Source organism: Pan troglodytes, chromosome 20 (assembly GCF_028858775.2).
Source record: "Pan troglodytes isolate AG18354 chromosome 20, NHGRI_mPanTro3-v2.0_pri, whole genome shotgun sequence".
NCBI lineage: Eukaryota > Metazoa > Chordata > Mammalia > Primates > Hominidae > Pan > Pan troglodytes.
Genome location: NC_072418.2, coordinates 17,382,240 through 17,487,061, shown reverse-complemented (window position 1 = coordinate 17,487,061; position 104,822 = coordinate 17,382,240). Strand labels below are relative to the sequence as shown.

The following is a 104,822-nucleotide window of genomic DNA, read 5'->3' as shown; positions in this document are numbered from 1 at the left end:
TTTGACCAAAAAGCCCCTCTACCAGGAGGTGGGACCCCAAGCAGGGTGCCTGGGCTTGGCATCCTAATCCGGGCCAGGAACTGACCCCAGCAGCCAGACAGGGGAGGGGGCTAAAGCTTGGGTTTTCCCACCTCCGGCTTCCCGCCGCTGCAGCACGTGGAGCCAGCGCCATCTGTGGGCCTCCAAGGGGAGGTACGTGCGACTGCCGGGGAAGTGGATGGTCGCCCCCGTTTCTCCCCGATCCGGGCGCCTCAGGCCCCCCAGGAGTTTCGGAAACGGCTCTCATCTCTTAAATTATCCTCCACATCCCACTTTTCCCAGTTGTCATTTCCCAGCTAGAACTCATCGTTCATGTATTATTTATGCACATTTATTGAGCAGCTACTGTGTGTATTGAGCAAACCTAGAGCATTGCTGTAGGTTTCGAGTACAGAGAAGAAACAGAACAGGCCTGGCTCGGGCCTGTAACCCCAGCCACTCAGGAGGCTGAGGCAGGAGGATCACTTGAGCCCAGGAGATGGAGGCTGCAGTGAGCCATGAAGGCAACACCACACTCCAGCCTGGGCAACAGAGCAAGACCCTGTCTCTAAAAGTAAGAAGAGGCCAGGTGCAGTGTCTCAGCCAGGCACGGTGGTCACGCCTGTAATCCCAGCACTTTGGGAGGCCGAGGCGGGTGGATCACCTGAGATCAGCAGTTCGGGACCAGCCTGGCCAACATGGTGAAACCCCCTCTGTACTAAAAATACAAAAATTAGCCAGGTGTGGTGGCAGGCGCCTGTAATCCCAGCTACTCAGGGGGCTGAGGCAGGAGAATTGCTTGAAAACGGGGGCGGCGGGGGGGGGGAGGGCGGGGGCAGAGGTTGAACCGAGATCGTGTCACTGCACTCCAGCCTGGGCGACAGAGCAAGACTCTGTCTCAAAAAACAAAATAATTAAAAGATTTTAAAAAATTCTGAGGGAAAGGTGTTCCAGGTGGCGAAAACAGCGCATGCAAAGGCCCTGAGGCTGGACTGGGCCTGGTATAGTGAGGAAGCTGGGGTGGCTGGAGCCAAGTGAATGAGGGGAAGAGAGCTGGAGGTGACAGGGCAAATCACACAGCCAAGCCTTGTGGGCCTTGGGGAAGACTGGATTTTACTGGGTGAGGTGGGAGCCATAGAGGGTGCTCAAGGAGAGGAAGAGCTTGGTCTGAACGGATTCAGATGCTCACAGGAAGAATAGACGGCCAGACCAACAAGACAGCTGTCACAGATACAGGAAGAGATATTATATCTCCCTGCGGTTGGTTTTGTTGCTTTTTCGCATGACTCATGGGGAGAGGAACCAGTGGGGCGAGGAGCTGGGAGGACAGGCCACCCCAGACTTCCCCTTCCCAGGAGTCGGGGAGCCCCCACCCCACCATGTCCCAGGACACACTCGGGCAGGGCTGCCAGGAGTGTTTGTGTTTCGCCCTCTCTAGATGGGTGGAGATGAGGTGTGGCTGGGGAGGTGGTGGGGTGGCCAGGAGGGAAGCTGGGTCCCGGAGAGGCAGGACCCGTGAAGGCATCGGTGAAGGGGGTGCCCCCTCTGAGAAGGCACAGGGGTCTTGCTGTCTCCTTTCTCTATTTGAGTATCAAAGGCCTGCTCAAGCCTGAAGCTAAAGGGAAGGTCAAGGGTGTGGGGGCGTCAGGCTGTGGGTGGCTGGGTTTAGTCACAGCTGTGACTGCACTGCCGGTAAGGACCCTGGAGGCTGGACGTCAGCCCTGCCAGGGTTGGGCAACATCCTGTTGGGGAAGTCTCTTCTAGTTATGGTTTTCGCTTTTCCAGCCCTACTCTGACCCTAGTGGGAGAATTACAGGCAGGGGAGCACAGGATGAACGCGCACGTTACCAGAAACAGAAATAATCCCCTTTAAATTTTCCCAAGAATAGGATATACACATGTAAAAAATAATAATAATAATGAAAGAACTTAGACCCTACGTCATAACCATACACAAAAAGTAACTATATGAGGCCAGGTACGGTGCTTCACGCCTGTAATCCCAGCACTTTGGGACGCCGAGGCGAGGGAATCACCTGAGATTAAGAGTTCGAGACCAGCCTGACCAGCATGGTGAAACCCTGTCTTTACTAAAAATACACACACACAAAAAAAAAATAGCCAGGGGTGGTGGCACACACCTGTAATCTCGGCTACTCGGGAGGCGAGGCAGGAGAGTAGCTTGAACTCAGGAGGTGGAGGTTGCAGTGAGCCAAGATCACGCCACTGCACTCCAGCCTGGGTGACAGAGAGATACTCCATCTCAAAAAAATAAAATTAAATTAAATTTAAAAATAAACATAAGTATCCATTTGAGTGTCTGCCTTCAGTTTTCTCAGGTGTATACCCAGGAGCAGAATGGCTGGATCACAGGGTCACTCTACAAGTAATTTTTTGAGGAGCCACAAACTGTTTTCTATGCCTGGAAAGAAGTGAAAGGGAGACCTCCATCCGAGGGACAGAGCCCTGGGGATGGGTTGATTCTCATCAATGCTTTCCCATCGCTTCTTTCTGGTACTGGCTGGGACCGTCAGTGCCATCCATGGCCCTATTTCTCGGGAACCCACAAGCCCACAACAGAAGAGGCCCAGAGGCATGAGGAGGGGTTGACCCGGGTGGGCACCCAGCATGAATAAGCCCCCTTCCTCCCCTGGCCTTCCCCACCCATCGAAAGTCAAGGGAAGGATTCTGAGACCCCCCGTCCTCACAGTGCCCCCCAGAAGCCTGACCCCATCCTTATCGGGACCTCGGCACCACCCCGCTCAGAAGACTTTGCAAAATGGGGAAGACACTGAGAGCTGCAAGAAGGTGATAAAAATGCCACCAAATGTCACACAGCGTTCCCAGCTCAGGGTTTCTTGTTGGCTGCCACCAGTTCCCCACCCCCACAGCCACCCCTGAGCTGTACCCCTCCCCCACCCTACTCTCTCCTTTGCTTCCTCTAATCGCTTCTCCTTAAAACCTTTACACATTTTAAAATTCTTTTTTAAACATTTGTATAGAGCCTCAGGTTTATATAATTCATGAAACAATGTAACTCTTGGGACCATCGGTCTATCCATGGTCAGCTTTATTTTACTTACTTATTTTCTGAGACAGAGTCTCACTCTGTGGCCCAGGCTGGAGTACAGTGGCAAGAGCTCACTGCAACCTTGAACTCCTGGGCTCAAGAGATCCTCCCACCTCAGCCCCGTGAGTAGCTGGGATTCCAGGCACACGCCATCACTCCTGGCTAATTTTTGCATTTTTTGGTAGAGATGGAGTTTTACCATGTTGCCCAGGCTGGTCTCGATCCCCTGGGCTCAAGGGATCCTCCCGCCTCGGCCTCCAAAAGTGCTGAGATCACAGGCATGAGCCACTCTGCCTGGCCGATTTTATCTTCCTTGATACAAACTCTTTTCAGAATTCTCTTTGTTTTTGCTTTGGTCTCTGATAAAATCACATGTGAATATAACCGCAAAACACCACATGCCTGCATTACATGGCGTTATGTTAAACAACCATCATTTTGGCTGGGCGCAGTGACTCATGCCCGTCTCTACTAAAAATACAAAAAAATTAGCCTGGCGTGGTGGTGTGCACCTGTAATCCCAGCCACTTGGGAGGCTGAGGCAGGAGAAAGGCTTGAACGCAGGGGGCGGAGGTTGCAGTGAGCTGAGATTGTGCCACTGCACTCCCACCTGGGCGACAGAGCAAGAGACTCTGTCTCAAGAAAACAAAACAAAACAGCCATCATTTTAGGAAACATTCATAGTACATAGTGGAAACTACTATGTGTATTGTTCACAATTTGCGGGAATAAAGAACTTTGCTTTGCAAAAAATATGTAAAATTAAAAAATAAAAGGGAAGGAAGGCATACCCATGAGCCTCCCTCATCACCAAGAACTGAGACATGACCTTGTTCCCATGTTCCCATCTTTACCTTGCTGATTACCACCACTCTGAATATTCTTTGCACCTTATTCCTTTGCTCAGTTACTTATTTTTTTATTTTATTTATTTTTGAGACAGGGTCTTGCTCTGCCACCCAGGCTGGAGTGCAGTGGTATGATCACAGCTCACTGCCACCTCGAATTCCTGGGCTCAAGCCATCCTCCCACTTCAGCCTCCTGAGTAGCTGGGACCACAGGTGCGAGTCACCATGCCTGGCGAATTTTTTATTTTTATTGTTGTAGAGATGGAGGTCTCATTATGTTGCGCAGGATGGTCTCGAACTCCTGGGCTCAAGCAATCCTCCCGTCTCCGCATCCCCAAGTAGCTGGGATTATGAGCATGAGCCACTGCGCCCAGCCCAGCCTTGTTTATTTTTATTTATTTATTTATACTTATGTATTTTTATTTTATTTTATTTTATTTTATTTTATTTTATTTTATTTTATTTAGACGGAGTCTCGCTCTTGTCTCCCACGCTGGAGTGCAGTGGCGCAATCTCAGCTCACTGCAACCTCTGCCTCCCGGGTTCAAGTGATTCTCTTGCTTCAGCCTCCCAAGTAGCTGGGATTACAGGCACCCACCACCACACCCGGCTAATTTTTGTACTTTTAGTACAGACGGGGTTTCACCATGTTGGCCAGGCTGGTCTTGAACTCCTGACCTCAGGTGATCCGCCCACCTCGGCCTCTCTGGGATTACAGGCATGAGCCACCGCGCCCGGCAGCCTTGATTATTTTTTAAAGTCTTCTTGCATATGTTTGTATCCTGAAACCAAATCTTTTATTATCTTTGTATCCCAGCTTTTTTGCAAGGTGGTTTTTTCCTATGGGGCTTTGGAGACTTTTTCAAGATTCTAGTATGGAATCTGCCATGCTGCAATTTAAGATTTTTTTCTCCTGACTTCACCCAGTTTTTAAATTTAAAAAAGGAGTGTGGCTAGGCATGGTGGCATGCACCTGTAACCCCAGCATTTTGGGAGGCTGAGGTGGGCCGATCACTTGAGGGTCAGGAGATCGAGACCAGCCTGGCCAACATGGTGAAACCCCGTCTCTACTAAAAAATTAGCTGGGCGTGGTGGTGTGTGCCTGTAATCCCAGCTTCTAGCGAGGCTGAGGCAGGAGAATTGCTTGAAGCCGGGAGGCGGAGGTTGCAGTGAGCAGAGATCTCGCCACTGCACTCTAGCATGGGTAACAGGGCAAGATTCCATCCCCCTCACACACACACACAAAAAAAGTGAAAAGTTAGCCAGGCATGGCAACATGTGCCTGTAGTCCCAGCTACTTGGTAGGCTGAGGCAGGAGGATCACATAAGCCCAGGAGGTGCAGGCTGCCTGAAGCCATAACTGTGCCACTGCCACTGTGCTCCAGCGTGGGCAACAGAGACCCTGTCTCTAAAATAATAATAATAAATTATACTAATATAATTAATAATACCATTATTATTATTGGTTGGATAATCTTGGGTTGCTTCTTTTTTTTTTTTTTTTTTTGAAACGGAGTCTGGCTCTATCGCCCAGGCTGGAGTGCAATAACGCGATCTCAGCTCACTGCAACCTACATCTCCTGGGCTCAAGCAATTCTCCTGCCTCAGCCTCCCAAGCAGCTGGGATTACAGGTAATCTTGGGTTACTTCTTAGCTGAGCAACCTGGGACCAGGGGCCCCAAACCCCCAGGTGCCAGTTCCCCTTTTGACAAATGAGGACCATGTTCGCGCCCCCCATCATTGCAGAGGTTGTCCAGAAGCTGCAAAATAGGTCAGCAGGACTGAGACTTCTGGACAAAGAGAAGGCGGAGAAACATAGGCAGACACCCCGGCAGGGACCAGATCAGCAAGGCTGAAGGAGGCTTCCTTTAGCTGGGCGGCAGCGGAGTGGAGTGGCAGGAGTACTACTAATTTGCATGGTTTACCATATGGGGCCCCACTCAGCACAGCCCACTCTGTGCTGGTGCTCTGCAGAAAACAAGAAAAAAGTCACTCAGGGAGCTGACAGCCTAATGTGGCTCGAGGGCAGATGGTTGCAAGGGAAGAAGGGAGATGGTGAGAAGTATTGGAGAGACTCAAGAAAGCAGCTTGGTGGCTCACGCCTGTAATCCCAGTGCTTTGGGAGGCTGAGGCACGTGGATCATTTGAGGACAGGAGTTCGAGACCAGCCTGGCCAACATGGTGAAACTCTGTCTCTACTAAAAATACAAAAAACTAGCTAGGCACGGTGGTTGCGTGCCTGTAATCCCAGCTACTTGGGAGGCTGAGGCAGAAGAATCACTTGAACCTGGGAGCTTGCACTGAGCCGAGATCAAGTCACTGCACTCCAGCAGCATAAGTGACAGAGTGAGACTTCATCTGAAAAAAAAGCCAAGAAGGGTTTCGGAGTGCTGAGGATGGGAGGAGTTTACATTTTGGATGAGGCGTGTAGGTCAAAAGATGTTTCAGCCAAAAATTGAAGAGAGAAGGGAGTGAACCCTGAGGTTATTCAGGGTAAGAGTGTTTCAGGGCCAGGCACAATGGCTCACGCCTGTAATCCCTGGACTTTGGGAGGCCGAGGCGGGTGGATCACAAGGTCAGGAGTTCAAGACCAGCCTGGCCAACATGGTGAAACCCTATCTCCACTAAAAATACAAAAATTATCTAGATGCGATGGCAGGTGCCTATAATCCCAGTTACTCGGGAGGCTGAGGCAGGAGAATTGCTTGAACCCGGGAGGCAGAGATTGCAGTGAGACGAGATGGCACCACTGCACTCCGGCCTGGGTGACAGAGCAAGAATTTGTCTCAGAAAAAAATAATAATAAATAATAATAATAATAATAAAATAAAAATTTAAAAGAATGTTTCAGGCCGGGCATTGTGGTTCACGCCTGTAATCCCAGCACTTTTGGGATGCCAAGGCAGGCAGATCACTTGAGGCCAGAAGTTCGAGACCAGCCTGACCAACATAGCGAAACTCCATCTCTACTAGAAATACAAAACTTAGCCAGGCGTGGTGGCTTGCACCTGTAATTCCAGATACTTGGGAGGCTGAGGCAGGAGAATCTCTTGAACCCAGGAGGCAGAGGTTGCTGTGAGCTGAGATCACATCACCACACTCCAGCCTGGGTGACAGAGCGAGACTCTGTCTCAAAATAAATAAATGAATGAACAAATAAATAAAATAAAATAAAAATACAAAAATTAGCCAGGTGTGGTGGTGGGCACCTGTAGTCCGAGCTACTCTGGAGGCTGAGGCAGGCGAATCGCTTGAACCCGGGAGGCGGAGGTTGCAGTGAGTCGAGATGGCGCCACTGCACTCCAACCTGGGCAACACCAGAGTCTGTCTCTAAAATACAGTAAAATAAAATTAAATTAAGAAGAGTCGATGATCACCATGAAGGGGTGTAGGGACAATCCCTGGCATCAGGGAGTGCCACTGCCTCCCTGAGATTCTGCAGACGCCAGCTGTCTGACCTGCCTGTCTGATCTGCAGAGAAGGGACGTTGAGTCCTGGGGTTCTAGCTGGAGTTTCTGGCTTTCTGAGAAAAAAAAGGCAAAATCCCTCCAGAGCTGGTCTGGCCCTCTCTCCTTCCAGCTTCTGCTGGTGTTCACTCCCCTCCTCCACAGCCCAGGCCACCCCCACAGGAGCCCGGGACAGGAAGGGGTAAATTCTAGGACTGTGGATGTTTGATTATTCCCAGGACAATAGTTCTCTGACTTCAGTCATTAGTGACTTTTTTCCCCATCGCTGCAATCTCCCCCTTTGAACAACTGAACTATATTTTCCTTAGCATTCATCACTTCTGCATCTTGAATTTACTCATGTAACAAGGAGACTTGATTTCGGCATCCTCACTGAAAAACCCTCCTCATTGCCCCAGATAGTAGGGAAACCTAAAAATAAATATAAATATAAGGAACACAAAACCAAGTCCTTGAATTCTGGCTGGATACAGACGCCTGCTAAGCCTCAGGGTCACGGAGGCGCTAAAGACATGTTAGTGCGCAGTGGAGACTTTCCCCTGGGCTCATCGCAGGGACTCCGGGGCTGGGCTGCCGGCCTGTGGATCTGAGTCTCAGCTGGGTGAGTCACTTGTGCCTCAGTTTCCTCCTCTGTCAAATGGGAATGACAACATCATTGCAGATGTTTTAAGGAGTAAATGAGTTAAAATAGATTAAAAAAAAAGCACTTAGGACCAGACCTGGTACAAATTAAGTGCTCCATAAATAATAGCATTTTCTTGGCAGGATAGCAAGATCTCGTCTCTACAAAAAAAAAAAAACACTTAAGGAGAAAACTAGCCAGGCGTGATGGTGCACAGCTGTAGTCCCAGCTCCTCAGGAGGCTGAGGCAGGAGGATCCCTTGAGCCCTGAAGTTTGAGGCTGCAGTGAGCTGTGATGGTGCCACTGCACTCCAGCCTGGGTGACAGAGTAAGATCTCTTAAAAATATATATAGCGTTTTAAAAAATGATTACGTACCTCAAGAGACAAGCTAATCATGATTTATCCAGAAAGGAAAGAACCCTCCTATCACATGATTCTCTGTTGATTAATGAAGTGCCCAGGGGCCTCTGAAATATAAGTTTCCCACAGGGGGAAACTGGCTTAGAAAGACCAGAAAGATCCGGGGGGTCTGCTCCGTGTGGTGAAGCTTCTCTTCTTGGCACCTGCCTGGCATCGGAAGAGGGCCCCTTCTCCCTCCCTGGGCTTTTATGTGGACACTGTAATGCCTCCGTTTTCTTTCTTTCTTTTTGTTTTTGACACAGGGTCTCACTCTATCACCCAAGCTGGAGTGCAGTGGCACCATCTTAGCTCACTGCAGCCTCAAACTCCCCAGCTCGGGTGACTCTTCCTGCCTCAGCCTCCTGAGTAGTAGTAGCTGGGACCACAGACGTCTGCCACCAAGCCCAGATAATTTTTTTCTTTTTGAAGAAACAGAGCTTTGCCATGTTGCCCAGGCTGGTCTCAAACTCCTGAGCTCAAGCGATCCTCCTGCCTCGGCCTCCCAGAGTGCTGGGATTACAGGTGTGGAGAAATAGGAACGCTTTTACACTGTTGGTGGGAATGTAAATTAGTTCAACCATTGTGGAAGATAGTGTGGTGATTCCTCAAGGATCCAGAACTAGAAATACCATTTGACTCAGCGATCCCATTGCTGGGTATATACCCAAAGGATTATAAATCATGCTACTATAAAGACATATGCACATGTATGTTTATTGCGGTACTATTCACAATAGCAAAGACCTGGAATCAACCCAAATGTCCATCAATGATAGACTGGATTAAGAAAATGTGGCACATATACACCAGGGAATACTATGCAGCTATAAAAAAGGATGAGTTCATGTCCTTTGCAGGGACAGGGATGAAGCTGAAAACCATCATTCTCAGCAAACTAACACAGAAACAGAAAACCAAACACCACATGTTCTCACTCATAGGTGGGAACTGAACAATGAGAACACTTGGACACAGGGCGGGAAACATCACACACCGGGGCCTGTCGGGGGGTGGGGGCCTGGGGGAGGGATTGCATTAGGAGAAATACCTAATGTAAATGACGAGTTGATAGGTGCAGCAAGCCAACATGGCACATGTATGCCTATGTATCAAACCTGCTCGTTGTGCACATGTACCCTAGAACTTAAAGTCTAAAAAATTTAATTAATTAATTAATTAATTAATTAAAAAAGAAAGAAAGAAACCGAGCTTCGCCATGTTGCCCAGGCTGGTCTCAAACTCCTGAGCTCAAGCGATCCTCCTGCCTCGCCCTCCCAGAGTGCTGGGATCACAGGCGTGAGCCTCTGTACCTGGCCTCAGTTTCCTAATCTGGAAAACAGCAGGGGAAGATACTGCCAGCTGGGACGCAGGCTCTGCCAACTCTGGCATGCCAAAGCTCTGGGCACAGGGCAAGCCCTACCAAAGTGGGAGCCCAGAGCTATTTCTGACAAGGCCCCTGCGTGCCTGCCCAGGGAAGAGCCAAGTGGCCCCAGGCGAGACCGCCCCGCCCAGCTGCCACACCTTCCCCTGCACAGCAGCCAGCCTGGAACACACAGAGGCCAGAGGGTTGGTCAGAGCCACATGGTGGAAACTCCAGCAGAGGGATTTTTAAAGCAGGTTGCACTTCATTCTTGCCGAGCGAGTACACGTGTGTGTGTGTGTGTGTGTGTGTGTGTGTGTGTGTGTGTGTGTGTGCAGCGCCCCTGGGTCTGTGTTTTTATTGTACTTTCCTGCTGGCTTCCAGCTGCACCGCCAGTTCCAGGGAGGGCCCTGGGCCAGCGGCTGTCCGTCCGCCCTCCTTTATAAAGTCCTGGCCTCGGGACAGCCCGCACAGCTGCCCAGCCTGTGGAGACGGGACAGCCCTGTCCCACTCACTCTTTCCCCTGCCGCTCCTGCCGGCAGCTCAGCTCGAACCATGGGAGGCCGCGTCTTTCTCGGTAAGTACTTTGGGGCCCCGCTGGGGGTGGTAGCGAGGAAGCTCCAGCGGGACCCCTTGGATGCGTCTGAGAAACGGGAGGCGCCGCTGGTGTCTGTGGGGCCGGCGATGGAGAAAGCCACATGGTCAAGCAGGCACTCACGGGCACACGGCGAGAGGGGCTGGTGGTGCTTGGGCACCCCCACACCCCGGCAGGAACTCCGGGGTGCTCTCGGAGCCTGCTACCCTGCCCGGAGGGATCCTCAAGCTTTCTACTGGAGCCAGTTTGGCATCTGCTCCCTAAGAGGGGAAACTGAGGCACGGGGGAAGGAAAGGGGCAAAAAGTGAGTGCTGGGACTTAATATAGCGCATAGAAAGACATGGGCGGGGAAAATAGAGGCCAGGACTTCTCCACTGCAGGGTACCCCCAGCTTCTCCCTTCTTTCTCTCTCTCTCTCTGTCTCTCTCCTTCTGTCTCTCTTTCAGTCTCTCTATCTCTCTAATCTCTGTTTTCTCTCTACCTCTGCCTCTTTGTCTCTCTCTCTGGTGAACAACAAGGAGATGCCTAGGTCCCCATCTCTAAAGCCCCTGGTGACCTGAGGAGGGTCCCCCAGGACATGCCTTGGAAAGGGGAACTCCCTGAGCGCTGGGAACCGCAGCTCCACATGCACCCCAACAGGCGGCCACAGCGTTTTCCTGTGGGAGGGGCGCCCGGGGTGAAATATCACCACTGGGTTTCAGGATGGGCCGCCAGGGCTGGCGGCGGTTGTGGTGTGTGTGCACCTGTGTCCCTGAGGAAGCATGCGGGTCCAGGGCATCTTAGAGCCTGGGGGATCCAGCACCATCATTTTTTTTTTTTTCCTGAGACGGAGCCTTGCTCTGTCGCCCAGGCTGGAGTGCAGTGGCACGATCTCAGCTTGCTGCAACCTCCGCCTCCTGGGTTCAAGCGATTCTCCTGCCTCAGTCTCCCAAGTAGTTGGGTAACAGGAGTCTGCCACCACGCCCAGCTAATGTTTTGTATTTTTAGTAGAGACGGGGTTTCACCGTATTGGGCAGGCTGGTCTCGAACTCCCGACCTCAGATGATCTGCCCACCTTGGCCTCCCAAAGTGCTGGGATTACAGGCCCGAGCCACCGTGCCTGACCATGCCTTCATTTTTATCTAAAGAAATGAAGATAGCAGTAAATGCTCAAGCACACCAGACACCCCCCAAGTCAGAAGAGCGGCAGCTGGAGCTGAGACCCCCACCAGGCTCATGGCCCTTTCCTACTCCTCAGTTCCTTAAACCCCACCCCCAAGCCAAGCTAGGGAGGCTGAGGCAGGAGGATTGCTTGAGGCCAGGAGTTCAAGATCAGCCTGGGCAACAGAGCAAGACTCTGTCTCTAAAATAACTTTTTAAATTATTTTTAATTTTTTTGGCCAGGCGTGATGGCTCATGCCTGTAATCCCAGCACTTTGAGAGGCCAAGGCGGGCAGATCACCTGAGGTTAGGAGTTCAAGACCAGCCTGGCCAACATGGTGAAACCCCATCTCTACTTAAGAAATACAAAAACTAGCTGGGCACGGTGGGTCATGCCTGTAGTCCCAGCCACTCAAGAGGCTGAGGCAGGAGAACCGCTTGAACCCAGGAGGTGGAGATTGCAGTGAGCCAAGATTGCACCACTGCATTCCAGCCTGGGCGACAAAGGGAGACTCCATCTCAAAAAAAAATAAATAATAAAAATAAATAAATCATTTTAAAATTTTTGAGCTGGGAGCCGTGGCTCACACCTGTAATCCTAGCACTTTGGGAGGCCAAGGCAGGCAGATCACCTGAGGTCAGGAGTTCGAGACCAGCCTGGCCAATATGGTGAAACCCCATCTCACTAAAAATACAAAAAATTAGCCAGGCACCGTGGTGGGTGCCTGTAGTCCCAGCTATTTGGGAGGTTGAGGCAGGAGAATTGCTTGAACCCAGGAGGTAGAGATTGCAATTAGCCGAGATCGCACCATTGCACTTCAGCCTGGGCGACAGAGCAAGACCCTGTCTCAAAAAGAAAGAAAGAAAGAAAATTTAAAATATGGCGGTACACCTGTGGTCCCAGCTACTCGGGAGGGTGAGGCAGGGGGATCGCTTGAGCCTAGGAATTGGAGGCTGCAGTGAGCTATAATCGCATCACTGCACCCCAGCCTGGGTGACCCAGAGAGACCCTGTGTCAAACAAAACAAAACAAAACCCACCCCCATGAGGACAGGGTGACAGACTCTTTGGCTTTGAGCATCTAAGTGGGACATGACATCTGCTCACTCTGAACGACCGTCAGGATCTGAGCCTGAGAGGGGTCAGCATCCTCCTCCCCCAAAATGCATCACCCTTATGCCTCCTTTCCCACCCTGGGATCCCCTCTGACCCCCTTTCCTTTCTCTGTTGCAGCATTCTGTGTCTGGCTGACTCTGCCGGGAGCTGAAACCCAGGACTCCAGGGGTGAGTCTGCTGGGAAGCAGAAAGCACAGTCCACAGCCAGAGCCAGGGGAGGGCCCTGGACCCCCGCCCAGCCCCCTTCAGCCCAGGGAAAGAGAGGGCTTGTGCACGGGAAACTCAGCGCCCTGCCCCATCTCCCCCAGTGCCCCCTTTTTGTGGATCCCCTTGCCCCTCACCTTCTGACCGTGCTCCCTGCTCTTGCAGGCTGTGCCCGGTGGTGCCCTCAGAACTCCTCGTGTGTCAATGCCACCGCCTGTCGCTGCAATCCAGGGTTCAGCTCTTTTTCTGAGATCATCACCACCCCCACGGAGACTTGTGATGGTACAGAGGCTTGAGGGCAGCGCAGGGGACATCCGCGATTATGAGGCATTGCCCAGCCAGTGGGGGACAGAGGTTGTTGTGAGGGGCCACAGCCTTTTACCTTCCAGACTATCATCATGGCCAGAGAAAAGAGAAAGAGGGCAGGTGTGGTGGCTCCCAGCACTTTGGGAGGCAGAGGCGGATGGATCATTTGAGGCCAGAAATTCAAGACCAGCCTGGGCAACATGGTGAGACCCTGTCTCTACAAAAAATACACAAAATAGCCGCGCATGGTGGCACACACCTGGAGTCCCAGCTACTAAGAAGACTGAGGCGGATGGATCATTTGAGGCCAGAAATTCAAGACCAGCCTGGGCAACATGGTGAGACCCTGTCTCTACAAAAAATATACAAAATAGCCGCGCATGGTGGCACACACCTGGAGTCCCAGCTACTCAGAAGACTGAGGCGGGAGGATTGTTTGAGCCCAGGAGTTTGAGGTTGCAGTGAGCTATGATTGCACCATTGCACTCTAGCCTGGGCAACAGAGTGAGATCCTGTCTCAGGAAAAAGAAAGAAACAAAGAAAGAGGCCAGGTGTGGTGGCTCATGCCTGTAATCCCAGCACTTTGGGAGGCCAAGGTGGGTGGATTACCTGAGGTCAGGAGTTCGAGACCAGCCTGGCCAACACGGTGAAACCCCATCTCTATACTAAAAACACAAAAAATTAGCCAGGTGTGGTGATGGTCCCCTGTAATCCCAGCTACTCAGGAGGCTGAGGCAGGAGAATCGCTTGAACCTGGGAGATGGAGGTTGCGGTGATCCGAGATCACACCATTGCACTCCAGCCTGGGAGACAAGAGCAAGACCCCATCCATCTCAAAAAAAAAAAAAAAAAAAAAGACAGAAAGAGAGAAGGAGAGAAAGAAAAGAGAAGAAAAGAAAAAGAGAGAGAGGGAGGGAGGGAAAGAAAGAGAAAAGGAAAGGAGGGAGGGAGGGAGGAAAGAAGGAAGGAAGGAAGGAAGGAATGGAGGAAAAAGGAAAAAATATGAAGGGGGAGAAGTAAGAAGTGAATAGGCATGGCTTCCTGGAGAGAGAGAAGCTGCATGCTCAGGAATCTGGAGTCTGTGCCTCAGTTTACCGTTAAGACTGGGAAGGGGGTACATTCTGGCCGTAGGTTTTTTTTCTCCCTTCTTTTTCTTTTTTTTTTTTTTTTGAGATGGAGTCTCACTGTGTTGCCCAGGCTGAGGAGTGCAGTGGCGCGATCTCGGCTCACCGCAACCTCCACCTCCCAGGTTCAAGCGATTCTTCTGCCTCAGCCTCCCGAGTAACTGGGATTACAGGCATGCACCACCATGCCCGGCTAGTTTTTGTATTTTTAGTAGAGATGGGGTTTTGCCATGTTGGCAGGCTGGTCTCGAACTCCTGACCTCAAGTGATCTGCCGGCCTCGGCCTCCCAAAGTGCTGGGATTACAGGTATGAGCCACTGCACCTGGCTGCCATGGGGTTTAAATTTCTACAAAAAGACTGGGGATGGGGATATGGCGCTTCCTGTCCATCCCCCACCTCAGCATTGTCCACTGTGTCCAAATCTAGGATGCCAGCCAGATAACTGAGATCAAGTGTGGTCTTCAGGAATGGCCTGCTCCAGCTGCAGCACAGCCTGTGCAGTGCAACTTGAGATCCTTTCCGAAAGATACTAAGCAGCAGGCCCCATGTTGGGGAGTCAGGACGGGGGTCTCTGCCCTGACGGAACTCACATCTTTGGGAGATGACCCCCTGTCCTGTTGTGTTCCAGACATCAACGAGTGTGCAACACCGTCGAAAGTGTCATGCGGAAGATTCTCGGACTGCTGGAACACAGAGGGGAGCTACGACTGCGTGTGCAGCCCAGGATATGAGCCTGTTTCTGGGGCAAAAACATTCAAGAATGAGAGCGAGAACACGTGTCAAGGTAAGAACCACCCCACATCCTCCATCACCACTGTCCATGAGGTTTGGGGTCACCAGAGCTGTTTCTGCAGCATCCAGGGAGCAGGTACCCAAGTATAGGTTCAGTTCCTGGAGTCTGAGATGAGACAGGTGTGCATGTACCTGTTTCGCCAGCCCAGAGAGGCAGCGTGGTGTGAAGGCCAAGGGAAAACTCTGGGAACAGCTACCTGGGCCCAAATCCTGGCTTTGCCACCTGTTACCTAAATGATATTACCAACATCACTACTGCTCTTAGAGCCTTGGTTTACCCATCTATAAAAGGAGGATGATAATAATGGTGCCTACTCGTATGCCTTCTAGGAGGACCAAGGAAAGAATAGGTGCTTCTAACAGAGCCCAGCACACAGCAGGTGCTACAGGCATCTTCATTCTTTAAACGTTATTATGCACTGTAATCCCAGCACTTTGGGAGGCCGAGGCGGATGGATCACGGAGTCAGGAGATCGAGACTATCCTGGCCAACATGGTGAAACCCTGTCTCTACTAAAAATATGAAAATTAACCTGGCGCGGTGGGTCATGCCTGTAAATCCCAGCACTTTGGGAGGCCAAGGCGGATGGATCACGGGGTCAGGAGATCGAGACTATCCTGGCCAACGTGGTGAAACCCTGTCTCTACTAAAAGTACGAAAATTAGCCGGGTGCAGTGGTGGGTGCCTGTAATCCCAGCTACTCAGGAGGCTGAGGCAGGAGAATCACTTGAACCCGGGAGTCGGAGGTTTCAGTGAGCGGAGATCGTGCCACTGCGCTCCACCCTGGTGACAGTGCAAGACTCCATCTAAAATAAATAAATAAATAAATAAGCAATGGATGCCTTTTAGGAGTTGTTCAGACAAGCTGGGCTCCTGTGGGGCCACACTCCTGGCTGGCACTCAGAAGAAATCTATTTCGACACAGCCTGCTTCATCCCTTGCCATGGTCTTATTCCACACTGCAGCTCCAGCCCAGGAGAAGCCAGGCCCCCATACATCACTCTGCTTTGCCTTCTTTCCAGTGGGAACTAGTTGGGTGCGGGAGGGAGCTTCAGACATCTGCAAGGCCAGATGGGAACCAGTAGCAGGTGGACAGAGAAGGGAGATTAACACAGAGTACACAGAGTGGGAAGGGAAGGTGAGCAAAGGCAGGAAATGAAGAAGCTGAGGCTGAGCCAAGGGTCCCAGGGGACATTAAGGGGGTTCAGCAGACCTGCCCTGCTGTAAAGAGAAAAGTGGCAGTGCTCCTGTTCCCAGCCCTGTCCCTCCTGTCCTCCCTGCAGTCAGTAGAGCCTCCCTGGTGGGAGGAAAGTGAGGACAGAGCAGAGGTGTACGTTCTGAGAGCACGCAGCTGCATAGAGCCCAGCAGGGGGGCTGGTTCACAGGGGTCCCCTGTGAACAGATGCTACATTGCATGCACATATCTTGACCAAAGGACAGAGCCTTCCTGTGAATTAGAAAAAGGACTCTCCTGGCCAGGCACAGTGGCTCACACCTGTAATCCCAGCACTTTGGGAGGCTGAGGCGGGTGGATCACCTGAGGTCAGGAGTTCAAGACCAGCCTGACAAACATAGTGAAACCCCATCTCTACTAAAAAATACAAAAGTTAGCCAGGCATAGTGGTGGGCACCTGTAATCCCAGCTACTCAGGAGGCTGAGGCAGGAGAATCACCTGAACCCAGAGGCAGAGGTTGCAGAGAGCCAGGATCTCACTATTGCACTCCAGCCTGGGTGACAGAGCAAGACTCTGTCTCAAAAAAAAAAAAAAAAAAGAAAAAGAAAAGAAAAGAAAGAAACAAAAAGAAAAAGAGAAACAGAAAAGCCTCTCCTCTCCAGGTAGACACAGCCCCATTTGGGGAATGGAGAGGTTTTCAGCCTCTGCTCACCCCCTTGGCTGGGCATCCATATGTAGTCAGCAACCTACACAACTGTACGTGGTGGTCATGGGTCCTTCTCAGTGAGAGCCTCTGTTTTAGTCCATGTTGTGTTGCTATAAAGGAATACATGAGGCTGGATCATGTATAAAGAAAAGAAGCTGATTTTGCTCATGGTTCTGCAGGCCATATAAGACACATGGCTCCAGCATCTGCTTCTGGTGAGGGCCTTAGGGAGCTTCCACTCTTGGCAGAAGGGAAAGGGGAAGCTGGCATCCCATGGCAAGAGGAAGGAAGCAAGAGAGAAGGGAGGAGATACCAGGCTTTTTCCAACAAGCAGTTTTTATGGGAACTAACAAGGTGAGAACTCACTCATGACCCAAGGACAGCACCGAGATGTTCACGAGGGATCTGCACTCAGGACACAAACACCTCCCACGAGGCTCCATCTCCAACACTGGGGATCACATTTCAATGTGAGATTTGGAGGGGACAAATATCCAAACTGTATCACCGCATGCACAGGTGGTGGTTGTAATTATTGAGGAGGTGTGTTGCCATGTTAGAAACAGGCCAGCACTGGCCGGGCGCAGTGGCTCATGCCTGTAATCCCAGCACTTTGGGAGGCCGAGGTGGGTGGATCACAAGGTCAGGAGATCAAGACCATCCTGGCTAACATGGTGAAACCCCGTCTCTACTACAAATACAAAAAAATTAGCTGGGCGTGGTGGCGGGTGCCTGTAGTCCCAGCTAATCAGAGACTGAGGCAGGAGAATGGCGTGAACCTGGGAGGCGGAGCTTGCAGTAAGCCGAGATGGCACCACTGCACTCCAGCCTGGGCAACAGAGCAAGACTCCGTCTCCAAAAAAAAGAAAAGAGAGAAGAGAAGAGAAGAGAGAAAAGAAAAGAGGCCAACACTGAAAGAGGAGGCTTAGTTGGTGGATAGGCAGAGACACAGATGAGCAGGAATGAAGTGGGAGAGGGCTCTCATGGACCCCATCCGCACAAAACAGCCTGCTAGTTCGGAGCAGGACCTGCCTCTTGAAGCCTCAGCTCAGGGAAGGGCTCCGTGGGGCCCTGTCTGCATCCCCCTCACCCCTCAGCATTCTTGGGTTTTTTTGTCTACCTGGTGTCACAGGCCTCATAGGCAGGAGACCTGGGGCCACTCCCTCAGCTCCTTGCCCCACTTACTTCAGGCATCACAGGGCCGTCCCAAACACCTTGTCACCTGTCGCTATCCAAACCTCAAGGTTCAGAACCCTCCACAGAGGGTCACTTCCAAAAGCTCAGAACATCCCCCTGCCCATCTGGCATCTTATTTGTTTGTTTTGTTTTGTTTTATTAGTAAAGATTGGGGGGGGGGTCTCACCATGTTGGCCAGGCTGGTCTCGAACTCTTGGCCTCAAGTGATCCGCCCGTCTCAGCCTCCCAAAGTGCTGGGATTGCAGGCGTGAGCCACCATGTCCGACCTGGTATCTTATTTGTACAAAACAAAAAGGGGGCTGGCACTCAGGATATTCGATGAGCTCACTGCGTGGTGCATTCCAGCGCAGTATCCATTCTCTCTGCTATCATCAGTGACTGCCAGGATGAGACAGTCTCCACACAGCTCTGCTCACCTGGAACTCTCTCTGATCCCCCAGCTCATCATGGCACCCTGTCCAGAAATGAAGGAGGAGGGAGATTTGAAGGCAGGGCCACTGTCCCCAGTCGAACCTGCCACTGGCCAACAACCCCACCTGGAGAAGATGCCTCGTGGAGCCCTGACCTCTTTTTCTGCCACTCAGTCTCTGTCCCTTTCACTGAGCGAGACTGCCCTGACCCTTCCTGATAGTTTTGGTCCACCTGAGTGCACTGGAGGATGTTGTGGCTAACGGTGGGCACAGTGACATGGACTCCCCAAACATACTTGGAGAGTTGAGTGAATGGAAGAGGCACTAGTGTGGACCCAATGGCAAGAGAGGTTAACATCAGGGCCATTGCTCCAAGCCTGATCCTCTCCCAGGAGGTCAACCCAGATCCCATGGGAGTGGAACCATTCAGAAATAGGTCTGTGTCCCTGGTGGAATGCCAAGAGATGAGACGACAGATACACCTCCATCTTTGCCCATCAGCATCTGTGCCCCTCTCCAGCCACTAAACCTTCACCCAGGGCCAGTCTTTCTCAGCTATGGATTCTCACTACATCCTGCCATTTCCAAGACACCTTCCTGAGGATCAAAAAAAGGCACCTTCACAGCCCTGGGGCAACCCAGCTGTATGTCGGTCCCCACTGTCCACCCTGGCCTGGGACCCACTGTCCAGGCAGCCCTGGCCTATGCAGCACCAGACTCATGCTCCCCTGGGGACTGGCTCAGGGGCCAGTCTTGGTCCATGTGCCTGGAGCTGGGCTGTCAGAGCTAGTGTGGATGGGAGAGCACCATCCTGCTAGGGCCACCGGGATTCTGATAACTCAGCCAGTGAGCAGCTGTCCTGGGGAAATCAAGCCCACCAGAAGCAGATGCTGGAGCCATGCATCTTACACAGCCTGCAGAACCATGAGCCAAATAAACTTCTTTTCTTGCAACACAAAATGGACTAAACCAGAGGGTTCTCACTGAGAAGGACCCATGACCACCATGTACAGTTGCATAGGCTGCTGACTGCATATGGATGCCCAGCCAAGAGGGTGAGCAGAAGCTGAAAACCTGCCTACTCGCCATTCCTCAAATATGACTGTGACTACTTGAAGAGGAGAGGCCTTTTTCTAATTCACAGGAAGGCTCTGTCCTTTGGCCCAGGACTGCCACTGGGAACCAAGACAGGTCCTACCTGGGCAAGCAGCATGCCCCCTGCACTTGGTCCCAAGAAAATCCCACCCTGACCTTTGTCCTGAATCCTCAGGCTGGGACACAGGTGGCTGGGACATCCCTGCCCCAGCTGGGAGCTGCCCAGGGAGGCAGGGGAGATGGGGAGGACTCAGATGCTTCCAGCCACATCTGAACAACAGAAGGCCTGGGCCACCATGCTCACCATGGGACACCTCTGTGTGGATTAGAAAAGGGAGGAGATGGCCAGGCGTGGTGGCTCATGCCTGCAATCCCAGCACTTTGGGAGGCCGAGGTGGGCTGATCACGAGGTCAGGAGATCAAGACCATCCTGGCTAACACGGTGAAACCCCGTCTAATACTAAAAATACAAAAAATTAGCCGGGCATGGTGGCGGGCACCTGTAGTCCCACCTATTCGGGAGGCTGAGGCAGGAGAATGGCGTGAACCCGGGAGGCGGAGGTTGCAGTGAGTTGAGATCAGGCAATTGCACTCCAGCCTGGGCGACAGAGCAAGACTCTGTCTCAAAAGAAAAAAGAAAGAAAGAAAAGAAAAGGGAGCAGACAGTGGTGCCTTCCAGATGCTTCCATGCCAGGAAACATGGCGGACCCTCAGCCCCGAAAGCTGCTCACAGGTACGGGCATCCTTCACCCTCTCCTTCCTCTTGCAGATGTGGACGAATGTCAGCAGAACCCAAGGCTCTGTAAAAGCTACGGCACCTGCGTCAACACCCTCGGCAGCTACTCGTGCCAGTGCCTGCCTGGCTTCAAGCTCAAACCTGAGGACCCGAAGCTCTGCACAGGTAGAGGCCCCAGGAAGACGCTGTGAGGCTGGATGGGAGCTGGGGATGGAGCTGAGTCAGGTCCTGCAAAGCAGCCGAGGAGGAGGGAGAAGATCCACAGGTTCCCACAAGGTCAAAGACCTGCTAAGCCCCTGCCTAAGGATTCACCTCCCAGGAAGGTCTCGCCACACGGCAGGGAGGCGGCAGGGCCTTCAGGGCTTGGAGTGCCCTTGTGGGCCCCCAGACCTCACCCCTTCCTCATCTGTCACGTGCGAGTGGAAGAAGGTGTCACTTCCAGTTCTAAGAAGGGGAACCTCCACCATAGTGAGGGAGGGAGCAGGAGAGAGATTTTAGTCAGAAAGTCCAGCTCCCATGACTCAGTTTCCCTTTTGGTTTCACCTCCTATAAACTGGGGACCATGGTCCCTGCTGTGCCCATCTGGTAGGAAGACCATCATAAGATGCTTTGAAGGTGAAGTTGAAGGTCACCAAGTGGTGGCACGTGCAATAATAGTCTTCTGTCTGAGGCAATGAAAAGATAGCGGAGTGGGTGCAGTGAGTGGAGGGCAGGCCCGTGCTGGTCAGGGACAGGGTTTGACCCTCTGGCTTTGTCCTCAGATGTGAATGAATGCACCTCCGGACAAAACCCGTGCCACAGCTCCACCCACTGCCTCAACAACGTGGGCAGCTATCAGTGCCGCTGCCGCCCGGGCTGGCAACCGATTCCGGGGTCCCCCAATGGACCAAACAATACCGTCTGTGAAGGTCGAGAGCTCAGATCCCACGTTCCCAGAGACCCACAAACATCTGATCACATGTTCAACGGCGCCCACACAAACCAAGCAGAATGAGCGCTGGAGGCACCCGGCTGTGCCAGGCGTTCATTCTTCTGAGGCTAGATGAGAGAAGAGCAGGGGTCCTCCGGAAGGAGCTGGGGTACTGAGGGGGGAGGCTCAGGGGGACCCCAGGCAACAGCTGATGACTCACTGGGAGGAAGGCGTTTCACCATATTCATAACCTGCTCATCTGCACGGGGCCCACCTGCTGTGCCCAGGCCTCTCCACGCTTACATAACCCAGTGTCCACCTCTCCAAGGGGGGCACTAATGCCGGGAGGAACGAGCTGGGGGCACAGACAGGAGACAGGACCCTCTCCAGGCTGGGACAGGGCCTGACCCCCTTCTTCCTGTCCTCAGATGTGGACGAGTGCAGCTCCGGGCAGCATCAGTGTGACAGCTCCACCGTCTGCTTCAACACCGTGGGTTCATACAGCTGCCGCTGCCGCCCAGGCTGGAAGCCCAGACACGGAATCCCGAATAACCAAAAGGACACTGTCTGTGAAGGTATGACCTGGCCCTAGAAGCTCCCCAACTCCCAACACCCACACTGACACGCTCCCGCCTAATGAGCCGCTTGTCTTGTTCCCTACAGATATGACTTTCTCCACCTGGACCCCGCCCCCTGGAGTCCACAGCCAGGTGAGTGACCCCCACAGGGACGAGGCGGCAGGAACTCCATCCACACAGCACTGCATCCGTCTCCTTGTTCTAAACTTCCCACCCACCGTCCAGGCTCTCCGACCCCCACATCTCCTCTCTCTGCAGACGCTTTCCCGATTCTTTGACAAAGTCCAGGAACTGGGCAGAGACTACAAGCCAGGCTTGGCCAATAACATCATCCAGGTAAGGACAGGACCCAGGGCAAGGGGGCGGGGCAGGAAGGTGCCTGCATCCCACAGAGGCCTGGGGCAGTTTGGGTCTGGGAGGGGACAGGACCCAATGCAGTGGGTGCTGGTCTGACTCCCAGCATCTTTCAGGGCTGGTGGAAGCTATTGGACACCCAAGTGCACTTAATATCTTTCCTCTTGCTTTCCCTGGACTTTGGGTTTAGGTCAGCATTGATATTGCACAGAAGTGTTGGCCTCTGAGGGGCCATAACCAGAGTCAAGGATCACCTAGGGAATCCCATCCAATGTCATTTTTTTTTTTTTTTAGACGGAGTCTCACTCTGTCGCCAGTCCAGAGTTTAGTGGCCCGATCTCAGCTCACTGCAATCTCTGCCTCTCGGGTTCAAGCGATTCTCCTCCCTCAGCCCCCTGAGTAGCTAGGATTACAGGCACACGCCACCACGCCCGGCTAATTTTTGTATTTTTAGTAGAGACAGGGTTTCCCCATGTTGGCCAGGATGGTCTCGATCTCCTGACCTTGTGACCCACCCGCATCGGCCTCCCAAAGTGCTGGAATTAGAGGCGTGAGCCACCGCGCCCAGCCGCCAATGCCATCTTCATCCCCCAGATAGACAGTCTCTAGGATCTGTTCCCTGGGGCTGAGCGGTTGGAGTCTTCATGCGGGCCCTCTGGCCCATGGCTCACTAGGTCTGTGTCCACATCCCTCCAGAGCATCTTACAGGCGCTGGATGAGCTGCTGGAGGCCCCTGGGGACCTGGAGACCCTGCCCCGCTTACAGCAGCACTGTGTGGCCAGTCACCTGCTGGATGGCCTAGAGGATGTCCTCAGAGGCCTGAGCAAGAACCTTTCCAATGGGCTGTTGAACTTCAGTTATCCTGCAGGCACAGGTAGGTCCCTGGGTCTGCCCCAGACTCCAGCTCTGCATGTTTTCTGTCTCCTCCCTTTCCCAGTCCCACCAGAGCCAAGTGACCACACCTGTATATCAGTGTTACTCTCATCGACAAACTAAAATAAGAGATTAAAAAGAAATACATACCAGTCTGGATAAGATGGCAATACTCAATCTCTACAAAAAAAAAAAATCTTTTAAATTAGACAGATGTGATGGCACAACTGTGGTCCAAGCTAGTTGGGAGGCTGAGGTGAAAGGATCGCTTGAGCCCAGGAGGTTGAGTCTGCAGTGAACTATGATTGCATCACTGTACTCCAGCCTGGTTCACAGGGCAAGACCCCATCTCAAAAAAGAGAAGATGAAGAGGAGGAGGAGGAAGAAGAAGAAGAGAAGGAGGAGGAGGTGAAGAGGAGGAGGAGGATAAACAGGAAGAAAAAGGAGGAAGAGGGCAGGAGGGGGAGGACAGGAGGAGGAGGACAGGAGGAGAGGAGGGGAGGAGGAAGAGGAGGAAAGAGGATGGGAGGAGGAGGACAAGAGGAAGAGGACGGGAGGAGGAGGACAGGATGGGGAGGAGAGGAGGAGGAGAGAAGGAGGAGGAGAGAAGAAGGAGGAGAGGAGGAGGAGAAGGAGGAGGAGAAGGAGGAGAGGAGGAGGAGTGGAGGAGGAAGAGGGAAGGAGAAGAGGACGGGGAGGAGACAAGAAGGAGGAGAGGAGGAAAAGAAGAGGAGGAGGAGAGGAGGAGGAGGGGGGAGGAGGAGAGAAGGAGGAAGAGAGGAGGAGGAGAGGAGGAAGAGGGAAGGAGGAGGGTAGGAGGAGGAGACAAGGAGGAGGAGAGGAGGAGGCAGAGGAGAGGAGAAGGAGGAGAGGATGAGGAAAAGAGGAGAGGAGGAGGAGAGGAGAAGGAGAGGAGGAGGAGATGGGAGGAGGAGAAGGGGAGGAGGAGAGGGGGAGGAGAGGAGGAGGAGAGGAGGAGGAGATGGGAGTAGGAGGGGGGAGGAGGAGAGGGGAAGGAGGAGGGGGAAGGAGGAGAGCAGGAGATGGAGTGGAGGAGGAGGAGAGGAAGAGGAGGAGAGCAAGAGGAGGAGAGGAGGAGAAGGAGAGGAGGAGGAGAGGGGGAGAGGAGGAGGAGGGGGAGAAGGAGAGGGGGAGGAGGGGAGGGGGAGGAGGAGAGGGGGAGGAGGAGAGGGGGAGGAGGAGAGGGGGAGGAGGAGAGGGGGAGGAGGAGAGGGGGAGGAGGAGAGGGGGAGGAGGAGGAGAGGAGGACGAGAGGAGCAGGAAGAGGAGAGGAGAAGGAGAGGAAGAGGAGAGGAGGAGAGAAGGAAGAGAGGAGGAGGAGAGGAAAAGAAGAGGAGGAGGAGAGGAGGAAGAGAGGAGGAGGAGAGGAAGAGGAGAGGAGGAGGAGAAGAGGAGGAGGAAGGGGAGGAGAGGAGGAGGGGGAGGAGAGGAGGAGGGGGAGGAGAGGAGGAGGAGGGGCAGGAGAGGAAGAGGAGAGGAGGAGGAGAGGAGGAGGAGGAGAGAAGGAGGAGGAGAGGAGGAGGAGAGGAGCAGGAAGAGGAGAGAAGGAGGAGGAGAGGAGGACGAGAGGAGCAGGATGAGGAGAGGAGAAGGAGAGGAAGAGGAGAGGAGGAGAGGAGGAAGAGAGGAGGAGGAGAGGAAGAAGAGAGGAGGAGGAGAAGAGGAGGAGGAGGGGCAGGAGAGGAGGAGGAGAGGAGGAGGAGAGGAGGAGGAGGAGAGGAGGAGGAAGAAGAGAAGAGGAGGAGAGGAAGAGGAGAGGAGGAGGACAGGTGGAGGAGGAGGAGAGGAGTAGATGAGGAGGAGAAGAGGAGGAGGAGAAGAGGAGAGGAGGAGGAGAGGAGGAGGGGGAGAGGAGGAGAGGAGGAGGTGGAGAGGAGCAGGAGGAGGGGAGGAGAGGAGGAAAAGGAGGGGAGGAGGAAGAGGGGAGGAGGAGGGTAGGATGAGCAGGGAGGAGGAGGAGAGGAGGAGGAGGAGAAGAGGATGAGTGGAGGGGGAGAGGAGGAGGAGAAGTGGAGGGGAGGAGGAGGAGAGGAGGATGAGAGGAGGAGCAGGAGGAGGAGAAGAGGAGGAGGAGGAGAGTAGGAGGAGGAGCAGAGGAGGAGGAGGAGAGGAGGAGGTGAGGAGGAAGAGAGGAGAAGGAGAGGAGGAGAGGGGGAGGAGAAGAGGAGAAGGAGATGAGGAAGAGGAGAGGAGGAGGAAGAGAGGAGAAAGAGGAGAGGAAGAGGAGGAGAGGAGGTGGAGAGGAGGAGGAGGAGAGGAGGAGGAGAGGAGGAGGAGAGGAGGAGGAAGAGAGGAGAAAGAGGAGAGGAAGAGGAGGAGAGGAGGTGGAGAGGAGGAGGAGAGGAGGAGGAGGGGGAGGAGAGGAGGAGGGGGAGGAGAGGAGGGGGAGGAGAGGAGGAGGAGAGGAGGAGGAGAGGAGGAGGAGTGGAGGAGGAGGAGATGAGGAGGATGAGGAGAGGAAGAGGAGAGGAGGAGGAGGACAGGTGGAGGAGGAGAGGAGTAGGTGGAGGATGAGGAAGAGAAGGAGAGGAGGAGAAGGAGGAGGACAGGAGGAGGAGGAGGAGGACAGGAGAAGGAGCTGAGGAGGAGGAGGAGAGGAGAATGAGGAGGAGGAGAGGAGGAGAAGGAGAGGAGGAGAAGGAGGAGGAGAGGAGGAGAAGGAGGAGGAGAGGAGGAGGAGCTGAGGAGGAGGAGAGGAGGAGGAGCTGAGGAGGAGGAGAGGAGAAGGAGGAGGAGAGGAGGAGAAGGAGGAGGAGAGGAGGAGGGTGAGAGGAGGAGGAGAGAAGGAGGAGAAGAGGAGGAGATGAGAGGAGGAGACAGAGAGGAGGAGGAGAGGACAAGGAGAGCAGGAGAGGAGGAGAAGTAGGAGAGGAGGAGGAGAGGAGGAGAAGAGGAGGAAGAGGAGCAGAAAAGAAGGAGGAGAGGAGGAGGAGATGAAGAGGAGGTGGACAAGAGGAGGAGGAGGGGATAAGGAGGAGGAGGAGAGGAGTAGAAGGGGAGGAGAAGAGGAGGAGGGTGAGAGGAGGAGGAGAGAAGGAGGAGAGGAGGAGGAGGGAAGGAGGAGAGGAGGAGGAGATGAGGAGAGGAGAAGGCGGAGAGGAGGAGGAGATGAGGAGAGGAGAAGGCGGAGAGGAGGAGGAGAGGACGAGGAGAGGAAAAGAGGAGGAGACAAGGAGGAGAGGAGGAGAGGAGGAGGTGGAGAGGAGGAGGAGAGGACGAGGAGAGGAGGAGAGGAGGAGGCGTATGAGAGGAGGAGGAGAGGAGGAAGAGGAGCAGAAGAGGAGGAGGAGAGGAGGAGGTGGTGGACAAGAGGAGGAGGAGGAGAGGAGGAGGAGACGAGAAAGAGCGGAGGAGAGGAGGAGAGGAGGAGGAGCACAGGAGGAGGAGGAGAGGAGTAGAGGAAGAAGGAAGAATAGAAAGAAGGAAAGGAAAGGAAAAAGAAATGCATAAATAACATGCATTTTCATTGTAATATGAATTATCAGCAGTAAATAATTATGATGAAGAATTTAAAATAACAAAATAGAAATCACTTCAAAAGAGAACAATTTATTTAATTTGGAATACTATAAATTAATATCATTTGATCTCTAAGTATGATTTCTTTCTTGTTTGTTTTTGTGTGTTTGTTTTGTTTTGTTTTGTTTTGTTTGAGACAGAGTCTCACTCTGTCGCCCAGGCTGGAGTGCAGTGGCGTGATCTCGGCTCACTGCAAGCTCCGCCTCCTGGGTTGACAGCATTCTCCTGTCTCAGCCTCCCGAGTAGCTGGGACTACAGGTGCCCGCCACCACGCCCAGCTAATTTTTTGTATTTTTAGTAGAGACGGGGTTGCACCGTGTTAGCCAGGATGGTCTCTCGATCTCCTGACCTTGTGCGTAATCCACTTGCCTCGGCTTCCCAAAGTGCTGGGATTACAGGCGTGAGCCACCACGCCCGGCCTGCATAATAATTTTTAAAGCATGAAAATGCATATAGCATTAATTTTATTAAGATAAAATTCACATAACATCAAGTTCACCACTTTAAAGTGTCTGTTTCACGTGGGGCGTGCCTGTAATGCCAGGCGCTCACACCTGTAATCCTAGCACTTTGGGAGGCTGAAATGGGTGGATCACTTGAGGTCAGGAGTTCAAATCCAGCCTGGCCAACATAGTGAAATCCCATCTCTACTGAAAATACAAAAATTAGACAGGCATGGTGGCGCACACCTGTAATCCTAGCTACTCAAGAGGCTGAGGCAGGAGAATCACTTGAGCTTGGGAGGCAGAGGTTGCAGTGAGCCAAGTTTGCACCACTGCACTCCAGCCTACGTGAGACAGAGTGCCACTCCATCTCAAACAAAAAAATTAAAATTAAAAATAAAATAAGAAAAAATTTTAAAAGTGTGTGTTTCAGTACAATCTAGTATATTCAGAAATTTATACAACCATCACCTCTATTTCTAAAACGCTTGCATCAGCCCAAAAGTGAACGAACACTGCACATGGTAAGCAACCACTCCTCATTCTTCCCTTCCTCCAACCCCTGGCAGCCACTAATCTGCTTTCTGTTTCCATGGATTTTCCTAATCAGGATATCTCACATAAATGGAATCATACAATATGTGACCATCTAGTCTAGCTCCTTTCACCTAGCATAATGGTTTTGAGGTTCATGCATGCCGTAGCATTTATCAATATTTCATTCTTTTTCAAGGTTGAATACTATTCTATTGTATGAATACATCGCTTTTTTTTTTTTATCCATCCACCCATTGATGGACATTTGGGTTGTTTCCACCTTTTGGCTGTTGACATGAAGAGTCAAAACTCTGTAAAATATTTGAAGAGATTTATTGTGAGCTAAATATGAATGTATGACTGACCATGGCCCGTGACACAGCCCTCAGGAGCCCCTGAGAACATATGCCCAAGTGAAGTGGTGTTGTTGTCTGGGGTAATACCCAAGGTTCATTGTCTCATGCCAAGAAAATTAAGGACACGGACACACACCAGGAGTGAGTTTATGAGTGGAGGTTTAATAGGCAAAAGAAAGAGAAAGGAGAACAACTCTCTCTCTTGTGAGAGAAAGGAATGCCCAAATGGGACTTCCCACCCATGCCAGAGGGCACCGAATTTTATAGACAGGCTTGAGGAGACAGTGTCTAATTTACGTAGGGCCCAAAGATTGGTTGGACCAGGTGTGACGTTTACATAAGGTGCAGGGAAGCTGGCTGCCCCACCCTAATCTTATTATGCAAATGGAGTCTTTGCCAGCTCCTTACTGTATACGTGGTTGGCAAAGAGATGGGAAGATGGAGCCGCCATTTTCAACATGCCTAGTCCCAGGTGGCCTTTTCCTACTGGCACAGCTGCCAGCATTCATCTGTGCAGGCTTCCAGCTTGCTTGCCTATGTCTGCAGCTCGATTTTACAGGCTGCTCTTTGTTAGAAAAAAAAAAAAATGATACAGGGGCTGATTTTCATTAAAAGGAAAGACTTACCCAGGACTTCCTTACCCACACTCTCTGCCTAAATAATTCCTTTTTAACTTCTATATCACAAGGTAGTCATGGCATAGCTTGTTGTTGTTGTTCTTGTTGTTGTTTTCTGTTGGAGACAGAGTCTCGCTCTGTCAACCAGGCTGGAGTGCAGTGGTGCGATCTTGGCTCACTGTAGACTCCACCTCCCGGGTTCAAGCGATTCTCCTGCCTCAGCCTCCCAAGTAGCTGGGACTACAGGCGCCCGCCACCACGCCTGGCTAATTATTTTGTGTGTTTTCAGTAGAGACAGGGTTTCACCATGTTAACCAGGATGGTCTTGATGTCCTGACCTCGTGATCCGCCTGCCTCGGCCTCCCAAAGTGCTGGGATTACAGGCGTGAGACACCACGCCTGGCCCCACAGCTTGGTTTTCTACATTTTAGGGGGACATGAGACATCAATCAAATATGTTTAAGCTACACATTGGTTCAGTCCAGAAATGCAGGACAATTTGAAGTGGAGATGTGGGGCGGGTGCTTCCAGATTATAGGTAGATTTAAGCTTTTCTGATTGGCAGTTGGTTGAAGGAGTTATTATCCATAGAAAAGAATGTCTGGAATACGATAAGGGGCTGTAAAGGCTGAAGTTGTATCATCCAGATGAACTCTTCAGGTATCAGGCTTCAGAGAGAATAGATGGTAAATGTTTCTTATTAAGCTTCAGGTCTGTGTTGATGTTAAATGCTGGTCAGCTTTTCCTCAACTCCAAAAGGGAGGAGGGCATAACGACACATGTCAGACCCCCCACTTCCCACTATAGCCTGAACTAGTCTTTCCAGTTAAATTTAGAGTGCCCTAGCCAAAAAGGAAGTCCATTCAGATGGTTTTGAGGGGGGCGGGAGAGGACTTCGAATTTTTGTTTTTGTTTAGATGGCTGGTGTGAATAGTGCTCTTATGAATATTAGTGGACACATTTTGTGTTGAATAACTGTCTTCAGTTCTTTGGGGTATATACTAAGGAGTGGAATTGCTGGGTGATATGGTAATTCTATGTTCAGCTTTTGGAGGAACCACCAAACTTTTTCCAAAGCAGCTGCATCATTCTAATTCCCCACCAGAAACATACGCGGGTTATCCTCTCCACACCTTCAGCAAAACTTGTTACTTCCGTTTTCTTTTGTTCTGTTTTTAATTGCTTTTATTGATACATAAATCTTACATATTTATGGGTACATGTGATACTTTGTTGCTTGCCTAGAATGTGTAACGATCAAGTCAGGGTATCTCAGGTATCCACCACTTTGAGTACTTATCATTTGTATGTGTTGGGAACAATTGAAGTCCTCTTTTGTAACTACTTTGAAATACATCATACAGTCTTGTTAATTATAGTCACTCTGCTCTGCTGTCAGACAATAGAACTTGGGCCGGGCACGGTGGCTCGCGCCTGTAATCCCAGCACTTTGGGAGGCCGAGGTGGGAGGATCACGAGGTCAGGAGATCGACACCATCCTGGCTAACACGGTGAAACCCCATCTCTACTAAAAATACAAAAAATTAGCCAGGCGTGGTGGCGGGTGCCTGTAGTCCCAGCTACTCGGGAGGCTGAGGCAGGAGAATGGCGTGAACCTGGGAGGCGAAGCTTGCAGTGAGCCAAGATGGTGCCACTGCACTCCAGCCTGGGTGACAGAGTGAGACTCCGTCTCAAAAAAAAAAAAAAAAAAAAAATCTGCTTAATAAGCGGAGAGGTGGCTGGCTTGGTGGCTCTCACCCGTAATCCTAGCACTTTGGGAGGTCAAGGCAGGTAGATCACCTGACATCAGGAGTTTGAGACCAGCCTGGCCAATATGGTGAAACCGTGTCTACTAAAAATACAAAAATTAGCTGGGCTTAGTGACATGTGCCTGTAATCCCAGCTACCTGGGAAGCTGAGGCAGGAGATTCGCTGGAACCCAGGAGGCAGAGGCTGCAGTGAGCTGAGATCGTGCCACTGCACTCCAGCCTGGGTGACAGAGTGAGACTCCGTCTAAAAAAAAAAAAAAAAAAAAAAAAAAAAAATATATATATATATATATATATATATATATATATATATATATATATATAAAACATACTTTTTTCTAACTGTATGTCTCTACGTGTTAACTCACCTCTCTTCATCCCAATGATACAGGAGTGTAAAAGAAATTATTTAGGCAGTTAGCAAGGGTCAGAGAGTCCTCAGTAAGGTTTCCCTTTTAATAAAAACCAGCCCCCAAATCATTTCTTTTCTAATAACGAGCAGCCTGAAAATTCGAGCTGCAGACATAGAAAAGCAAGCTGGAAGCTTGCACGGGTGAATGCCGGCAGCTGTGCCAATAGGAAAAGGTTACCTGGGGGCCCGGCATGTTCAACGTGGGGGCTCCCTCTTCCTTTATCTTTGTCAACCACGTGTACAGTACAGAAGCAGGCAACGTGGAGCCAGCCAGGTAGAGAATCCATTTGCATAATAAAAGATTAGGCTGGGGCAGCCAGCTTCTTCATGCTGTATGTAAATGGCTCACCTGTTCAGACCAATCTTTAAGCCTTATGTAAATCGGACACCGCCTACGCAAGCTCATCTATAAAACTTCGTGCATTTCACCACGCAACCGGAAGACCCACTTGGGAGCCCCTGTCTCTCTGCAGGAGAGGGAGTTATTCTCTTTTTCTTTTTCTTTTTCTTTTTTTTGAGACGGAGTCGTGCTGTGTCCCCCAGACTGCAGTGCAGGGGCGCGATCTCGGCTCACTGCAAGCTCCGCCTCCCGGGGTCACGCCATTCTCCTGCCTCAGCGTCCCGAGTAGCTGGGACTACAGGCGCCCACCACCATGCCCAGCTAATTTTTTTGTATTTTTAGTAGAGACGGGGTTTCACCATGTTATCCAGGTTGGTCTCGATCTCGTGACCTCGTGATCCTCCCTCCTCAGCCTCCCAAAGTGCTGGGATTACAGGCGTGAGCCACTGCGCCCAGCCAGAGCTATTCTTTTTTTCTTTCGCCTATTAAATCTCCACTCTTAAACTAACTTCTTATGTGTCCACATCCTCAATTTCCCTGGTGTGAAACAGTGAAACTTGGGTATTTACACCACTTCACTAGTGAGATGATACCTCATTGTGGTTTTGATTTGCCCTTCCCTAATAACTAATGATGTTTAACATCTTTTCATGTGTTTGCTCACCATTTGCATGTCATTTTTGGAGAAATGTCTATTCAAATCCTTTGCCTATTTTTAATTGTGCTGTTTGTCTTTTGGTTGTCCAGTTGTAAGCATTCTTTAAACATTCTGATAGTAGATCATCTGAGATGAATGATTTGCAAAATATTTTCTCCCATTCTGTAGATTGTCTTTTCATTTTCTTGTCTTTTCACTTTAATGAATAGAAGTTTTAAATTTTGAAGACATTTATTTTATCTAATTTTTCTTTTGTTGCATGTGCAATTGGTGTCATATTTAAGAATTCATTGACAGGGGGTGGTGGCTCACGCCTGTAATCCCAGCACTTTGGAAGGCCAATGCGGGCGGATCACCTGAGGTCAGGAGTTTGAGACCAGCCTGGCCAACAAGGCGAAACCCTGTCCTTACTAAAAATAAAAATAAAAATAATTAACCAGGTGTGTTGGCACATGACTGTAATCCTAGCTATTCAGGAAGCTGAGGCAGGAGAATTGCTTGAACCTGGGACACGGAGGTTGCAGTGAGCTGAGATTGTGCCACTACACTCCAGCCTGGATGACAGAGCAAGACTCCGTCTCAAAAATAAAAATAAAAAAAGAATTCATTACCGCATCCAAGACCAGGAAGATTTACCCCTGTTTCCTCCTAAGTGTTCTAGTTTTAGCTTCTAAGCTTAGGTCACTGGCTTATTTTGAGTTAATTTTTGTTTGTTGTGTGAGGTAGGGTTAAAACTTCCTTATTTTCATGTTACTATCCAGTAATCCCAGCACTATTTGTTGAAGAGATTATTCTTTCCCCCATTGAATAGTCTTGGCACCCCTTGTTGAGAATCAACTGACCATAAGATGGATGGGTTTATTCCTGGACTCTCAATTCTATTCTGTTATGTCCTTATGCCAGTATTACTGTCAGTTTGTAGTAAGTTTTGGAATCAGGAAGTGTGAATTCGCCAACCTTCTTGTTCTTCTTCAAGATTGTTTTTGGGTATTTGGATTCCTTACAACACCATATGAATTTTAAGATGAACTTTTCTTATTCTGCAAAGTAATAATAGGCTAAAATATTGATAGGGATTGCATTGAGTCTCTAGACCACTTTGGGGGAGTATTGTTATCTTAACAATAGAAAGTTTTCCAATCCATGAACATAGGCTGTCTTTCCATTTAGAGAGGGCCTTTTATTTCTTTCAAACACTTTTGTAGGCCAGAAGCAGTGGCTCACGCCCAATATTGTCAGAGGCCACCAAGGTGGGAGAATTGCTTGAGCCCAGGAGTTCAAGCCCAGCCTTGGAAACATACTGGAACACGATCTCCACAAAAAATTTAAAAATTAGCTGGGTGTGGTAGTGAGCACCTGTAGTGCCAGCTACTTGGGAGGCTGAGGTGGAAGGATTGGTTGAGCCCAGGAGACTGCAGTGAGCTATGATCATGCCACTGCACTCTAGCCTGACCAACAGGTGAGAATTTGTCTCAAAAAAAAAAAAATACTCAAAAAACTTTCCTATAAGTCTTGAGTCTCCTTCGTAAAATGTATTCCTAATATTTTTGCTGAAAATTTTTGCATCTATGTCCATAAGAAATATTGGTCTATAATTTTATTTTCTTGTGATGTCTTCATCTGGTTTTGTTATCAGAGCAATATTAGCCTCATAAAATTACTTAGTGTTTCCTCCTCTTCCATATTTTTAGAAAGGTAAAAGATTCATGTTCATTCTTGCTTAAGCTATTGGTAGAACTCACCAGTGAAGTCATCTGGTCTGGGCTGTTAGTTTTGAGAGGTTTTGATTACTGATTTAATCTGTTATAGGTCTGTTCAGATCTTCTATTTCTTCTTGAGTTGGTTTCAGTGGTTTGTGTGTCACTAGGAATGTGTCCATTTCATCTAGGTTACCTACTTTGTAGATACACAGTTGCTCACACTATTCTCTTCTGATATTTTGTAACTTCAGACTATATATGTATATAGTATATATATTAAGTCATAGTATATCAACCACTACAGGCACAATTCCTAACCTAACTCCCCTTATATAATTCCCACAACTCATAGAATTGTCCCTGGAGGTGCAGAAGCAAGTAGACAGGAGTGTCACCTTGAGACAGAATCAGGCAGTGATGCAGCTGGACTGGAATCAGGCACAGAAATCTGGTGACCCAGGTAATGGCTGAGATGGGGAGGTGGTCAGTGAAGCTTCATGGTGGGAAAAGATGCCCAAGAATGTGAAAAATAAGAGATTAAAAGATTAAAGGGAAGTGTGGGATGTTTGGAGTGGGGCTGTAAGAGGAGAGTCCAGCTGAGGAGGAACGGACCTTGTTGGGGACCCCGAGATATTAACCGTGGCCTTGTCCTGCAGGATGTGATACACATAGAACTAAAGATTGAAGGAAAGTGTGGGAGGGGTGAAGCCAAAGGAAGGTAGCCCATCTGAGTAGAAAGTTCTGTGCAGGGCAGAGGAACTCTGGTGTGGACCCAGAGATTCAACCTACTCCAAGATTCAACCTTGGCCTCGCCCTGCAGGCCCTTCTGTGGTGGGCCTTGTCTCCATTCCAGGGATGGGCAAGTTGCTGGCTGAGGCCCCCCTGGTCCTGGAACCTGAGAAGCAGGTGCTTCTGCATGAGACACACCAGGGCTTGCTGCAGGACGGCTCCCCTATCCTGCTCTCAGATGTGATCTCTGCCTTTCTGAGCAACAACGACACCCAAAACCTCAGCTCCCCAGTTACCTTCACCTTCTCCCACCGTGTGAGTGCTGGTGGAGTTGGTGGGTGGGTGAATAGTCTGAGTCCAGGCATAGCCTTGCTGCTCAGCTCAGCCCTGGGGCTCAGGGGTCTCTGTTACGGGTACATTATCTCCCCAGGAAAGTCAGTCCTTCCCAAGCCGGCTTTGGGTAAGCATTTCTGAGCATCTGACCCACCAGCTCACACCTGTGTTCTTTTTTTTATTGAGACAGAGTCTCGCTGTGTCAGCCAGGCTGGAGTGCAGTGGCATGATCTCAGCTCACTGCAGTCTCCGCCTCCCAGGTTCGAGCGATTCTCCTGCCTCAGCCTCCCTAATAGCTGGGACTACAGGTGTGTGCTACCACGTCCAGCTAATTTTTGTGGGTTTTTTTGTTTTTTTTTTTTTTTAGTAGAGATGGGGTTTCACCATGTTGGCCAGGCTGGTCTCAAACTCCTGACCTCAAGTGATCCACCTGCTTCAGCCTCCCAAAGTGCTGGGATTACAGGCGTGAGCCACCATGCCCAGCCCACACCTGTGTTCTGTTCCTGCAGTCAGTGATCTCGAGACAGAAGGTGCTCTGTGTCTTCTGGGAGCATGGCCAGAATGGATGTGGTCACTGGGCCACCACAGGCTGCAGCACAATAGGCACCAGAGACACCAGCACCATCTGCCGTTGCACCCACCTGAGCAGCTTTGCCGTCCTCATGGCCCACTACGATGTGCAGGTGAGACCCTTAGGAGGGGATGCACTCTGCATTTATTGCCGTGTAACAAATCCCCAGAGACATAGCAGCCTTTTAAAACAATATATGCATTATCTCACAGCTCTGGGTCAGCAAGCTGGCATAGCAAGATGGCTTTTCTGCTCAGGGTCTTACAAGACTGAAATCATCATGTCACCCCACCCCCAGGGCTGCCATTTCATCTGAGACTTGAGGTCCTTCTCCAAGCTCCCTGGTTGCTGGCAGAATTCAGTTTCTTGTAATTGTAGGACTGAAGTCTCACTTTCTTAGCTGTCAGGAAGGCATCACATTCAGTTCCTAGAGGCCACTCACATCCCTTCTCACATGACCCTCTGGCAAACTTCTAGCATTCCTATCTGGAGGACAAGGAAAAAAATTTCCTCACGCAGAATCCCTCTTAAGCTTTGTATTAGTCGGGGTTCTCTAGAGAGACAGAACTAATGGAATAGATAGATACACAGATAGATAGATAGATAGATAGATAGATAGATAGATAGATAGATAAATTTCTGCCTGCTTATATTCTAGCCACGCTGGCAGCTGATTAGACGGTGCCCACCCAGATTAAGAGTGGATCTGCCTTTCCCAGTCCACTGACTCAAATGTTAATTTCCTTTGGCAACACCCTGACAGACACACCCAGGATCAATACTTTGTATCCTTCAATCCAATCAAGTTGATACCCAGTATTAACCGTCACAAGTTTTGAATCTGATTCTCCAGGAAGAGCCCAGATCTTGTAAAGACTCATCTGATTAGGTCTGGCCCACCCAGGGTAAACTCTGCCTTTTTTTTTTTTTTTTTTAGACAGCGTCTCTGTCACCCAGGCTGGAGTGCAGTGGCACAGTCATAGCTCACTGCAGCCTTGACCTTCTGGGTTCAAGGGATCCTCCTGCCTCAGCCTCCTGAGTAGCTGGGACTACAGGCATGCACCACCATGCCCGGCTAATTTTTGTATTTTTACTAGAGATGGGGTTTCACCAAGTTGGCCAGGCTGGTCTTGAACTCCTTACCTCAAGTAATCCACCCGCCTCGGCCTCCCAAAGTGCTAGTATTACAGGCGGGAACCACCACACCTCGCCCACCTGACTTTCTTATCTCATCACTTAGAGTAGATCCAAGGGACATCATCATCATATCCTGCGGGAGAAAGGGCCAAACCACCCTTTTGTTTTCCATGACAGGAACATCTTATCAATATCCTCCCGGGTAGCAAGCCATACCGCCCAGCCCCTCCCGCCCAGACCTGTAATTACCCCAGCCTGTAAGCGGCAGTGGGTTCTGGCACGAAGCTAGCTCCCCCCTCCACAGGTCTCGTGCTGGACATAAACCTGCATTGCTGTAGAGCTGCCAACTCTCTGTCTTTCTTTAACCCTCACTTTCCCTTCAAAACCTAACGGGCCCACACCTGGAATCTCTGTGCTTTGGGAGGCTGAAACGGGAGGATCACTTGAGCCCAGGAATTCGAGACCAGCCTGTGCAACACAGAAAGACCCTGTCTCTACAAAAATTAAAAAAAAAAAAATTAGGACGGGTGTGGTGGCTCACGACTGTAATCCCAGCACTTTGGGAGGCTGAGGCGGGTGGATCACGAGATCAGGAGTTCAAGACCAGCCTGGCCAACATGGTGTGACTCTGTCTCTACTAAAAATACAAAAATTAGCCTGGCGTGGAGGCACGTGCCTGTAATCCCAACTACTTGGGAGGCTGAGACACGAGAATCGCTTGAACCGAGGAGACAGAGGCTGCAGTGAGCAGAGATCGCACCACTGCACTCCAGCCTGGGCGACAGAGCAAGACTGTCAAAAAAAAAAAATTAGCAGGGCATGGTGCCATACATGACTATAATGCACACCCGTTGTCACCTACATGACTACGCCTGTATTCCCAGCCACCCATGAGGCTCGGGTGACACCTTCGCAAATTAAATTAAATTGGTGACATCTTCACAAATTTACCTGGCTCCCTCATTCTTGAATTTGCTATGCCAAAGTAAAAATTTTAAATGGTGGTGGGGTCATTACCCCAGAGCAGGAAAGCATCACTGTGAACTCTTCTTTTCCGGGTCCCAGGAGGAGGATCCCGTGCTGACTGTCATCACCTACATGGGGCTGAGCGTCTCTCTGCTGTGCCTCCTCCTGGCGGCCCTCACTTTTCTCCTGTGTAAAGCCATCCAGAACACCAGCACCTCACTGCATCTGCAGCTCTCGCTCTGCCTCTTCCTGGCCCACCTCCTCTTCCTCGTGGCAATTGATCAAACCGGACACAAGGTATTGACAGCGGTGTTCCAGAGGGCTCCCTTCCTTGACGCAGGACACGCTGGCTCATGGAATGATGCGGCATTTGATTCCTTAATATAATAGCCCGGCTGGGCGTGGTGGCTCATGCCTGTAGTCCCAGCACTTTGGGAGACTGAGGTGGGCGGATCACCTCAGGTCGGGAGTTTGAGACCAGCCTGACCAACATGGAGAAACCCCGTCTCTACTAAAAATACAAAATTAGCCAGGCATGGTGGCGCATACCTGTAATCCCAGTTACTCAGGAGGCTGAAGCAAGAGAATCTCTTGAACCCAGGAGGTGGAGGTTGTGGTAAGCCGAGATCGCACCATTGCACGCCAGCCTGGGCAACAAGAGTGAAATTCCGTCTCAAAATATATATATATATATGTGTGTGTGTGTGTGTGTGTGTGTGTATACGTATATATACACGTATATATATATATATAGGCCCTTGAGTCCTGGGGAATATTAGAAGAGAACACCACCAATTTCCCATTGCCTGACTCAACTACACAGCAAATATTCTCTATAATGCCATCAAATATCTCAGAATTCTCCCCAACAACATGGTACAGGAGAAGCCACGGGCCACACTCAAATCTGACCGCCGCTCTGGGCGTCTTTTACTTCTCCGCCAGGTGCTGTGCTCCATCATCGCCGGTACCTTGCACTATCTCTACCTGGCCGCCTTCACCTGGATGCTGCTGGAGGCCCTGTACCTCTTCCTCACTGCACGGAACCTGACGGTGGTCAACTACTCAAGCATCAACAGATTCATGAAGAAGCTCATGTTCCCTGTGGGCTACGGAGTCCCAGCTGTGACAGTGGCCATTTCTGCAGCCTCCAGGCCTCACCTTTATGGAACACCTTCCCGGTTAGTGCAAATTCTCACAATCCTTATATCTTCTCCGGCATAACCATGGCCATTGCTAGAACCTAGATAGCATTTTTATGACACCTGCTTTTAATTAGATCAGTAGGGATTTTAGGCTCTATTGGTTGGATTACACTGCAGCTCCTTATTCTTAGCTATTGAGTTTATTTCAATTACATTTCAAGCTAGGCATTGTAGAAGAGGGTTTTCAGAAATTTTCTGAATGAAATAAAGGGCAAGTCTTTGGAAAGCATGAATAGGACAAAGACACTATGTGATAATCCCTAGGGCATCTTTCTGCTAGAAGATTATAATAATTAAGGAGGGTCAGGCTCAGTGGCTCACACCTGGAATCCCTGTGCTTTGGGAGGCTGACACAGGAGGATCACTTGAGCCCAGGATCTTGAGACCAGCCTGGGCAACACAGCAAGACCCCTTCTTTACAAAATTTAAAAAATTAGCAGGGCCTACTGGCACACACCTGTAGTCCTAGCTACTCAGGAGGCTGAGGTGGGAGGATCGCTTGAGCCCAGGAGTTCGAGGTTGCAGTGAGCTATGATTGCACCACTGCACTCCAGCCTGAGCAACAGAGAGAGACCTTGTCTCTAAAAAATAATAATAATAGTTAGGGATAATGCATTTAAATCTCTCTCACTGAAATAGTAAGAATGAAATCAAAGTGCTCAAGACAGCATTTTTTAAAAATCTAAACTACTTTATCTAAATCTTTTAGGATGCTCCAATTTTTCATTTGAAAAAGTAGACCTGATTTGAATAACTAAAATAATTGATATTGTCATAGTTAAGATTTATGAGATGCTTACTTTGTGCCAGGTACTTTTCTAGCTAGTTTGTTTGTTTGTTTGCCAATCGCACTGGTTGAAACCTCCAGGACACTGTTTACTAGAACAGCAGACAATTTTGTCTTGCTCCTGAACTTAGGGAGAAAGCATTGACTCTATCCTCATTAATGTATGATGTTAGCTGAGGATTTTTCATAGATACCCTTTTTCAGGTTAAAGAAATTCTTTTCTATTCCTCATGTGTTCGGTATTTTGATGAAGAAAGAGTGTTTGATTTTGTCAAATGCTTTTCCAAAGCATATAATTTTTAATTATATGGGGTAAAAATTATATGATCACATAATTATATAATCATATAATTATATAATTATATTAGATTATTTTATATGTAATTTTTATATAAATATATATCTGTGTAATTTATATATTAATATTATATAACTATAAATAATTATATAACATAACTATAATTATATAACTATAAATAATTATATAACTATAAATAATTATATAACTATAAATAATTATATAACTATAAATAATTATATAACTATAAATAATTATATAACTATAAATAATTATATTACATAACTATAAATAATTATATAACTATAAATAATTATATTACATAACTATAAATAACTATATAACTATAAATAATTATATTACATAACTATAAATAATTATATAACTATAAATAATTATATTACATAACTATAAATAATTATATAACTATAAATAATTATATTACATAACTATAAATAATTATATAACTATAAATAATTATATTACATAACTATAAATAATTATATAACTATAAATAATTATATTACATAACTATAAATAATTATATAACTATAAATAATTATATTACATAACTATAAATAATTATATAACTATAAATAATTGTATTACATAACTATAAATAATTATATAACTAAATAATTATATTACATAACTATAAATAATTATATTACTATAAATAATTATATTACTATAAATAATTATATTACTATAAATAATTATATTACTATAAATAATTATATTACATAACTATAAATAATTATATTACATAACTATAAAGAATTATATTACATAACTATAAAGAATTATATTACATAACTATAAAGAATTATATTACATAACTAAATAATTATATTACATAACTATAAATAATTATATTACATAACTATAAATATTATATTACATAACTATAAATAATTATATTACATAACTATAAATAATTATATTACATAACTATAAATAATATGATCACATTAAATTGTATAATCATATATTATCATATCATTATAATTATATTATATATGTATATATCATATATAATTATATATAATTATATAAGCATAATTATATGCTTCCTTAATTCTTTATTTTATTAATACACATATTAATAGAATAAAGGATTAAAATTATATGATCACATTATAATTATATGGTTATATAATTATATGGTTATATATGATTAATTATTTACCTTTGAGTCCTGGGGAATATTATATGGTTATATATGGCTAATTATATGGTTATATAATTATAATGTGATCTTATAATTACATGATTACATAATTATATAACTATAATGTGATCATATAACTTTAATCCTTTATTCTATTAATATGTGTATTACATTGATGGATGATTAGATGTTAAACTAGCCTAACATTCCTGGGATAATTACCACCTGGTCAGGGTATATAATCCTTTTAATATGTTGCAGGACTTGGTCGGCTAGTATTTTTTTGAGGATTTTTGCATTCATTTTCATAAGGGATTTTGGTCTGCAGTTTTCTTTTCTTATGATGTCTATTTCTGGGTTTGGTGTCAGAGTAATACTGGCCTCGTAGAAGATTTGGAAAGTGCTTCCTCTTTTTCCGTTTTTGGTTTTGTGAACTATTAACACTAATCCTCCAAAAGTTAACCATAAAGCTACCATATGACCCAGGTATATACCCAAAACAAATGAAAACGATGTCCACAAAAAAACTTGTACATGATGCAGCCATAAAGAATAACGAGATGGTGCGGTGGCTCACGCCTGGAATCCCAGCACTTTGGGAGGCCGAGGCGAGCAGATCACAAGGTCAAGAGATTGAGACCATCCTGGCCAACATGGTGAAACCCCGTCTCTACTAAAAATACAAAAGTTAGCTGGGCGTGGTGGTGGGTGCCTGTAATCCCAGCTACTTGGGAGGCTGAGGCACAAGAATCGCTTGAACCTGGGAGGTGGAGTTTGCAGTGAGCCAAGATGGCTCCATTGCACTCCAGCCTGGCCACAGAGCGAGACTCCATCTCAAAAAAATAAAATAAAATAAAATAACAAGATCATGTCCTTTGCAGCAATATGGATGGAGCTGGAGGCCATTATCCTAAGTGAATTAATGCAGGAACAGAAAAATCAAATACCGCATGTTCTCACTTATAAGTAGGAGCTAAACATTGGGTACCCATGGACACAAACAAGGAAACTTCAGACACCGAAGCCTACTTGAGGGTGGAGAGTGGGAGGAGGGCGAGGATAAATAAACAGCCTATAGAGTACTGTGCTGATGACCTGGGTGACGAAATAATCTGTACACCAAACCGCCGCAACATGCATTTTACCTACATAACAAACCTACAAAATGTACCTCTGAACCTAAAATAAACGTTTAGAAAATTGTTGTACATGAATGCTCATAGAAGCAGTATTTAGAATAGTCAAAAATTGGAAACAATGCCTATCACTGATGAATGAATGAACAAAACGTAATATATCCACAATGAAATGTTATTCAGCCATAAAAAGGAACACTAAGAGACCATTCAGTCATTATTTATTTATTTAGAAACACTCTGTCACCCAGGCTGGAGTGCAGTGGTGCCATCTTGGCTCACTGCAACCTCTGCTCTCTGCTTCCTGGGTTCAAGCAATTCTCATGCCTCAGCCTCCCGAGTAGCTGAGATTACAGGCATGCGCCACCACACGCAGCTCATTTTTTGTGTGTTTTTAGCAGAGAAAGGATTTCACCACATTGGGCAAGCTGGTCTCAAACTCCTGATCTCAAATGATCCACCTGCCTCGGCTCCCAAAGTGCTGGGATTACAGGTGTGAACCACTGCACCTGGCCTCATTCAGCCATTTTAAAATGCTGCAATATAGGTCTTGCTCTGTTGCCCAGGCTGGAGTGCAGTAGTGCAATCACAGCTCACTGCAGTCTCAACCTCCTGGACTCAAGCGATCCTCCCACCTCAGTCTCCCAAGTAACTGGGAATACAGGTGTGAGCCACCACACCCAGCTATTTTTTTATTTTTTGTAGAAACGGGGTCTTGCTATGTTGCTCAGGCTGGTCTCAAGCTCTTGGTCTCAAGCAATCCTCCCACCTCGGCCTCCCAAAGTCCTGGTGTGAGCCACTGTGCCTGGCACAACCTTCCATTTTTGTTTCATTGTTTGAATGTGTCTGATTGTGTGTATCTTCCTTGAGTTGAAATTTTGGGGATCTAAGACCGTGTTCATTTTCTTCACCACTGTATCTTCAGAGCCAACCACAGACCCTATCACTAAAGAAACACTCAATATTGTTGACGTAGGAAGGAAGTGAGGAAGTGGTGAGGAGGGATGGAATAGATTTACATAACTGTCCCATATCTCCAAAAACTGATGCATTTTTTTTAATCTCTCTTTTTTCAGCTGCTGGCTCCAACCAGAAAAGGGATTTATATGGGGCTTCCTTGGACCTGTCTGCGCCATCTTCTCTGTGAGTGACATCATCTGAGCATCCTCGCTGCCCCGCTGAGGGTCATTAGAAAAACAAGATAATAAAGATGGTGACAAGAGCAGGAATGTCCCCTGGGTTGTCATGGGTTGGGTTAGGTTTCCTAAGACCACTCTTGAATCTTCAAACTCAACACTGTTACTCAATATTTAAGAAAAAGACTTACGTGTATAATTCATATTAGACAGGCTAGGATGAAGAGATAATGGGCTTCAGGCCCGGTGTGGTGGCTCACGCCTGTAATCCCAGCACTTTGGGAGGCCGAGGCAGGCAGATCACTTGAGGTCAGGAGTTCAAGACCAGCCTGGCCAACATGGTGAAACCCTGTCTCTACTAAAAATACAAAAATTAGCCAGGCGTGGTGGTGGGTGCCTGTACTCGGGAGGCTGAGACAGGAGAATCGCTCGAACCCGGGAGGCAGAGGTGGCAGTGAGCTGAGATTGCACCGCCACACTCCAGCCTGGGCAACAGAGCAAGACCCGGTCTGAAAAAAAAAAAAAAAAAAGAGATAACGGGTTTCAAAATCTATTCAACAAATCTTCTGTGGTTTTCTGAAGATGAATTTAGTTCTCTTTCTGGTGACTCTCTGGATTTTGAAAAACAGACTCTCCTCCCTCAATAGTGAAGTGTCCACCCTCCGGAACACAAGGTAAGATGGAGAAGGGGGTGATAACCACACAGACATGTATGGTTCCCAAGAGCCAAGCCATGTGCCTCAGCAGCCACTGAGGTCCCTTCTCAGGGTCTTTTGAAGGGACCCAGAAAAAACAGACGCAGCCATCCTTCTATGGCAGCCATCACAGATTCAGTGGTATCCTGTTGAGACCCCATGCAACATGTTTTGTCCATGTCTAATCTCAGTCTGTGAATCCCAGAGCAACAGGAAGAATCTTCATTGACCGGTAAATGGTATATATACAAAATAGGATACGATTCGATCACAAAACAGAATGAAACCATGTCATTTGCAGCAACATGGATGAAACTGGAGGTCACTCTCTTAAGTGAAATAAGCCAGGCACAAAAAGACAAATACCACAGGTTGTCACTTACATAGAGAGGAGCCGAAGAAGCTGATCTTGTGGAGGCAGAAAGTAGAATGATAAAAGTTAGCCGGGCATGGTGGCAGGCACCTGTAGTCCCAGCTACTCGGGAGGCTGAGGCAGGAGAACCGCTTGAACCCAGGAGGCGGAGGTTGTGGTGAGCCGAGATCACACCACTGCACTCCAGCCTGGGCAATAGAGTGAGACTCTGCCTCAAAAACTAAAAATAAAAATAAAGTAGAATGATCGATTCCAGAGTCTGGAAAGGGTATGTGAGTGGGCAAGGCGATGAAGAGAGGTTGGTTAATGGGTACAACATACAGTCAGATAGAAGGAATAAGTTATAATGTTGGATGGCAGAGTAGGGTGACTCTAGTTCACGATATGTTGTATATTTCAAAATAGCTAGAGGGGAGAATTTGAAGTGTTCCCAACACATACAAATGGTAGACACGCGAAGTGACGGATACCCCAAATACTCTGACTTAATCATGACACACTCTATGCATGTTAACAAAATATCACATATGTCCCCACAAAGATGTACAAACATTACGAATCAATGAACTAAAAGGTTAAAAACTTCTTTGGACTTTTGTCAGCAGTCCTATAACAAAAGCACAAAGAAGGCCGGGCATGGTGGCTCATGCCTGTAATCCCAGCACTTTGGGAAGCTGAGGGGCGGGGGCAGATCACAAGGTCAGGAGTTCGGGACCAGCCTGGCCAAAGAGACCAGCCTGACCAACGTGGTGAAACCCCATCTCTACTAAAAATACAAAAATTAGCTGGGCGTGGTGGCGGGTGCCTGTAATCCCAGCTACTCCGGAGGCTGAGGCAGGAGAATTGTTTGAACCTGAGAGGCAGAGGTTGCAGTGAGCCGAGATTGCGCCACTGCACTCCAGTCTAGGTGACAGAGCAAGACTCCAACTCAAAAAAAATGCAAAGAACACGTACATTTTCATGCCTGTTCCCACAGCCCAGCCTGCACCTTCATACCGTACCCTCAGTTCAGGCTCCTCATCACTTCTCATGCAATCCTCCCTCTGGGAAAATCCTAATCAACATTAAATCCTTTACGGGGGCCGGGCATGGTGGCTCACACCTGTAATCCTAACACTTTGGGAGGCCGAGGTAGGCGGATCACTTGAGGTCATGAGTTCAAGACCAGCCTGGCCAACATGGTGAAACCCCATCTCTACTAAAAATACAAAAATTAGCCAGGAATGGTGGTAGGCATCTATAATCCCAGCTACTCAGGAGGCTGAGGTGGGAGAATCACTTCACCTGGGAGGCGGAGGTTGCAGTGAGCCGAGATCACGCCACTGCACTCCAGCCTGGGTGACAGAGCGAGATTCCATCTCAAAAAAATAAATAAATAAAAATAAAAATAATTCCTCTACAGGGTTTAAGCAGTTTGTTGTTCCAGGCACCCTTGTGCAAAATTAATGAACTTTCTTCTAGATTCCTATCATTATCCTTTCCAAATTTTGTATGTCATGCCTGGTTGTATTGGTGATTTGAAGAGACTGTGTAGTTCATGAACACAGAAATCTCTTTGCATATTCAAAAATAATCCTTTTTTTTTTTGAGATGGAGTCTCGCTCTGTCACTCCCAGGCTGGAGTGCAGTGGCTCTATCTTGACTCACTGCAACCTCCGCCTCCTGAGTTCAAGCAATTCTACTGCCCTAGCCTCCTGAGTAGCTGGGATTACAGGCGCCCCCCCACCACGCCTGGCTAATTTTTGTATTTTTTTAGTAGAGACCAGGTTTCACCATGTTGGTCGGGCTGGTCTCAAACTCCTGACCTCAGGTGATCCACCTGCCTTGGCCCCCCAAAGTGCTGGGATTACAGGCATGAGCCACCGTGGCCAACCCCAGGTGGCATTTCTACTGTGGGCTATAGTTGACAGTAAAGATCTAAGCTGACCACAGCCCAGTCTGAGAAATCATCTATAGGGGAGGGCAGGGGACTCCATGGGCACAGATGAAATATCCTTGATTCTCTTTCTCTGGGTGCATCACCAGCCTCCTTTCTTACTCAATCCAGGATGCTGGCATTTAAAGCGACAGCTCAGCTGTTCATCCTGGGCTGCACGTGGTGTCTGGGCATCTTGCAGGTGGGTCCGGCTGCCCGGGTCATGGCCTACCTCTTCACCATCATCAACAGCCTACAGGGTGTCTTCATCTTCCTGGTGTACTGCCTCCTCAGCCAGCAGGTACCACTGCCCAGCTCCCACCCAGGACTCTTCCTGTCCTCACTGGTCTCTGTGAGCTGACCCAGTACACGCTTTGCCTCTGCAGGTCCGGGAGCAATATGGGAAATGGTCCAAAGGGATCAGGAAATTGCAAACTGAGTCTGAGATGCACACACTCTCCAGCAGTGCTAAGGCTGACACCTCCAAACCCAGCACGGTAAGATCACACATTGCTCCAGAGCACTTCACTAACCGACCCACCTGAGGAGCATGTGCCTATCACACAAGGAAACCTGGGAATACAGCAGGCAATGCCCTAGAAAGGCTCGCATCTGAGTACGCCTTGACTCATTAACCATTAGCAATGATCTCAGTTTAAATGTTTTTTTTTTAAATCAGTCATAGCCTGTCATCCCAGCATCACTGTCATCCCAGCATTTGGGAGGCCTGGGCAAGAGGATCACCTGAGGCCAGGAGTGCAAGATGACCCTGGGCAACATAGCAAGATCCCATCTCTACAAAAAAATAAAAATAAAAATTAGCCAGACATGGTGGCATGCACCTGTAGTCCCAGCTACTCCTCGGGAGGCTGAGGTGGGAGAATCACTTGAGCCCAGTAGGTTGAGGCTGTAGTGAGCCATGATCATGCCACTGCACTCCAGCCCAGGCAACAGAGTGAGACCTTATCCCAAAAATTTAAAAAAAAAAAAAAAAAACCCTGGCTCTTACTCCTTAGGGAACTGTGTTTAGTTTGACTCTCACACACAAACACTCCTATTGGACACCTACTGTGTGCCATGCAGTGATGCACATTCTACCTAGAAGCATTTACCCTATCCCTTTCCTCTACATACAAGTCTATCTCACAGTCACTTGGCACCACCACCCAATAAGGCAAGCATGGGAGGAAATGCTGTACATATTTATGAATTAAACAGAAATAAGTGTTAACTGGGATTTAGGCTTTCTTAACAAGTCTGCCTCTACCAACTACCACTTAGTAGTGGGTAGTGGGCAGTGCCTCTACTCAGCACCCTCTACCCACTGCAAAACTCAGAAAGAAAAGCAGTAATGGGGCCAGCGATGGTGGCTCATGCCTGTAATCCCAGCACTTTAGGAGGCTGAGGCAGGACAACTGCTTGAGGCCAAGAGTTCAAGACTAGCCTGAGCAACCCAGTAACACCTCGTCCCTATAAAGCATTTAAAAATTAGCTGAGGGTGGTGGTGTGCATCTGTAGTCCCAGCAACTCAGGAAGCTGAGTTGAGAGGATCACTTGAGCCCAGGAGTTTGAGGCTGCAGTGAGCTATGATTGTGCCACTGCACTTCAGCCTGGATGACAGCAAGACCTTTTCTCTAAAAAATAATACAAATAATAAAATTAAATAAATAAAGTTTTAAAAACACACTGGGCAACCTGGGAATCAGCGGGTGATGCCCTAAGAGGGTTCACATTTGAGCGACTCCTTGACTCATTAACCATTAGCAATGATCTCAGTTTAAATGCTTTTTTATAAATCAGCCAGGAACAGTGGTTCAAGCTTGTAATGCCAGCACTTTGGGAGGCCAAAGCAGGAAGATCACTTGAGCCCAGGACAACTTGGGGAGCACTTGAAGTCATATTATCCTATGCCTCAATGGCATGGGATAATTCATGACACTGGTGACTAATAACCAACATTTATTAATGTAGACATACAAAGTTCTCTTGTGTTTTTCTCACCTCTTCTTCCATCTTCTCCAGATTGTATGTGTAATTCTAACCCCATTTCACTGATGAGCAAAGTAAGACTACTTGGATTTGTGTGAAATGTACAGAGTCTCGGCCAGGCGCAGTGACTCATGCCTGTAATCCCAGCACTTTGGGAGGCCGAGGCAGGCGGATCACAAAGTCAGGAGATCGAGACCACCCTGGCTAACACGGTGAAACCCCGTCTCTACTAAAAATACAAAAAAAAAAAAAAATTAGCCAGGCGTGGTGGTGGGTGACTGTAGTCCCAGCTACTCGGGAGGCTGAGGCAGGAGAATCGTGTGAACCCAGGAGGCAGAGCTGGCAGTGAGCCGAGATCGCGCCAATGCACTCCAGCCTGGGCAACAGAACGAGACTCCGTCTCAAAAAAAAAAAAAAAGAAAAGAAAAGAAATGTACAGAGTCTCTTCAGCCAGTGAGATTTAGGCCTCTTGAGTCTTGCTTCACATTTAAAGAGCCCATTCAGGGCCAGGCACCGTGGCTCATACCTATAATCTCAGCACTTCAGGAGGCCAAGGCAAGCAAATCACCTGATGCCAGGAGTTCGAGACCAGCCTGGCCAACATGGCAAAACTCCATCTTTACTAAAAATACATAAATTAGCCAGGCGTGGTGGTGCACACCTGTAATCCCAGCTACTCAGGAGGCTGAGGCACAAGAATTGCTTGAGCCGGGGAGGTAAAAGTTGTGGTGAGCCAAGATTGCCCCATGCCACTGTACTCCACCCTGGGCAACACAGCAATACTCTGCCAAAAAAAAAAAAAAAACAGCCTATTCAGCCTGGGCAATGTAACAAGACCCCATCTCTATAAAAAAGTTTTAAAAATTCGCTGGGCGTGGTGGCACATACCTGTAGTCCCAGATACTTGGGAGGCGAGAGTATCGCTTGAGCCCAGGAGTTGGAGACCAACCTGGGCAACATGGCAAAATTCCATCTCTACACAAAATATAAAAATTAGCTGGGCATGGTGGTGCATGCCTATAATCCCACTTGCTTGGGAGACTGAGGCAGGAGGATCACTTGAGCCCAGGAGTTGAAGGCACAGTGAGCTACGATTGTGCCACTGCACTCCAGCCTGGGTGACAGAGCAAGACCCCTTGTGTAAAGTGAATAAATAAATAATAAATTTTTTAAAGTCTTGAAAAGAAGCCCACCATACTGCCAGGCACTCTTTCCGCATTTGCATTTCTCTCATTACCTTTTTCTTTCTTTCTTTCTTTCTTTTTTTTTTTTTTTTTTTTGAGACGGGGTTTCGCTCTTGTTACCCAGGCTGGAGTGCAATGGTGCTATCTCGGCTCACCGCAACCTCCGCCTCCTGGGTTAAAGCGATTCCCCTGCCTCCACCTCCCAAGTAGCTGGGATTACAGGCATGTGCCACCAAGCCTGGCTAATTTTGTATTTTTAGTAGAGATGGGATTTCTCCATGTTGGTCAGGTTGGTCTCAAATTCCCGATCTCAAGGGATCTGCCCGCCTCAGCCTCCCAAAGTACTGGGATTACAGGCGTGAGCCACTGCGCCTGGCCTCATTACCTTTTTCATCCAACCTGCACAATCCCTGTTTCCAACACAGGATCTTCTATTTCCTTTTCTGTTCTCACTAAATGCCCTCACCACCTATGTCACACACACACACACACAAATCCAAGTCATCATGATGACACATTGTAAACTCCATACTCTCAATCATACAACCAAACATGAGCATCTGCCTTCCACATTCCCATATTGTTGACTGTCCATCCTGTCTTTTTTTTTTTTTTAAGACAAGAGTCTCACTCGCTCTGTCACCCAGGCTGGAGTGCAGTGACACCATCTGGGCTCACTGCAAACTCTGCCTCCAGGGTTCAAGTGATTCTTGTGCCTCAGCCTCCAGAGTAGCTAGGATTATAGGCGCCAGCCACCATGCCCAGCTAATTTTTGTATTTTTAGTAGAGACAGGGTTTCACCATGTTGGCCAGGCTGGTCTTGAACTCCTGGCCTCAAGCCATCTGCCCGCCTTGGCCTCCCAAAGTGCTGGGATTACAGACGTGAGCCACTGCGCCCAGCCCATCCCTGTCTTTGACTCTCCTACATCCTTCATACTTTATAAAGACCTTGATGATTACATTGGGTTCACCAAGACAATCCAGGGCAATTTTCCCGTCTCAAGATCCTTTTCATAACCATATCTACAAAGTCTCTTTTTCCATGTCAGGTAGCATTTACAGGTTCTGGGGATTAGGGATGTGAACCTCTTTGGGGGGTCATTATTCTGTCTCTCATACCCATATAGTTTGGGTTTACCTATTGTAGAATCATCAAAACCTGCCTCATATTGTAGGTATTTGCATAAATATTTATCACCCTTTCACCCCACACAGCCACTAGAAATGATATATACACGTTGAAGGAAGGAAACATGTACTTTTGTGTAGGGAATTAGAGTTAGGTCATCAGATAGCCAACAAAGGCTTCTGAAATTTAAGGTGTGTGATCAGATACTTCTGCCAACTACTGACAAAGGACCAAGAAAATCCATTGCATTACTTAATGTCATTTTATCTTCTACTGTTTCCTAAAACTTGGTATCTCTGGTGTTTGAAAATGTATGTGCCTTGGCTGGACACGCTGGCTCACGCCTGTAATCCCAACACTTTGGGAGGCCAAGGCGGGCAGAGCACTTGAGGTCAGGAGTTCGAGACCAGCCTGGCCAACATGGCAAGACCCCCACCTCTACTAAAAATACAAAAACCAGCCAGGCATGGTGGTGGACGCCTGTAATTCCAGCTACTTGGGAAGCTGAGGCACAAGAATCACTTGAACCCAGGAGGCAGAGGTTGTAGTAAAGCCAAGATCGAGCCACTGCACCCCAGCGTGGGTGACAGAATGAGACTATGTCTCAAAAAAAAAAGAAAAGAAAAGAAAAGAAAATGTGTGTGTCTTGTTCTTATTCTGCAGTCCATGGCTTTCTGCAGTCTTGTTTCATAAAAACAAAATGTCTTGTGATCACTACTGAATAATCTCCTGAAGCACAATATTTATTAATCTCTTGAGCACATATTAATTATGCATTAAATACTAACTATATAAGCAAGTGAAGCTGACCATCTCGAACCATAGAAATTACACTGAGTTTCCTATGAACCTAGGAATAAATAACTCATATTGGAGATGGAAAAGATATGGAAAAAAGGAATTCAGGCTGGGCGCAGTGGCTAACGCTTGTAATCCCAGTACTTTGGGAGGCCGAGGCGGGCAGATCACTTCAGCTCAGGACTTCAATTTTGCCTGGGTAACATGGCAAAATTCTGTTTCTACAAAAAATATAAAAATTAGCCAGGCATGGTGGTGCATGCCTGTAGTCCCAGCTACCGGAAGGCTAAGATTGGAGGATTGCTTGAGCCCAGGAGGTCAAGTCTCCAGTGAGCTATGATCCCATCACTGCACTCCAGCCTGGGCAACAAAGCAAGACCCCTGTCTCAGGGGGAAAAAAAAGGAATTCAGTGCTTCTTCTTTTAAATCTTATGTGATTAACAATAGATAACACTTCTAACATTTCATTAATTTCCCACCTGGCTTCTTTTATGACTCCACATTTAAAGCAACATTACACAAACCCTGGAGCTCCGAGGTCAAGACATACATTTGGAAACAGATAGATCTTTTTAAATGTTTTTTAATTGATCCATAATAGACATACATAGTTTCTAGGTACATGTGATCATTTGCTACACTCATATAAGCAAATCAGGGTAACTAAGATATCTATCACCTTAAATACTTATCTTTTCTTTGTACTAATAACATTCAAATTATTCTCTTCTAGCTATTTTGAAATGTATGGTAGATTAATGTTAACTATAATCACTCTACTTCAGATACAACTTTTTTTTTTTTTTTTGAGAGGGAGTTTTACTCTGTCGCCCAGACTGGAGTGCAGTGGCACCATCTTGGCTCACTGCAACCCCCGCCTCCCAGGTTCAAGCGATTCTCCTGCCTCAGCCTCCCGAGTAGCCGGGACTACAGGCGCCTGCCACCAAGCCCAGCTAATTTATTATTATTATTACTACTGTATTCTAGTAGAGACAGGGTTTCACCATGTTGGCCGGGCTGGTCTCAAACTCCTGACCTCAAGTGATCTGCCCGCCTCAGCCTCCCAAAGTGCTGGGATTACAGGTGTGAGTCACCACGCCTGGCCCAGATAGATACTTTACTGCAACACATTTACTTCCTCTTAACTTTGGTAACTTGGGGTTTAGGAGGCATACAAAGATGGTGCTTCTGAGAAAGAACAGGATGGAGCAAAATGAAAGCTGATATGGCCTTTTGATGTTGCCCTGACAAATACATATGGTAAGAAAACCTTATGATTAAAGACTTCTTGGCCAGACATGGTGGCTCACACCTAGAATTCCAGCATTTTTGGGAGGTTGAGATGGGAGGATCACTTGAGCCCAGAAGTTCAACAGCAGCTTGGGCTATACAGTGAGACCCTATCTCTACAAAAAATTAAAATTAAAAAATGAGACAGGCGTGGTGGCACATGCCTGTAGTTGCAGCTACTTGGGAGGCTGAGGCAGGAGGATCACTTGAACCTGGGAGTTGGAGGTTGCAGTGAGCAGAGATGGTGCCACTGCACTCCAGACTGGGTGACAGAGCAAGGCCCTGTCTCTAAAAAGAAAAAAAAAAAAAGACTTCTTAAATTTCTTTTTTTTAATAAATTTTATTGTGTATACACACAATTGAGGTTTAACCTATGAAGTTATGGGGTACATATAGATAATAAAATGGTTATCTATATGTGAAGCAAATTAATATATCTATCATCTCACATAGTTACTTATTTTTGTGGCACAAGCAGCTATAATCTACTTATTTAACTAATTTCTTATTTCTTTTTCAAAATGGAAATTATAGGTTTTCTTTCTATAGTCTTATATATATTTCTAAATATATATATTTCTAAATATATAGATATTAAATATATATTTCTAAATATATAGATATTAAATATGTATTTCTAAATATCTATATATTTCTAAATATCTATATATTTCTAAATATCTATATTTCTAAATATCTATATTTCTAAATATCTATATTTCTAAATATCTATATATTTCTAAATATCTATATGTTTCTAAATATCTATATTTCTAAATATCTATATATTTCTAAATATATATATTTCTAAATATCTATATATTTCTAAATATCTATATATTTCTAAATATCTATATACTTCTAAATATATCTATGTTTCTAAATATATTTAGAAATATATATATATTTCAGGCCAGCTCAGTGGCTCACACCTGTAATCCCAGCACTTTGGGAGGCCGAGGCAGGCAGATCACCTGAGGTCAGGAGTTCAAGGCCAGCCTGGCCAACGTGGTGAAACCCTGTCTCTACTAAAAATACAAAATTAGCCGGGTGTGGTGACGCATGCCTGTAATCCTGGCTACTCGGGAGGCTGAGGCAGGAGAATCGCTTGAACCTGGGAGGCGGGGGTTACAGTGAGTCGAGGCTGCGCCATTGCACTCCAGCCCAGGCAACAAGAGTGAAACTCTGTCTCAACAACAAAATACATACATACATATATATATATATATATATATATATATATATATATATATATATATTTCAGGTTAACTAGAAAAATCTTCTGAATAAGATCTTCCCTCTGCCCGTGGAAAATCTGAACAATCTTTGAGCCATCTAGAGGGGAAAGAAAAGACTTTGTTCTGTGTGTTTCAAGAAATTCACCATGTCAGCACTATGCAGGATGTTATGGAAGGCATGCTTGGCATTCAATTCCTGAAGAAACGAGAAATCTTCCATGCCCTGCAATGTGCTCATCAAACTCTCAGCATATGGATGGCCAGCTGTGGCCCATATCTTGGTCACTCTGAAGCACAATATTTATGAAGCTATAGAACGTTAAGACCTCTTTCACAGCCTCTCCTTCCTACAAAGACTCCTCCAAATCTTAAAATGAAGCAGGAGAACGAGCCTAAGCGGACTTTTATACCAACAACATCTGAAATGACTAGAATGTTCACACCACGATCTGGATTTCTTAATTTTTGTTGTTGTTGTTGTTGTACTCTAGTTCTACGGGTTTGATTATTTAGTCATGTGAAAAATATTGGTTACTCACACATAGATCAAGAGAGACACGGCTCCTGCCTTCATGGAGCTTTTAGGGGAAAATGAAGTGGCTCTTGCAGCTAGAGTTGACTCAGAAGCTGAAATTCCTAGAAATCAGGTTTCTACTGCTAGGCAATTGAAGTATAAACTATTTTATAAACACTGTCTTCTTTCATCTTCACACCAACATGCAGAAAAGTTTCTAATCTCAGATCAGGGATGTGCAACAAATTCCATTTCAAAGGAATGACCTGCAAAACTCCTAAATATTCCAAGCAAATGCCCTTAACCCTGTCTGTTATCTGCTTTCCTTGAACAGAAATTCTACATGACCATAAAACCTCGAAGATGGGTATGGCACAGTTCATGCCCTGTAATCCTAGCACTTTGGGAGGGTGAGGCAGGAGGATGGCTCAAGCCCAGGAGTTTGAGACCAGCGTGGGCAACAGAGTGAGAACCATCTCTACCCAAAAAAAAAATTAAAAATTAGCCAAGCATGGTGATGATATAGGAGTTAAGGAGAAATCATTTAGGCAAATAGCAAGGGTAGGAAGTCCTCAGTAAGGTTTTCCATTTAATGAAAAGCAGCCCCCAAAATCACTTTCTTTTCTAACAAAAAACAGCCTGTAAAATCGAGCTGCAGACATAGACAAGCAAGCTGGAAGCTTCCACGGGTGAATGCTGGCAGCTGTGCCAATAGGAAAAAGCTACCTAGACTAGGCATGTCCAAAATGGCGGCTCCAAGTTCCCTTCTCTTTGCCAGCCATGTGTACAGTAAAAAGCAGGCAACATAGTGTCAGCCAAAGCTCATTTGCATAATAAGATTAGGGTGGGGTGGCCAGCTTACATAGGGGTAGGCCCTAGGTAAATCAGACACCGCCTTCTCAAGCCTGTCTATAAAATCTGGTACACTATGACGAGGGTCAGATTTCCCATTCAGACGCCCCTCTCCCATGCAAGAGAAAGAGCTGTTTTCCTTTCTCTTTCTTTTGCCTATTAAACCTCTGCTCCTGGCCAGGCACAGTGGCTCACACCTATAATCCCAGCACTTTGGGAGGCTGAGGTGGTCAGATCACCTAAGGTCAGGAGTTCAAGACCAGCCTGGTCAACATGGTGAAATCTTGTCTCTAGTAAAAATACAAAAATATATGAAATCTCACATAGATGATAATATTAAGTTCCAAAAGCAACTCAACCTGGTAGATCTTAATTTTTTTTGAGGCAGGGTCTTGCTTTGTCACCCATGCTGGAGTACAATGGCACAAACACTGCTCACTGCAGCCTTGACCTCCCAAGGCCTAAGCAATCCTCCTGCCTCAGTCCCCCTCCAAGTAGCTGAAACTACAGGTGTGTACCACCACACCTGGCTAATTTTTGTATTTTTTGTAGAGACGTGGGTCTCACTATGCTGCCCAGGCTCAGTTCTTAATCTCCTGAGCTCAGGCGATCCGCAGGCCTCCGCCTCCCTAAGTGCAGGGATTACAGGCTTGAGCCACTGCACCTAGCCTCTATTTGTTTTACAAAAGAGAAATTGAGATCCTGAATATTAAGTGACTTGCCTGAGGCCATCCCACTAACAGGAGCCAGGGTTAGGATTCAAACCCCATCCAACTGGTCCCAGAGCTGGAGCTTCTTGCACTGCCCTACACTACCTACCATCTCCATCCTCTGGGCACCTTTTTATAAGAACCAAAACATTACAGAGCATTGCTTTGTCAACTCAGCTGGGAACATTTCCCAGTGTAACTCACATTTTTCACTGCTCTGTGCCTGTCTGTATAAGCTCAATGAGTATTGATTTAGGGGCTTTGGAGAACTTTGAATGCTACCCCCCAAGTAACCATTGTTGGCAACCTGGTACCTCTACTTTTAGCCATTTCTCCTTCTCTATAAATAGTGCAGAAGTAACCCACTTGGTAACAGGCATCCTTGCCAAGCCTCCACCACTAGGTCAGTGTAAGAATTAAAGAAAGAGGAAAGAAACACGAAAAGTGGCTTGATGGTTAAGACAGGTTTATTTTAGAGAAAACACACCTGAGAGGGGCTGCTGGCCGAATTAGGTTAGAGTCTTTTCTACAGACTAAGAGTGTTTAAGGATTTAGGGTGGGAGAGTTTCTTAGAGGCTTGGACTGCTTCTGTGTTTTTTTGTTGTGCTTATATGGGAGGGAGAGTGGTGTGTTTGCTTTTATACATTTTTCTGCAGCTGTAGGCATACCCCCCAAGTCTGCTTTTAGCTTCCCTATTTTAGTGCACCTGGAGGGAAAGGAATGTGCTTATTAAGGCCCACTGTTTTACTGGGGCCCATTGTATGAGGGTGAAGTTTGGCAGTTACCCAAGAGACTTTTCCTTCACCTTCCTCTGTGCCCGAGCTGTTTTATCTGCATTTTACTGTCTGCTTTTTTTGGCTGCTTATAGTTTTTAAAAAAGTAATTTCCTTAAATCCAGAAGGCTAAAAATGAAGCTGAAACTTAAAGTGGCGGTGTTTGTCCAAAATAACGGGGCTCCTGCTCTGCCAGTCAGTACCCTCAAGTCACTCCTGATCCTCAACCTCCATGCCTAAGGCTGGTTCAAGAGACCACATAATATCTGCCTTTTATTACATACATGATGGGTGCAAGGGATTCTGCATGCCCTTTGCTTGATATAGACTGCTAAGGTGAGATGGGGAATATCAGAGTCAGCTGCTGCTTGAGGAAGCAGAACACACAGCTGGAGGCTTGGAACATGTGGGTCCCTATGAGTGTAGAGCCCATATCCCCATAGAGTCTACCTAGAGCAGGGGTCGCCAAACGTTTTCTTAAAGAGCCTGATAGTGTATATGTTAGGCTTTGTGAGCCAGGTATTTACAGCAACTCAGTTCTACCACTGTGGTATGAAAACAGCTATAGACAATCATAAATGAATGATCATGGTTATGTTTTAATAAAACTTTACAGACACTGAACTTGAACTTCCATTGTGATATGAAAACAGCTATAGACAATCATAAATGAATGATCGTGGCTATGTTTTAATAAAACTTTATGGACACTGAGCTTGAACTTCATATATCAGTCATGTGACACAAAATATCATTCTTCTTTTTATTTGTTTTCACCCATTTGAAAAATGTAAAAACTATTCTTAGCTGTACAGAAACAGATGGTGGGCCAGATTTGACCCACTGCCCATAGTTTCCAGACCATGATGTTCAGGTTCATGGAAGCACTTCACTCTACACTAATTTATTCATCCATTCATCACATATGTGATGAGCACATACAGACACACCTCAGAGATATTGCAGGCTCCACTCCAGATCACCACAATAATGTGAATATTGCAATAAAGCAAGTCATACACATTTTTTGGTTTCCCAGTGTGCATAAAAGTATGCTTACCCTATACCGTAATGTGTGCAATAGCATTATGTCTTTTTTTTAATGTACATACTTTAATTTAAAAATAGTTTATTCCTAAAAAATGCTCAAGCAGGGACACAAAGTGAGCACATGCTGTTGGGAAAATGGCACCAGCAGACTTGCTCGACACAGGGCTGCCATAAACATTCAATTTGTAAAAAATGCAATATCTGTGAAGGGCAATGAAATGAGGTATTCCTATACTCTCGTGCAAGGCATAATGCTAAATTGAGAGAAACTAAAACATATAAGACAGACATGATCCTATATCCAGGAATACTGATTATTTGTAAGATGGAAAACGAGGAGAAAGGAAAGGTGCAGTGCAATGGACTCTGTGGTCTGGGGGACACGCAGCCCCTCTAAGGACATGGCAGAAGTGAAACACAGACAAGGTTGGAGAAGGTAGGTCAGAGGAAACTCTAGGGTCAGCTGATGGCAGCATCCATTTGCCCCCATATCTTCACCTTTTTAAATTTATTAAGTCCATTCTCTTTATTTATGACGGAAATAATGTTAATTTGCTCATGGGTTGTGTTTGAATATTAAGTAAGAAAATAAAGATTAAACTCTGGTATGTAGTAAGAAACCCAAAGACAAACAAGAGTTAAGGGGCAAGTAGGCAGCAGAGTTTCCCATCTCATTTCTCCAGAATTATATCATCCAGTTAGAAACATGAAATACAGCTTTAAGGTAGAGTTTGGCTTCTCAGCTGGATTTTAAGTACAAGACCACGCCCACCAAAGACAGCAGACAAAGGAGCTAGGGTACACGTTTGAAGAACCCTCTCCCTCCAGCTCTCCACCGTGGGGGTCCACTGTGAGCAGTTTCCCTGGCTGTTTTCCCCCTTTCTGCATCTAACAGTCATTGCACGGCTGGGGAAACAAAGACCCCCCCCAGGCCTTAGTCTCCTTGCGGGGAACCTACAATCCGGAAGCCAGAAGTATGTGACTAAGCTCCCGGAAGCCGGAAGTTAAGGAGCCCGGATGTCACGGAACTGGAAGTTTGAAAGTCCAGGGCCACTGACCTGCAAGCTTCAGAATCTGCAGATTTGGAGTCTTCAAGCCCCAGCAGTGATCCTTTGATATCCAGAGGTTGGATTCTAGCGATCTGAACATGCAAGAGAGTACTGGATATGGAAATTCTTCCAAATTAGTTGGGTGGCTGAAAAGGGAATTATAAGGAGGAAGAATGAGGGAAAGAGAAGAGAAATTGAATGAATAAAGGGGCCAATCCTTGGGGGGGAGGGGGCAGGAGGGGCGGTGCTTGAGACCAGGGCAGCATGTAAGGGACTGCCTATGAATGTCCTAAATATCTGCTATTTAGGGCATTCCGGGATGGGAGTTTGAAAGACTGATGGTGGTGTGTTTTCCAGCAACATGGATGCAGCTGGAACCATCATCCTAAGTGAATTAACTTATAAAACCAAATACCGCATGTTCTCACCTATAAGAGAGAGCTAAATATTGGGTACACGTGAACATAAAGATGGGAACATTAGACAATGGGGACTACTAGATGGAGGAGGGAGGGAGGAGGGCAAGGGTTGAAAAACTACCTATCAGGTACTATGCTCACTAACTGGATTCATTTGTACCCCAAACCTCAGTATCATGCAATATACTCTTGTAGCAAACCTAAACGTGTACCCTCAGAATCTAAAATAAAAGTTGAAATAAAAAAAATCACCGTTGATAGACATTTGGGTTGTTCCCAGTTTGGGTTATTACAAACTGCTTTGCTAGCTTTAACTTTTTTTAAAATAATAAACTCTTAAATTTACAGTGCAAGAAATACAGAAAGAGAGAGAAAGACAAAGAAAAAGAAAGGAGATAGAGAAAGGAAAAGCAAAGAAAGAAAAAGAAAAAAGTGAAAGAAAGAGAGGAAGGGAGGAAGGAAGGGAGGGAAGGAGGAAGGGAAGAAAGAAAAAAGGAAGATGGAAGAAAAAGAAGGAAGGAAGGAAAGAAGGAAGGAAGGAGGACAGACTGATGGTGGGATAAGAGGGAAGGGGCTGGGAAGAACTAAGTGGAACATTCTGAAAATGAAGACGGTGGCCGGGCGTGGTAGCTCACACCTGTAATCCCAGCACTTTGGGAGACTGAGGTGGGCAGATCACCTAAGGTCAGGAGTTCAAGAACAGCCTGGCCAACATGGTGAAACCCCGTCTCTACTAAAAATACAAAAATTAGCTGGCTGTGGTGGCATGCGCCTGTAATCCTAGCTACTTGGGAGGCTGAGGCAGGAGAATCACTTGAATCTGGGAGGCAGAGTTTGCAGTGAGCCAAGATCGCATCATTGCACTCCAGCCTGGGCGACAAGAGTGAACCTCCGTCTCAAAAAAAAAAAAAAAAAGAAAAGAAAAAAAATGAAAAAAGAAAATGAAGATGAGAAGATTGGAGATATCGTGAAGAGGCCTGAGAGGTATTGGTTGACATTGGAAGAGACTGACATTGAGAGGAGGCACTGGGTGCTGTGGAGAGCCTGGGGAGAAGGTTGGAGCAACAGGGAGTTGGGGAGCGACTGCATCAGGTATAACTTGGAGTTATAAAATGAGGAGACCAAGTTGAATAGGGCATGAATGGGAGAGACTAGGAAGGATAGAGGATACAGGGAGGCTGGTGCAGCAATGGAGGGTGGACTTGGAGAGCTTGTAGGGATTTAGGGTGGTGGGCTGAATATGAATAGGTATGAGGTGAAGCAGGAACAAGATGGGAGGGAGTGAGAATTGGGCAGGTATAGGGGCCTGAGGGAAATGTGGAGAGCAGGCTGGACTGTGAGAACTCAAAGTACACTGGAGATTACAGACTCAGCCATCTGGTATGGAAAGAAGGTTCTCAGGTAGCTTGAACCATGAGTACAAAGTGGGGGATGGGGAGAACTGTGAGAAACTGGAATGTGTTGTTGTGAAAGAGGGCAATGGAGTATGAGGGTTGGGGAAAAATAAGAAGGAGTGAGGATGTAAGGAGGAATGGCAGTAACTTTCATGTCAATGGAGAATGAGTGTGGAGTGTTGGGGGAAGACAGGGGAAGGCCTCATAGGGCTGAATATCTGGAAGGGCCCAGAGTTAGAAAGAACCCAAATGTGCATTGATGGATGAATGAATAAATTAAATGCGGTCCATCCATACAATGGAATATTACTCAGCCTTAAAAGAAAGGAAGTTTTGTCACATATTATAACAGGGAAAACCTTGACGAAATTATGCTAACAGAAATAAACTTGTCACAAAAAGACAAATACTGTGTAATTTCACTTCTGTGAGGTATCTAAAGTAGTCAACTTCATAGAAACAAAGAAGAATGGTGGTTACCAAAGGCTGGAGCTAGAAGGAAACAGAAGTTGTTGTTTAATGGGTATAGACTTCAGGGTGTCCAATTTTTTGGCTTGCCTGGGCCACATTAGAAGAATAGTAATTGTCTGGGCCACACATAAAATACACTAACACTAACGATAGTTGATAAGCTAAAAAATAAAAACTCTTAATGTTTTAAGAAAGTTTACAAATTTGTGTTGGGTCACATTCAAAGCCATCCTGGGCCACACGCAGGTTGGAAAAGCTTGGTATAGAGTTTCAGTTTTCAAGAAGAAAACTTTGGGAGATCACAACAACATAAATATACTTAACACTACTGACGTTTACACTTAAAAATGGTTAAGATGGTAAATTTCATTGTATGTGGTTTTTTTTAACCACAATTAAAAATAAGTTTTTAAAAAGTTAAAGAAAGAAAGCTTTGCCTACTAATTTCAATATTTGGGTCATATTTGAAAAAGCAGTAGCTTAAAATTCAAGTGACTGTATCAGTCACTCTTGATTGCCTCTATTGATGGATATGCAGGAAATCTTCAAGGGTTTTTTTTGTTTTTTGTTTTTTGTTTTTTTGAGATGGAGTCTTGCTCTGTCGCCCAGGCTGGAGTGCAGTGGCATGAACTCGGCTCACTGTAAGCTCCGCCTCCCGGGTTCACACCATTCTCCTGCCTCAGCCTCCCTAGTAGCTGGGATTACAGGTGCCCACCATCACATCTGGCTAATTTTTTGTATTTTTAGTAGAGACGGGGTTTCACCGTGTTAGCCAGGATGATCTCGATCTCATGACCTCATGATCTGCCCACCTCGGCCTCCCAAAGTGCTGGGATTACAGGCATGAACCACTGCGCCTGGCCGAAATCTTCAAGATTTTTTTTAACTGTAGAGTACCTCTGTTCAAGAAAAGTAGAAATGCACCGTGGAAAGGGCATATGATTAGAAGGCCTGGAAATTGTGAATGCCATTCCTTTGAGATGGAACTTGGCGCACATTCCCGTTTGGGGTTTCAAAATTTTTCTCTATATCAGCATGAAGGAAAAAGAAGATGGCATATTGTAGAGTGTGTTTTATAAATTCTACAGTAGCAATATAACCATAATGTTGATTTACAGGGTTCCTTGGGCCTCTGTGCTAACTCTAGCCGGAATAAATATTGTATTTGTCTCATAAGCTCCATAAAGAGTTATTTTGATCTTTGCTCTAGACATAGTGAGTAAACATATTTTTAAGAAGTGGGTAAGTAAACCCATGGAAATAGAGAACAAAGTGATTAAGAAACTCAGACCATAGTGTGAACATCCCAGTCTTTTTGGATGTTGTTGCTATCCTTTGAGGCTGGTTGTTCTCCTTACAGATTTCCAGCATCCAGAAAAGTCTTTGAAGGAAGGAGAAGCTGTAGAAAAAAGCTTAAACCAAGGTGACCAAGGACTTGGACCAAGAGTTTGCTGCAGGGCACAGAAAAATTCCAGATTCTGCAAGAGTTGTGCATCACATATGTCTTCAATGACTTTCTTCAAATTTCTGATATGATGAATTTTTTGTAACACACAACAAACATGAAGAAGAGTCTTATTCTCTTCATGGCTCAAAGGACGTCAGCTCAGATTTTTCTATGAAACAAATTAGTATCTTTCTAATTCTTCTGGTAGAAAAATTAATTTTAAATGATACATAAAATTGCAGAAAGATAGCTTACAAGTCCCTTCTAAGAAAGGAAATAAGAAAACAAGATTTAAACAAAAAAAAAAAAGAAAGAAAGCAGGACTTTCCATTTCTCCCTTAAAAGCTCTTGTTATTGAAATCATCTTGCTAGCTGGATTTGCCTGTCATTTGCAACAACATGCATGAAACTGGGGGTCATTATGCTAAGTGAAATAAGCCGTGCACAGAAAGACAAAACATCACATGTTCTCACTTATTTATGAGATCTAAAAATCAAGACAAATGACCTCATGGACATAGAAAGTAGAAGGATGGATACTAGCGGCTGGGAAGGGTAGTGAGGGCTGTGGGGAGGTGGGGATGGTTAACAGGTACAAGAAATAGAAAAAATGAATAAGACCTACTATTTGATCACACGATAAGGTGACTATTGTCAATAAATTAATTGTACATTTAAACATAATATAAAGGGTGTAATTGGATTGTTTGTAACTCAAAGGATAAATGCTTGAGGGGATGGATACTCCATTCCCCATTATATACTTAATTCACATTGCGTGCCTGTATCAAAACATCTCATGTACCCCATAAATATATACACCTACTCTGCACCCACAAAAATTAAAAATAACAAAGAAAAAATAAAATAAAATTATAAGTCTCAATTCAGATGACATGTTTCACTGGATTGGTTTTTCTCAGAACTCTTACCTATGTTTATTTAACTCCCAAGCTAAAGAAGATAAGGGCACTTAAGTGTGTCACAGAGCTTATCTCTCTGTTGTAAAATGTACATCCTGTTTCCTCTGCTTCAAGGTTTGTGAAACACTGCTTTACAGAATTGTAAATAACCATAAAACAGAGTTACTGGGCAGGGCGCGGTGGCTCACTCCTGTAATCCCAACACTTTGGGAGACCGAGGCGGGTGGATCACCTGGGGTCGGGAGTTTGAGACCAGCCTGACCAACATGGAGAAACCCCTTCTCTACTAAAAATACAAAAAAAAAAAAAAAAATTAGCCAGGCATGGTGGCACATGCCTGTAATCTCAGCTACTCAGGAGGCTGAGGCAGGAGAGTCGCTTGAACCTGGCAGGCAGAGGTTGCGGTGAGCCGAGATCGCGCCATTGCACTCCAGCCTGGGTGACAGAGTGAGACACCATCTCAAAAAAATAAATAAATAAATAAACAAACAGAGTTACTAAGAAAATTACTGACAGTTTTTTTAGGTGTTTAAGACAATGGTTCTCAACTGTGAGCAATTTAACCCCCACGGGACTTTTGGCAGTGTCTGGGGATGTTGTTGTTGTTGTTAGGACAGTTAGAGTAGGCAGACAGCTAGACATGAGCAGGAGGGGGAGCTCCTGAGGAAACGGAAATGTGGAAAGTCTCACACCCCAGGGACCACCCAAAACTTGCATGCTAGATATAAGCAGAGAGGAGCAGAAATACCTAAGCAGAGAGGATTTCCCCTTAAGATGCCCAGTAATCACTCACTCTGCAGTTAACCTGTCAGAATCTAGCTACGTGTTGATAGGAGGACAAAGGAGAAAATCTTTTAACCGCTATTTGATAGATGTAACTGCTATATGACCTTCCTCGGGTGGTAGCAATGAGCAATGCAGCCATTAGGTAGGATTCCTATATAGCACCGGGCCACACGTGTGCACCAACTAATGCTAAGGGAAGGCCCCATAAACCTGGGTGGGAATGAGGCAGGACAAGGCAGAGACTTAAAGCAGAAGTGGGAAAACTAAGCAAAGAAAAAGGCAGAGACTTAAGACAAAGGAGGGAACTTCAAGGAAGAGCCCAAGATTGTAAAAAACCTAAGGCAGAACTCGGGCTACTGCTGGCTCATTCCCTTCAGCGGCCCGCTCTGCCTCATCATTGCAGGATGTAATGTCCCTTTAAATGACTCTCTGCTGGCCGAGGGAGGTGGCTCATGCCTGTAATCCCAGCACTTTCGGAGGCCGAGGCGGGCGGAACACCTGAGGTCAGGAGTTCAAGACCAGCCTGACCAACATGGTGAAACCCCATCTCTACTAAAAATACAAAAATTAACCAGGCATGGTCACGGGCACCTGTAATCCCAGCTACTCAGGAGGCTGAGGCAGAAGAATCACTTGAACCTGGGAGGCAGAGGTTGCAGTGAGCAGAGGTTGTGCCATTGTACTCCAGCCTGGGTGACAGAGCGAGACTCCATCTCAAAAAATAAAAAATAAAAATAACTCTCTTCTCTCTATTTTCCTTCAATAAATTCTCTTTTTGGCTAAAGTAGTCATTTTAGCCAAAATCTTTCTCTCAAGACAACAAAGAACTGAGGATTTCTGCCCTTCCCAGTATACAACTAGCAGGGATCCCACTGGCATTTTTCTTTGGACAGATAAAATTGGATGTATTTATCAAGAGCAACATGATGTTTAATGGATGTATACATTGGGGAATAACAAGATCTAGCAAATTAATATATGCCTCATCTCATATAGTTATTATTTGGTGGTGAGAACAATTTACATCCACTCTCTTAGCATTTTTTAAGAATATAATTTATTATTAACTATAGTCACCATGCTCTACAATTGATCTCCTGAACTTCTTCCTCCTGTCTAACTGAAATTTGTATCCCACCGGGCGCAGTGGTTCACACCATAATCCCAGCACTTTGGGAGGCTGGGGTGGGCAGATCGCTTCAGCCCAAGAGTTCAAGCCCAGCCTGGGCAAAATGGAGAAACCCTAACTCTACAAAAAATATTAGCCAGGCATGGTGGTGCATGCCTGTGGTCCCAGCTACTCTGGAGGCTGAGGAGGAAGGATCACTTGAGCCCAGTAGTTTGAGGCTGCAGTGAGCTGTGACCACACCACTGCACTCCAACCTGAACGACAATTAGACCCTGTCTCAAAAAACAAAAAAAACGTGTATCGTTTGACCAACATCTCCCCAACCCAAGCTACTGGCATTTAGTTAATAGTCCAGGGATGCTGCTAAACAGTCTTCAGTGCATAGGGCAGTTCCTACAGCAAAGAATTATCTGGCCAATAAGGTCACAGTTGAGAAACCCTGACTGTAGGATGCAATGAATCTCTCAGTTTCTCTTCAAAGGTTCAGTCTGTTAACTTCCTTGTCTCTATGCCTCCCTGCCCCAAGTTACTGTAAACAGCCTTCCCGTCGGCACTAATCTATAACTCACATCTGTTCCCTCGGTCACGCATTCTGCACCCATTCCACCCCTCAAAACCACACACATACCCTTCAAAACTGCACGTCCCACCATTGTAACTCACATCCCCTTCCCCCTTCCTTATTTGGGAGAAATATTCGCAAGTAGCCAATCGGGTCAGCTTACATTGTGCTGACTCCAGCCCATGGGGGAAGGACATGGAGGCAGGGATTGCGTTAAGGATATAAAACCCCCCTGGCCTCCTTTGTTCTCTGTGCTCTTGGATCTTGATTGACGTGAGTGGCACCCTTCTGCAGAAGTAAACTGCCTTGCTGAGAGAACTTTTGCCTCAGTGCTGGTTTCACTTTGCAGCACCCAGCATTTATTGCTAGAGCATTTTTATATTCAACATGACCTAAGGTGTAAAGGGATTCACATGGAAGTTTTTGCCATTTTCTTCATCCTTTCCATTGTCATCATAGGTCACTCATTCCCAGGTCTAGAGAAAGTTTGATGCATTAACTGTTGTTCGAGATGAGTGGCTTCACCTGCTCATCTTTCTATTGAATACATTTATAAGTGATGTGCTTCAAGAAATTCTTCAAAGCTAAACATAAGACAAAGTTTCTACATATCCTAGCAAGATAACATGACCATTTAAAAACTGATATGAAGCTACAGAAGAGACCTCAGGGATGAGAGGAGAAGACCACCCCCACAATTTCAGCCAGACCTCAGAGAAACAGACTGTCATCACACCCTAGCATAAGAAGAGACACTAAGCAGCGAGGTTTCTGTCTTCAGCCTGTAGATGGAAAAAATATTCGAAGAATTATCTCATGCCTTTACCAAGTCTCCGCTCAAATTTTGCAGCTTGAGTATTCTGAAAAAAAATTTTTTTTTTTTGAGACGGAGTCTCGCTCTGTCGCCCAGGCTAGAGCGCAGTGGCACAATCTTGGCTCACTGCAAGCTCCGCTTCCCAGGCTCACGCCATTCTCCTGCCTCAGCCTCCCGAGTAGTTGGGACTACAGGCGCCCACCACCACACCCGGCTAATTTTCAGTAGAGATGGGGTTTCACCGTGTTAGCCAGGATGGTCTTGATCTCCTGACCTCGTGATCCACCTGTCTCAGCCTCCCAAAGTGCTGGGATTACAGGCGTGAGCCACCGCACCTGGCCAAATATATTTTTAAGTACTGGAAGTTTTTATAAACTCTGAATTCCAAGGTAAGATAGCTCAGTTTACTTTATAAAGGTGTACCTGCATGCATGTATACATAAGCCATTGATTTTCCACCATTGTGGGCAAGAGGGTATAAGGTGAGACTTAACATTAAATGGGATTAAAGGAAATGATTAGGATACTGGGACTGTTAAGTTTGTAAATCACTGCCTCAGATATTTGGTTATATTTAACTAATAGGTACATGATATAGTTTGGATGTTTGTCCCCTCCAAATCTCACACTGAAATGTAATCCCCAGTGCTGGAGGTGGGGCCTGGTGGGAGGTGTTGGATCATGGGGGCAAATCGCTCATGAATGGTTTAGTAATCCCTTTGCTGTAAGTCAGTTCTTGCTCTGGTAGTTCACACCAGATCAGGTTGTTTAAAAGAGTATGGAACGTCTCTACTCTGTCTCTTGCTCCTGGTCTCACTATGTGATGTGCCTGCTCCCGCTTTGCTTTCTGCTGTGATTACAAGCTTCCTGAGGCCCTCACCAGAAGCCGAGCAGATGTTGGTACCATGTTTGTGCAGCCTGCAAAACAGTGAGCCAATTAAACCTCTTTTCTTGGGCTGGGCTTGGTGGCTCATGCCTGTAATCCCAGCACTTTGGGAGGCCAAGGCAGGCGGATCACAAGGTCAGGAGATCGAGACCATCCTGGCTAGCACAGTGAAACCCTGTCTCTACTAAAAATACAAAAAAATTAGCCAGGCGTGGTGGCGGACACCTGTAGTCCCAGCTGCTCAGGAGGCTGAGGTGAGAGAATGGTGTGAACCCAGGAGGCGGAGCTTGTAGTGAGCCGAGATTGCGCCACTGCACTGTCTGGGCAACAAAGCAAGACTCCATCTCAAAAAAAAAAAAAAAAAAAAAAAAAAAAAAAGCCTCTTTTCTTTATAAATTACCCAGCCTCAGGTATTCCTTTATAGCAATGCAAGAACAGGCTAATACAGAAAATTTCTGAAAATGTGAAAGCAGCTTTGGAACTGTGTAACGGGCAGAAGTTGGAAGAGTTTGGAGGGCTCAGAAGGAAGAAGGAATATGAGAGAAAGTTTGGAACTTCCTGGAGACTGGTTAAAGGGTTGTGACCAAAATACTGATAGAGATATGGACAGTGAAGGTCAGGCTGAGGAGGTCTCAGATGAGGAACTTACTGGGAACTGGAGCAAAGGTCAGCCTTGTTATTCCCTGGCAAAGGACCTGGCAGCATTGTGTCTATGTCCTAAGGCTTTCTGGAAGTTTGAACTTAATAGTAATGACTTAGAGAGTGTCTGGTGGGAGAAATTTCTAAGCAGCAAAGTGTTCAAGGAGAGGCACGGCTGCTTCTAACAGCTTACAGTCAGTTGTGGGAGAAAAGGAATTAAAGTTGAACATTATATTTAAAAAGGGAAGCAGAGCATAAAAACTTGGAAAATTCTCAACCTGGCCATGTGGTAAAGAAGGAAAGAGCATTTTCAGGGGAAGAATTTAAGAGGGCTGCAGAACAACCACTTGCTAAAGAGACTAACATGACTAAAAGGGAGCCAAGTGCTAAGATCCAAGACAAAAGGAAAAAGGCTTTGAAAGCATTTCGGGGATCTTCCAGGCCACCTCTCCCATCACAAACCCAGAAACCTAGGAGAAAAGAATGATTTAGCGGGCCAGTTCCAGGGCCCCGCTGCCCTGTGCAGCCTTTGAACACTGTTCTCCACGTTCCAGCCACTCCAGGCTCCAGCCTTGGCTCAAAGGGGCCCAGGTATAGCTTGGGTTGCAGCTCTGCAGGTTGCAAGCTGTAAGCTTTGGTGGTTCCAGGTAGTATTAAGCCTGCAGATGCTCAGATTGCAAGCATGAAGGAGGCTTAGTGGCTTCCACCTAGATTTCAAAGGATGTATGGAAAAGCCACGGTGCCCAGGAAGAAGACTGACATTGTGGCATAGCTCCCACAGAGGAACTCTATTAGGATTGGATTCCCCCGTACCCCCACAAGAATCCCTACCAGGGCACTGCCTAGTGGAGCTGGAGGGCCACCTCCCTCCAGACCCCAGAATGGTAGATTCACTGGCAGCTTGTGCCCTCTGCCTGAAAATCCTGCAGGCACTCAACTCCAACCCATAAGAGCAGCCATGGGGGTTGCACCCTGCAAAGCCACAGGGCTGGAGCTGCCCAAGGCCTTGAGATCCCATATCTTGCACTAGTGTGTCTTGGACGCAGGACATGGAGTCAAAGGAGATTTTGGAGCTTTAAGATTTAATGAATGCTCTTCTGGGTTTACAACTTGCATGAGGCCTGTTGCCTTTTTCTTTTGGCCTGTGTCTCCCTTTTGAAATGAGAATGTTTAACCAGTGCCCATACCACCACTTTCTCTTGGAAGTAAATAACATGTCTTTGATTTCACAGGCTCACGGGGAAGGAATTCATCTTCAGATGAGACTTTTGACTTGGGACTTGGGACTTTTGATTGAGTTGATGGTGGAACAACTTATGACTTTGGGGAGGTATTTAGAAGGGATGATTGTATTTTGCAATTTGAGAAGGTATTGAGATTTAAGGGGCAGGGGCAGAATAATATAGTTTAGATGTTTGTCTCCTCCAAATCTCTTGTTGAAATGTAATCCCCAATATTGGAGATGGGGACTGGTGGGACGTATTCGGATCATGGGGGCAAATCCCTCATGAATGGCTTAGCATCATCCCCATGGTGCTGTCAGTTCTCACTCTAGTAGTTCATGCGAGATCTGGTTGTTTAAAAGAGCATGCAATCTCCCCTCCCTGCTCGCTCCCATTCTCATCATGTGATGTGCCTGCTCCTGCTTCACTTTTTGTCATGATTGTGAGCTTCCTGAGGCCCTCGCCAGAAGCTGAGCAGAGGCTGGTGCCATGCTTGTAGAGCCTGCAGAACCGTGAGCCCGTTAAACCTCTTTTCTTTATAAATTACCCAGTCTCAGGTATTCCTTTTTAGTAATGCAAAAACAGACTAACACAGCACATCTCTCCCTAAAAGTGCTTGGTATTTGCCTACATTTATGAAGAACATAGCATTAAATACAGCACCAAATAGGTGCTCAATATTTTCATGGAAAGAATTAATGCACATGTGTAAGAATCAAGCAGCACAGTCATCTAATGAGGAATAGCCAAATTTTTAAACAAAGTTTTTCTTTTTGAGACAAAATTTCACTCTTGTTGCCCAGGCTGGAGTGCAATGGCATGATGTTGGCTCACCGCAACCTCCACCTCCTGGGTTCAAGCAATTCTCCTGCCTCAGCCTCCAGAGTAGCTGGGATTACAGGCTCCCGCCACCACACCCAACTAATTTTTGTATTTTTAGTAGAGATGGGGCTTCACCATGTTGGCCAGACTGGTCTCGAGCCCCTGACCTCAGGTGATCCACCCGCCTCGGCCTCCCAAAGTGCCGGGATTACAGGTGTGAGCCACTGCGCCCGGCTTAAACAAACTTTTTAATGGAGAAAATGTCATCCAATAAATCAACCAAGTGTGACCCAGCCTCGTGTGAGCCATCCTAGAACATCACCCACTGTGGACCAGGTTGCCAGTGTTATAAGCATGTGCTCCCCAAGTGAATCAGTAAGAGAAGTTATCTGGGGAAGAGCAATGTATGATCTTACTGTGCTAGGTTTGAAGGCATCAGGCACAGCCCTTCTAGAGCGTGTGTATTTCTCAGACCTAGCTCTTCTCATTCTGATCTTTTTGAACCATTTCTTGTTTTGTCCCCAGACCTGCTAGAGGCAAAGCATCTTCTGGGTCAGCTCATTAAGATAGGCAAGGACAAGAAGAGTCTTGAGTGGGACCTAGACAGTGGCACCTGTTGACTGAAAAGGCAGTACACCAAAAGATGAAGACACCCTGCAGGGTGTTGATGATGGTGAAGAGATAGGCAACAGCATAGCAACTGGGCCCACCTGCAGAATGCCCAAACACCAGGTGCAGCCCAAGATGAACAGCTGATCTGTCACCTTGAATGTCAGCATCCTGGATTGGATGAGAAAAGAGGCCCATAATATACCCATAATAACAAAGGCTATTTCATCTCCATCCCATGGATATCTCTGCCCTCTCCTGTTGGTGATTTCTCAGACTGAGTTTTGATCAACCTAGATCTTTACTGTTGATAATTCCCCACAAAAGAAATGCCATTTGGATCCAGGAAAGCATTTTAACTTGGACCAAGGAGAGTAGTGACACTTCATAATATGGGTTTCAAAAGAAGTGTGATGATCAACACAAAAAAACAGTTGCATTTCTATGCACTAACAATGAACAACCCAAAGAGGAAATTGAGAAAACAAATCCATTTACAATAGCATTAAAAACAATAAAATACTTTGGAATTAACTTAACCAATGAGATGAAGAACCTGTACACTGAAAGCTAAAAAGCATTGCTGAAAGAACTTAAAAGAGACACAAATAGACATACTATGTTCATGGGCTGAATGACTTAATATTTTTGCAGAAACAGAAAAATATCCATCCTAAAACTCATATGAAATCTCAAGAATACCAAACCAAGAAGTCAAAACCATCTTGAAAAAGAACAGAGTTGGAGGTCTCACACCACACTTATTTCAAAATTTGTTGTAAAACTACAGTAATCAACACAATACGGTAATGGCATAAAGATAAGACATATAGACCAATGGAATCGAGGAGGGAGCCCAGAAATAAAACCTCACATTTATAGTCAAATGAATTTTGACAAGGGTGCCAAGACCATTCAATGGGGAAAGGACAGTCTTCAACAAATGGTGCTGGGAAAACTGGATATGCACATGCAAAAGAATGAAGTTGGACTCTTTTCTTACTCCATATATAAAAATTAACTTGGCTGGGCATGGTGGCTCACACCTGTAATCCCAGCACTTTGGGAGGCTAAGGCAGGCAGATCACAAGGTCAGGAGATCAAGACCATCCTGGCTAACATGGTGAAACACCATCTCTACTAAAAATACAAAAAAATTAGCCAGGCATGGTGGCATGCGCCTGTAGTCCCAGCTACTCAGGAGGCTGAGGCAGGAGAATCACTTGAACCAGGGAGGCGGAGGTTGCGGTAAGCCAAGATTGCGCCATTGCACTCCAGCCTGGGCAACACAGCAAGACTCCGTCTCAAAAAAACAAAAACGAACAAACAAACAAACAAAAATTAACTCATAATACATCAAAGACCTAAATGCAAGAGCTGAAACAATAAGACTCTTAGAAGAAAACATAGGGGGTAAGCCTCACGACATTAGATTTGCAATGATTTTTTGGATATGACATCTAAAGAAAACAAAAAAATCTATAAGTTGGACTACACCAAAATCTTAGACTTCTGCATATCAAAGGATACAATTAATAAAGTAAAAAGGTAACCCCTAGAATGGGAGAAAATATTTGCAAATCATATATCTGATAAGGGGTTAATATTCAGAATATATAAAGAACTTCCACAACTCAACAACAACAAAAAACTAATTTAAAAATGGTCAAAGGACTTAGACATTTTTCCACAGATGACATACAAATGGTCACAACTAAGAAGGAAAAGCCCAACGTGTGTTCTTCCAGCCTCTGCTTCTGTCATGTTTGTCAACATTCCATTGGCCAAAGAAAGTCACATGACCAAGCTCGTCTTCAAGGTTTGGAGAAATAAACTCCACCTCTTGATAGGAGGAGCTGCAAAGTCACATGGAAAAGACATATACATAGAGGGATAGAAGAAGTCATTGTGGCAACCGTCTACCACCGCATCATTACTTATCAAGAATATGCAAATTAAACCTAAGAAACTGCTGCATACCCACTAATGTTGCTCAAATTAATTTGCGTGACAGTACCACATGTTGCCAAGGATGTGAAGCAATGAAACTTTCATTCATTGATGTACAAATTGAGGTGTAAATGGTTTCAACCACATTGAAAAACTGTCCGGCAAGATCTACTAAAGCTAAAGATAGGTCTCCTCCAAAATCCAGTAATTCCATTCCTACATTTATACTCAAGAGAAATGAATACCTATGTCCACACTATGACTTAACAAGAACATTCACAGCAGCTTTATTCATAACAATAAAACCTGCAGGATTATTCACAATAGCCAAGATATGGAATCAACCTAACTGTCCATCGGTGGATGAATGGATAAAGAAAATGTGGTATATCTACACAATGGAATACTATTCAGCCTTGATGAGGAAGGAAATTCTGTCATTTGTGATAACATGGATGAACCTGGAGGACAGAACTCAAATGTTTGTAAACAGAATAGAATTTTTAAATTGTGGTATATTCAGACTATGGACTATTACACAGCAATTAAAAAGCATAAACTACTGATAATACAACATAGATAAATCTCAATAACACTATATTAAGTGAAGAAAACAGACACAAGAGGGCTGTTTATGGTTCCATTTACATGAACAGGAAAAACAAATCTATGGTGATAGACGTCAGAATAGTGATAACCTTTGAGGATGAGGTGGGGCCCAAGGGAAATTTCTGGGATGATAAAATATTTTGATGGAGACTGTGGTGGGTATAGACATATACAAAATTCACCAAGGTGTACCCTAAGATTTATTAACGTTTATGTAAGTTATACCTAGGAGAACTTTAAAACCAAAAAAAAAAAAAAAAAGAACAACTAAAAATGGAGACTAGTCCCCTGGGTCTGCCACTGTAGAGAGAGTCAGGCCTGTCACATGCCACCCAGATGACTTTGATAGCCCACCTTAACTTGCTGGGCCTCAGCTTCCTCATCTGGGAATTGGGGATAACAGTACATACCTCAAAGTGTCAGTGTGAGGACTAAATTAAAAGATGCAAAGCTTCAGGTAGTGGCTACTATCTATTAATAGTAAACTCTAAATAAGTATTTACTATCATTACAATGAATGGTTGAATGTTCAGTAATAGGGAAAAGGATGATCACTTTATAAGAATAAAAGTAACAATTTGTTGGAAATGTAAAAAATGTCAGTATCTATATTTAATTTCATTGCTTCAAAACATATATATGTGTGTATATACATAAATTTAAAAACTGACAGAATGACAAAGATTTTTCAGCAATACATAATCATGGTGGGAGAGTTTAACATACCTCTCTCAATAAATGCTAGATCACAGATCAACATTTATAAATGTGTAGATGGTTTTTAAACACATTTGCTTGATCTAGCAGACATTTGTAGAATACAATACATTGATTTCAACCATCCATGAAGCATTTATAAAAATTGACATATACTAAGTGCATCAGTTAGGAATTATATTCAGGTGAAATAAACCTCCCACCAAAAACAAAAACAAACAAAAGAAAATTGTACCAGTAAGAAGTGCATATTTTTCATGTATGGGACATCCAGAAATAAATAGTCCAGGGCTGCTGCAATCACATAAATATGCCAATTCTATTAAATCTATCCTAAATATTTTTTAGATTACAGAAGCAAGATGGTTATGACTTCCGGCCACCCTCTTCTTAGCTTGCGGCTTTTACCCTTATGGTCACAGGAGGGCTCCTCTAGCTCTAGAAATCATGTCTACTTGTCCAAAAGGCAAGAAGTGGAGAGATGTGGCTACATGAAACCATCCCTGAACACAACATCTTCCCCAGAGTCACATCCAGTGACTTCTCATATTCATACTAGCCAGGACCGGAGGAAATGGCCTGCCCTTGCTTGCAAGAAGGGCTGGGAGATGGAAGCTTTTTATTATTATTATTATTTTTGAGACAGAGTTTCACTCTGTTGCCCAGGCTGGAGTGCAGTGGCGCAATCTCAGCTCACTGCAACCTCTGCCTCCTGGGTTCAAACAATTCTCCTGCCTCAGCCTCCCAAGTAGCTGGGATTACAGGTGCATGCCACCAAACCTGGCTAATTTTTGTATTTTTAGTAGAGAGGGGATTTCACCATGTTGGCCAGGCTGATCTCGAACTCCTGACCTCAGGTGATCCCCCAGCCTCAGCCTCCCAAAGTGCTGGGATTAGAGGCATGAGCCACCGTGCCCAGCCGGGAGATGGAAGCTTTTTAATAGTGCATACTGCCAATCTGAACAGAAAACCCAGGTTCTTTTCTAAGGAGGAAGGGGCAATTTGGGTTGGCAGCTAGAAGAATAAGCCACACCAGACCTAATAGCAAATCTCAGCAAATACCTATGACTCAGTAACAAAGAGGCCACATACTCTTCTCACCATGTAATTAAATTAGAAACCAACAACAAAAAGGCAACTAAGAAATAGCCATATAACATGCAGGAACCTTCCAGAGAGATAGAAACATTCTATATCTGGAATGGGGTGGTGGTTACATGCATGTATGCGTCTGTCAAACTCATCCAACTGTACACTTCAGATGTATGCATTTCACTATAAGTCATTATACCTCTATGAAAATATATCCACATATTAGTTTTGAAAAATCTAATTCCAAATAATAGATGGGTCAAAGAATAAACGATAATGGAGGTTAAGACAATACTTACAATTAAACCAAAATGAAAATATTATACATTGAAACACAGGATGCAGCTAAAGGAGTATTACGAGGGAAAGTCATAGCCCCATGTGTTTATATTTTTACAAAATGGAAGTTAATTAGCAAGGGGCCCACAGTATGGATGAGACATGGATAAAGGCAGGCTGCCATTCCTAATGTTCTCTCTTCCCACATGGGTTCTTTTGTGTACAGTGAGTGAGGAGCTGTGCCTGAAGGCTTTCTCACACTGATTACATTGATAGGGTCTCCCAGCACTGTGTGTTCTCACATGTACAATAAGATGTGAAGACTGACCAAAGGCTCGCCCGCATTCCTGGCATGCATAGGGCTTCTTGCCACTGTGAGTCCTTGCATGTTTCCTGAGGGATGAGGGCTCACTGAAGGCTCGCCCACATTCCTGGCACACATAGGGCTTCTCTCCAGTGTGAGTTCGCATGTGACTCTTCAGGGTTGAAAGACGACTCAAGACCTGACCACAAGTCCCGCACTCATACAGTTTCTCCCCTGTGTGTATCCTCTTGTGCACATTCAGATGAGTGCTCGTCCGGAAGGGCTTGCCACACTGGTTGCATTCATATGGTTTCTCTCTGGTATGGGTTCGCAGATGTGTCTTCAGTGAAGAGTGTTCCCTGAAGGCCTTCCCACACTGGCTGCATTCAAAGGGCTTCTCTCCAGTGTGAGTTCTCACGTGGCTCCTGAGGGATGATGGCTGATTGAAGGCTTTCCCACAATCTTTACACTCATAGGGCTTCTCTCCTGTGTGGTTTCTCTGGTGCAAAATCAGGTTAAAGTTCCTCGTGAAGGTTTTCCCACACTGACTACATTCAAATGGCTTCTCTCCGGTATGGGTTCTCATGTGTCGCCGGAGATTTGAGGAATATTTGAAGGCTTGCCCACATTCTTGACAGTCAAAGCACTTCTCTGCAGTATGAGTCTTCTCGTGCCTGATAAGGTCAGAGCTGTATCTGAAGGATTTTTCACATTTGTTACATGCATAGGATTTATCCCCACTACGGATTTTCTCGGGCACAATTAGGTGGGCACTCTGGAAGAAGGAATTTCTAATCTCTTGACATTCATAGGACGCCTCTCCAGCATGAATTCTCTGGTACTGGAAAAGTGGTTCGATGCTGTTAAAAGGTTTCTCAAGTTCATTATATTTATAGAGTTTTTCTCCAGGCTGAGGTTGCTCCTGTCGATGAAGGAAAATGTGAAGACCAAAGGCCTTATTAGATTCACAGATATTCTCCCCTATGTGAAATGAATGTAAGAAAAAGACAGTTCTATATCTGATACTTTTACCATTTATGGAGTCCATACCATTTCTATCCAGAGTTCCTTCAAGTGGAATAGGGTGGATACTCTGTTGCAAAGAGCTATCTTTTCATTATTTTCATGCGGCTTCTTAGATGCAGAATTTTTCCAATTTGTGTAAGGCTAAATTAAGTCTTAAACACTTTGTATGTGTCATATCTGTGAAAATGCTTACTTGTACGAACATGATCTACATTTAGTTTTCCACCAATTCGTGACATTCACGGACTCTCTCCCAAGAAACTGCTTCCTTCTGGGTAAACACTTCTTGCCTCGAATCGCTCTTGGCTCTTGGGCTGCTTTTCTAACTTACGGTTAACCCCAGACTCATCCTACTATAGAGAACCATGAATAATCCCTGGTGAGCCTTACCCCTTTCACATCAATGGACAGGATCTCTGTAAAAGTATCTTGGCTAGGAATTGCCTCTTGGGGTTGACATTGAGGTTCTGAAATGAATTAGGGAAGAAAAAGTTAAGCACACAGAGAAAGAAACTGTGGGATCAAGGTCACCTCAAAAGTAGGCAAGGCACATGTGGACTTTTTTTTCCAAATACTGGTCCTATGTATGGGAAGAAATTGCAATGAGAAGGAATGCATCTAAAAGTTAAGGAAAATTTTAAGGTGTGTGGCTAGATGAGAAGTTATGTAATCAGAGGAACATGGGAAGGAAATAGTAGGTAACTTACCAAAAAAGGATTCTACGAAGATTGTGACTAATGTTGAGGAAAAATATTAGCAAGAATGTACAGTGGGGAGGAAATGGATAAAATATACACATGGAAATATTAAATATGAAGAGAAAGTAGGACAGATCTTTCTAGGAGATGAATGCAAAGTTTTAGAGATTAAAAAGGAAAGGGAAAAAGGAAAGAAGGTGGCATTTAATAAGGGAGCTCAACCAAACAGGCTTCTCAGTCAAAGGTATGAATAGGTTGCCCTGATAGACAGTTTCCAAACTGGACACTCCCCTTACTGACCAGAGCTGATGCTCACCTGATCTGCCTGGGCTCACCTGCACAGGTGTCTGAGAGGACGCCCCTGTCAGTGGTCCACTGCTCTCCTCTTTCTTCCAAATAAGACAACGCATTGGGTTTGCACAGTTGATCAGCTGCTCATGAGAAAAACACACATGTTGTGCAAGGACTGTGCCATGCCCTGACACCAGGGCCGATATTCTCAAGTCTTTAGGGGCTCTAGAGATGGGAGTGGCAAAATGCATGTGCCTAAATTCTGATGGCCACAGCCAAACTCTTCCACTGAGCAACTAAATACAAGTTCCCTCACTAGGTCTCAGAGGACACTGAGGCTCTCCGGTCTACAAAACCAAGGGCCTAGCTAAGGAATACATTTGAGAAGCCCAAAAGCTTTTAGTCACAGAAAGACAGGGCAGTAAAAAGATCTTCATTCCATAGAAAGGCCAGTAAGTAGACTGGAAGCTCATGAAGGTGGGAATTATCTGTTTTTTCACCTCTAGGTTTCCCAGACTTGCACAATTTCTAGAGCTTATGGTTGGTACATAAATGTGATGAAAAGGCAAAGCCTTGGCCAGGCACAGTGGCTCATGTCTGCAATCCCAGCACATTGTGGGGCTGAGGCAGGTGGATCACTTGAGCCCAGAAGTTCAAGACCAGTCTGGGAAACATGGCAAAACTCCATCTCTACAAAAAAATACAAAAATTAGCCAGGTGTGATGATGCACCCTGTGGTCCCAGCTACTCGGGAGGCTGGGGTGGGAGGATCACCTGAGCCCAGGAAGCGGAGGTTGCAGTGAGCCAAGGTCACGCCATCACACTCCAGCCTAGGCAACAGAGCAAGACTCTGTCTCAAAAAAAAAAAAAAAAAGGAAAGAAAAGATGAAGCTGCCTTACCCACAGAGGCCAGGTTCCTGTAGTTCTCCAGCATCACATCTCTATACAGGCTCCTCTGAGTAGAGTCCAGAAACACCCATTCTTCTGGGGTGAACACCACAGCCACATCTGCAAAGGTGACTGGTTCCTAAAACACACATCCATCCCGGCTCAGCCAGGGACCACCCCCACCAGTACGCCAGAGGATGCTGGAGGCTGGCAGGCCTGGGGAAGGGAAACCCCAGGCAGAGGACTTTCAGACAGGGTTCTGAGATCCCGCAGAATCTGGCCCTTAGCTCAGGACTCTGAACTAGAACTCCTCTCTCTACTCTCCACTCCTTAAGAACAGCAAGAGGCAATAACTAATGTTGCAAGTCCTCGACCTCTGGACAGGACTTATCTATTGACAAGGAGCCAGGAAGCTCTTGCAGATTTGTCCCCCTTCTAGCTCCAGGGTCTAGCAGACCTGAGCATGGTACAGGCAAGAGGGAACTATCTGGAAAATGACTCAACTCTTTGTTCAGTGAGACCATGAAGACCACAAAATGAGGACGGCTGACATCCTTGCTTTGTTTTCCCTCCTGGTGCTCAGCAGCCTGGGGAGGGTCTGAATGAGGTGGTGGGATCATGGCCCACGCTCCCTTGCTGACACCCACTGCAAGAGGCCCAGTCCCTGAAAGCATGGAGTCCAACCCCATGAGATGATCCAGACAGGTCACAGGAAGAAGGCAAGTCCAGCCTTTGGGCACAGCAGTGTTCTTTTAGAACAAGAAGTTCTTACCTACCTGTGAACAGGCGGTTGGCAGCCCAGGAGCCATAGCTTCTTCCTCCACTTTGTCCTCCTGAAGCCAGGCAGGGTCACGTGCAGGCACAGCTAGGGGAGAAGGGAAGAGGCATGAGGGTTGGTGCCTGGCCTACTGGGCACACTCACAGGCCCCAAGGCTGCCCACCCTGGCTGTGAGTGATCACATGTGTACACACACACATGCACACACAGGGACACACACATGCAGACACATATCTGCAAGCTCTTGCACACGCATGCCTGCAATCACATGCACACACGTACACAGACATGTACACATATACACACAAACACAGTTACATACCACATGCACCTGTTCATATATATAACATATACACACAGACCAGCACACAGAGACATATAGACGTGCACACACACACACACACACACGCACGCCTTCATTCCATATCCCAAGAGCCATAGACTCCATAATTCACCAGGAGACTCCAAAGCTCCTGCAGCCCCCACCACTGTCCCGACTCAGCTTTGGGACAGCTTTTCCTCCTCGGCTGCCTGGCCCCTTCCTCTGCCCCCCTACACTGCAGGGCTAGTGGTGCTCCAGGACTTACCACAAATCAAGGGCAGATAAACCACAACCAACCTGCAAGTCTGCCTTAAAAAGAAACTTCCTTCCCACCTGCCTTCAAATCAACACCACTCCTCGCTCTGCACCAGGCATCCTCCTTCTGGCCTATGACAGACAAGCAAGCAACTCCCAGATCATCCCTCGTCCCCTGCATCCTCACCTCTCCCTCCCGATGGGACCTTTCCCCTCACTTTTTTTAAACCTGACCCACACCCAATCCCTGACCCAACATGTGTTTTCTGCAGCTGCCGTAACAAAGTATCACAAACTGAGTGGCTTAAAACCACACAAATGTATCCTCTCGCAGTTTTAGAGACGAGGAGTCCAAAATTAAGCTCAGCAGGGCCACGCCTCCTCTGACGCTCTGAGAAGAGTCTTCCTTGCCCCTCCCTGGCTTCTGGTGGCGGCCATCGACACTTGGGGCTCCTTGGCTTGTGGATGCATCACTCCAATGTCTGTCTCCACCGTCGCACGGTCCCCTCCCTGCGTGTCTGTCTTCACGTGGCGTCTTCCTCTTCTCATAAGGACACAGTCATGTTGGATTGGGGCCCAACCTTGTGACCTCCTAACTTGGTTACAGCTGCAAAGACCCTATTTCCAATAAGGCCACATTCACAGGGTTAGGACTTCAGCATGTCTTTTTGGAGGGGCACAATTCAAGCCATAACACCCCACTTTTCCCTTGGGCTACCTCTATCTCTTCATTCCCTATTGTGGGCTATCTACCCTCTGTGCCCACTTCCTCCCCTCCCACTTGCTTCCCATCTCCACCATTCCAAGAGCTGGCACCACCCTGGAATCACCAGTGACCTCCATCCGTGCTGAGAAATCCCACTGATGTGTGCTCATCATCCAATCTCTCCTGGGTTTGTTGTTGTTGTTTTGAGCCAGAGTCTTGCTCTGTCACCCAGGCTGGAGTGCAGTGGCACAATCACAGCTCACTGCAGCCTCAAACTCCTGGGCCCAAGTGATCCTCCCACTTCAGCCTCCCAAGCAGCTGAGACTACATGTGTGCGCCACCACACTCTGTTAATTTTTTTTTATTTTTTTAGAGATGGGGGTCTCACTATGTTGCCCAGGCTAGCCTTGAATTCCTAGCTTCAAGCGATCCTCCCACCTCAGACCCCTGAGTAGCCAGGATTATAGCTGCAAGCCACTACACCTAGCCAATCCCTCCTTCTTGTAGCCCACCCAGCCTGTGATCAGTGATCACAACCCCAGCCTCCTCTTTTTCCTGTAAGAGCTTCTTCTCCAACATGTTGCTGGCGTCCACAGGTTGCAGGCCCTCCTCTTCGTGTCTCCCTCAATTCTCTCTGCCTTGGTGTGCAACCTCACCCATTCTCTGGGTGTCAATTCCCAAATCTTCATGATGAAGCCCAAATCTCCAGGCTGACTCTCACATCTGAACACCAGACCATGTATCCAACCATTGGCTCAAATCTTCCTGCCCATCTAAGGGAACAGGAATAGAAGGTACCCAAAATGAGGTCCAGAGGTCAGAGCTTCCAACCATAGAGGATTTGTTCCAGGCCTGGAAACCTCATAGCATTTGCCCTGATGGGTTTTAAACCTGCTCAGGACCCATGACCCCTTTTTCTCCTTTTGAAATGGGAATGTCTATCCTTTGCTTGCCCCATCACCGTATTTTGGAAGCAGATCACTTGCTTTCTGATTTCTCACAGGTTCGCAGATGGAGAGGAATTTTGCCCCACAATGGACCACACTCTGAGTCTCCCTCATACCTGCTGTAGATGACTGACATGAAGAGTTGTGGGATTCTCATCAGATGAGATGAAACTTTGAGTTGATGGTGCTTAGATGAGATTTTGCACTTAGAGTTGACGCTGGAATGGATTAAAACTTTGGGACCACGTGAGTGTATTTTGCATGTGGAAAGGACATGAATTTGGGGGGACTAGAGAATAGACTGCTATGGTTTGAACTGTGAACCCCCCAAAAAAGAGAAGTCCTAACCCCCAGTACTTCAAAATGTGACCTTATTTGGAAATAGGATTGTTGCAGATGTAAGGAGTTGAGACAACACGAGAATAGGGTAGGCCCTTAATCCAATATGATGGTTCTCCTAACAGAAGAGACAGAGACAGATACACAGAGGTGACACGGCCATGAGGCAACATAAGCAGAGACAGGAGGGCTGCATCCACAAGCCAAGGAGCACCAAGGGCTGCAGGCCACTGTTAGAAAGCAGGTGGCAGGATCCTCCCCCCGAGCCATCAGAGGGAGCACGGCCCTGTTGACACCTTAATTTCGGACTTTTGGTATCCTAAATTGTGAAAGAGAAATTTCTGTTACAAAAAACACTAGGCCAGGCACAGTGGCTCACACCTGTAATCCCAGCACTTTGGGAGGCAGAGGCCAGCGTTATCATTTGAGGTCAGGAGTTTGAGACCAGCCTGGACAACATGATGAAACCCCGTCTCTACTAAAAATACAAAAATTAGCTGGGCGTGGTGGCACACTGTAGTCCCAGCCACTCGGGAGGCTGAGGCACAAGAATCACGTGAACCTAGGAGACGGAGTTTGCAGTGAGCCAAGATTGCACCACTGCACTCCAGCCTGGGCAACGGAGCAAGACTATGTCTTAAAAAAAAAAACACTCATCACCATCCTCCCAAAGCCTGCTCTCCCTAACCATGTCCTCGATCTCAGGAAGTGCTGTCCCTGTCTTTGATCAGAAATCTCACCCCTCTCTGACACTCCACAGATCCCAGCAACTAATCAGAATAAGTAGTGATGACGTCTCTACATGGCGGTACTCACCCCCAAGCCCCTCTCCCACCCATTCCCGCTACAGCCAACACCTACATAGAGCCTTTTCTTTTTGGATCCACTGAAATGTTGCCCTCAGAGTGCCCCATCCTGAGGTCTCCTCCCCTGTAGAAAGAGCCCCTTCTCTCCTTTTCTCTGATAGGACCCCTTCCCTTTCTTCGCAGCCCTTACCCATCTGTAACCAGCTATGTATTGCTGCCATGAGTGTTTCTTTTCTGTCATCCTCACTGGATCGGAAGCTTTGTAAGAATAAGCCTGGGTGCCTTTCACCATCCTGTCCCCGATACCTTACTTGGCACAAAAATGCTCCATGTCATTGGTAAATGAATACACAACCACCAAATCAACTCAACCTCCTCAATATAAATGTTTTATATGCATTATTACTATAATTTTTTTGAGACAGGGTCTTGCTCTCTCACCCAGGCTGGACTAGCTCACTGCAGCCTTCAATTCCTGGGCTCAAGTGATTCTCCCTCCTCAGCCTCCTGAGTAGCGAGACCACAGGTGCACACAACCATGCCTGGCTAATTTTCTTATTTTGTAGAGATGGGGTCTCGCTATGTTGCCCAGGCTGGTCTCCAACTCCTGGCCTCAAGAAGTCCTCCCACCTCAGCCTCCCAAAGTGCTGGCCTCTATGTGTTTTAAATCATTCCTCACTTCCCTACTGTGCAGAAAGGCGTTAACCCAGGAGGCCTGGATGGGCTCCTTAACGAGATGTGTTTGCAAGGTTGGCCCTTGGGTGGAGTCTGGGAACTGGGATTTCAGGAAGGTTCCCGCCCCCCTAACTGATAAGAGAAACTCGCTCCACTTAAACTGCTTGTACAAACCATGCGGTTTATGTTGAACACCTGCTTTCCTTCTGAAAGTCTGGAATTTAGGGACTGTTTCCTCCAAAACTCACACCAAAACGTTAATCCCCAGGGTCGGAGGCAGGACTTGGGGGCAGATCCCTCAAGAATTGATTAACGCTGTCCCTCAGAGAGAAGGAGTACTCTTCTACTACTTTCCAAGGAAGCTGGTTGTTAAAAAGAGCCTGGCACCTTTCCCCCTTCCCTTCCCTTCCCTCCCCCACTGCCCCCGCTCCTGCTTCCTCCCTCACCATGTGATCTCCGCACACTGGCTTCCCTTCCCCTTCTGACCTAAGTGGAAGCAGCCTGAGGCCCTCGCCAGGAGCAGATGTTGGTGCCATGCTTCTTGTACAGCCCACAGAACCATGAGTCAGATACACTTCTTTTATTTACTTTTATTTATTTTTTTATTTTTTAAGAAGGAAATCTCACTCTGTCGCCCAGGCTGGAGTGCAGTGGCGCAATCTTGGCTCACTGCAACCTCCGCCTTCCAGGTTCAAGCAATTCTCCTGCCTCAACCTCCCAAGTAGCTGGGATTACAGACACACCACCATGCTCGGCTAATTTTTACATTTTTAGTAGAGACAGGGTTTCGCCATGTTGGCCAGGCTGGTCTCGAACTCCCGGCCTCAAGTGATCTACCCACCTTGGCCTCCCAAAGTGCTGGGATTACAGGCATGAGCCACCACACCTGGCACCCCCTTTGCTGATTCTGCTTCATATCCACTTCTGGTAATAAATCACAGCCACGAGTACCACATCTCCTGTGAGTCCTCCTAGTGGATCATCAAGCCTGGGGTGGTCTTGGGGGAACCCAGCACACCTCCTCCACACTCAACCCCCAAGTCTAGACCAGCACCATTCCACTCCTAATGGCCTCCACCTACCACTGCTTTCCTCCCTGAGCCCACGCTCCTCACAGGTGCTGGGGGGTGCGGTTCTGTTAAAACCACAGGGGCATTGCACCACTCACCTAAACACGTCACTGGCTCCCAGCGGGCTTAGAACATGGGCCAAGTTTCTTTTCCTGCACTTCCAAGCCCTGAACAATCTGGAACCTGCTTCTTCTTCAGTCAGCTCACACCACTCTCTCTCCACTTCTCCCGGCTGCCTTCACACCATCTTCCATGGGCCCTGGATGCAACCAGTTCTCTGCTCCGTGGGGAATTTTATCAATGTTGTTCCTAAGCCTGATATCCTCTCTCTGAACCTCCTAACAGCCCAACAGCTGACCAAGCTAAATGTTATAGTATTTATCATGGTCTAGGTCAGGGTTTGACCCCCAGGGGACATTTGGCAATGTCTGGTGTTGAGCTGTCGAGCTATCATTCCAAAATACCATGCGCTAGGTGACTTAACAGAAATTTGCTGCTAACAGTTCTGGATGCTGGAAGTTTGAGATCAGGATGCCAGCATGGTTGGTTCCTGGTGAGGGCTCCCTTCCTGGCTTGCAGATGGCTGCCTTCTGGCTGTGTCCTCACATGGGCGAGAGAGCTCTGATGTCTCTTCCTCTTCTTGTAAGGGCATGAGTTCTGTTGGTCAGGGCTTCACCCTTTTGACCTTATTTAACCTTTATCACCTCCTTAGAGGTCCCATTTCCAATGGCACCTTCGGGGGAGACATTAGGGCTTCAACCTGAACTTGGAGAAGGGGAGCACAATTCAGTCTGCAGCATCTAGAGACATTTTAGCTTTTCATGACTAGGGGGTATGTGGCTGTTATGAGCTGAATTGTATTACCCCAAAAATTCGTATCTTGAAGTCTTAACCCCTGGTAACCATATTTGAACATAGAGTCTTTAGAGGTAATTAAATTAAAATGATGTCAGTAGGGCGGGCCCTAGCCCAATATGACTGGTGTACTCACAAGATGTATTAGTCTGCTTTGCACTGCTATAAAGAACTACCTGAGACTGGGGAATTTATAAAGAAAAGAGGTTAAATTGGCTCCTGGTTCCACAGGTTGTACAGGATGCATGGCTGGGGAGGACTCGGGAAACTTACAATCATGGCGGAAGGCAAAGGGGAAGCAGGCACGTGCTACATGGCTGGAGCAGGAGGAAGAGAGTGAAGGGGGAGGTGCTACACACTTTTAAACAAGCAGATCTCGTGAGAACTCACTCACTATCAAGAGAACAGCAAGGGGGAAGTCCACCCCCATGATCCAGTCACCTCCCACCAAGCCCTTCCTCCAACACTGGAGATTACAATTGGACATGAGATTTAGGCAGGGACACAAATCCAAACCCTATCACAAGAAGACGACATTTGGACACAGACATGTACAGAGGGAAGATGATGTGAAGATATAGAGAGAAGATGGCCATCTACACACCAAGGAGAGGCTTCAAAAGGAACCAACACTGCCAACACCTTGCTCTCGAGCTTGCGGCCTCCAGAACAGTGAGACAATGTATTTTTGCTGTTTAATCCACCTAGCTGGTGGAACTTTGATATGGCAGCCCTAGCAAACTCATAGAGGAAAAGTGCTCGTAGCATCTATCAAGGCCAGGGATGCTGCTCAGCATCCTATAATGCACAGGACAGCCCACAGCTGAGAGTGAACAGGCCCATTATCAGCAGTGCTGCAGTTGAGAAACCCTGGCCTAAGCTTAAATATCCATCCTTTCCCAGAACTCTCCCCTGTCCCCTGAGATGAAGTCCTTGTATAACACACTTCCACTGGACTCTGTTATTCATTTCTAACTCTGACCACCCAGCTGACCGTGAGCTCCATGGAGGAGGGGTCAGTGTTTTCTTTGTGACTGTTTCCTGGTCCCCATCTCACCACCGGATGACAGTGGTGGTGTTACCAGCTTCAAGAAGTAACAAAATAGGTCAGGCACAGTGGCTCACACCTGTGGTCCCAGCACTTTGGGAGGCCGAGGTGGGCGGATCACCTGAAGTCAAGAGTTCGAGACCAGCTTGGCCAACATGGTGAAACCCCATCTTTACTAAAAATACAAAAATTAGCTGGGCATGGTAGCGCACCCCTGTAATCCCAGCTACTCGGGAGGCTGAGGCAGGAAAATCGCTTGAACCCGGGAGGTGGAGGTTGCAGTGAGCCAAGATCGTGCCACTGCACTCCAGCCCGGGTGACAGAGTGAGATGCTGTCTCAATTTAAAAAAAAAAAAAGAAGAAGTAACAAAATAGAGCCTGGCCCACAAGACTTAGCAAAAATATACTGAAGAGCAACACAAGACTTAGATCTAAGAATTGTTCCCTGTCAAGAAGAAAACAGAGATTCCAGACACAGAGTGGATGGCACTTTTAAGAAACAAAGTTTATTATTCTTCCTAGAAGGCCAACTGGAAGAAAACAAACACCTTACTGTTAAAGTTAAAATGTTATTTGTCTTCTAGAATTAATTTCTTCCCCACTTCTCAGAAGTGGCTTTGAACCTATTTCTTTAGAGACAGGGACTCATTCTGTCACCCAGGCTGCAAAGTGCAATAAAGCGACTGTAGTTCACATCAGCCCTGACCTCCTGGGCTCAAGCGATCCTCCTGCCTCAGCCTCTTAAGTAGCTGGGACTTGAGAGGCACCATGCACGGCTAATTTTTTTTTTTTTTTTTTTTTTTTTTTTAGAAATAGGGGTCTCACCATGTTACCCAAGCTGGTCTTGAACTCCTGGCCTCAAGCAATCCTCCTGCCTAGGCCTTGCAAAGCACTGGGATTAACGGCATGAGCCACTGCAACTGGCCTGAACCTCATTTATAAAAACACAGTTAAAACACAGGCCATTTCTAGTAAATTCAATCATAATTTTTCAAAATCAACATTATCGTGTAGTCAAGAATTTCATGTTGCCCAAAGAGAGGTCTGGCCTTTGCTGTGGTTGAGTGAGCCCTCTCTTTCTTAAAGATCTGTCACTGGAAGTGCCCTCTCCCTTAAACACACAAATAATGAGAGAGGCCTTCTGTATCCTCTCTATGGTGCCACAGCAGTGCCTGCAGTCAGAGGAAATGCAGGCAGGATAGGATACAAGTTCCTGGACAGAACACAAGGACAGCAGGGCCCTCTGGCCACGTGTTCCACGCAGCACTCACTCACCAGAATCCCTGGCCACCCATGGGTTGCGGTGGCCCAGTGTAGGCACTGGTATCACCACCCTCTGAATCTGCACAGCGGCCTTCAGTCCCTGGACAGAGTGACAGGGTCACAGATTAGAGTCAAGAAGCTGAGGGGGCCACTCACACCTGCTCACCCCAAATGAACGTGCATGTTTGATCCTGCTTTGAGGAACATATTAATAAAAAAAGAGAGAGACCCATTTACCTTGTCAGGATTTACCCAATCCTTAAATACAAAGCTAATCACTGTGATCCAAAATGGCCTGGAGAGAGGGCACCCAGGCAGGGGCTGGGGAAGGTGGCACCCTCCAAGGAGGCTCCAGAAGTCAGGGAAAAGCTGGGAAAAAAGTGGGGAGTGGATGGCCAGGAGGTTGAGGGGTGGAGGGAAGATGGAGTTTGGAGGTGGACCCGCGTGAATGAGGAGCAGGCAGTCAGTGGGTTTTTCTGGGAGGAAGACCTCTCCTTGGAGTAGGATGTGGTCTCTTCTCTGCTGGCAGCTGCTCGCTCAGGAAACACATCTGACCTGACTTTCACTTCTAAGGGATCCCTCTGGCCTCTGTGTCCAGGGTGGAGCCCAGGTGCCTGTCAGGAGCAGAACTGGAGTCCAGGAGAACTAACGGTGCCTCTGGGCAGGATGGCAGCAGCAGGGACAGGAGGGGCAGCTGGAGATGGGTTACATTTTGGAGATAACGCTAGCAGGACTTGGTGGTGGATGGGAGGTTGGAGGGTACATGCAGCAGGTCCCTCGGGGGAGGGAACAGGGCAGGGACGAGTGGGAGAAGGCCTTTTCTCCTCATGCAGGGCTCAGGACGTGCCTTACAGCAGCAGTCACCAACCTTTTTGGCACCAGGGACCAGTTTCATGGAAGACAATTTTTCCACAAACCAGGGTAGGGGTATGGTTTTAGCATGAAACTGTTCCACCTCAATTATCAGGCATTAGTTAGATTCTCATAAGGAGCCTGCAGCCTAGATCCCTCGCATGCGCAGTTCACAATAGGATCAGCTGCTGCTGATCCGACAGGAGGCGGAGCTCAGGCATGGATGCTCGCCGCTCACCTCCTGCTCTGCAGCCTGGTTCCTAACAAGCTGGGGGCTAGTACTGGTCCACGGCCTGGGGGTTAGGGACCCTTGCCTTACGGCATCGCTCTCCCATTCTCTCTCTGCCTTGGTAAGGACACGCAGGGCCCTGAGCCAAGAGGTCCTCACTTCCCTGAGCCTGGACGCTCCCTTGCCCAGCCCTCAGGTCATAGGACCTGCCAGTTACTGTCAGTTTCGAGGTTATGGAAGCGGTGGGGCTGGGGTGGAAGGACAGGAAGAAAAAAGGCTGGACCAGGAAAGGCAGGGCCCACGGTCCAACAACCAGACCCTCCCCCAGGACCCACCCTGGAGCCCGCCATCACCCTGGGGACAAGTATATTCAACACAGAAACAGACTCCACCACCCCAAGCCCACAGCCTGGGCCTCCTACAGGCCCCAAACACCCTCCTTTCCCTCCCCTCCCCCAATTTACAGACAACCCACACCCCAGGCCTTCCTGACTGCACCTGGTGCCATCACAGTGAACCTCTCCCAGGCTTACCGTGCATCCCGGAGACCAAGGCGGCTCCTGGAGAGCTGGCCGGTCCTCTCGAATCAATGGTGTCTCCCTCTCTTCTATGGAGGGCACCAGCTGCATCCTCAGGAACAGCCCCGGCCCCTGGCAAAAGACAAGAGGGTGCTGAGCAGGACAGAGGTGGCACCACAGCTGTTCTCAGCCCGAGAGACCTTTGGTTTGGGGCTTAGGGCTGCCAGAAGTCAAGGCAAATGGGGATGGGTGCAGTGGCTCATGCCCATAATCCCAGCACTTTGGGAGGCTGAGGTGGAAGAATTGCTTGAGGCCAGGAGTTCAAGACCAGCCTGGCCAACATGGCGAAGCCCCATTGATATGGTTTGGCTCTGTCCCCATCAAAATCTCATCTTGGATTCCCACGTGTTGTGGGAGGGACCCAGTGGGAGGTAACTGATTCATGGGGACAGGTCTTTCCCATGATTGTTCTCGTGATAATGAGTAAGTCTCACGAGATCTGATGGTTATTATAAGGGGAGTTTTCCTACACAAGGTCTCTTTACTTGCTGCCATCCATGTAAGACGTGACTTGTTCCTCCTTGCCTTCTGCCGTGATTGTGAGGCTTCCCTGGCCACATGGAACTGTAAGTCCAATTAAACCTTTCTCTTTTGTAAATTGCCCAGTCTTGGGTATGTCTTTATCAGCAGTGTGAACACAGACTAATACACCCATCTCTACTAAAAATACAAAAATTAGCCAAGTGTGGTAGTGTACATCTAAGCTCCCAGCTGCTTAGGAGGCTGAAGCATGAGAATCACTTGAACCTGGGAGGCAGAAGTTGCAGTGAGCTGAGATCACAACACTGCACTCCAGCCTGGACGACAGAGCGAGATTGTGTCTTAAAAAAAAAGTCAGGGTACACGGGTCTGACATCTGGTAGCCTCAGACCCAGTAACTACTCCCCACCTACGGCAGGCACCAGCTACCACCGAGGGTCTCGAGGCTTGAACACACTGCAGATACAGAGACAGACCTGAGGTTAGGACAGAGCCCCTGAAGAGGCTATAAGACATTTCACTATAGAAAGGTGTGGCACAGAGGGATGGCCGTGTGAAGAGGCAGCAGGAGGGTGGCCAACTGCAAGCCAAGGAGAGAGTCCTCAGGAGAACCCAGCCCTGCCGCCACCTTGATCTTGGGCTTCCAGCCTCCATAAGGGTGAGAAAATAAGTTTCTGCTATTTAAGTCACCCAAAAACCAAAACAGAAAGCAAGGTCGGGAGATCTTGGTTCTGAACAGGAATGCTGTCCTTGTCCACAGGGCATCCATCATTCACAGGGCCAAACTGCCTGCCAACTTCGTCTCCAAATCCCCTGTGACCCAGAGCCCACATGCCATACCAGCTCCTTATCTCACTCTCACCCAGCCAATATTTCCCCTGCCCTAAATCAACCAGGGACAGCACCTATCCCCCAAGGTCCACTAAAATTATTCAAACTGACAAATCCTGAGTGGTTTACCCTGTGGAAACTCCAAGAAAGGCTCTGGCCTGGGCTATCCCCTCGCTCCTTTCTGCCTCCAGGCTGACCTTGGTGCTTCCCTGTGTGGACCTTTGTGGCATGGTGTGCCCTGTCCTCCCAGGAAATACAAGTAATCAAAATTTTCCAATGACATTGGCCTCTCTGTGTCATAAATCAAAATCCCACGGGTACATTTTGAGACAAATGTTTCCATCAGAATCATTTTGACACAGGTCACTCAACTTAAAGAAACTGTTTTTAGGCGTTCTGCCTATTTGTCGAACAAATATGTACGGGCTGATATGGTTTGGCTGTGTCCCCACCCAAATCTCATCTTGAATTGTAGTTCCCATAATCCCCGTATGTCATGGGAGGGACCCGGTGGGAGGTAATTGAATCATGGGGGCGGTTACCCCCATGCTGCTGTTCTCGAAATAGTGAGTGAGTTCTCCCGAGATCTGATGGGTTTTTTTTTTTTTTTGAGACGGAGTCTTGCTGTCGCCCAGGCTGGAGTGCAGTGGCGCGATCTCGGCTCACTGCAAGCTCCGCCCCCTGGGGTTCACGCCATTCTCCTGCCTCAGCCTCCCAAGTAGCTGGGACTACAGGCGCCCGCCACCACGCCCAGCTAATTTTTTGTATTTTTAGTAGAGATGGGGTTTCACCGTGTTAGCCAGGATGGTCTCGATCTCCTGACCTCATGATCCGCCCGCCTCGGCCTCCCAAAGTGCTGGGATTACAGGTGTGAGCCACCACGCCCGGCCACGATCTGATGGTTTTATAAGGGGTTTTCCCCCCTTTTGTTTATACTTCTCCTTGCTGCCCACCATGTGAAGGATGTGTTTGCGTCCCCTGCCGCCATGTTGTAACTTTCCTGAGGCCTCCCCAACCATGCTGAACTGTGAGTCAATTAAACCTGCATCCTTTATAGATGACCCAACTCGGGTATCTCTTTATCAGCAGGGTGAGAACAGACTAAGACATGGGCACTGCTAGTGCAGGCCCTGGGGATGCAGCAGAGGATGAGAGCAGCAACACTGCAGCCTCAAGGAGCCGGGTGTCTGCAGAAGAGGCAGCTGTGGGGTGGGCCTGGGACAGAAGAAGGGCTGAGCCTGGAGAGGCCTGCTCCTCAGCCTCCCTTGGGGCGTTTTATTTTTCTTTTTTTGAGACAGAATCCTGCTCCGTCTCCCAGGCTGGAGAGCAGTGGTGCAAACACATGGCTCACTGCAGCCTTGAATTCCTGGGCCCAAGCAATTTTCTCGCCTCAGCCTCCCAAGTAGCTGAACTACAGGTGCACACCACCACACCTAGCCATGACTAATTTTTGTATGTTTTGCAGAGATGGGTTCTTGCTATATTGCCCAGGCTGGTTTCAAACTCCTGGGCTCCAGTGGTCCTCCCACCTCAGCCTCCTGAGTTGCTGGGATTCTGGGGTGAGCCCCTGTGCCTGGCTTCCTTGGGACTCTTCTAAGAGCAGTTTCCCACCCTCCTCTTCACTGGTCCCTCTGCTGGACCAGCCGACCAAAGAGAGGGAGGCCACGGGGACTCAATCTGTCCCTGGCCATCAGCACCTTTTCCCACGTGACAGGGAGGTTTCGGAGCCACCATACAGGGTCTCAATGATTGTGACAAGGCACAATGATGCCTGGCATGGCCTGGAAGGGCTACCTAAAGGGTCAGCACCATCAACCCAGCAGCAGGTTGTATGATCGTCAGGCAGTAGAACCTGACAGCTGAGACTGTGGTCTCTGCGGTTAGGTCTGGGTTCAACTCCTAGCTCCAAACCCACCTCTACTACTCACGGGCTGGATGTCTTCAGGGATGAACTGCTCAGCTTCTCTAAACATGTGTCCATAGGTGGACCTCCTCTGCCCACTCAGAATAGTCTGTGACCGCCTGTTTCCTGGGGCTCTGATGTAACAAGAGCCCCATGCCTGCCACTCTCAGCACCCATTATGGAGGGGCTTGCTGGGCTGGGTGTGGAGTTCTGTGGAGGGCACTGGAGCCCTGTACTGAAAGGAGAGAGCCCACAGAAACAAAGAGGGCACCGGGCCCTCATTGCTCATTCTCCCTCCCTCTCTCCTTTCTTCACATGGGGTCCACCTGCTGAGCAAGAGAGACATGGAGGTGGAGGATGGGGCCTGGAGATGCCTTCTGCAACACCTTATCCATTCATTCCTTCATTCAACAAGCACTGGGGGCTACATGACACACAGAATGCCCTGCAATGGCAGCCTGCACAACACAGCGAGACTTCGTCTCCAAAACAATTTTTTAAAATCAGCCAGGTGTAGTGGTGCGTGCCTGTAGTCCCAGCTACTCGGGAGGAGGCTGAGGCAGGAAGAGCACTTGAGATATTAAGTTCAAAGCTACAGGGAGCTATGATCGTGCCAGTGCACTCCTGCCTAGGTGACAGAACAAGACCCCATATCTATTTAAAAAGAAAAGAAAGAAAAAAGGATGTTCTGTAATGAGGCTTACCGCAACCACCACATCGGATGAGGAACCTGCAATCCAGCAGCCCTGATAAGACATTCTCAGAACTCAAGGTCTCAAAACCCAAGCATCTGATCCCAAGGAGCTACTGGAGGGTGTTCTCCACCAAAACAAGAGTGTAAACCAAGGACGAGGAGGGCCTGGGGAGTGAGGAGGGCTGTCAGCTGCCCAGGGGTCTGTTGCAGCCAGGCAGGTTGTGAGTTTTGGCTGATCTGCAGCCCACACCAAGCTGCACAGGGTTGAGGCTTCTCTGTGTTCCAGAAGCTTCCCTGGCAAAGAAGTTGAATGTGGGTCTCTAAAACCGAGGCCACTGCACCCCATCCACTGTGTGGGGCATCCCTGACGCTCTGATGCTGACACCCATCCATGACACAGGGGAAGGGGCACTGACTGAGGGATCCCGGGGTTCTCACTGACCCTGGGACTAATACGCCCCACTTGGGGGTGAGGCTGAGCTCTGTGCCTCCTTCTAACCAAACCCTAACTCTAACTTTCACCAATACTCAGGAATGGGAACTCAAACTTTGGAAGGTCCTCTTGTTTGAGGCGGAGGAAATTCAGGGCCAAAGGGGGGATGGTGGGGACTCCGTGCATATTTTCTCCTGTACTATTAATGTACAAGCTCGTATGGAAGGCTTTTTCCACACTGAAAAGGGCTTCCTTCCAGTGTGGGATCTAGACTGGTCTCCTAAGAAGAAAAGGATGCCCAACAACTTTCCCACATTCTTTCCAATCAAAGTGGCCTCTGTCTTGCCAGTTCTCTCACCCACATCCAGGTTACAGCTCCTCCAGAAACATTTCCTGCCTCCTTTCAACTCATCAGGAGCCTTTTCTCCAGGTGGAGCTTGCTCCTGACAAGAGGTGAGTAATGGCTGGGCCCACTGGCTCACACCTGTAGTCCCAGCTACTTGGGTGGCTGAGGTGGGAGGAACGCATGAGGCCAGGAGTTCGAGATCATCCTGGGCAACATAGCAAGACCCCATCTCTAAGAAAAAAAAAAAGAAAGAAAAAGAAAAAAATTAGCTGGGCATGGTGACTCAGGCCTGTGGTCCCAGGTACTCGGGAGGCTAAGGTAGAAGGATCGCTTGAGCCCAGGAGTTTGAGGCTGCAGTGAGCCATGAACATGCCGCTGCATTCCAGCCTGTGTGGCAGAGCAAGACCCTGTCTTTTAAAAAACAAAAAAAGAGGTGAGTGATGGTGGAAAGCTCGCCAATATCTGTGCCAGTGCCCAGGGGTCCTCCCCACCGGGAGCATATTCTCAGCATTTTCAAGCCATGCCTTGTTTAGACAGCTGGAGTTCGTCAAGTTGAGTGTGTTGCCAGCTCTACCACAGGGCTGCCTCCTATTCACAATGGGGCTTCTCTACTAGGAGGGGTTTTTCTGACAGTTGCTGAGGAGGAAGTCGTATTTCGCACACTCAATGTCTGACTCACATTTATTAAAATGTTTCCTTCAGGAAACCTTCTAGAAAAAAAGAATCTTGAGGCAGGCAGATCACTTGAGGCCAGGAGTTCGAGACGAGCCTGGCCAACACAGTGAAACCCTGTCTCTACCAAAAAATACAAAAATTAGCCAGACGTGGTGGTGCACGCCTGCAGTCCCAACTACTCGGGAGGCTGAAGCAGGAAAATCACTCGATCCTGGGAGGTGGAGGCTGAAATGAGCCGAGATCATGCCACTGCACTCCAGCCTGGGTGACAGAGCAAGACTCTGTCTCAAAAAAAAAAAAAGTCTTGAGCAACAGTCAGGGTTTGCCCAAATTCAGAAGTCACAGGCACTCTCCTCAGACACTGTTTCCCTTCCAAGAGACACCCATGCTGCTAACATCTCCCTGGCTCTGGTCCTGTATTTCCACCTCACGTGTTCCTCAACTTCTCCCATGCTGGGAGCCGGGGAAAACCCCGTGCATCTTACCATTTGCATGTCCCTGGAGGATGCTTCTTCCAAAAGATCCTGCATAGAAGGCAACTCTTTGGGTTTAAGTTGAGATTCCCAGGCTGAAATGAATGGGAGAAAAAATGAACTCCTTTCAGAAAGAAATAGTGACATTAATTGAAAATATATATTCACATATATATGTGAATATATATACACACTATACACACATAGGCTTTTTCTTTTAATGTTGAATATAAATATTCAAATTTTAATACCGAATACATATATTCAAGTTGAGATTTCCAGTCTGAAATGAATTGGGAAAAAATAAACTCCTTTCAAAAAGAAATAGTGGCATAAAATTGAAAATATATATGTGTGTATATATATATATCTATATATATCTATATTTGTGTGTGTGTACACACATACACGTTTTTTGGTTTTTGTTGTTTTTTTTGAGACAGAGTCTTGCTCTTTCGCCCAGGCTGGAGTGCAGTGGCGCAATCTTGGCTCACTGCAACCTCTGCCTCCTGAGTTCAAGCAATTCTCTGCCTCAGCCTCCCAAGTAGTTGGGATTACAGGCACCCGCCACCACGTCTGGCTAATTTTTTTTGTATTTTTAGTAGAGACAGGATTTCACCATCTTGGCCAGGCTGGTCTTGAACTCCTGACCTTGTGATCCACCCGCCTCAGCCTCCCAAAGTGCTGGGATTACAGGCATGAGCCACATGTTTTCTTTACTTTTTATTTTTGAGATAGGGTCTCACTCTGTCACCCAGGCTGGAGTGCAGTGGTGCGATCTTGGCTCACTGCAACCTCCACCTCCCAGGTTCAAGCAATTCTTGTGCCTCAGCCTCCCAAGTAGCTGGGATTACAGGCATGCACCACCATGCCCAGCTAATTTTTTTTTTTTTTTTTTTTTTTTTTTGAGACGGAGTCTCACTCTGTCGCCCAGGCTGGAGTACAATGGCATGATCTTGGCTCACTGCAACCTCCGCCTCCCAGGTTCAAGTGATTCTAGTGTCTCAACCTCCTGAGTAGCTGGGATTACAGGCGCGCACCACCATGTCAGGCTAATTTTTGTATTTTTAGTAGAGACAGGGTTTCACCATGTTGGGCCAGGCTGGTCTCGAACTCCTGACCTGAAGTGATCCACCCAAAGTGCCGGGACTGCAGGCATGAGCCACCATGCCCAGCCCAGCTTTTAATACTGACCTTAGACTTGGGAAGATCCCGAAAGGGAAGACAGCATCTGTATGTAGGGCTATGTGTGGACTCTGGCAGTCATAGGAATGAGGGGGAAATGAGAGGCAATTTCCTAGCTAAGAATTCTATGAGGACTGAGACTATTTCCAGAAAGCAGATGTTATTAGAAAAAAGAGTAAGAAAGAACTAGACAAAGAACATACATAAAAAGGTTAAATTTAAAGAGGAATTGGATGACAAGTATGGGCAAGAATGTGGATAAATCAAAACTCTCATCACCACTGGTGGGAATGTAAAATGGTGTACCTGTGTTGGAAAGTGGTATGACAGTTGCTCAAGAAGTTAAGCACAGCATTACCATATGAGCCAGCAATTCTGCTCCTCAGTATATACCTAAGAGAATTAAGTACATGTCTACATAAATCTTGTACACAAGGCCAGGCACGGTGGCACACGCCTGTAATCCCACCACTCTGGGAGGCCAAGGTGGGAGGATCACCCAAGCCCAGGAGTTCAAGACCAGCCTGGGCAACATAGGAAGAATGGTCTCTAGAAAAAAATTTAAAATTAGCCAGGCATGAGGGCATGCACCTGTGGTCCCAGCTACTCAAGAGACTGAGGTGGGAGGATCGCTTGAGCCCAAAAGGCTGAGGCTGCAGTGACCTATGATTGCACCACTGCACTCCAGCCTGGGCGACAGAACAAGACCCTATCTCAAAAAAAAAAAAGAAAAGAAAAAAGAAATATTGTACACAAACATTCACAGCAACATTATTCACAATAGCTAAAAAGTAGAAACAATCCAACTGTCTATCAACTGATGAACGAATAATCAAAATGTAGCTTATCCATACAATGTATATTATTCAGCCTTAAAAAAGGAATTAAGTTCTGATTCATGCAACAACATGGATGGATCTGGAAAACATAAAGCTAAGTGAAAGAAGACAGATACTGCTGTAGTTTAAGTGTGTCCTCCACAGTTCATGGGTTGGAAGCAATTCCCATACAACAGTATTGAGAGCTGGAACTTTAAAAGGTGATTAGGTGGCCGGGCACAATGGCTCACGCCTGTAATCCCAGCATTTTGTGAGGCTGAGGTGGGTGGACCACGAGATGAGGAGTTCTCGACCAGCCTAACCAACACAGTGAAACCCCATCTCTACTAAAAATACAAAAATTAGCCGGGTGTGGTGGTGTGCACCTGTAGTCCCAGCTACTCAGGAGACTCAGGCAGGAGAATCGCTTGAACCCAGGAGGCAGAGGTTGCAGTGAGCCGAGATCGTACCACTGCACTCCAGCCTGGGTGACAGGGCGAGACTCTGTCCCAAAAAAAAAAAAAAAAAAAAAAAGGTGATTAGGTCATGAGGAATCTGCCCTGTGATTACTTCAGAAGGGGGTTAGTTATCTCAAGAGTGGCCTTGCTGTAAAAACCAGTCTGGGCCTCTCTTGTTCTCTTGCAACATGATCTCGTCCACCATGTTATGATGCTGCAAGAAGGCCCTTACCAGATGCAGCCCCTCAGCCTTAGACTTCCCAGCCTCCAGAACCAGGAGTCAAATAAACTTCTATTGTTTATAAACTACGCAGTCTAACTTACTTGCAACACAAAACTATTATACTAAGCCGGATACCAAAGGCTACTTATGATACGATTTCCATATACAAATGTCTATATAGGACAATCCATAGAGACAGAAAGCAGATTAGTGGCTGCCAGGGGCTGAGGGAGGGGTAATGGGGAGTAACTGCCCATGGGGACAGGGTTTCTACTTGGTGTGATGAAAATGTTCTGGAATTAGGTAGTGGTGATGTTTACACAAGGTTGTGAACCACTGAACTGCACACTTTAAAGGGGTGAATTTCATGGTGTGTGACTTATAGCTCTAATTTTTGTTTCGTTTTGTTTTTTGGAGACAGAGTCTCGCTCTATCCCCCAGGCTGGAGTGCAGTGATGCAATCTTGGCTCACTGCAACTTCTACCTCCCAGGTTCAAGCAATTCTCATGCCTCAGCCTCCCAAGTAGCTGGGATTACAGGTGCGCACCATCACATCCAGCTAATTTTTGGTAGAGATGGGGTTTTGCCATGTTGGCCAGGCTGGTCTCGAACTCCTGACCTCAGGTGATCCACCAGCCTCAGCCTCCCAAAGTGCTGGGATTACATGCAAGAGCCACCACACCTGGCCCTCTAATTTTTTAAGAGAAATTAGAACAAATCTTTTTCTGAAACCAAAGGAAAGTAGGAGAGGAGGGCTAGAAAGTGAAAATAGAAGAGAAGCTAAAGGAACTTGAGAAACCTCGCTCCGAATGGCCTTCGATGTCCCCTCAGAACAAAGGGCCTTTGAAAATGCTCTTGACACTTCCCAAGGCACACCACCCAACCAGGGGGGTCGGGGGATCCACAGCCTGCCTGGTACTCACCAACACCTGTGGCATGGAGAATCCCTCGTTCTGTTGCCTTTGGCTCTGCTCTTTGCCCCAGCTGGGAGACACAACTGGGTTTGCATGGTGGAGTTCCTGCACGTGAAGAAAGACACAGGCACTGAGAGAGAGAGGGCTTGCAGGGGAAAACAAACTCTTGTTTCTCAACTCAAACTCTCCTTCAGCTTCAACATGGGCTTCAGATTCTCTGGGCTGAGCAAGTGTGATGGGTAGCAATGGGATCTTGCCCAATAGCTAATGAACTCAGGACCCAACCCACAAACACCCTCCCCTCTGCCCCAAGGGGCTGAGGCTGTCTCACCTCAGAACCCTGGGGCCAAATTCAAGGAGACCCAAACAGGGCCTTACTACAGAGGGAAAGAAGTCAATGCAACAGATGAAGCTTTGTCATCCTGTGGACGGTAAGTGCCACAAAGCCTAAGCCACGTCTGTCTTGTTCACATGGCAGGCGCTTAAGAAGCATTTAGTGCCTGCGTACAGGAAGGAGCCAGGTGACGCCAGCCTTACCCCTGGAGGCCAGGGTCCTGCACTGGTCAAGCATCCTGTATTTGCACAGGCTCCTCCGTGCGCTGTCCAGCAATGCCCACTCCTGGATGAACTCCACGGCCACATCCTCAAAGGTGACGGATTCCTAAAACAGCACACACGTTCTGGCTCGGCAAAGACCACCCCCACCACTGAGCAGAACGACTGGTTATCACTGGAGAAGAGAAAATGTTCAGACACAGCAGGCGTGGAAAATCCAGCCTAAAGCCTATTTTCGTAAATAATGTTTTCTTGGCACGCAGCCACGTGCATTTATTTACAATGCATCAATGGCTGTTTTGAGGCCACAACGGCAGAACTGAGTAGTTGTGACAGAGATCACATGGGCCACCAAGCTGAAATGTTTACTTTCTTTTAACATTTGGATAAATCCTAAAGTGTAAGTTTTGGCTCTCTGTGTAACTCCACTGACTTGTGATGGCCAGAGCCTGTCCCTCCCAGCTTAGAGAGTTTTTCCTAAACTCTTTATCACAAATTGGCACAGCATCACAAATTTGGGATTGAAAGCTTAATTTCTGTGAAGTCCCTGGGATCCCCCAAGACTTACGTCCTTAATTATATACTTGTGAAAGTAGGACTTCCATTGCATCTGAGAGTCTTTTCCTTTTTTTTTTTTTTTTTTGAGACAGTCTTGCTCTGTCGTCCAGGCTGGAGTGCAGTGGCGCCATCTCGGCTCACTGCAACCTTCACCTCCTGGGTTCAAGCGATTTTCCTGCCTCAGCCTCCCAAGTAGCTGGGATTACAGGCGCGTGCCACACACCTAGCTAACTTTTTGTATTTTTAGTAGAGACAGAGTTTCACCATGTTGGCCAGGCTGGTCTTGAACTCCCAGCCTCAAGTGATCTGCCCGCCTCGGCCTCCCAAAGTGCTGGGATTACAGGCATGAGCCACCACGCCCGGCCTCATCTGAGAATCCTTTTAATTGCAGAATTCTTCAGAGCAGCGCTGTCCAACAGACATCACTCTCTGATGATGGGAATGTTCCATGCCTGCGCTTTCCAGAAAGGGGCTACCAGCACATGTGGCTGTTGAGCACTTGGGCAATGTGACTAGGGCGACTGAGAAACTGAGCGCTTAAACTTTTTAATTTTTTTTTTTTTTTTTTTTTTTTTTAGAGACAGGGTTTTACTCTGTAGCTTAGGCTGGAGTGCAGGGTCATGACAATCCTAGCTCAATGCAGCCTCAATCTCCTGGGCTCAAGCTATCCTCCCATCTCGACCTCCCAAGTAGCTGCGATTCCAGGCACACACAACCATGCCCGGCTAAATGTACTGAATCTTAATTAATTTAAGCTGAATTTATATTTCTATGGCCACATGTGTTTTCAATAGGTCTCATCAGGGATGACAAGGATGGCCCTGGAGGAGCTCCGCTCAGAGCCCCAGGGTCTGCTGTGGGACTCTTCTTCCATGCCACCTCTAGAGGTCAGGCACAGAAGGAAGTCCCTAGGTCCCCTAGGGCAGGGATGAGGATGCTCCTCACTCACCCTTCCCTTTCTTCCTCAGTTGGGGAGGGAAGTGGCGAGAGAGAAGACAGGGCCCAGAGGACATAGTTATCCTACATATCCACCCCTTCAGCCACAGGAGCCCCCAGTTTCCTCACCATGACACTGGAGCCAGGGTTTGAGGTCTCAGTCGGTGTTCTCCCTGCAATAAAAGAGACACTGAGGTAAAAGAAGGGGTGAGGACGGAAGCAGAGCATTTTGGGGGATCTCCAGCAGAGTGGCCACAATCAAAACCCTTACAGGACATTTATCTCCATAAGCAACATGTTGGCCCCGAAGGCACCTTTCAAACAACAGCCTCTAGTGACTGCTACTGACTCTTCCCATGTCATCAAAGGAACATTTTAACTTCTAGCTTCCCTCAAAATACCTCTAAGATCTTCTACTTTTCCTCCACTGCCCATATGAAGGTGTGATTTGATATTTATTTCTTAAACGATTTTTGCCTCTCTCTCTCCAACTGTGATGTAAACCTTTTTTTTTGAGTCTCACTCTGTTGCTCAGGCTGGAGGCCAAGGTGGGTGGATCACTTGAGGTCAGGAATTTGAAACCAGCCTGGCCAATATGGTGAAACCCCATCTCTACTAAAAATACAAAAATTAGCTGGGCATGGTGGCACACGCCTATAATCCCAGCTGCTCGGGAGGGAGGCTGAGGCAGGAGAGTTGCTTGAACCCAGGAGGCGGAGGTTACAGTGAACTGAGATCGCGCCACGGCATTGCAGCCTGGGCAACAGACTAAGACTCCATGTCAAGAAAAAAAAAAAGAATAAGGTCCAGGTCAAGCACGGTGGCTCACGCCTGTAATCCCAGCACTTTGGAAGGCCGAGGCAGGCGGATCACTTGGGGTCAGGAGTTCAAGACCAGCCTGGCCAACATGGTGAAACCCCATCTCTACTTAAAATACAAAAATTAGCTGGGCATGGTGGCACACACCTGTAATCCCAGCTACTCAGGAAGCTGAGGCCAGAAAATCGCTGGAACCCGGGAGGTGGAGGCTGCAATGAGCCCAGATCCCACACTGCACTCCAGCCTGGGTGACAGAGCAAGACTCTGTCTGAAAGAAAAATAAAAATAAAAAGAAGATCCAATGCTCACAATGATCTTCAGGGACCTGCCTCCCTCTCTCACCTGGCTCATCCATTCAGTACTTTATTTTCTCTACTTTAGCTTTCTCTACCTGTTCTCAGCTCCTGGAACACAGCAGGCTTTGTACTGCCTGAAAGACTGTACATCTGGAATGTTCTCTCAAGTTTCCTCCGCTACCCCACTCCACAGCTAGACTCCTTGTGTAGCTACGTACAACTCATCTGGAAGGTTCAAACATTTGTTCCTTTTCAGATGTGTTTCCTGACATCCTCCCCAAGTTCTCCTGTTCCACGTTCTCATATTGCCTTTGGCACTATTAATTTACCAATATTATTAGCTAGAATAAAGCCTCCATAGGGGCAAGCACTGTAACTATTTCAGTCCCACTGTTTCCCCATGTACAGGGTCCAATTCATTGAGGGCACCCCAGTGAAAATATGCCAAATAATCAACACTCCTCAAGAATGACTCAGTATAGCTAGCCTAAGAAGGAATATGCCCACGCACACACAAAACACAGTATGAGGCCAGGTATGGTGGCTCACGCCTATAATCCCAGCACTTTGGGAGGCCGAGGCGGGTGGATCACCTGAGGTCAGGAGTTCCAGACCAGCCTGGCCAACATGGTGAAACCCCGTCTCTACCAAAAATACAAAAATTAGCCGGGCATGGTGGCGGGCGCCTATAATCACAGCTGCCTGGGAAGCTGAGGCACGAGAATTGCTTGAACCCAGGAGGCGGAAGCTGCAGTGAGCCGAGATTGTGCCACTGCACTCCAGCGTGGGTGATGAAGTGAGACTCTGTCTCAAAAAAAAAAAAAAAGGACAATATGACACCATAAAAATCAAATATAAGAATAACTTAAAATGCCTGTCTTTCATAAGACATGATCACACAAGTTTCAGGTATCTTTAAGAAACAATATTAATTCTTTTTAAAAAGGCAAGGCAAGCGCATATATTCTTTGTGGAAACAAACACCTCACTCATAAAACTGAAATCTGATGCATGATTTTCCTCTGGAGTTAATTTTTTCCTGATTTCTCAGTAGACATGAGCTTTAACCCCATTATTAAAAAAGACATCCCACTTATGGCCAACTCAATTTGAATTTCCAGTACTAACAAAGTTTATATCATCTTTTCCCTGAAGTTCCATTAGCTTTGAAGCTCTGTGATTCACATGCTTGGGGGAAGGACTGGAGCCAACTTGAAAAGATCTGAATAACAGTCTTACATTTCCTTGATAATAATATTTGTGAAATAACTGAGAAACGGCTTTTCTTGACCTAACAGTGAGAAACTTGATGCCCACAGCAGAAGTAAAAGTCGTCTCAAACATAGAAAATAAAGAAAAACAAAAACAAAAAAAATTAAGAACTCCTCCTTTTGTTGTTGTTTTTGTTTTTGAGATGGAGTCTTGCGCTGTCACCCAGGCTGGAGTGCAGTGGCACAATCTCAGCTCACTGCAACCTCCGCCTCTGGGGTTCAAGCGATTCTCCTGCCTCAGCCTCCCGAGTAGTTGGGATTACAGGCGCCCACCACTACCCTTGGCTAATTTGTGTATTTTTAGTAAAGACAGGGTTTCACCATGTTGGCCAGGCTGGTCTCGAACTCCTGACCTCAGGTGATCCACCCGCCTCGGCCTCCCAAAGTGCTGGGATTATAGGAGTGAGCCACCAAGCCTGGCCAAAAGCTTTCTTATGAGAAAGAAAAGAAGAAAGAAAAAGTTATGGAAAAGGAAGAGATGCAAAGCCAAGCTAACAGATATTAAGCTAAAAGACTTCAAATTGTCAGTCTCCAAAAGAAATCTCTCGTCATCTAATTCATTCCTTAATGGAGGATGCATTCAATTTTTTAAGTAAATTTGGCCAATCAATTAAACCAGTTTGCACATGTGGACCTAGACCTCACTTTCCAGTTGCAAAGCTAGATAATATTATCATATCAAATAAAACGTGAATTACTAATTCGCAGTTATCTTGCATACTGTAGGCAAGGTAGGGCCGTCTTTATGCACTTTCCCTAAAAATTGGGAAGGACAGGTGAGAGCTGGGGCCGGTGTCACCACATTTCTGAGCTGTGGGACCTGGACTGTTTGGGATTTCCCTTTTGACAGGATGACAGCCCTGTCTGCCCGGACGGGGGGTACCTGAGAGCGAGAGACCGGGCGGCGGGCGCCCAGATGCGAGGCCCTGACTGTGCGGGCCTCACGCCGGCCACCGGCTGATCGCAGGGAGGAAGCCCCTCACACAGGCGGAGCTGTTCTAGGCCCTCCAGTCCCTCCCCGCGCCAGCCGAGCCCTCCCCGCCCTCCCCGCCCTCCCCGCCCTCCCGAGGGGCCGGGCCACACCTGCAGACCAGCCGGAGACACTCCCACCGTGCCGTGCCGCGCCGCGCCGCGCAGCACAGCTCAGCCGCCGTCGGCCGCCGCCGCGCGCACTTCCGCTTCCGGTCTCGGGGCCGCCGGGAACGGAAGTGGCTGTGGCTCCGGCTGTTGTGGCCAGGGTAGCCTTAGGCGGCGGCAGAAAAACTAACGTCTTCTTTAAGCCTCCAAGGAGAAATTCTAGTATTCTTACCCGGGGGATGAGGTTAGGCTCTGGAGTGGGGTCCCACAGAGCATGGAGGGTGGTGCTGGGGGCGGAGCCTATGTCCGAGGGACAGGGATGGGGTGGGGCTTAGGTCCCAGGGGCAAAAGTGGGGCGGGGCCTGTGCGCGGGGGCGGGGTGGAGTGTGGCTTGCCCTCCGACGGCTGATGGGCGGGGCTTGCACCCCAATGGCGGAGTGGGCGGGGCCTTGGTTTGGAGAGTGGTAGTAGGGGCGGGTCGTGCGCCTAAGGGGCAAAAATGGGGCGGGGCTTGTGCTTGGGGTGGGAATGGGAGCTGAACTTGCATTCGGAAGGCGGGATGAGGGTACCTGGGCTTCAAGGGTTGAGAGGGGGACACCCGACCCCTCCCTGGGGCTCTTTAGGGATGCTCAATATTTAACTTACCCTTTTCTCCTTCCTTTTCCCCAACCCCTTCCA

General features: G+C 47.2%; 2 protein-coding genes across 8 annotated transcripts; one reads left to right on the top strand and one right to left on the bottom strand.

Moving 5' to 3' along the window:
• Window positions 1–9,947: 9,947 nt before the first annotated feature.
• Window positions 9,948–57,113, top strand: ADGRE2 (adhesion G protein-coupled receptor E2). Of its 3 annotated transcripts, XM_063801296.1 has the most exons (21): window positions 9,948–10,042; window positions 10,170–10,362; window positions 12,754–12,804; window positions 13,006–13,122; window positions 14,900–15,055; window positions 20,417–20,548; window positions 21,145–21,291; window positions 21,722–21,868; window positions 21,957–22,003; window positions 22,130–22,207; window positions 22,922–23,099; window positions 33,823–33,930; window positions 34,291–34,514; window positions 35,042–35,215; window positions 37,306–37,503; window positions 38,152–38,387; window positions 42,880–42,946; window positions 43,522–43,613; window positions 46,055–46,223; window positions 46,309–46,419; window positions 46,602–46,721. In XM_063801296.1, exons 1-21 carry the CDS (start codon window positions 10,007–10,009, stop codon window positions 46,605–46,607), a joined length of 2,667 nt encoding a protein of 888 aa, XP_063657366.1. In that variant the 5' UTR covers window positions 9,948–10,006; the 3' UTR covers window positions 46,608–46,721. The 3 variants fall into 3 exon arrangements, 2 of the variants coding, with proteins under 2 accessions (XP_063657366.1, XP_063657369.1); XR_010153737.1 differs by lacking the exons at window positions 43,522–43,613; window positions 46,602–46,721 and adding an exon at window positions 53,577–57,113; XM_063801299.1 differs by lacking the exons at window positions 21,145–21,291; window positions 46,602–46,721 and adding an exon at window positions 53,577–57,113 and having other exon boundaries at window positions 9,974–10,042.
• A 16,645-nt stretch (window positions 57,114–73,758) lies between these two features.
• Window positions 73,759–104,524, bottom strand: ZNF333 (zinc finger protein 333). Of its 5 annotated transcripts, none has more exons than XM_512445.7 (12): window positions 104,151–104,524; window positions 100,811–100,854; window positions 99,170–99,293; window positions 98,642–98,737; window positions 95,047–95,129; window positions 89,155–89,271; window positions 87,553–87,640; window positions 79,253–79,341; window positions 78,489–78,615; window positions 77,633–77,728; window positions 76,990–77,066; window positions 73,759–76,495 (listed from the first exon to the last, which is right to left on the bottom strand). In XM_512445.7, exons 2-12 carry the CDS (start codon window positions 100,811–100,813, stop codon window positions 75,398–75,400), a joined length of 1,998 nt encoding a protein of 665 aa, XP_512445.3. In that variant the 5' UTR covers window positions 100,814–100,854; window positions 104,151–104,524; the 3' UTR covers window positions 73,759–75,397. The 5 variants fall into 5 exon arrangements, with proteins under 5 accessions (XP_512445.3, XP_009433177.1, XP_016802456.1 ...); XM_009434902.5 differs by having other exon boundaries at window positions 73,759–76,554; window positions 104,151–104,421; XM_016946967.2 differs by having other exon boundaries at window positions 99,170–99,362; window positions 104,151–104,244.
• Between the last annotated feature and the right edge of the window lie 298 nt (window positions 104,525–104,822).

Excerpts from the sequence above, each read along its gene's own strand:
- ZNF333 (XM_512445.7), bottom strand. Across the intron at positions 78,616-79,252 it reads TGCCAACCGCCTGTTCACAG|GAACCAGTCACCTTTGCAGA; the intron begins GTAGGTAAGAAC and ends TGTGTGTTTTAG. Across the intron at positions 77,729-78,488 it reads CAGGAACCTGGCCTCTGTGG|CTGATCAACTGTGCAAACCC; the intron begins GTAAGGCAGCTT and ends TCTCATGAGCAG.
- ADGRE2 (XM_063801296.1), top strand. The coding sequence starts at position 10,007 with ATGGTGGAAACTCCAGCAGAGGGATTTTTAAAGCAG. Across the intron at positions 15,056-20,416 it reads GAGCGAGAACACGTGTCAAG|ATGTGGACGAATGTCAGCAG; the intron begins GTAAGAACCACC and ends TTCCTCTTGCAG. Across the intron at positions 38,388-42,879 it reads CTTTATGGAACACCTTCCCG|CTGCTGGCTCCAACCAGAAA; the intron begins GTTAGTGCAAAT and ends CTCTTTTTTCAG.